The following is a 124,533-nucleotide window of genomic DNA, read 5'->3' on the forward strand; positions in this document are numbered from 1 at the left end:
TCATGGACCCCTAGGGGGGCTGCGGACCACACGTTGGAAATCGCTGCTGTAGTATCTTCCTAGTTTTATGACGGAACCCCTTTGGCTCTGAGCCGATTCCGTAGAAGTGTGATTGGAGCGGAATGCAATGAAAGCTTGGTTTAGAATGTTGAGTTTGCAGTTACACGAAGAAGAATAAAGACGTGTAATATTCAGCTCTGTGTGGTGTGGTCATTGGTGGGAACCCAGGCTGGATAAGATGCTACAGGTCCCAGGACATATTCCTTGCAAAGACTGCTGTGAGCCTTGCACCTTTCTTTTATATGTTTACTAATATTAGGGTTTTTGTAGTTACCTTGTGTAAGGAAATACCTCCTTGGCATGGTTACCCCCTGACTTTTTGCCTTTGCTGATGCCAAGTTATGATTTGAAAGTGTACTGAGGCCTGCTAACCAGGCCCCAGCACCAGGGTTCTTTCCCTAAACTGTACCTTTGTCTCCACAATTGGCACACCCTGGCATCCAGGTAAGTCCCTTGTAACTGGTACCCCTGTTACCAAGGGCCCTGGTGCCAGGGAGGGTCTCTAAGGGCTGCATCATGTCTTATGCCACCCTGGGGACCCCTCACTCAGCACATGCACACTGCTTGCCAGCTTGTGTGTGCTATTGGGGAGAAAATGACTAAGTCGACATGGCACTCTCCTCAGAGGGCCATGCCAACCTCACACTGCCTATGGCGTAGGTATGTCACCCCTCTAGCAGGCCTTACAGCCCTAAGGCAGGGTGCACTATACCACAGGTGAGGGCATAGGTGCATGAGCACTATGCCCCTACAGTGTCTAAGCAAAACCTTAGACATTGTAAGTGCAGGGTAGCCATAAGAGTATACGGTCTTGGAGTCTGTCATACACGAACTCCACAGTACCATAATGGCTACACTGAAAACTGGGAAGTTTGGTATCAAACTTCTCAGCACAATAAATGCACACTGATGCCAGTGTACATTTTATTGTGAAATACACCCAGAAGGCATCTTAGAGATGCCCCCTGAAAACATACCCGACTTCCAGTGTGGGCTGACTAGTTTTGCCAGCCTGCCACACACCAGACATGTTGCTGGCCACATGGGGAGAGTGCCTTTGTCACTCTGTGGCTAGCAACAAAGCCTGTACTGGGTGGAGGTGTTTCTCACCTCCCCCTGAAGGAACTGTAACACCTGGGGGTGAGCCTCAAAGGCTCACCCCCTTTGTTACAGTGCCACAGGGCATCCCAGCTAGTGGAGATGCCCGCGCCCAGCAGCCACGGCCCCACTTTTGGCGGCAAGGCCGGAGGAGATAATGAGAAAAACAAGGAGGAGTCACTGGCCAGTCAGGACAACCCCTAAGGTGTCCTGAGCTGAGGTGACTCTGACTTTTAGAAATCCTCCATCTTGCCGATGGAGGATTCCCCCAATAGGATTAGGGATGTTCCCCCCTCCCCTCGGGGAGGAGGCACAAAGAGGGTGTAGCCACCCTAAGGGCTAGTAGCCATTGGCTACTAACCCCCCAGACTAAACACACCCCTAAATTGAGTATTTAGGGGCCCCCAGAACCTAGGAAGATAGATTCCTGCAACCTGAATACGAAGAAGAACTGCTGACCTGAAGCCTTGCAGAGAAGACAGAGACACCAACTGCTTTGGCCCCAGCCCTACCGGCCTGTCTCCCCACTTTGAGAAAAACTGCAGCTGCGACGCGTCCCCCAGGGTCCAGCGACCTCTGAAGCCTCAGAGGACTACCCTGCATCTAAAAGGACCAAGAACTCCCGAGGACAGCGGCCCTGTTCCAAAGAAACTGCAACTTTGCAACAAAGAAGCAACTTTTAAAGACCACATGTTTCCCGCCGGAAGCGTGAGACTTTCCACTCTGCACCCGACACCCCCGGCTCGACCTGCGGAAAACCAACACTACAGGGAGGACTCCCCAGCGACTGCGAGCCCGTGAGAAGCCAGAGTTGACCCCCCTGAGTCCCCACAGCGACGCCTGCAGATGGAATCCAGAGGCTCCCCCTGACCGCGACTGCCTGCTTCAAGGAACCCGACGCCTGGTAAAGGCACTGCACCCGCATCCCCCAGGACCTGAAGGATCCGAACTCCAGTGCAGGAGCGACCCCCAGGAGGCCCTCTCCCTAGCCCAGGTGGTGGCTACCCCGAGGAGCACCCCCTTGCCTGCCTGCATCGCTGAAGAGACCCCTGGGTCTCCCATTGAAACCAATTGCAAACCTGAAGCCTGGTTGCACACTGCACCCAGCCCCCCCTGTGTCGCTGAGGGTGTACTTTCTGTGCCTGCTTGTGTCCCCCCCGGTGCCCTACAAAACCCCCCTGGTCTGCCCTCCGAAGTCACGGGTACTTACCTGCTGGCACACTGGAACCAGGGCACCCCTATTTCCATTGAAGCCTATGTGTTTTGGGCACCATTTTGACCTCTGCACCTGCCTGGCCCTGAGCTGCTGGTGTGGTAACTTTGGGGTTGCCTTGAACCCCCAACGGTGGGCTACCTTGGACCCAACTTTGAACCCTGTAAGTGCTTTACTTACCTGTGAACCTAACAAATACTTACCTCCCCCAGGAACTGTTGATTTTTGCAGTGTCCATTTTTAAAATAGCTTATTGTCATTTTTGCCAAAACTGTACATGCTATTGTGATGATTCAAAGTTCCTAAGATACCTGAGTGAAATACCTTTCATTTAAAGTATTGCTTGTAAATTTTAAAATCTTAAAATAAACTAAGAAAATATATTTTTCTATATAAAAACCTATTGGCCTGGAATTGTTTTTGAGTGTGTGTTCCTCATTTATTGCCTGTGTGTGTATAACAAATGCTTAACACTACCCTCTGATAAGCCTACTGCTCAACCACACTACCACAAAATAGAGCATTAGAATTATCTCTTTTTGCCACTATCTTACCTCTAAGGGGAACCCTTGGACTCTGTGCATGCTATTTCTTACTTGGAAATAGTACATACAGAGCCAACTTCCTACACCTTGCGTCATCCTTTACCGACCACATTCACTCACACCAGGGTGGCAGAAACAAATGCTGCCTTCACAGGCGGTGTGTCCCATAGAGTCAAAAATATCTCATGGAGTAACCCTCTACTGCCATGCTGTATGTATGTATGCTGGAAATGGTACTTGTATAGCTCCTCCTTATTCCACCTACCTACTGCTAGATTGCGGATCCAGCGCCTCAAACAGAATCAAACTCTAAGTCCCTCGAAAGAATATGCTAGCTACCCATTTTGCTGATCATTTAGAGGAACTGAGACAATAAACCATATTTAAACTGCCTGGGATTTGAGAAAGCGCGTCACAGTTTGCTTAATTTTTACATGGCCTGTTACATTTTTGAGACTGTGCTAAAGAGAAAAATACCCCCTTCTTGCCTATGCCATTATTCCACTGTCGCAGAGGAGCCAATAGTAGACAGACCTGGATTTAGGAAACAAGTGGTCCCAGTCCTTGCGTCAGGAAGTATAAGTACTATTTTTGCAGTCTGCATCTACTGTGAGTTTAGTTTTGCACTATCACAATGTTTGCCGATTTCTTGTAAGTTTGAGGGTTATGATAGGGGGAAGACAAATAGTTTGTAAATTGGAAGACTGTAGGTTACCCTCTGTTTGATGACTTGGGTTCCATCACGAAGCCCAATGCCACTGTTTCTAAAATAAAATTATGATTAATGAGAATGAATACTATTTTAGTTTTGTAACGCCATCAGTTTTTATCGTGGCTGTTATATTTATCAACTGTCTTCCTATACAAATTGATAATTCATGAAAGGTTTTTTTTTTTAAGTGCGGCCCAAAGTAAGCTTTAGCTATATTACCAACCTCATGTTTTCCATTAAAAAATCATAAATAAAAAACATTAATATATACAGACGAATAGAAGCTTTGGGTCAACTCTCTTCACCCGCTGTCCTGTTCATGTGTCATTTATTTACATTTTGCTTTAGCCAACCACAGGAAACCCAGGTCAGCCCACTTCCTCCATTAGCTGTCCTGCACTGTCTTGCACTGAGTAACGTTATTTTTCACACTCGCCAAAGCCAAGCTGTTGGCTTTGCGAGTGCTTGCACTTCTTGCTAGTAATACAAGATTTTATGCCTTTTTCTTGCTAAAATTCTCAATGCTTTTATTTTCGAGATCATTTTAAGGGATCATCCTAAATTTAGTAATGATGTTAATGAATTATGTTGGCATGAAACACTATGATTCATTGATGAAATGTGGTACTATTTCAATAGGACTATACACATTTTTAGAGTACACTCCAGGCTGGATTGTCATTTGAATGCCAAATAATTATAATAGTATTTATATAGTGCTTATTAACCCTGACGTGTAGTTGAAGCACTTTGCAGTGAGAAGGACGCTACTCTGGAACCCACATTTGAGATAACTAAGTAGTAGATTAGTAATAAGTTCTTGATTTTCCTTTTGAGATTAGTTGTGTTCGTGCTGTCGTGTTCTCAAGCATCTACCCTAGTGTTTGGAATAGGGATAGAGTAACTGACCTGGGTTCGTAAAAGAAAGAACTGAGCTGTTATGGAGAGTGGTGAACATGTGAGCCTGTCAGTTGGTGGAGTAGATAGAGGGACATTTGGAGAGCATGTATTGGATTCCAATGTAGCCTGAAAGGTTTGGGCTGAGGCAGAGTGGATGAAAGATTAGACATGGAAGCTATACATATATACATTGCCCAGTCACATCAATGCAGAGCATAAAGTCATACATATATAATTCCCTTGACTGTTTTCTGCACAAGACGCCGTTCCTCGAGCAGCGGGTGTCAAACGCCCGTCGTGGTGGAACCCACGAATCACCAAAGACCCCCTTTCCAAGAGAAAGACGGACACTCAAGGGGCGTATAATTCAAAGTTCATTCATTTCCAAAGAGAAATATATATGACTCCAAAACAAGAAAAAACACTGCATTCTGTTTCACCTGAAAATTAACAATGTTTAATCGACGCCAACAACCACCAACGCGTTTCAACTCCGAAGAGTCTTGTTCACGGTAATAATATTTAATTTACATGGCCACGCAGGCACATATATATTTTGTTACATATATTATTATTTTTAGTTTTTTTTAAATATCTATGTACATGTGTATTTCTTTATAAGAGGAAAAATAAAGCCATATACATACACACATGTATATACGCTGCGAAAACCCAAATACCAGCCTTTGAACCTGCAACAGGAAGTACCTCGCTCTTTTTCTCTGCTCTCTCTCCTTCTCAAAACACTGAAGATACATCGTCCCAACGCCCCTAGTCATAGTTCTCAGCGCTACAAACGGCTATTGCTTTCTCGTGGCAGAATCTGGATTTTGCACTTTGAAGTCATGTGAACGGAGATATGTTACGCAAGATAAGAAAGAAGACTGACGAAGGTCACGCAGAGCGTCAGTGTGGAGACAGTGATCTGAACGCCTGGCTCCTTTCTTTGTCTTTTTCTTCGTACTAGACTTCACAGGAGTGGTTTCATCTCACTTGGCCCACAGGAGGGCATGCAGCTGCCAGGTGTGTGAAGAGGGAAAGCTCCCGGGCCGCGGGTACAAAGTCTGGTGCAGGCCTCTTTTGCAGAAACCCAAGCCCTCAGTTAAGGGTGTGTCAGGTGCCCGCCCAAGGCAAACCAGGAGCGGTAGAAGTGCCAATATTTATAGAGTGACGTTGACGGCGGCCGTGGGAGAGAACGAGTGAGGGAGAGTCGCGGGGGAGTAGGATTGGAGCAAGTGGTTATCTACATTCCGTCACTTCCCTTCTAACCTTGACTGTACGCACCCAAGGGGCGTAGCTTGCTTTGGTGCCGCAGGTGCAGTGGCACCAAGGCTCGGAGCATGGGCATAGGAAATGTGGGGGACGGATTTATCCTCTCCCCCAGATTTTGGAGTGGAGGGGACACAGGGGGCAAGTGTTGGGGGATGCAGAGACAAAAATATCCCCTCCGCGCTTCCACTGTTTGTAGGGCCTTTGGAGCATTAAAATGTTACCTATGATTACCCTGCTTTTGACCTGACAACGTTTCGTGCAGGGTCGGATTTAAGAAGGCAGGTACTCACAGGTGTCCGATGAAGATTCTTGAGGCCAGATGTAGGCTGTTTTTTTCAGGTTTGGGGCAGGCTCCCCACCTAGCAGTAACTGTTGGCCGGCCATTGTCATTCTATATAGAAAGATAATGGTCAGCCCAAACAGGCACTTTGACACAATAAATTGTGTAGTATCAGCGTACAGTAAGGCGAGTTACATGTATTTTTCTGACCATAAATCCAGCAGGGAGAGATACCTGCTTGCCAAAATGCATTTCATTGTATTTTATCTAAGAGAGGGGATGTGGCATTATGGCCAGAGATGCCAATATTGGAACTGGTGAACCAGGTTTGAGTCTCAGTGTTCAACATCCTGTGATTCTGAACAAATCAATTAATTTTTCTGTGCCAGAAAAAATGAATGGGATCTTGTGTAATTTAACAGGTGCTCATGTAAAGGTCTCAAGTACCTTTGGGTTGAGTTCTTGTTATATAAAATTGCAAAACAAACAAATATTGGCAATGCTGATAGGACTCGCCTATACAAGAGCTATTGGCTATGGAAATGTGTCTTTGGCATATTGTACACAAGTGTGGTTGCTGTTTTGCATGGCTAAAAGATAGTGGTGTGGTGTGGAGTAGAGGAATTGAGTGCCATAGAGTTGAGGAGAGGAGAGTTCAGTGGTTCAGTTGCAGATAGTGTTGTATAGTGGAGTGAAATAGGGTGGAGTGGATTGAGGTGGTGGATTGGATTGGAGTAGACTGTGGTGGATTGAACAGCGTGGGTTGGATTGGAGTGGGGTGTATTCAAATGGGGTAGGATGGATTGAAGTGGGGTAATTAGATTGTATTGGGTTAGGTGTATTGAATTGAAGAAATAGGACTAGGGTGGGTGAATTGGACTGGGGTGGTTGTGAGTGGTGTGAATTAGAATGGGGTGGATTAGACTGGACTGGAATAGGATGGGTTGGATTCGATTGGATTGATGTTGATTGGATTCATTGGATTGTGGGGTGGATTGGATTGGAGCAGGATGGACTGGAGTGGACGCTTTGGAGTGGGTTGAATTGGAGTGGAGTGGGGTGTGCTGGATGGATTGCAGTGGCGTGGATGAACTGGGATGGGGGAAATTCAATAGGGGAAGAGTGGGGGGAATTGGGCTAGAGTGGAGTGGATAGATTTGAGTGAGGTTGACTGGATTGGATTGGGTGGGGTGGACTAGAGTGGCTTGGTTTGGAGTGGCTTGGACTGAACTGGGGTGGTGTAGATTGGATTGGGGTAAAGTGGGGTGGATTGGGCTAAAGTTGGTAAGAGTGGGGTGGACTGGAGTAGAGTGGGGTGTGATTTCATTGCAGCATAGTGGGCTGGTTTGGAGTAGAGTGGGGTGGATTGGAGTGGGGTAGACTGGATGGGGTAAACTGGAGTGGAGTGGATTGAAATGGGGCAGTGTGAACTGGATTGGGTGGGTTGGATTGGACTGTAATGAGTTGGATTGGATTGGGGTGGGGTGGAACAAGTTGGTGTGGGGTGGATTGGATTGGATTGGATTGTGGTGGATTAAGGTGAACTGGATTGGACTGGGGTGAATTGGACTGGAGTGGGATGGACTGGAGAGAGGTGGGTGGGCTGGGCTGTGATAGATTGGAGTGGGTGGAATGGAGTGGGTTGAACTGGAGTTGGATGGAGTGGGGCAAACTGTGGTGGATTAGATTGGATTGGGGTAGATTGGACTGGAGTGGGATAGATTGGATTGGGGTGGAATGGATTAGATTGCATTGGATTGGTGTGTAGTGGAGTGTGGTGTATAGGAATGGGGTGAATTGGGATGGAGTGGGTGGATTGGGGCGAGATGGACTGGATCAGAGTGGGGCGGGCTGGAGTGGGGGAGGCTGTTTTGGATTGGAGTAGGGCAGATTGTTTTGGATTGGAGGGGGGAAATCGTTTTGGACTGGAGTGGGGCAGATTGAAGTGAGGAGTTTGATTTGTATTGGATTCAGGCAAATTGTTTTGTATTAGTGGGGCAGATTGTTTTGGATTGGAGTGGCGCAGATTGTTTTGGATTGGAGTGGGGCAGGTTGTTTTGGGTTGGAGTGGGGCATATTGTTTTGGATTGGAGTAGGGCAGATTCTTTTGGACTGAGGTGGGGCAGATTTTTGTGGATTGGAGTGGGCAGATTGTTTTGGATTGCTGTATGGGATTGTGGTAGATTGTTTTGGATTGAAGTGGGGAAGATTGGGGTGGGTTGGGAAGATTGGAGTATGGTGGATAGGGATGGAGTGAGGTGGACTAGAGTGCAGAGGGTTGGACTGGAAAGGAGCCAATCAGTGTGGGGCAGATTGTTTTGGATTGGAGTTGGGCAGATTGTTTTTTATTGGAGTGGGACATATTGTTTTTGAGTGGAGCGTGACAGATATTTTTGGATTGGGGTGTGGCAGATTGTTGTGGATTGGAGTGGGACAGATTGTTTTGGATTATTGTATTGGAGGAGGGCAGATTGTTTTGGACTGGAGTGAGGCAGATTGCTTTGGATTGGAGTGGGACAGGTTGGAGTGGGACAGATTGTTTTGAATTGGAGTGGGGCAGATTCTTTTGGATTGGGGTGTGGCAGATTTTTGTGGATTGGAGTGTGGTAGATTGTTTTGGATTGGAGTGGGGCAGACTGGAGTGGGGTGCATAGGGAGGACTGGGGTGTGGTGGATTGGGATGGAATGAGGTGGGCCAAAGTGGAGAGGATTGGACTGGAATGGGGCGGATTAGTGTGGGGCATATTGTTTTGGTTTGGATTGGAGTGGGACAGATTGTTTTAGACTGGAGTGGGGCAGGTTGGAGTGGGACAGATTGTTTTGGATTGAGGTAGGCAGACTGAATTAGAATGGGGTGGATTAGACTGGAGTAGGATGGGTTGGATTTGACTGGATTGAGGTTGATTGGATTCATTGGATTGTGGGTGGATTGGATTGGAGCAGGATGGACTGGAGTGGATGTTTTGGAGTAGGCTGAATTGGACTGGAGTGGGGTGTGCTGGATGGATTGCAGTGACGTGGATGAACTGGGATGGGAGAATTCAATAGGGGAAGAGTGGGATGAATTGGACTAGAGTGGAGTGGATGGATTCGAGTGAGGTTGACTGGATTGGATTGGGGTGGGTTGGACTAGAGTGGCTTGGACTGAACTGGGGTGGTGTAGATTGGATTGGGGTAAAGTGGGGTGGATTGGGCTAAACCTGGGAAGAGTGGGGTGGACTGGAGTAGAGTGGAGTGTGATTTCATTGCAGCATAGTGGGCTGAATTGGAGTAGAGTGGGGTGGATTGGAGTGGGGTAGACTGGATGGGGTAAACTGGAGTGGAGTGGATTCAAATGGGCCAGTGTGAACTGGATTGGGTGGGTTGGTTTGGATTGGGTGGATTGGACTGGAATGAGTTGGATTGGATTGGGGTGGGGTGGAATAAGATGGTGTGGGGTGAATTTGATTGGATTGGATTGTGGTGGATTAAGGTGAACTGGATTTTACTGGGGTGAATTGGATTGGAGTGGGATGGACTGGAGAGAGGTGGGTGGGCTGGGTTGTGATAGATTGGAGTGGGGTTGAATGGAGTGGGTTGAACTGGAGTTGGATGGAGTGGGGCGATCTGTGGTGGAATAGATTGGAGTGCGGTAGATTGTACAGGAGTGGTATAGATTGGATTGGGGTGGATTGGATTAGATTGCATTGGATTGGTGTGTAGTGGAGTGTTGATGAATTGGGATGGAGAGGGTGGATTGGGGGAGATGGACTGGATCAGAGTGGGGAGGGCTGGAGTGGGGGAGGTTGTTTTGGATTGGAGTAGGGCAGATTGTTTTGGATTGGAGGGGGCAAATCGTTTTGGACTAGAGTGGGGCAGATTGAAGTGAGGAGTTTGATTTGTATTGATTCAGGCAAATTGTTTTGGATTGGAGTGGCGCAGATTGTTTTGGATTGGAGTGGGGCAGATTGTTTTGGGTTGGAGTGGGGCATATTGTTTTGGATTGGAGCAGGGCAGATTCTTTTGGACTGGGGTGGGGCAGATTTTTGTGGATTGGAGTGGGCAGATTGTTTTGGATTGCTGTATGGGATTGTGGTAGATTGTTTTGGATTGGAGTGGGGCAGATTGGGGTGGGTTGGGAAGATTGGAGTATGGTGGATAGGGATGGAGTGAGGTGGACTAAAGTGCAGAGGGTTGGACTGGAAAGGAGCCGATCAGTGTGGGCCAGATTGTTTTGGGCTAGAGTCGGGCAGATTGTTTTGGATTGGAGTTGGACAGATTGTTTTTTATTGGAGTGGGACATATTGTTTTGGACTGGAGTGGGGCAGATTATTTTTTAGTGGAGTTTGGCAGATATTTTTGGATTGGGGTGTGGCAGATTGTTGTGGATTGGAGTGGGACAGATTGTTTTGGATTATTGTATTGGAGGGGGGCAGATTGTTTTGGACTGGAGTGAGGCAGATTGCTTTGGATTGGAGTGGGACAGGTTGGAGTGGAGCAGATTGTTTTGGATTGGGGTGGGGCAGATTCTTTTGGATTGGGGTGTGGCAGATTTTTGTGGCTTGGAGTGTGGTAGATTGTTTTGGATTGGAGTGGGGCAGACTGGAGTGGGGTGCATAGGGAGAACTGGAGTGTGGTGGATTGGGATGGTGTGAGGTGGACCAAAGTGGGAGGATTGGACTGGAATGGGGCGGACTAGTGTGGGTCATATTGTTTTGGTGTGGTGTGGGACAGATTGTTTTGGACTGGAGTGGGGCAGGTTGGAGTAGGACAGATTGTTGTGTACTGGAGTGGGGCAGATTGTTTTGCATTGCTGTATTGGAGTGTGCTAGATTGTTTTGGATTGGAATGGGGCAGATTGGAGTGGGGTGGGTTGGGAGGATTGCAGTGTGGTGGACTGGGGCGAGTGGTTTGGATTGGAGTGGGGAGGATTGGGTTATAGTGCACGATTATGTATTTAAAGCATAATTTCAAAAATTATACATAAGAAAGAAAAAAATTCAGTTTGCAATATTTAGAACAAGATAAGTCATCTTTTGAGAACAGCGCTTATGAGCAAAAACAAAAAAAAATGAGCGCAAAGTGAGAAAAGAAGACTTTCCAAAGTGAAAAAAAATAACTATAGAAAATAAAACTTTGCAATTTGTTTCTCCTGCTCGGGACATTTTTGCCTGTCACACGCCTCATGTATACCCAGCATTAGAAGTTAAAAAGATCAAAATAGTAAATGGTGCTAGACCTGCAGTGACCAATTAGGACGCTGTAAAGAAAAGTGCCACACAAGCCAACAAATGATAAGCAACGAGCTAGCTCCAAGCACTTTTTAGTTACCAACAGTCTTGCAAGTGAGACGCTTGTACTAGTGCATGATATCGCAGGCTCAACCCAAAAAGCACAAAAAAACAGCCTCTGCTTATGAAGCGCTTCTATTCATGTTCTTGTGGCCTCATAGAAAAGAAATATACAGGGGTCAATATGATACCAACTAAGTAGCACTCATGTTATGGAACTCAGAAGGATGAAAAGCATATCTTGCGGTCTCAAGCCTGTGACCACCAGGCTGTGTTTGGAATTTGGCAGCAGAGGCCCTGACTCCCTGAGCTACTGTACATTAAGCTGTGTTTCATAAAACCTCATCTGAATTTTGTATAAAACTAATGTCGTTTAATGTCACTATTTCACGTAAAACTTCTGTGATCGTACAGGTTTATTGGAGTCAGCAGTGTGAAGCCCACAGGGAATTTGTATTGGGTCCCCCAAGGCTGACCCTGTACCCCCCAGAAATATAGTGTCTCCTATGCCCCTGGCCCAGAGCCATGAGGGGCACACTCAACTCAACCTTGATTTTTTGCTGCATTTTACAATTCAGACATCAGTCATGGTGCCTATTTTTATAGGGTTGAACCTGCAAGTGCATGCACTAGCGCATGTGTCTTGCTTGCAAGTCACTGTTGTATACAAAAAAAGGCTTGGAGCCCACCCACTGCTTATTGTTTGTTGGCTTACTGTCAGTCTTCTTTACAGCCTTCTTAATTGGATAGTGCAGATGTAACATAGTTGCCAGTCACTTCTGTGGAGCAGGGACCAAGCACAGATTAATTCAAGTTAATTCTGTGCCCATCTGCTGTTCCAGACATGATTGAGGCGCTATTTCTCCCATACTCCCACTGCCTGCTGCTCGCTTTTTTCTTGTATTATATAGCCATGACTATGACTGGACCCAAAGTCATTGAAGCGCTTTATATGAGCTCCAATTCCATTGCACAAATTCTTACAGGTCCTCATCCTTCTTCCCCCTTTCAGCGATTCATTCTCCATTTGGCTTCTTTGGCACTTTCTGACACTCCAGCGCCTGCCTAGATGGCATGCAGAAGGCCGGGTGGGCTCTGCTGTTGACTCGCTCACCTTATTGCTCCCAGTGAGCACCACTTTCCGAAAACAAGTTCACATTAATTACATTAATTTTAATTTAATGTGATTTTCAGAGGAGCATCACTTACATTACAGAAGTTAACATTAATTTAATTTTAAGTGATTTCTCCAAGATCACAGGATGATGAACGGACGCAGACACTTTTCCTCCTCCAATCTACCTCTTCTTCATTTGGCATCTTTGTCACTTTCCGACACTCCCGCACCCGCATAGATTGCATGCAAATTGCAGGGAGCTCTCTGCTGTTCACTTGCCACCCTCCTTGCTCCCAGTAACTGAACATAACAATCTTTGCCATGGAGTTGGCACCATCATTATTACCCCTGGAAGTACTTCCCTCAACAGAACTGAGACGCCAGAGCCTTGGCTTAAAGGACCATTTATCTGGTCAGCGCTGTGGCTTCTCTAGCCTTTCTTCAGCATGACACCATGGTCTTGATGTTATTGGCTTAGTAAGTCAGGCTGGATTAGAAAGCACTGTTTCCGTAAAAATAAATAAAAAGGTCTCACCTGTGCACAAGATCAATTGGCTTTGGCAATATTTTTTTAGACATGTTGTACTGCAGCAGAGCTAAAACTAAAAACAAAGTGATGATGTGGTCAATGCAGACTGTTTTTATAGCACCTATTTTTTTTACACTTTCAACAATGCTACCTAGCAGACATGCAGCTGTTCAACATGGCAAAGAAAACATTAAAGCATGTTGCACAGTTGCGTGGCTGCCCGTGCAACATTGTTAAAAGCAAGAAAAAGTGCTATGATGTGGTCACTACTGACTATGTCATAGCACTTTAAAAAAATACTTTGTCATGCTCCATGGCTAAAAAAACTGACCAAGCCAATAGATCTCACATCGGCGAGACCTATTGGCTTTGCCAATGCTAGCTTTATTTGCACTAGGGCCTAAGACACATTGGCTATGCCACTGACTGTACCACTGTCACTACGCCCACAGGCAAATCACATTCCTGTCTTGTTAAACCCATCTTTGTCACTGACCATGTTGTGTTTGACCAGAGTCACTTCCCTAACCTAGCGTTGCCACTAGCACTTTGTGACAATAAGAATGTGACTTTACTCCTTATGCCTCGGTCCAGGTCTATCAGGATTTTCAGGAATGCTTGTGGGACACAAAACAATGCTGTGCAGCAAGAGAGGCAGCAAACATTTCAGTGCAAATGGATTCTCACATCAAAAGCTGTCTCGAGGGCGAAGCACTGCATCAAGAAACAAAAACCTGCGCTAATATATTCAAAGTGGACGTAAAGAGCAGGAACACCTGAGAATGGTAAATTTGTAGTAACAGGAGGTGCTTTTTAGAGCACACGTTCACAAATAAACTACTAAAACATGGTGTGGGAGTGCACTGCCATTTACAGACAGCATATTTTCCATTACATTGGCAATGAAATTTGCACCAACATGCAGTTTTACAGATAAAACTATACAGCACACAAAGGATAATGTGTCGAAATCAGGTTTCAGTGAATATTTATCATTTGCAAATCACCAGGTAAACAGTATTGTTTTGTTTTGATCCCATTAAAATCTTTGATGCCAACAACTTCAGATTTACAAAAGAAAGTGCTTCTTTTGTTCTTTCTTACCCGCAGATCGTATACAATATTTGTACAGTTAATTTACTGGTATTGAAGTTTTGTTGTGCTTTACCAAAAAATTGACATCCTACAGTCTTTCCTTACACACTTCCCATACCTCTGTAAGATTGTTACATAGTTCACTTTTCAAAAGCATCTCACTCAGCAGTCAGTAAAAGAAAAGTAAACAGCAATCTCCTTGTTAAAAGAATAAGCAGCAGTTTGTCAGAAGATGTAGCTTCACATTTGAACTCTGTGACAAGATTACAAAAAAAATAATAATGGCATCTTTATTATTCTTTCACCTTTTGAACTCCAGCATATTTATTTTGGGGGTGCTGTATGCCTCCTGCACTCCTACTTCCAGTGCTTATGCTGCTGCCCAATTATCTCACTGTTGCCGGTCTCTCCTTTCCCCCTTTGTGTCATTTTTATCGTCCTCCTTTCCAGTGTGTGTGTGTTTCTCTCTCTTGAGCACGATAAATATCTGATGAAGAAATGTTACTGCTGGTCCCCAAAACGAGTGCTGGTGGACCCCAAAGGCAACCACCAGTTCAAATTAAGCACTGCACGTTGTACTACATTGGCTCTTAGGACATGATGACATTTGTACTGAATTGTGTGCCTCGAGTACAAATCTCATTCAAGATGTCGCCTACTCACCTTAGCATCATGGCACATCCTAAATCTCCTTTGGTGTCACACAAACATCTCATTATTAGTGTTTGAGTAGTCAATGAGGCCATTAGCATACAACACAATATATATAAAATCTGAACAATGTTTTACAGTTTGCATTTCCTTGCAGATTTTCACCACTTAATTGGTTGTGACATTCTTGGTAAATCCTCCTAGTAATGTAACTCCAACTCTACCACTGACCCGCTGTTTAACTCAAGCAAACATTCTGTTGTTTCAGTTTAAACTTTCTGCCAATGACTCTGTGCATGACCTTGATAGAGATCAAATTTTACCAATACATTAGTGGCATAGAAGTTAGCATATGGTGACTTGTTAACATTCATTTAAAAAGCCTAACAGAAAAAAATTAACATGAAATGTAAAATGTGCACATTTGAAATATGGTGGACAATCAATCAGAGAACTTATTGTGGCCTCTATTTGCATTTGACATCATGTTTTAACATGAAAGATATTGTGCATTTAAAATCAAGTAAGCTACTGACATGAATTAACATTAAAAGTATTTTTATTTGATGAATATTAGAATTGAAGTATTAAATGAACATGAATTCATCGTTCTTATATTGATTTCAATGAATTTATTGAGTTATATGTGTGCAGAAAAATAAATGCACGCTTAAACTGTTCTAATATGTTGTAACTGATCCTTGCAGTAAAATAATGTACTTTGCTTATTTAATTCAAATTGTAAGGTAGGTTTTATAGGTGTATTAACTGTATTAGACTGTATGTAGGTTTTCTTAGCTGGACTAGGCCCGAAGATTCAGTTTTGCAGCAGTAGAGGAAAATTACTTGTTTTATTCTGTTTCTTCTTACCTGAATTATTTCCTAGGTTGCTGACGTGATGTTGAATGTCCTATTGTATTAAAGACTGAGAACATGTTTTAGTGTTAACTAAGTAACGATATTTGTTCTAGCTGTCAAACAAGACGGGAAACCTTATTAATTCTCTTGTAAGAATTGTTCAGCTCATCCTGTGTACTGTGAGTGTACAGTGAGACAGGACCTCGAAGTAACAATCAATTAGAAAGTGTAATATTTTGGCGGAACTGTATGAATTAATCAAGATGCTCATGTATTTTCTCTGAGAAAATCTGGTTTCTTAGTTCCAAACTTGATGGTGTCAGCAGCTACCATTGGATGCTGAATCTTGTGCGCAAGATGAGCGCACCTGGAGGACCAATGGAAAACTCCTGGTTATTTCTAGTTAGGGAGAGCCTTTTGAAACTGTTGGTCAGTCTGCTAGAGTCGGTCTTGACATGCTGATGATCTGGGACGTGGCGCTGCTCTCTGCTTTTTCTCAATCCCTCTAATCCTTAGCTATCTTCTGAAGAATAAAGTCATCCGTTCTATATGCCCTATTTGCTTATGCTGTTCAGCACTAATATGCCAAAATCAATTCTGAACTGCTGACTTGTCCTATGTGTGGCCCGTGTTCTGCACTATCCTGATGCTGCTGCCTACTGATATTGCAGAAAGGTGAACGCTCTACTCAATGAAACTTTGCTGTCTGCTGTCCCATGGAGAGAGGTATAAACTAAATGTGGTTTCTTGTTTCCTTTTCATCTTAGATAATTACACCAGTATATTTTTATAGAGAGTAACCCTAGCTAGATGTTTCTTCCAAATTATTTTTGTCTCTCTTTTTATTTTTGCCCGCATATGTTAGGCCGTCCCCACAAATTAAAGTCCAAATTCGTTTTAGTGATAAAGATGGCCCAGCCATGAAAGCGGAATGTTATTAACGGAATTTTGATTGTTTTACTGATGACATCGTCATCTGCTTTGAAAACTGAAATAAATGTGCATATTATAGTTCTGCTAATTTATGTTATTCTTTTGGAGTGTTTAACGGTATTGGTGTTTAGTAGACTTAGGGAGTCACATTGGCAGTCAGACCGCCGCGGTCCAAGCAGTGCTGCCCTGGGGATTATGACTCCCTAGCCGCCTTCCTGACCATGGCAGTTTACACTGCCATGGACAGGCTGGCGGAATGGGGGTTGGGGTGGGCTAGGGGCCACTGCACTGCCCATGCAGCTGGCATAGGCAGTGCAGGGGCCACCATGCACAGCCCCATTGTGCATTCTTCTGCCCGAATTACCGGCAGTGGAATGCACGACGGATGCTGCTGCACCCGCTGCACCGTCACATTGCTGCCAGCTTCATTCGGAGCCAGCTGCAATGTTAAGGCCCTGTTTCCCACTGAGCCCACAGTGGAAACACTGCTTCCACCTGCTGGCCCAGTGAGGAACTTAAATTAGGGCTGGCGGGGTTCAGGCCACCCGTGTGGCCTGATGGCAGAATGACATTGGCGAGCGGCCTCCGCCGCCCGTCAATGTCATAATGAGGGCCTTAATCTCTTTAATATTTTGGTCAGTCCATCGTTTTCATGTATGTTTATAACTTAGTTTTGCACACCATATATGTTATATTGATTTTGGGATTGTAATAAAGCTTTGAAATGTCATTCAGTCTGGAGTTTATTTTATGGTTAAATTGATTATGGCATCTAGAATTGTTTGGATTCTATGTTATTGATTTGTGTTGAATGAATCCATTTACCCCACTCCTCACTGAGACCCAAGATCCAGTCGACTTCTATTGGTGAGATAAGTGATGGTGTCTCACCAGAGTGCTTGCAGTTTCTGAACCCGAGGCTGGAAAAAGACCTCAGCGGGCGCTCCAGAAAACTCTGCCCACCAACCATCTCACCTCCAATGCCAAAAGAGGTGAGCAAGTGAATCAATTCTTGTGACACGCTGAGCCAGAGTCAAAATGGGGGCACGGGTCAAAGTTCCAAAGCACTAGTGGCATCTCTCAGAGGGACCCTGTGCAGAAGCTCCATTTGCCCTGCCCCCCCTTCTGCCCAACCACCACATTTTGTTAAGGAGGCGAGAGATGACACAGAAAAGAAACAAACAAATAATGCACCTTGTCAGACACATCAGTTTGTCTAAGTACATTTCACCGCCAGACAGTGTTGTTTATCTAAAATGTTTAAATCAGACTTTGTATGTAGGTAGGTATGTATATATCTAAATAAATGTGTGTATATTCACTGAAAAACCTAAAGGATAAAGTAACATTATAGGTGCAAATGTCAGTTTAAAAGTACCATTTAAAAAAAAAAAAAACATTGAAATTCACCACTTATAGTTGACTGCTTAACGCACGAAACTATAAATCACACCTCCGCCATTCATAGGGTTGTCATCAATTAAGTAATTTCCAAGTGCCTGCGCTGGCTCCCGTGGGATCGTGGCATCTCAAAAATAAAACTTTTAGTTTGACCTGAGGGATGTCTCTCTATCAGAACCCCCCCTCCGGACAAAGTCTTGGGGTTCAGGGTACCCCTACCCTGCCCCTTTATACCTTATTGTCATTTAATTTGCAGGGCATGCAGACTTCCAGAGTCCTGTAATGTCGGCCACAGCATTTCTCTTCATGTTGCAGCCAGCCAATCAGCGAGTGAGCTCCTACAGGACTCACTGAAGTGGGGACACTGATGGGGAAAAAAAGATCCCTCTGCCAATCAGATCGCTCTATTATTTGAAGTTGCGTGCCTGGGTGACACCTGCAGACCCAACAGTCGGACTATGCTGAAATGTTGAACCTTCATTTTTCAAAAACTAACAAAAGCATACTTTCTGGATTAATATCTAGCTTACTGCCAAATTTAGCATACATTTGGGCTATGGTGCTGTTTACAAATCCCTATTGAAATTGCATGGGGAAACTGTGTTTTTGGACCTCCCGTTTTTGCTCTGCCCTGCTTGGCGAATCACCCCAAAACTTTCATGGAATGAGCCGAGGAAGATAAACCTTTTTTTGGAAGGTTTTCTGAGGATTTCATGAAACGAAGACAAAGTTATTATCAAACCAGAAAATCCATTTCCTATGGTAAATAGGTCATTACTATACCTACCCAGTGGTGCGTGCCACTGGGTAATAACTATATATATTTATCTGCTGCCCAATATGTGTCCTCCTCCTCCCCCCCAAAAAGATACAGTAACTTCTAGAGATGCCACTGCAAAGCACTTGCCAAGCCTTTGAAATAAACAAAATGTCATGGGCGCTTGGTGTTTTAGTGGCATTATGTTATTGTAAAACCATGCACGAGTGAGATTTTAGACAGTCGCGGCTCGCTGGAGTGAGAAGGTGCAGGCGGTGCGCAGAGGTTTAAGGGGGAGCACGAAAAAAAATGGATAAAAAAAAACCCAACTTACCTGTTTCGCTGCGCCGCACCACCTCCAAACCGCTCCATGCTCCTCATCTGCAGGGACAGGCTTAGGGACCCAGCCTGCTGTGTGTCCAATCCTACCGCTGCTTTCATGCTACCAGCAGCATGAAAGCAGTGGTAATATTGGACGGAGTGCCCTAGGTGGGCGCGCCAAGACAGGGTGACAGCCTCTGCCTGCTCTCTCCAATCGGGCACTGCAGTGCCGGGTTGGACAGAGCCTACTGCACATGTATGTTTGGCAGTCTCGAGACGGGCGGCCTAACATCCATCCACACTGAGGGAGAGTGCTGTGCACTCCCCCTCTGTCCCTGTCGCACCCGTGGCCCTGCCCTTTTGCAGTAAAACAGTAATAAACATAGTTTCTTATATTTTTACTGTAAAGGTTTTGCAGCTGCTGGCGGGGGAGCCTGCCCCTGATTTTACAGTGACCGCCTGCCTCCAGTCCTGAACCTATGACCTACAATTCGTTGTTCTCGGATACTAGTCTAGTTAGTTCAGTCGAAGCAAGACACTAACATCTAAAATGCTTTGAGTTACCACAAGGATTACAGACAGCGCCAGGAAGATGCTGGGATCTGAGTCCAAATTTGATTGTAAAACAGTCTGTCTTGTTATTTCCTCCTCCCTCCAGTCTCGTACTGAAGGACAAAGCCTTCCTGTAAACAGCTGCCTAAAAAAATACATAACCACACCATGTTCAGTAGCATGGAGCTGCAAAGTATAGACGTTTGTATCGCGCTGCTACCACTTCTGTGGCCTCCTAGTGCTGCCCATGTCCAGTATGCCGCCTGCATGCATGTTTAGAATATGAGCCCGTCCTACAAATGGAGGTCACCGCTGCTTTAAGATCGAGGGTTCTGCAATGGACTCTGATGAAATGGACACTGTGAGAGGTCGGTCCGGGGAATGCTGCCTCAGATGGTTACAGGTTTTACCAGGTGCTGGTACGAAACCAAAGCCAAATGCTATCCACGTACATTTTCTCCTGCTGAAAGTCAGAGGAAAACGTGTACAGAAAAATCCCCCGGAATTGGTGAAAACTTATGGAATTGGACCTAGACGGTCCAGGACCTGCATATGTTTCCTCGATTCTGGGGCTAAAAAAATCGATTTGCCAGATGTGTGAGGTGGAAACGTTAACTCCGTCCCCGGTGTCTCCGCCTCTTGTTACCAGCCATCTCCAATGGGGCCGCAGAGCCTGATTTAGGTGGCAGAAATGGAGGAAGCAGCAGCCAGAATTCTGTGGCTATTCTGTTTGCCCACTTTTGACTCCTTCTCTGGGGTACCTATCCTGTTGGGAGAAGTAATCTTTCTGTCCCCTTTCTTTATTTAGTGCAGGTTTTCCCTGCTCTCGTCTCCTCCAAGTTCCCGGGCACCCTGCTGTCACTTAGAGGTGAAGGCCGTTTGAGGGGCTCTTAAGGTAAATCTGCATTACGCGGCCAAATCTGCTTTCACCTGCTCTAGGCAAGTGGGGGATATCGTGGGGGTTCTGATTGTGCAGCCTCCACTGGTTCTGCTGTTGGAAACCTTTCACCAGGGCCACTGGAATAATGCAGCAGGAGAGGGCCAAATTATGTGGCAGTAAATTATGCGGCAAGAAAAGGCAAATTATGTAGCATAATGTGGCACATGTGTTAATAGTATTACTTCAGTCATGTTTAAACTTGGTAACATTGTCTGGGCTGCACCTCATTAGTACCATATTAATACTGAAATATACCAATAAACAACCAAAAGGTGGCAAGTCCAGCTTGCAAAGGGCCTTTCCCTGAGCAGCAAAACGTCACTGCATTTTAGTAACTTTTGAACCGTTTGAGCTAGAAATATATTATTTTTGTTAAAATTTGCAGACTATGCAGCACATGATAGATTGTGTGGCAAATGCGGCAAATCTATAATTATGCGAAAAAGCGCCACAGCACTATGGCCATCACTAGATTTCTCTGCTCAGGATCGTCAAGCAAGACACGGTGCCCTCAAACAGGGAAATTGGCCAACAGCTCTACCCTGTGCAAGAGGAAGGCTTCCTATGTGTCGGGGTCAAGGAGAGTCTCCTTTGGGAATTTATTATTGAAAAACAAAATCTTTTGTGAGTACATTAAACATGACACTAGGTAGGCAAAGCTTTACTGATTTCAACGGCGCCATGGCAGCAGTGCCTCTATTAAAGGTATATAGACCCCATACCAACAGGGATCTCTAAGAATGGCAGGGGGTCTTCTGCTTAGAAGGTGGAGGTGACCAGCCAGCCTGGGAGTCTGCTCGCCATACTTTGATGACATTGATATTCTTCTGAATAAGTCAGCACCAAAGTGGGAAAATACTGACTCCTTCAACCACTATTTTGCACATTGATTGAATATCTAAGGGACCAGCCCAGAGCAAATGCATAACCAGTAACTGAACTTCTGCTGGGTTGCGGTTCACCTGGGGATGACCCTGGGCTCTTCGAAGACGCCTTCCTGCTGTGACCTGTGGAGAAAAGAGAAGCTGACCAGCCCGCCAAAAAATAAGTGCTCTCAAGCCAGGAAGACCTAGACAGACCCTAGTGGACCAAGACCATCCAGGAGCACAAGGTCCCTGCACTGCACCTGGCCCAGAGGAGCAAAGGCAAAGCACCTTTCCAGGTAAGAAGTTGCAAAGATGGCTTTCATCAAAGTGAATTCATGAGTCTGCACCATCTCCTATTCCTCCCTCTACCTTTAGCAGATCCCATACTATGCTGGTCCATGAATAGGATGGGAGGGCCTTGCTTCAGAAGCATGGCACACGGCCTGGTTCTGTAGGATGGGAAGGCCATCACGATTAACGAGTCTTGAATAATTTGCACCATCTTTTTAGCTTCTGTGGAGCTTGAGATATCATTTTAGACACACTTGAACCTTAATCCTAAGGTTCAGTTCACAGTGGGAACTGGTGAAGCCCTGGCGTGCTTGGGTTCCCCTGGCAGTCTTCAAGATCTGGGCAACAGGTCTTGATCTATGGGCTTGCCCTGCACTCTGGTGTCTCAGTGGGTTAATGCATTCACTGTACAGCTCTGCTTTTGACCCCATGGTCACAGGTTCCACTCCCAGCATGTCTGCTTATCCATTTAGCCTACTGAAGTTTATAACTTGTAAGTAGTGCATTCAGTAACAACAAACATCTGTTATTCAGCATCACGATGCCCAGGAGGAAACGTGCACTTTGCAAATACATGTTTTGTTATGTTATGTTATGTTATGTTACCAGTGATGTCACTGATGATGTAATTTGTGATGCTATCTGTGATGTGCGAGGTTAGGAGCAGTAATTTGTGGGTGTAACACCAGGTTACAAGACTGACTTAACTGATGCATTTCATTTTTTTTTTTTTTATGTGGCATAGATTGTACACCACTGTACCTTTGTCTGCTAGTAATTATTCCAGCCTGACTTGGATGATCCTATAAGAACATGGAGCTGTAATACTAACTTTGGAATGTAAAATGTCTTTACCATTTCCCAGCTGGGCATGGAAAGCAATGCTGCTGATCCTACCCCTAAAGACTGTGGGCCTGATTTAAAGTTCAGCAGACAGGTTCCTCCATTATGACGGATATCCCACCCACGACAATACAAGTGCATTATATCCAATGGCACCTGTAATATGGCGGATGTCACATTTAGAACGAAGTAACCTGACCAAAAAAACTGAATCAAGCCTTTTGTCTGAAAATGGTAAAAGGCTTTGTCACATTTCTATCTCAGCGTAAATCACGATTAAACTAATACTCTGCTTAGAAATATTCCGAGAAAACATACCTTTGCGGTGGTCAGAATCAGAGTGTTGAAGGTGTGTTAGATGACCTCTGTGAAAGGGAGAAGCTTGCCACCTAAGGACAAAGAACAGCCCAGAGTTCCCTCATCTGGTCCGCACAGTCAAATCTAAAGTTTATATGCCTGCTTACTTTTGGCCCGCATCGAAAAAAGGTATGCCATACAAAGAGTAATCAAGAAGTGTTTTTTTCTAGAAGTGTATACTCATTAGACAGAACAAGTGTGTGTGTTTAATTTACATCATGCCTTTTTGAAACTCGGGAAGTTACCATGAAACACAACACAGCTACACTACATCGCAATGCAGTAACAATCCACTAGCCAGCTACCTCTCCTGTCCCTCGTTGAATGCATCCTTGCCCTTTCTCTTGCGTTTTTGGCTAGGTTCATGCTATACCACGTACATACGCCCTACTGTTTTTAGAGCGATGAACCAATAATTATATTGAACCCAGAAACAAGCTTTATTAAATCTATGGTGGCTGTTTGTAGGGCACTCTAAATGGGATGAATAGGGCATTCACCTATTGTTGGCAAATGCCCTCCAACCACGGAACTCCAGTTAACCCCCTATGTCCCTCGCTGCCTTTGTTGTCTCGTGTGTGTTAAGCTCTGTTAGATCTGGGCCTCTGAAGAGTCATGTATGGGTAGTGAGTGACCGGGGGTGGTCAGGCGAGATCTGACAAGCATTGGTAGTTTAACAGGAAGTACAAATTCAGTTAGAATAGTGGCAACCATCAACGACCCTTGGCACCCATGTTCAAACAGACTGATGAAAGACCTCATCTTCACCAGGCAAAGCTCAAGCAAAATGTAAAGCTGCACAAGTAATCAATAAAAGGAACATAATAATATAAACTCTCTCTTTAATATAACTTTATACTTTGGTACCCAAAATATGAATATATTAACAAAACATCATTGTCGTTATATAAATTAAAACCCAAACTTCTACAAAACCCATATTGCTGATAGAAGTCCTGCTGGTCTAGAAGAGTGCAGCACATATTTCATTGAGAACTGTATTTTGTTTTAAATTGTTAGTGTTTTGTAACCAATTTAACATTTTGAAACCCAGCAATTGCTTCAGCTTGTCTCAGTCTCTACTTAGGTGAAAGTGCCATGAACAAGGAGACCGGGCTGCTCTGATGGAGGCTGAAGCACCCACTCAGAACCGACACAGATTCCATGCATCTCAGTGCATCGGATATGGCAGACTGGTGTGCACCTCTGCAAGGAAGATGGTCTTCTTCGGAACTAGGCATGTGACTGATTCTACCCCAGCAATGCCTGCCTTTCTGAGAATCTTCCTACTTCCAGTTTAGTTTGGGAGCCCATAGAGCAAGGCATTGACACCATCCAGACTGGACTACAGTTCCGAGGTCAGTTTCCAGAAGGCACTGTTTTACTTTCTGTGGCAGAGAGGGCTGGTCCCATGTGACTGGGTTCTTCACGCAGGCCAAGGGCCCTGACCTGCATCTGTAGTCATAGCTTCCACTTTTCCGTTTGTTCAGTCCGGATCACTATAGTCTGTGAAATAGGCTTGAGATGGACCTGCAGGCACCTCCTCTGTAAGGGAATGTAAGTACCATAAATAGTGGGCACAGGAGCGACTGCTGCTCTGGCATCTGTGCCCCTTCAAAAGCCTCAGAAGTAGTTGTATTGTCATTGGCCTCTGAGGGTCACAGCTGCACCCGTGCCTGCTCCCTGTAGGGCCTCTGCCGGTGTCAAATTGTGAGTGGTCACTAAGTATCACTGCCGCTCAGTTGTCTGTCTGATGCCTCAGTCAGCTGAGACACTCCCTCTGTTAACAAGAGTTTCCCCCACCCCAATTGGATAGGGCCTTTTGTTAAAAAAACAAAGACTTAGGGTCTTTATCAAGAGGCCACTGCAGCTTGCACCACTCATTGCCTCTGTCAGCGCTGCCAAATACAGTACCAACACAACTAACCCTCACACTCCTCCAAGTGTCACAATTCAGACAATAAATATACATTAAAATGACTAATACCTGCCCCTCAAGCTATTCATACAGCTTTGGGTGGCAGATATTAGTCACTTGAATGTATTTTGAATTATTAAACAACTGTTGTGCTCCTCACACATTTTGGTCAAAAAGCACCATCATGTGGCAAGTTGTCGTAAGAGCCGGTGTTGACAATAAAATGCCGGTGCCAAGCTCCAGAACACAATGGCTCAAATTAAGCACTGGCAGGGGCACACCTAACATTGGGTAAGATGTTCTTTCGAGTCATTGGGGCCCCCTGTTTTATTTACGATATCTCAGGAACCAGAGAGCCACTCTTCCAATAGAGTCCTATTTCTCATTCAGCCACTGGCAGACACCTCTCCCATTGGCACCCATCCTGCTTCGGTTCACTAAAGCTTGTGTGAATAGCCATAGCAGCTCCCTGGAACGAGGAACAATATAGTCAAGACTGCAGGGAAAACTGGAGTGGGGGGTGATTGCTGAATTAGGCAGTAATGAGGGCTTTAAAGTCCATATTAAGGGGCGAGCTGGAGTCAGGAGTGAATTACTACTGGAGTCAGAAAAGAACAAGTTTGAATAGAGGAGCAGTACTGGGAAGAGCTGGAGTCAGGAGTGGGGGAGATATGAAGTCAGGAATGAATGATGAAGAGCTAGTGTCAGGAGTCAGAGGAAGAGAGGCGTGAGCAGGGTTTGTCAAAAATCAAAATCAGCCCTGGTAGAAATGTTTAAAGCAGCTACACAGCGCAGAAGACCAAGACTAGAATGGGGGTATGCGGGGTCCATGGTTTGGTCATGTCAGCCCATCCAGCTTTGAAGGAAGACTGTGAGCCTACAGCCCCCCTGGAAAATGCAAAAGTGTCAGAATGGCCAGTCTGGCATTCAAGTTTAGGTGTGATGCTTTTTCTCCCCCACGCCCCTTTGACCATTAGTGACTCTACGGCATAAGTGAGAACAAAAAATGTGTGCCTGTGGTTGCTCATTGCCTTGTGCAGCTTGGAAGCGGGGTGGGGTCAGACCGATCTGTATGCCGTCGATCCACTACTGTAATGACAGAGACTTATAAAACACTGATGAAAAATGTTGTCCTAAGTTATTCCCATTGGATTAAAAGAGATAGTTCAAATATGTACATCACATTGTATCTTTTCCCTACACAATAAGGCCCATAGACAATCTTTTGGGGTACGTTTCCTGTGCTGCCTCTTCAGCTGTGGCCTCCAGGTGCCTTTTCTAGCCACACTCACACCTTTAAGTCTCTTATGCCCCTACAGGCCGTGTGTGTCTTTTGTGCCGACTCTGCTGTGCTCAGTTTTTCTTTAAAAAGGAGAAGAAGCCGCTGCCTTCGTTGCCACCCTCCGCCGCGCCCTTCCGCCGGAAGGAGAAGCTACGGCTGGCTGTCCGCTTCAGCTCACCCCCCTGGGCAGGTTCCTTGGGCCGGTTCTTCTCCTGCTGTCTCTGGCTCCGAAGTTGCTGGTCTATTACGATCTGCATGTCATCCTGGCCAGGAAGGTAAGAGAGAGAAGGTCAGATGGGAGGAAGAAAAAGAACAGTGATGGGAAGATGAGGTCCTTCTATTTTTTTACATTGACATCCCCATGCACTTTGTGATGGTCACACCAGGTGTATTGCATGCTACATCAGTGGAACAGAGCTCAGTCCAAAGTCTTAGTACCTCTGCGAGGTGGCCTGACTGAATTGTGAGTGCTGGCAATTACACAAGAATTAGTAGGACTCTCAGGGGACTAAGAAAACACACACTCTCTCTCTCCACTCGTCATTCAGTGTCTCTGCTGGGAATCTTCAGCATGAGCCATCAAACACATATACTGCTGGGATACCAACGGCACTCGCCCCTGTCATATTTCGAGTTTAGATCCGGAGTTTTATCTTTGATTGTTTCAACATCTGGATCAAATCTGCACTTGCCCTCCAAACCTGCATGCAACAAAAATGTTTCAGACCCATCCACCTCACAACACTTTTTTAGTCATTAATTGTTGGTTTAAGAGAAAATTACTCAATGTCTAGAAACACCATGTCAAACTTACTACTGTTAAGAAACGTACAATTGTTACTAGGCACAATTGTGCAGTCGCAGCTCGTGGGGTGGGGAAGGTGGGGGGAATAGGGAGGCAGGGCGGCGCGGCACGTGGCGGGGGGAACGACAAAAAAAAAAAAAAATATATTACCTTTCTCGCCGCCATGCTCCCCTGGCTCCAGTACTTGCGGGCACAGGCTACCAGCCTGCCCTACGGCCAATTCTAATGCTGCTTTCATGCTGTGGGTGCTCCGAGGCAAAGTGGGAGCCTCTGTCTGCTCTCTCCAACCCGGGAACATAGTGCCGGGTTGGAGAGACCCCTGTGGGCATGTGTTTGGCTAGCCTGAGACAGCCAGTCAAACATACATGCGCACTGAGGGGGAGTGCCGTTCACTCACCCTCCGTCCCTGTCATCGCCCGTGGCCCCACCCCTTTTACAATAAACCTATAAGAAACATAGGGGCATATTTATACTCTGTTTGCGCCGAATGTGCGTCAAAATTTTTGACGCACAATCGGCGCAAACCCTGCCCCATATTTATACTTTGACGTCCGACCCCACGGGCGTCAAAGTTCCACCATGTGCGTCATTTTTTGGAAGGGGGAACCTGCCTTGCGTTAATTATATGCAAGGTAGGCGTTCCCTTCCAAAAAATGACTTTAAAGCCTGTGCACCTTATTTATACTCTGACGTCATTTTGACGCACAGGAGGGGGTGGGCCTAAAAAAAAACGGCGCACAGCCCGATGGGCGCCGTTTTTTAACGCCTGGGTCAGGGCAGGCATTAAGGGACCTGTGGGCTCGGAAGGAGCCCAGAGGTGCCCTCCCTTGCCCCGAGGGACACCCCCTGCCACCCTTGCCCACCCCAGGAGGACACCCAAGGATGGAGGGACCCATCACAGAGAAGTTGAGGTAAGTTGAGGGTAAGTATTTTTTTCGTTTTTTTTATGTGGCATAGGGGGGCCTGATTTGGGCCCCCCTACATGCCACTATGCCCAATGACCATGCCCAGGGGACATAAGTCCCCTGGGCATGGCCATTGGGCAAGGGGGCATGACTCCTGTCTTTGCTAAGACAGGAGTCATGTCAATGGAGGTTGAGCGTAAAAAAAAATGGCGCAAATCGGGTTGGAGGCCTGAATTTTGCCTCAGACCTGACTTGCCCCATTTTTTGGCGCACAACCCCCATTTTCCCATACGCCGGCGCTGCCTGGTGTGAGTCATTTTTTTTGACGCACACCAGTCCGCAGCGCCGGCTAACGTCATTCAATAAATAAGGCGCCCGCATGGTGCGTTGGAATGGCGTTAGCCGGCGGTAAAATTTTTGACACACAACTGCGTTGGCGCAGTTGTGCGTCAAAAAGTATAAATATGGGCCATAGTTTATTATGGTTTTATTGTAGAAGGCTTTCAGCTGCTGCTGCTGGTGGGAGGTGGGGGGGGGGGGGGAAGGGTGACCCTGCAATTGTATATGTACAAATAGCTAATATTGGACGTTCAAACGTCTAAAAAGTAATTTGCATTTGTAATACCCCAGATCCTTGTAAATAGTTGTTTGATATCTATTAGGAATTTTCCTGTCCCTCTGTATCAACCACCAAAATGTTCTCTTCCCAGTTTCCCCAATTTGATTGCTCAGAAGACAATATCAGTGAATAAAGACAGGGGATTGAATGTGCCTGCATCAAATGAGTCCTGTGTGGTTAGGCAAGACCTCCATACAGCAAGGCTCACCATTCTTCCCATGGAGGAAAGTGCCTGGTTATTAAAAATAAGACACAATCTGTGAACCGTAACGATCACTGCATGGGATGAACTGTGAATAAAATCTCACAGGTAGCGGTTCCTGTTCTGTGAATAACAAGTCATCACAGTGAGGTGTGGATCCTCAGTCTTTTTTAAAAACATACGGTAGCACCACTCCTTAAATGACTGTCTTTAGACTCTGGTAACCTGCCTAATGTTTACGCAATCACTAATCTTCCCAAACCATTCACACTCCGGGAACCAGTGGTCGCTTTTCAGCTTCAATCTTTTGTTGACTCTAATTCTGTTCTCGGTCTGCCCACGTGTGCTTTGAGCACAAAGATGTGCTGAACAGGTCCTGGTGTCTTCGGTAATGAACTGCGGCAAGAGCCAGCTTACAGCAATGTCGGTCCTTTGACCTTAGCTGCATTTGACATAAGCAATCACAATATCTTACTACCTACCCTGGTGCAGTCCGGTGCAGACCAGCATGGGAGAGACAGTGGTTTGGTTTTCATCTTTTCTTTCTGACAGTTTCCATCAGATCCCAAGTCTTCCACCTTATGATGCCTATCATGCAATGCCATCTTCGATTAACCATATTCTCTTTATTATCTATGTAAACCTTCCTGCTGATCTCACCTTCTCCTGGAGACTGCAGTTTTTTCTCTAACGCAGATGGCACTTACCTCATCCTCTATGTAGATGGAATAACTCTGAACACCTGACTCTTGGGGCCTTTTTCGATCCAAGTCCCTTAATGTCAGAAAGGTGGGTGTCTAAGTTGGTAAAAGCCCGTTGAAAGCCTGGGAATAATATATTTCTTTGCTTACAGCCAAATGTGTGCAGTTTCTTCCATCAGGTATTGTGCACCCCTCTGATGAGTACCTTCTCAGAGGAGTGCAGTACCATTGCATCTTTGTCACTGTGGGATTTTAGAAACAAACATTGGCAAAGCCATTGGTCTCACATATGCAAGAGCTATTGGATTTGCCAATGTGTTTTAGCCATATTGTAAACCAGCGTGGCTGCAGTTCAGCATGGCTAAAAGTTAGTGGCATAGAGGAGAGTGACGTGGAGTGTTGTTGTGTGGAGTGGCACAGAGTGGAGTGTTGTGGAGAGGTGTAGAGTGTTGTGGAGTGGAGTGGCGTACAGTGATGTAGAGTGAAGCAGAGTGTTGTGGAGAAGCGTAGAATGTCATGGAGTGTCGAAGAGTGGAGTTGAGTGCCATGGAGTGAAGTGTTGTGGAGTGGAGTGGAGTGGAGTAGAGTGGATTGTCATAGAGTGGAGAGATAGTGTTGTACAGTAGAATAGAGTAAATTACAGTAGAGAGCAGTAGAGCAGTGTAGAGTGGAGTGGTGTAGAATTGAGTGGTGTGGTGCAGAGTGGAGTAGAGTGGTGTGGAGTAGTGTGGTGCAGTATGGTGTATAGAGTGGTGAACTGTGGCATAAAGCGGAGGGGTGTAAAGTGGTGCAGAGTAGGGTAGAGCAGCATAGAGTAGAGGAGTGAACAGTGGTGTGGGTGAGCACAGAGTGGAGTAGAGTGTCGGAGTGGCGTAGAGTAGAGTGCTATAGAGTGGCATAGAGTGGAGTGGCATAGTGTGCAGTGGTGTAGAGTGGAGTACTGGAGAAGAGTGGAGTAGTGAGTCATCGAGTAGAGTGGAGTAAAGTGGCATAGAGTTGTATAGAGTAGAGTAGAGTGTCACAGAGTGGAGTGGTATATAGTGGAGGGATGTAGAGTGGAAGGGCATAGAGTGTAGTGACATGCCATAGAGTGGAGTAGAATGTCGTGGAGTGGCACTAAGTAGAGTAGAGTTTTTTACAGTGGGGTGGAGTACAGTGGAAAGAAGGGTTGTTGAGTGAAGGGTCAAAGAGAGAAGGGTCGTAGAGTGGCATAGAGTAAGGTGGGGTAGAGTGAAGTGTCATAGAGTGGAGTAGAGTGGCATAGAGTGACAGAGTGGTGTAGAGTGGAATGTTGTGAAGTGGAGTGTCGTAGAGTGTCATTGAGTGTCTTAGAGTGGAGTGTTGTTGAGTTGGATAGAGTGGAGTGTCATAGAGTGGAGCTCTGTTGAGTGGAGTGTCATGGAGTGGTTTGTTGTAGAGTGGATTGTAATATAGTGGAGTAGAGTGGCGTAGAGTGAAGTGACACAGACTGGAGCAGAGTGAAGTAAAGTGTCATAGAGGGAAGCGTTGTGGAGTGCCGTACAGTGGGTTGTTGTAGAGTGGAGGGGTGTAGAGTGTTGTAGAGTGGAGGGTCATAGAGCAGTGGGGTGTAGAGTGGTGTGGCATAGAGTGGAGTAAATTTTTACAGTTCCCACTTAAAGGTAGGACTGCATATTAGGGTGGTAGAACTTCAGAATGAGGGGATTGAGTCCATCTACACCATCAGTAACTACCGACCCAATTCGTAGATAGCTCACAATGCCTTACCTGAATCCTACCTCCCAGTGTAACGAATAATTACAGCAACCTCAAACAGGACACTCTGAATCCCAAGGAAGTAGTGGAAACAGATCTATCTGGTTTCATTGTTTACTCATGCATACCCAAGATGAACACAAGAAAGATACAAATAAAGGTTTTCAAACGTTTATTGAAAAAAATTGTATTCTTGTATAGAGAATGAGCTGTGATTATTAGGCAGATGAAACAAAGCACTGTAACCAGTGTTACTAACATGGTGAAAAGAATTAACAGTCCAACCACGGCAATCGTAGATTTATATCTTCCTACCTAGCTCTTGCTACAATCTGTGAGCATAGCTGGTGTACTCTCTACCTGTACCCATGCTAATTGGATAGCCTGAGACCCCCATACCTAGAAGGCTGGACCAGGGTGCCGGTCTACAATGGAGCTGGCAATCTATCTCTGCCAGATGAAAGATCAGTGTCAGCAGGGCTGCATGTCTAAAATAGCAATCATCCAAGGACAGAAATGGGTGCAGTGCTCCTCTGACCTGAGTCAGTGCATGGTCTAAATAATCAAAGCCACACTTTGTTAGAGGCACAGCACCGATGCAATGATATGTCTAGATGTTAGATGCTGTCTCCGAGTGGGCAAAGTAAGCACTAGGATATGTTGTACTGTGCTCCTTGCCTCAAACAGTGTGTATAGAGTATATGTCGAGAAAGGCTAACTAAAAACAAGCAGTATGTACAATGTATTCTCAAAATAATATTGTGCAAGCATAAAGTGTGACAAATGTCATTGCTGAAATGCGATGACAGCTAAAATATGTGAAATATAAAATATGAACTAAAACTAAAATTAAGCTAAAATGGAGAACCAACATGGGCCCAAGAAGGCCTCAAGACATTGTAGAGTGGAGTAGCATAGCATAATGTGAAGTAAAGTGTTGTAGAGTGGAATGGCATAGAGTAGAATAGAATAGAGTGGCCTACACTTAAGTGGCATAGAGTGGCTTAGACTGGCGTAGAGAAGAGTGTTGTAGATTGGAGTGGGGTAAAGCAGAGTGAGGTGGAGGGGAGTGTCAGAGTGGAGTGACAGAATGAAGAGGTGTGTAGATTGGAGTGTCGTGAAGTGGCGTAGCGCAGAGTGGAGTAAAGTGTTGTAGAGGGGAGTGGCACAGAGAGGGGTGGAGTAGGGTGGAACAAAGTGGAGTGTTGTAGAGTGTAGTGTAGTGGAGTGGAGTGGCACAAAGTGGCTTAGGGTGTCGTAGAGTGGTGTGGAGTGATGTGTTGCGGAGTGATGTGTTGCAGAGTGGAGTGTTGCAGAGTGGAGTGTTGCAGAGTGGAGTGTTGCAGAGTGGAGTGTTGTAGGGTGGAGTGTTGTAGGGTGGAGTGTTGTAGGGTGGAGTGTCATGGGTGAAGTGTCGTAGAGTGGAGTGACATGAAGAGGAGTAGAATGACATGGAGTGGGGTGGCGTAGAGTGGAGAGGCTTAAAGTGAAGTGTCATAAAGTACAGTGGAGTAGAGTGGAGTGGTGTAGAATGGAGGGCATACAGTGGCATAGAATTAAGTAGAGTATCATAGAGTGGAGTGGCGTAGAATGGAGTATGCATGGCGTGGTAGCACACTACCATTACAGACAACACATTTTCAATTGAAATGACCATTACATTTGCACAGACATACAGTTTTACAGATAAAACTACAAAGCATGTTAACAATAATGTGTGGAAAAGCCATCAGATAGTGTATTTTTTTGTTTTGATCAGATGAATGTATTTGTTTCCACCATACTTCAGAATTACAAAAAAATTGCTTAATTTGTGCTTTCCTAATTCAGATATATTCTGAAATATATGCACAGTTCATTAAAAAAAAAAAAATTTGTTCTGTGATAGAAAAAAATCTTTCCTTTTACACCCCAGACTGTCACATAAATCTGCTCACTTTGAAGTTGGAGAAAGAAAGGTAAACATCAACCTCCTTCAAAAGACAAACCATGACATTTGGTCTCTGTCTTTGAATGCACTGCAAATATGATAAGTTAAGAACAAAAGTTAAAGACCTGATTACAGAAAACTAACATTCATAGAAGAATATAGTAAACAGGCCATGCTCCAAAGGGGGGAAAACGACATGATGAACAGACTAAAACAAATAAATCCAGCAAATAGAAAGCAAGCAGATGTGAGTTCTAAACTAGAAAGCCAATGGTACACCATAGGAAGAATGCATTCTCAAGGAAGCTTTCAGAATGTCCACAAGAAGTCTTAAGCAACAAGACAACTATGCTGCCTGGTAGGCTTCAACCTAAAATGTGCCCTTGCCCTACGACCATGATTGATGCCTGCTGCAATTTTATTATATACATATATAACAAAAACTGTAAATGTGGTATCTTTAGGACAGTGCTTGCTTTTGTTTAGTGTACTTTAAATGATCTTTGTAACACTTACGGCAGATGATATTTAACATTATCATTGCTTTTGAGTCGATCTTTTAAAGGAGGCCCTGGAAAACTACTGTACTGTTTTCATATTCTATATGTATACATTCCTTGTGGTATACAGGGTTTTCCTTTAAGTGTATAAAACAATATTTGATTTAGCTGCAGCTTTCAAAATCCTGAACACTCGATCTTGCTTTCCAGGGTAAAGAATTGACAGTGACTTTGGTCCAGGTCAGAAATTTGTTTAAATGCTTTTTCTGTAATAGGCCTATTAGAAAACATGTGTAGGCCAAGTATCATCCTATGAAACATTGGTGATCAGCGGGATTCAAGGGACTCCTGTCCATTTGGTTTTGTGTGTCCGTATGTACTGAGTGTACAATTTTATAACCACACAGATGACATTCTGTTGAGATTTAGGTTGACCAGACATCTGGAAAAATATAGCTCGTTTTTAAGCTTATAACCTTTTACTTGCTCTGATTCAAACTTTGATGAATACGAACTGGTTGAGAATAAAACCCTCTTACTCTGAGTTTCTTTTGATGCCAACGGAGAGCAAATTGACACACTTTCAGGATCATTATAAGAGTATTAGATTGGAGAGATTAACACCTGTCTACGGATAATGCAAAAATGTAAGGTGTTAAGTTTGACTCCAGCTTGTTGTTGGATAAATTTGTAATTCAGATAATTGTTTAATACTGCCATTATTTGAAGCTGCTTTTCAGAGCTGAGACCCGCAAATACCCTAATTGATAGGGACAGTCTGGGTTCCAAAATGAATTGTTACCTGGATGCCATCAAATCTATCTACCACAGCAGGTTGCAAAAAAACAGACACAGCTCCCCCTTGAAAATCAAGGCAAAGGTTGGAAATATGCCCACTTTCACATAAATGCAAAAACAACCAGTTGATGGATGGAATGCTTGAATGAATCTCAGCCACTGGCAATCGCTCGGGCTGCATCCCAACCCATCTTTCTTTTGCCCACTATGCAACCCCAGTTTGGAGTTTGGAGCCAGCCATATGTAAATCAGTTTTGACACTGCTCCCTATGGGAACAGATCAGCCGGCCTAGCTTGAATCCAGTGGCACAGTGAGCCCTGGACCCACGTCTGTTTTTTTGCATTTGTCGCCCGAAGTAGGACAGTTACGCCCAGACGTGGGTCCCATGCTCACAATGCCACTGGATTCAAACTAGCCTGGCTGCTGAGAGGTGATACAAAAATGGTCGAAGGGTGCCTGTTTCCAGTCCAGGGAGGGCCTGGCCTGGCAGTTCAGGCTGGACTGTTCCCATGGGGAGAAGGGTCAAGACTGATTTGCATATGGCTGGGTCCAAACTGTAATGGTGTGGTGAGAAAAAATTATGAATTTAGGCATGCCACTGTTTCTTTGTGGTGTCTACTCCCAAAAGCTGCAAGAAGGAGGGGGTTCTATTTTATTTATTTATTTTTTTGAAGTTTCATATAATACGAACTTAATCGGAGGAGCACTTTACATGAGTACCACTTACATTTATACCAGTTGAAAAATAAACAAAGTCGTGCATTTTGAACAGAAAAAAAGACAGAAATCCTCAATGCGGGATTCCCGGCACAGCAGGAGAGCTGATACTACAATATTCACTGCACTTGGGAAACTCGCCCCATAATGCTTTGCGGAACATTTCTTTTACAAAGCATTTGTACCCATAACTCAGCTTGTGGTGGTCCTACGACAATGGGACCAACACCAAACTGTTCAGCACAACACACTCTTTCTGTCTAGGTCATCTCTGGGTCCCAGCACCTGGTTCGGGGTGACCTCAAAATAGTAACCTCTCCCACCATACAGTGTCTTTTTAAACTCTCTTGGCTAGAACTTTTGTTTTATGGCTGGGAGTAGTTTGAGTTTTAAGGGCCTTGTTTGTATTACTAATGGAATAGGCGTGCTAGACCTGAAAATGTATAAGGCACTACGCCCTCTAGGGGCTAAATATATGGTTACACAACATTACTTTGTGCCATCCTCTTTTCATGTGGTTATGCCCTCTAGAAGCTGACTATATTGTTACATGACCATGTTTCTTCCAAATGCTATTTTTATTGTGGTGTCCTTCAGGGGCTGTTCTGAGCATTACAGTCAAGATACTACAACATTTGGTGCACTTGGAAACTCATCCCATAATGCTTTGCAGGGTATTCCTTTTACAAAACATTTTGCCAATACCTCACAGTGTGGTGGTCCTAGGACAATGGGACCACCATAAAAATGTTCAGCACGAAGCACTCTGTCTAGGTCATCTCTGGGTCCCCACAGTAGGTTGGGGTGAACCCAAAATAATAACCCCTTCCACCATTCACTGTGTTTTTAAACTCCCTCATGGCTCGGACTATTGTTTTACAGCTGAGAGTAGTTTGTGTTGTACGGGCCTTGTTTGTAGTATTATTCTAGTAGGCCTGAAAATGGGTAATATACTATGCCCTCTATGGGCCAAATATATCTTTACATTGCATTACATTCTGTCATTTTCTTTTCAGGTGGTTATGCTCTCTAGGGGCTGAATATATTGCTATATTGACCATGTTTCTTACAAATGCTATTTTTATTGTGGTGTCCTCCAGGGGCTGTTCTGAGCATTACAGTCAAGATACTATAACATTTGCTGCATTTGGAAACTCGTCCCATGATGCTTTGCAGGGTATTCCTTCTACAAAACATTTTTGCCAATACCTCACTGTGTGGTGGTCCTAGGATAATGGGACCACCTTCAAAATGTTCCGCACGAAGTGCTCTTTCTGTCTAGGTCATCACTGGGTGCCCACACTAGGTTGGGGGTGAACCCAAAATAATAATCCCTTCCACCATTCACTGTGTTTTTAAGTTCTCTCATGGCTGGGACTATTGTTTTACAGCTGAGAGTAGTTTGTGTTGCAAGGGCCTTGTTTGTAGTATTATTCTAGTAGGCCTGAAAATGGGTAATATACTATGCCCTCTATGGGTTAAATATATGTTTACATTGCATTATATTCTGTCATTTTCTTTTCAGGTGGTTATGCTTTCCAGGGGCTGACTATATGGTTACATGACCATGTTTCTTACAGATGCTATTTTTATTCTGGCACCCTCTGGGGGCTGTTCTGAGAATTATAGTCAAGATTCTACAGTATTCGCTGCTCTGCATGACGCATCCCTCTGGGTCACCACCATAGGTTGGGGATACCCCATAAAAATAACCCGTCCCACCATTCATTGTCTTTTAAGTTCTCTCATGGCTGGAACTTTTGTTTTACAGCTGGGAGTAGTTTGTATTTTAAGGGCCTTGTTTGTAATATTATTCTTGTAGACCTGCTACACCTGAAAATGTGTAATGCACTGTACCCTTTAAGTGCTAATTATATGGTTACACTGCATTCTGTTCTGGCATTTTTTTTCATGTGGTTACACTTTTGAGGGGCTGACCGTATGGTTACATGACCATTTTTCTTACAAGTGCTATTTTTATTGTGGTAGCATCTAGGGGTTGTTCTGCGCACTACAGTCAAGATACTACAATATCTGCTGCACCCAGAAACTAACCCCGTAATGCTTTGCGGGGCATTCTATTTACAAAACATTTTTGCCCATAACTCACCGTGTGGTGGTCCTAAGACAATGGGACCACCATCAAAACGGTCAGCATGATATGCTCTTTTTGTCTAGGTCATCTCTGAGCCCCCATACTCGGTTGGGGGGACCCTAAAATAATAACAAATAAATATAATAACTAATGGCAATATTTTCATTTGTACTGCAGCTAGAGGAAGAAGGTAAATGGAAGTGCTTTTGTTACATGCAGGGCCACTGGAATTATATGGCAGAGAGTACCAATCAATTGATCAATTTATGTGGCAAGAGAGGTCCAATTATTCATTTACAACTCAAATAGCTCTAACTCAAGCAAATGCAAGACCTACTGCATTGCAAATGCTTGTTACTTTTGCATCTATTCCAAGTGAAGTACAACTTGCATTCACTCATGCCATTAACTTTATTGCTAATGGGAAAACATAGTGAAAGGCTCACAAAATGCAAAAACAACAGATGATGGACGGAATACAGAACCAATCAAACATTCACCCCCAGTCACAAATCTGGGTTTAATCCATCAGTTTTTTTGCTTGCTTTTAATGCCATACCAGTTTGGAGCCCACCATATGCAAATCAGTCTTGACTGTGCTCCCCAGGGGAACAGTCCGGCCCGAACTGCCAGGCCAGGTCCTCCCTGGACCAGAAACAAGCATGCTGGGGCCGGTTTCAAGTTATCACCCTTCATCAGCCAGGCTAGTTTGAATCTGGTGGCATAGCAAGCAAGGGACCCACATCTGGGCACACCCTTCCCACTTGGGGCGACAAATGTGAAAACAACAGATAATAGACGGAATGCAGAACCAATCAAACATTCATTCCCAGTCACAGATCCAGTCCCAAGATGCTTGAATCCTGTCCAGGGAGGACCTGGCTTGGCAGTTCGGGCTGGACTGCTCCCATTGAGAGCAGGGTCAAGACTGATTTGCATATAGCTGGGTCCAAACTGGGGTGGCGTGGCAAGCAAAATAACAATGGATTAAACCCAGATCTGTGACTAGGGGTGAGTGTTTGAAAAGTTTCAACACTCCGTCCATCATTTTATTTTGTGATATTGCCCTGTGTGCCCGAAGTGGCTAGGGCATGCCCAAACGTGGGTCCCTTGCTTGCTGTGCCACTGGATTCAAGCTAGCCTGGCTGATGAGGGGTGGCACCCTGAAACCGGTCCCAGGATGCTTGAATCTTGTCCAGGAAGAACCTGGCTTGGCAGTTCAGGTTGGACCGCTCCCATTGGGAGCAGGGTCAAGCCTGATTTGCATATAGCTGGGTCCGAACTGGGGTGACGTGGCAAGCAAAATAGCGATGGATTAAACCCAGATCTGTGACTGGGGGTGAGTGTTTGAAAAGTTTGGACACTCTGTCCATCATTTTATTCTGTGATAATGCTCACAAAATGGACACAAAATTTGTTTGCACCCATTATTTTTCATTTTTTGCATGAAACATTACATCATACGCTAATCTAGACAGATGTAAACTAATTGTGCAGTGGGTTTGTAACACCATGTGAAGCTTAACTGAATAGGATGTCATTGATTCCAAATGGCTCCTTTAATTCCCATGTTCCCCATCTGACTCTTACACCGTTTGCTGTTATAGTTCCATTGCTTTTCGAGATAAAAAGATCTTTCTGTACTCGAGTCATTGTATGACCTTTATAAATGATAAGAGTTATTGTTTTCAGGTTCATATCTCTGGTTGGGCAATGTTGTTTTGTGTGATTTGGGTTCTGTGTTATGTTATGGTGTACCTCACTCTACACAGACCCCACTCTATCCTATTCTAGAGCCGTGGCCTGGTCATTTTGTACCAACCATGACAGAGAGAGTAAGTCGGTCACTGGTTTGAGAAGAGAGTTTGGGTAGTCCCATCTTTGGCCAGCTTAGCTGTGTGTCTTTGCCACAGACGATGGCAAGGCTGGCATGGATGAATCAGTAAAAAGATGCAAACTGTGAATATTCAAACAAGCCAAACTCTTGCAGGCTTAAAGTGCTGCATAAGTTATTCAAACAACCAGTAGAGAACCGTGGATAGTTTACCCCCTTTAGCTCTCCTTTACATTGATCACATCTACAACACCACCAACACTCTAAATCCGCCCACCTCAAATGTCTGTTTTTGTAGCAGAAGACTTATCCTGAATACTTTGCTGAATAATCAGTGAAAGCCTTTGTCATTTTTCTAGCTCAGCATCGATGATACTGTGCTAACCCAATATTTACAATGCTACTACAATATTAGGCATTTGGAAAGGAAAGATTTAGAGCATGATTGATGTTCTAGAACGGTTGATTGTCACAATTTCCCCTACCTTAAGTTTGGATGCCATTATTTTAGAGTTTTAATTTCTAAGTACCATAATTTAGGTTTAATATGGTTATGTACTCTTATTTTGATTGCCATTATTTTGTTTTTTATTGTTTGAATAGTTATTTTCGTTTTTTAAATTCTATATTTTAATAACATTTTAGGTGTACCCCAAACTCCTAAAATAGCCCTTCGGCCCAAATACAAACCCACCCTTAAACTCTAAAAAAAACTTTTAACCCAATATACAAAGACATCTTTACAAATCTATCACACCTAGTCCAGACACACTCCTGAGTCATAAAATACCTCTTAATCTAATAGGCAGACACTAACCCTAAAGTCTAAAATAAAAAATCAGCCCTTGTCTAAACATACCCCTAAACCATATTAAACATGCACACATATGTGATATATATATATTTATATATTCTTCATAAGCATGGTCATCCTTCCGGACCAGCACCACGGCGGCACGGCACAGACAACACTGGAGCCCACTTTCATGGTGAATTATATTTTATTTCATTTCAAGCGTGCCAGGATTCCTAATAGTACAGAAAAACTAAAAATGAAATGGCCTATGTAAAGGGGGGGGGGGTGAAATTTAGAATGTTTCCAAAGTTAATTCCCATAGGAAAAATTGACCAAAGATAGCACAAAAACCACTGAATGAAATGACACCAAATTTGGCAGAAAGGTAGCTCTTGGTCCAGAAATAGCCCTTTTTTGTTATTTGGTGTAAATATGCCCAGTAGTTATCGAGAAATTTAAGGAAATCCAAATTTGTATATCTAGGGACGTGAAGGATTTGCGACCTCTCCCGATCATGTGCTGGGATCTCATTGGCTGCCAACACTTCAAACCAGGAAGTATTAGCAGCCATCTTGAGACTCAGCTTGAACCAAGTCTAAAAAAAAAAATACAAAAGAGGCAAGGGTATGAACACCCTAACCCCTTAGCTCTGGTGCTGGGGTCCCAAAGGTACCCCGCTCTCAGGGCTAAAAAGCTTTTTTTTTTTTCAAACGTTTACTGAGGAATCGGGCTACAATGAATTATGAGCGGGAAGCTGCGCGCCCCCACGTCCTGGGGATCACCGGCCCGAGGGTGCAAAAATGCTTTTCATATGCAGGGGAGGTCTGATGGCCTCCCCCACAGCCTCAGGAACCACCACCTCTAGGGGCAAAAATGCATTTCATATGTGGGGGAGGCCCAATGGCCTCCTCTAGAGCCCTTCGGACCACCACCTCTCTGGGGCTCCAAAGAACTATGAGCAGGAGGCTGCGCACCCCCCCTGGCCCGGGGCCCACCTCCTCCCTGGGCTATGTGCACGTTAGATGGGGGCCATGCAGCCCCCCCTTGTGGAGCCACTGATGGCCCTGGAGATCGCCGCCCCGCAGGGCCGGTTCCTGCTATGTCCCAGGGTACCCATCTCCAGTACATAGTTGTTTGCTTTGGCTTGGCTGTAGCTTTGAAGCTGCAGCCAAGTCACAGCAAACACTCTACTTTTTGACAACGGTATCTGTAAAGCATGTCCCTCTGTCAAAAAGTGGAGCCTTTTATCTCTGTTCCCTGCATGCAGGTATGCATGCCGAGAACAGAGATGAAAGGTTTGCTTCAGCAACCACTGAGCTGCTACTGAAAGTAGCTCCGTGGCTGCTGAAGCAATCGGACCGAGGGGGGTGGCTTTAGGCTTCCCCTGCGGACCCATATAGCCCATAAAGAGCTGTTTCTAAAATCAAAAAATATTTTTAAAGGAAAACATATAAGGACCGCGGGGGAGCCCTTGAGGGCTCCCCTGCGATCCCAGATAGCTCATAAAGGGCTAAAAAAAATGTAATTAAAAAAAGAACAAATTGAATAGCTCAGTATGAAAGTCACAGACCTTCCCACTGAGGGTTCAGGGTTTGAGTCCAGACGGAATCATACCCTATTTTTTTAAGGAAAAATGTTTAAGGCTCATACTCAAAGGTGATCTTACTCTTTTTCAATAATTTTTTCTTTTCAAATTGTGCAGAAATATCTCATTCTAAGTAAATCATACATCAAAGCCTAAAAACTTGCTATCTCTCTCCCTCTCACTTTCTCTCTCTCTCTCTTTCAATCTTTCTCCCACTCACACACTGACTCAGACATTTACACACCCACTCACAGACCCACTCAGACACTTACGCACCCACTCACAGATCCACTCAGACCTTCATGCACCAACTCACAGCCCCAGTCAGACCCTCATGCACCCACTCACAGACCCCCTCAGTTAGGCACGCACTCACAGACTCTCACACATCCACACACGGACATACTGATAGCCTGATGCACCCACTCACTGACCCGTGCACACACTGACGCACCAACTAAAACACTGATGTATGCACTCTCACACCCAGGCAGACACTCTCACAGCCACTCATACCCAGATACACACTCTCACCCCTATTCTCACACCCAGAGAGGCTGCGGCCAACTTTCGCCATGCAGGTCCAAAGGGCCGTGCACAGCATTAGGTTGGGTGGTTAGGGGGCTTAGCTGCAGGGCCTGGCTGCAGGCCAGGTCTTGCCGGCAACCTTTGCTGCGCATGGGTGAAGGCTGTGCACAGTTGGGTGCTTATAGGGGCTTGGCATCAGGGCCTGGCCGAGGTCCGTGCACGGCAGTGGTTGGATTAATTTACAGTATTGAAAATTACTATATGTTAAAAAAAAACATAGGAATTCAAAGGGAGGTAATAGTTAGGAAATAGAATTGTTTAAAAACATAGAAATTCACTTAAAAACGAAAGGTTACAGGGACATTATAGCTAGGCTCAAATTTTAAACGTACAAACCATAGAAATTCACCAGTTAGCGTTACCTTAAGTAACTAGAACGTATGCCCTCATCATGAACTGCTAATTAAACCACAAATTACGGCACTCATGACATCTTTGATAACTTCATTGATAATATCAATGTAATATTTGCAGTAAAAAAAATTATGAAAAAACTGTGCATGGCGGGGTGCAAGTTATAGTTACCTTAGGACACAAGTTATAGTTACTTGAGGTAACTCTAACTGGTGAATTTCTATAGTTTTGTATGTTTAAAATGTGAGCCTAACTATAACTTAACCTTTATTTTTTTTATACATATATCTTTCCCCACTAGACATCCATTAGACATCTGAAATAATATAATGGTGATCTGAAATTAGTGTAAATACAAATAAGTGGCTCAGGTATAACAGTGGCACACAATTAGAGATCCAAAATTGTGTGTGGGTGTATACCTTGTCCGTGTGCTCCCTGAAGAAGCAGTCTTCCGTCTACAAGCTGGGTACTACCAGTGTTCCCTTATAGTCTTATGCACTATTGAAACAAATCAGTACCTTGCTGAGCTGAGGCAAGTAGGACTTGGGCTGAGTCAGTCACATGTCGTGACTGAGCGCTCCAGCAACACCAGTCTTACAACAATATAAGCTTCACACCCAGCTATCCCTACCAACCGATTTGGCATCAGCCTGTCTTTGCTCCAGCCCAAATGCACTTTTAGCAAGAATGCTCTTGACTAATGCATACAGCATGCCACCTTGTGAAAGCAGTGACCCGGGTTTAGGTCAAAGCACATTCCTCATGTTTCTCACCTGCCAGGCCTCCAGCTCCTGAGACAGCGCCACCTTCTGACGGATGGCACTCATCAGCTGCCGACTCATGGAGTCCCGCTCCAGCGTGCACTGGGCCAGATCCAGCTTCATCTGAGTTAGTCTGAAAGGAGAGAAAGAGCACAAAACATCAGACGTATGACACATGAATAGCAACAGAAAGGATAGGACAGAGCCTGGAGAGGGAATAGGAGCAACAGAGAAGAAGAACAGAGCAAGGGAACAGGCAGGAGAATTATTTATAGCAACTGCAGAGGGGGGAGGCGTAGGCAGTGACCGGGTAAAAGAGAGAAGGGCAGGGCCACTAAAGTTATGCAATTCTGCTACCACAGTGTTTCTGCATGATTATGGATTTGCCACATAATTCATTGCCTGGTGCCCAATCTGCATAGTTCAGCAGAAAATGTTGTTTGTAGCTCAAACAGATCCAAAGTTACAAAAAAACTGAGATACTTGCTGCCACACAGGTAAAGGCCCTTCACAAACATTAACTGGTCATCTTTCAGCTGTTTAGTGTTTTGGGTGTTAAACTGCTAGTAGTGAGGCAACAGTGCTAATGTGTAAAAATAACAAAGTAGTGCTATCACATAATGTGCCACATTACGTTGCAAAATGTGCCTTTTCTTGCTGTATAATTTACTCAACCCTGTCATATAATTTGATACTCCCTCGCCACATAATTCCAATGGCACTGCATAATGGAGGAATATAAACGAGGTTAAGGAGCGCCATGTACGATATGGAGGGGTATAGGACAGTGAGGTGCCCTTCAGAGGCTCCCCACTCTTCATGGGTCTCCACTCAACCCAAAGCAAATACATAAATCTGTGAGATATGCGAGACTACGGGGCCCCTCATCAAATTCTGCCGGAGGACACCATTATTCTGTGTTACGCCACTAGAAGACAGACGAGCAATTACGCTGCACCCCAAAATACCCCTCTCAGGCTTTGAGGCGTCAATATTGCCTCCGAAAGTTTAAATGAGTGCAATATACAAATACTACCAGCAGATGGCAACAGAGGACAACATTTTAAGACCCAACAAATAAGCGCACTTCGCAAGCACGCCACTGATTTCCAGTGACTGTATTCATCATCCAGTCTTTCCACTGCTATTTACCAATTCGCTTCACGCTTCTTTCTACCTCACCAGCTCATTATCTGAAAGTTGTGGCAGTTGTCCCAGTTCCCTCTATCTCTGACAACTTCTCTGCCTCCCAATATCTCCCATATCTCGTTACCTCCCAACCATGTTGCCAACGACTTCTAAAAACCGTAGCAGCGGGCACTGCACGAGGCTGTCCTGCTTCATAACTCATACCCCCTAGCCATGACCACCACAGCTGTCACTCCACCTTGGCTTCGCGCCCGTTTTTCGGGTACTAGAGTATATACTCGTATACTCGGGGCGAGTCCTCACTTGCCGTGACTGCTGCCCCACCTTAGTGCTCTACCTCATGCATCCACCCATCAGTGGCGTAACAAAGGCCCCCACAGTCCCCGCGGTGCGGGAATCTCCCGAGCTTCAGGGGGCCCCTCAGGACAGCACCTGGCCTGGGTGAGTCGGGGGAGGGGTCTCCCTATTATTTGCAGAGGGGGGGGGGCTCTAGTTTCGTTACGCGGCTGCCTCTCATCACACCACGAGCTCCGCCGGTGGGCGCCTTCTGGGCTCTGTTCCGGGATCTCTGCTGTCTACACCACACCCTTGTCCTCAGAAGCGTCAAGCAACATCTCCTCTTTCAGATGTTCCTAACCGAGGACTTGAGAACCCTTCTCTACTTCCCCTCTCCAAAATGAATAACTAATCCCCTCATATCCCGCACAGGGAGTCGCACACATCAGCTCTCATCCTCTGGAAAGATAGACGCCATGAGTAAAAGAGGTGGGGTTTACTCCTGTCAGTCATGACACCAGGGTTATACTGAGACATAAAATATGCCAGGGTACCAATAGAAAGTGGCCCTCAGTAGCGAATCAGATAGCTAAAACAAGTGGCCCACATTTGTAAATTAGGGCAGTTTTGAACTTGTAAACACTTGCTCTATAGGTGCTTTGCAAGCTATGTTATCCATTTGTGCTTGCTGCAGACTTTGCTTGTGGTAATCTCAGAGAAATCAACCCTAAATCCTCATAAAACAGGCCCATAAACGGACAAAAAACGGAATACACACCGATCTGCCAGACCTTCTGGCATTGCCTGACTGCCCTATAGCCCAGTCCGACCCTGCATGACACCCCTTAGGAGACACCTAGGGGACCACTTCAGCGGTCACTTCGATTGCTTCCACCCAGTCCCCTCACCCTCCAGCACCTCCTCACCATCCACAGGATCTATCCCCACATCGCATTACGCCCAGCATTTATTAACATCCTACAAAGCAACTGCACTACACTCTGATAACTGTAGTCGGCCACCTTGGGCCTTAAGAAGTAGGAGGCCCCTGAATGCGTCTTCAAGCACCAAATGTGGCTTAACTGCCCCGTTAGCGCTTATGGTGTCCAAAACTCTCCTTAGCTCTACTTGCCTTTCACTTGTGCTTCCACACTACTCCTTTCTACTCCTGGACAAAGTCCTTAATTTTGCTACTCATTTCTATTCATCACAGATACCCCACCCTTCTCATTCAGACGAGAAGCCGCTTAGTTCTAGATACAATCCTGGACGCTGTAATTTCAGGACACATTATTCTATTAATAATTCCATGACCAGTCCCCCTTTCTTCAGTAAACTGTCTCCTACTCCTTGGGCTCTAACCTACATCTAACCACCAGACCCTCTTGCTTCGTCCATATTAGGTCATTGGCCCTACTTGCACCTCTCCATTGGAATGCAGTGCCCTTCAACCTAAGGAACACAGCCTCCACGCCTTCTTTAAAAGAGCCCTCAGATCCTTTCGCTGTTAAGTAAATCCCCCCTCTCTGTACGCCTGCCATCCAGTGGCTGCAGCAGATTCGCAAATGCCACCAACTAGAGCAGCCTGATACATGTGGACTGATATGGACTAATAGTTTTTCTGCACACCCACCTCCACATTAGCCATGATACTCCAAGGCCTTCCTCTTCCCTGCATTAGACCCACGTAAATCTCCTTGCCAGCCCTTGTATTTGCCAAGGCCCATGTCTCTCCCAATTTCTTGCACCTAAAGACAACCTAGGGTAGAGCAGTAGACCCCTATGAGTTCTCTGAAGCGCACCTTGTTGCGGCAGCCTTGTTGAAACATTCAAACCTGCTCGATCCCTCCCTTTCCACCTCTGCCCACAACATTGCTTTTTTATTTGATATATTTACGTTTTCCGTACCCTATGCCTCAAAGGCGTTGGAGTGTATACAGGAAAGGCAATTGCGGGACATTGAATTTAAGTGACTTGCAAAGACATTTGTATAGACAGGTGTCCATAGGTATGTTACGAGCCAACGTGGCAACGCATGATCAGGCATGTGCTACATATACCACGTCACTCCAAACTATAGAGAACATTTCAGATATTCAATAACCAAATAGGAAAGCGAAGGCACTCCCTTAACTTTCTCAAGTCACACGTCTCACCTTCTAAAAACACCCCCCACCTTCTAACAATACCCACTACCTTTTAATAGTCACACCCTTCACCTTTAAAAGGCATACCCATACAGTAGGCCTTTTAAAAGTACTGACTCTAGTGCTACGTGTAGAGACATCAGGGCAGATGCGTACTACTGCACCACAGTACCGACTGCCAACAGTCTCCTTGCCCAAGAGGTCGAGGCTTTTTATCGGCACAATGATGTGGTTGCCACTAGTGCGCATGTGCATGAGATGTTCAATCCTTGGGGTTAAGTTAGCCCAGAGATACCACCACTGGGGCAGACACAATACCGTATCCATGATACAACTCGAACTGAATACTTCAATAAGAACAGCAATGACTGCTGAATTCGCTTACTGCAAGCTATTCATTTGTTATATACAAAATCGTTGTCTTTGACCAGGATTCAGGTCTTTGAATGTAGTTTTTCCTGGACCTGCAAGTCAGAGGTCCAAGGATAGGAGGAGGTGACTTGAAGGGGGGACTGATCCCCGTTCTGAGGCTGGAGACCTCTTGTCAGACAGTGCCTCAACTCTTTCTGGTTTAGTTTTGCCGTTCACAGGGGTTGGTTGACATTACCAAAGGTGTGAACATTTGGACTCCTCAATAATAAATTGTCAAGTCAAAGGCCTTTAACAAAGAAGAAATAATCCAGAGTACAGAGCACCAAGCAGCCAGGCTCTTACATGAGATGTTTAAACGAAGATGAATGATGGGTAACTAGATGACTCCATATTGGTCCCTAATGCTATGATGCCCTTTGCTGCAGCCTTCATTGAAGTTGGAATGAGACAAGATTCAACTTTCTGCATGGATTTCTGCTTCCCACCAGCACAGTGTTGTCTACAGCCTCAGTAGGTGTCCACACAATGCCACCCCACCCCCGATTTCACTCATGTTATCAACTTACTTTGCCAAAGATTTTCATTTCCCTTCCACTTTATGGTCAAACAGCCCAGCACATGACCAAGGTGACCTGGGATTGTAATCGATTGCCTAGCTGAATCATGCCACCTCTAGGCTCATCCTATTAAGGTGTGTGTTACCGACTGCCAGCCTCTAAAAAACTGAAAAACAATTGTCTATGGTTACTTGGATTATTCATCCTTTGGGATCAGTGTGTATGTCCCCATCGGGAGAGTGGAGAAATCACAACACACTTTTTGCCATCGCTCATTAGGTTATTCTTGCTGTCCATTGGTCAGACACACCAGGCAGTGGCTTACTCTGAGTTTATCAGTGCAACCTTCTATCTTAGCAAAGCTTTTGGTTTTCATATCTCTTCATGATCTTTGTGGGACAGTCCTACTGCTCTTGGCTCATCCACTACAAATTATGCAAACGTCATTGTTTCATGCTTCATGTTCTTTGTCTGCAGTGCCGGCCTGCCTGAGGCCTGAACAAGAGGTCTGGTGGGTTGTATGGTACGGATTGCACCAGCACCTGAACCGGAAGGCTACGGCATCATTTTCATCCTCAAAGTATCACTGCTGTATCAGCACTAGGGCTCTGCTAACATAGCCAACAGGAACAGAGCATCTATCATGTACCAGAATGTGCTGAGACCAACAAGGTCTTGATCAACCACCAGTTCTGTCCTCTTGGATTTGACAAGTCACACCACAGCACTGTCTGCAAAGCAAGCATCTTCGACTGCTTGAAATGCTTCATAGAACAAGCAAGACAATCCTCAAGGCACCAGGGCCTATATGGTGCTCTACAAAGGTTTCTTGAGAGTGGCTAGGTTGAAGTAACCCCCCTCCAACATTTAGTTCATCATGACCAGTAAACTCCTCATTGCAAAATATGTATGAAGCACCAGGATCATGCTTCACGTTCCTTCAGTAGATCTATAGATATAACCGTTTTTAAAGATATAGCCAAAGAAACTGTGAAACATGTTCTTGTACTTGCCCCTAGCCCTGTAGAGTATGAGTGCTCTCTGCACTCCTTCAAAGCACCAATCCTCTCTGAAGCTCTGTTCTAGGTCCTCTTGTAGAGACAAGAAGCCATCTGTGGCATATAATCAACACCACTCTGAACCTGCCATCATACTCCTCTTCACCCTAGACATATATAAGGATGTTGTCAACCATGGTGAGCACCATCACGGCTCATTAGTAATTCTCTGACAGTGCTGTTTTAAAGACCCACACACAACATGTAAATGCACACTCCTCACATGCTAGCCACCTTCAAAAAGATACAATCTCGCATTAAAAAGGCACACTGTTCTTCTTCCTAACAGCTGTAATGTCTCTACTGAAGAAAATGAAACCAAACCTCCCTGAATGCCACCTCAGATTTGCTACTTAAGCCCTCATACTCGTGCATCTGGATGGTGAAATCATCCCACTTCAAGACCTCCCAGCCTCCTTATGGACACCCTATAATGGGCAACTGGCAAGCCACAGCATAACTCATCCACGGCCTTAAGAAATATGATCTCTACACCCCAATCCTGTAGGAACTCAACTGGCTTTCCTTATTAGCCAGCACCATCTTTAAAACCAGCTGCATCAGCTACAAAGCTATAACCTAGACTCCTGCCAATCGGTCTGACGAGCTCACCAACTCTGGTGGCTCTAGCCACACCCAAAGATAGGACATCATCAAACTGGAGCAAAGAAGTGTAAACATGTTAAAAACAAAGCAACAGGTCTTTTCCACCTATGCATCCAGCATATGAAACATATTAAACTGCTCCAATGCCACTCCAATTTAGGAAAGAAATGAAGACACATTTCTTGAAAGAACACTACATCATGATGCAGTAACAGTCTACAAACCAGCTATCTGTCAAATTACTTATTGACTGTATTCCTGCATTTGATCCTTTATAGTTTTCGGAATCTGTGGCTAGGTTCATGCCGTACAAATACCACATATACATACAAAGTCACACTATTAAGCATCTGTTATCTACATCATCTTTGTTCTACAGACTCAGCACCTCTCCTTTCAGCTGTAAGAATCTCGCAAATATCATGTTTGTAAACCTCATAGGCATGGATCAGATACTCTTATACCCACCACTCCACTTACTTTTCCACAGCCTCTTCTCGGTCTGAAATTGCCTGCTTGACAATATTATCCTGGTCTGAATTCTGTGCCAGGACTCTCTGTCGCTCCAGCTCCTCACGCAATGTGGAAATCTCCAAGTGCTGCATCGTGATCTGTGACAGAAGACAGATAATGTTTGAGTAACGACGAGACAGGGAGATACTGGCACTGCAGAGTTTCAATAACCACAAAAGCTTCCTGCTCATGGACAGGAAGTTAACTGCAACAAGATGGACTCCAAGACAGATGCACCCCATGTCAAATAGGCATAATGGCATCACAAACACTGCACTAGGTTCTAGATCTGGATCAGTCGCTGCTTGCTGAGGTCCTTTTGTCTGACGTTCCACCACAAGTTGATAAAGCCCGTTTCTGTGTTCGGACTGTTCCTGTTTGGGAGGTCTGTATAAAGCTGGATCTGTCCCTAGCTGATGTCCTAGGTTTCTTGGCAGGTTGGTAAGATTCATTTTGTGCATGCCTGTGCGTCTGGATCTGTCCCTCATTGGTGAGGTTCACATGCACCTATATGCTGTTTTCAAACTCAGAGGCTCTACACTGTAGGTATAGATGCAGGGAAGCAGCTCACAAGACTATCAGGTGGGACGGCCGTGGGTGGGGGTGATGGAGATGGGGAGGAAGGTGCACTGTGGATGGTTAAGTGAGATTCAGGCACATCTCAGGTGCAGTGGGATACAAAGGTCTTAGGTACGTTTCAGTAGTTAAGCAGGACAAGACTAACCATTCTGCCACTCAGGCATTTTCATCATGGGCTGTAATGATATGAGAATATTTCACTGCAGAACAATCACCGATGCATTCTAGGCGAGGCTGTCTGTCCTGCGCTGATATTACTGCCCCTCTCCTCTTAACCTCGGATCTTTTTTAATGGTGGTGCCCTCCCAGAGCTTCTGTTTTTTTTGTCTTTATGGGAAATGATCCTGTCCCTTTGCTCCCCTCTGCCCCCGCTGTGACGTTTTTCCACCTGCCGCTGCCACACTGCATAATTGTGCTGTCAAGTACAGGTGTTGAAATGACTACTTGTACTAAGAACTGGCATAAAGGCCACTTACTGGCTGCAAGCTAGGGGGCAGTTTTCAAGGATGACCTGCCATGACCCAACAAATATACCTTTATGACCCCATTGTAGAAATGGCCCCCTGCGGTGAGATCCTTCTTTGAACATGTTTACCAAGGCTGATTTTGATAGCCATGCTGGCCCTGAACACATGGTTTGGACTGGGAAGTCTTGAGGTCCTTTCTAATTACAATGACCGAGAGGATGAGAAGAAGACCTCAGCCCCACCCTTGTTGGAGCCTGGTAGTAACCAGACCAGCCCAAAAACGGGGGCAATTGGTTTAACTAATGGCAAAGTTTTCAGCTCGATTTGTGACTTTGACAAGGGCTATACTGTCAGTACAGCAGAATTTTGAGTCTGTAGTCAAAAAAAGGACACATCTGTAACAAGTGACATTTAGAGACGAACTTATATTATGGCGGGCACCCCGTTTCTCCGTCACAGAGATTGACTAAGTTACTGTGTCACCCTGACAGAAGAGCCGCCTTCTAAATTTAGAAAGGTCTGCCAAGCGTAAAGTCATTTCTAAAGCATTGGAAGGAACTGCCATCACATTGGTTCCTGTCGATGCTGTTTACAGTTTGGTGCAGGGCTCTGTCAACATGACAGAGCCCTGCAACAAACTGTTCTCTTTTTTGTTTTCCAAAAAAGAAAATACCGAAGTGGGAATTTCTTTTTAAAAATAAAAAATAAAATGATCCCCTCGCCATTGGAGTCCTCTTACATGGCGAGAGGAGCATTTAGCAGTTTTCACTGCCCCTTACTGCCAGGCTTTTCCTGGCAGAGATGGGCAGTGAAACCTGACCTCAAACTCCGCCCGTCTAACTTATTCTGCAGGGCTGTTGGAGAAATGTAACCACGGTAGAGACGGGGTGGTCTCCGTCATGGTTTAACCTAAGGTCCACCTGAGTGAAAATTGGGCAGGTAGACCTTCTTCTTGGCAGTATGTATACTCCAGCAAGGTATAAATCAGGCCCTTAGTCTCCGAATGGGCTACATTTCCCATCCAAGGCTTGTGTGAAACAGGCCGCCCCGTGCGAGCAGTAGGTAGATGCTGCTACCTGAGGTCCATTCTAAGCTTTAGAGATCCCTGTACATTTCAAATCAGTTTGCATTCACGCTTGTATTTCAGACTTAATACATTATTTCCCTCTTAAACATTTGGGGCATAGGTTTATTGTCTTGTCGATGTATTGAGTAACCATTTGCTTAACTGCTCCTCCCATACAATTCCTGAAGAACTGCTCTGGTCTCTATCTAACACCAAAAGGGAACACAGAGTGTTTTGGACCCAGCGTTTTGTGAATGATTATTTCCACATCTAACTGCGCAACCGTATCTGGGAGTATCAGAGCTACTCTATGCCCACTAACTAATGTTAGGACCAAATGCACTCAGGCCTTTATCAGCACTGTTTCATTGTTCTTTTTTCAATGGAAAAGCTGACTGTCAATCTCTGATGCTTATTTAACTTTAATGGGGCTGGTAGCAGAAATGACCAACTCTATTGGAATTAGGAGATTTGTGGAAATTCGCAAATGTTGTATTTTAAGTGGAGCCTCTGAATTAAATACTGGGATAAATGAGGAATTACACAGGGGATCAGAAGCAGGATTACAGATCTCCCATAATTCTTGATTTCTCAGTAAATCACTGCCTCCTACTTGTAAGCCCAATTACTCCTCCTTGAGTTTCAGATGCCCTCAGGATCGGTAAATTCAGGAGTTACCAGGGATTAGTGGGGGGATCTCCTAGTAAGGACCTAAGCAGTAAGTTTCCTTTAAGTTGATCCTGCAGCCTCTTCATCAGAACTCTATCAATATCATGGACATAAATGTCAACTGTGACACTGATCTCAAATTACTGAGGTGTTCCGGGTGGGTCTGAAGTTTTAAGAGGGTTTCAGCTGCTTCACCATTCAACACATATGAACACAGGCATTTATTGCAAAAAATAAAGATCTTGGGCAACTGTGCATAGCTCTTCATTATCTGAGCCAAGCAAGGGACCCCCGGAAACACTGACGGCCCTAGCTGAGCTCATTATATTAATCATTCCTGCTCATCCACAGGATGAATAGGTGGTAAAATTGTCTCAATTCACATGCAAAAGCAGCCAGCCATGAACTTACGCATAGACTGCTCTGTGATGGGTGCTTTCTCGCAAAACGTTGTTATTTTGTACCAATAAAAACAACTAGTTCATGAAGTTTTCCAGTAGATTATCAAGCACTCTACGTAAGGAACCTGTTGTGCTTATTCCCTCAAAAAACTTAGAAACCTCCACAATCTAACACAATTATTTGTAAATCCTATAATAAGAATACCTGTGTTTTTACCCTTCTAAGCCCTTTCTACACCATTATCCCCTCTCATGTGTCTGACGCTCTATGTCAGCAGTTCGCAAAATGGTGTGACTCCACCTTTGTTCTTTTGCTTATCAAGTGCACAAGATCATATATTAATCACTTGTCGGCTTGTTCTCCAGGTGATCTGCCCCTAATATTGTTTCATTTTATTCTAATAATTGGGCAGTTGTAAGTCAAGTTCAACATCCTCCACTCCAATCTTGGGATAGACAAATGCATAACATTTAGTGAAGTGGATATAGCGTTTTGACTCCAGTTGCTTCTTTTCTGGTGTTGACTTCTGTTGTGGAATTGTGAACAGTGGCAGTTGCTGGCAGTGGTAGGCAGTATATCATTGTCATATGTCGGACAAACATCTAGACCTCAACTCTTCCTGCATGCAGGATCCTTACCCTGCTATGAAAACGTCCGGTCACCAAGGTGCGATCACAGGGCAATGACTGTATCGACCCATGATCGACACCATTCAGTCCATTTTTTTACTTTCTAAAACCATAATGGAGCTTAAACACCAACACAAATTTGGGGTGATGTAAGACAGGGGAACATGTGTACAGCAGATGAATCTACAGTACATTGTTGATGCTTATTTTAATGCTTATCCCCCTCCTGCCTCAAATTCATAGTTTTTAATCTAAGTAATACAACGATCCAGAATCTCTGGTTTAGCTTTGAACCTTATTTCTGTTATTCATTAACTAACAAAATGTTCCTGTTCATTAGTTAAGTAAATTTTGTTCAAATGTTTATTTGAAGATTTGACATTAGACAGCACTCCTTTAAAACACACTTTCACGTTAGTTAGAACGTGTTGGGTGGATATTGTCTCAGTTGCCCACATGGAACTTTCAATCTTGCTACCACGTTTCTCAGAAAATGAGCTCTTACACATTGCTGGGCCATGCATATCCCTAGTTCTGTCTTTGTCTAGTTAAATGTCCAGACCATGGTACCCTCTCTAGTTCTGCCTCTCCTTGGTAAGATAATTGTGATCTTTGTTTTTTCTTGTAGTACATGGAACTTACCTGGTCCATCAGCCGGTAGATCTCCTCCTCCTTCTCCCTCAGAAGGTCTTGTTCTCGCTGGGTAAGGTACATCTGTCTTCTTGAGTGCTCAGTGAGTGAGCGCTCACTACTCACATCAGAGGTATCCTTGCTAGAATCCTAATGGAAGAACAAAGAAGGTGAGAAACATCTGATGAGACTGGTATGGTGAAATGAAAGACTGACGGTGCATTTGCTCCCTGATTTACTTTGTGACCTCTCAACATCAAAGGGAGTTCAATTTCCAAGACCTTTACATGAAATCTTTCTAGTAGGGTACACAAAAAGTATGGAGCCAAGCCTCATAGCTTATTACACCCCTATGCTCCATGTGGGTTTTCTACATTGTTGATTTTTCCAGATTTGTGCATGTTACTGTGTCATAGCAATCACCCACGAATTGGGAACAACCACATTTTTCATTGGGTAGCAGGATGTTTTAAAGATCACAAAGACACTTAAAATTAGAGTTCTGTTTCGCTTGTTTTTCCAGATTAGTGGACTGCCCATATATATGGGTGAGCCTGCGACTAGGCCTCAAAATGGAGTCAAAACTTCTGTGCCCTAAACAAGATGCCAAGTATTCAGACTCTGCACATTTGTGCCACTTGACTGAGCCAATTCAACCCAGTGGTGACAGTCTTCATAGACTGTCCAAATTGCCCTTGGAGTGACAGGATCTGTATCCCTGTGCTAGTATCCCTAGTCTATTCCATAGGCGGGGGTACTTAGATCCATCCTGTGAACTCTCTACCAAACTCACTGTGAGCTGTGGCTCTTGCTGTCCAGTCTTCTCTTTGGAATCTTCTTTATTATGAGGAGCTGCTGTCTGTGACTTAGAGTCCTCCATGATAGCCATTGCCACATCCTCCTCTCTTCCATTTCTCTGAAACACACAGACAGTGATAGTGTGCTAAGCTTGACGGTGAAAGGTTCAACCTTGCATAACAACTGAAGATAGACAAGAAACAAGACTCTTCCTTAGCCACCTGATGCCACCAGTGCTGCCTGGCATAGCTGGTGGCACTCTCCTCACCTCTGGTACCTCCTGTGGCTCCAACGCAAGATCCACGCTCTGCTCGATCTCTGACTGGATGGAGGTGACAGACGAGTTGATGTCATGAAAGTGCAGCTCTTCACTCAAGTCCTTCAGCCTCATCTGGAGTCTGCGATTGACTGCTCGGGCCTCCTCCAGCTCCCGATGTGTCTCTTGGAGCTGCAGGGAGAGAGGGAGAGACCAGGGGGAGGCGATATCAGTATCAACTCACCGTAGGGCTGAACAACTTGTTAAAACACAGAGTTGAGATAGCTTGCAGTATAAATCATAGAAAATACTGTTCTTTTATGTCAGACCTATTTGATAGGCAGTGCTTTTACTTAAACAACAAGCATTTCCTTTTTAGGGTCAAGCGTGCAAGCGCTCTAGCCTGCTGCAATCTCTCTGTGGGCTTTTAACCATGCCCACTGCATGCCCATCAGATTCATTGGTTCGTGGGCTTGCCTTTTTAAAAATCACTTAACTTCATTTGTGAAAGGCATGCATACGTCATGTCTTTTCTGCTGTTTACCCCTCCTCGAGTGCACCGACCAAGTACAGAAAAGATACGAGGCTCCGTGTTTTCTGCATGGTTTCTGGAGTACTTTTTATTTTTATTTCCTATGCAGCGCGATCTCGCTGGGCAGTAGTCGAGTGCTTTGCATGACACTGACCCTGTTACATGGATAATTGCACTTCTGATGATACATTTGACTGCAAGCGAACTTCTGTTTCCTTTTGTGTGTTTCCATGCACATGGTGGCCATCTGCTCGCTTATGTAAAACTGTATTAATTTTTCATTTGGCAATAAAAGTCCAGTTAGGACTTTTCAACGCTAATAGCTCTAAGTAGAGCAAATGCGAGACCCATTGCATTGCAAATGCTTGTTAATTTTGCTCTTTGGAAAGCATGTCTCGCTGGAAGCAGTGAGAAGTTTTCTTCACAGCTTTTCTGAATGGAATGCAGAGCTAACAAAGAGACATTTTTGAAAGGAATGTTCCTGTGTTTTGTTTGTACTTCAAGAAAGTGGAATTGTGCTCTAACAAAGGACGATGATTGAATGAGGCGTCTGTTTTGTGTTTGAACTTCAGAAGGAATGCAATGCACGGTGGCCACCTGTCTGCCTATTGTGGGCGCACTTGTGAATGATCAGCAGTTGCAACAGGCTTTAACTATGTCACCTGTAAATTAAGGGGACCTTAGTGGTGTACAAAGAGATAGGTTGCAAATAGTGGTTGCAAACTGAACGCTGGCTTTTTTTTTTGAAGTTTAGGTAGAGCAGTCAGTGGTCCCTTGAACCACTGTCTACTACCCCACAGCCCGGTCACCCCCTGAGGTCACCTGACACCATTCACAGGGGGACACCTTCCCCTTTGAAAATCAGTTAGTGCCTCCTTGAGATGTCATTACATTGCAACCATGCAAATAGGAAGACCCCCCTTTCTCGACCATTCCTAATTGTGATTCTGTATCGGTTGCTAAACCCATTTTGCAAGCCTAGAAGACCTATACACCTCGCAAAATAGCTTTAATGCATACCTAAAAGCCATCTTACGGTGCAAGCCCCGTGATTTGGTCATTTGCAAAACAGATTTGGGCATCTGGCTCTTAGACACTCCTGTTTCCTACGAAAAAGTCCTCAAACTTCTGATATAGGATCATTTAACAAAACTCACTGTCTCTGTGCTTATCAAGATCAGCACATTTTAGCAAAGTGTCAGAGGCCTTAGCATTATAAAAACCTAAAAACATTGTCCTACCCCAGACGCATACTCTGAGCACAGATGAAACAAAGGGAAGCCCCCCACCTGCATAACCTTGAAGATAAAATGTGGCTTTTCATCTGTCATGGATCTACAGTGGCATATAAGCAACCGTGTTGGCAAGCCTTTTCTGTAGGTTTGGATTCTTTCCAAGGGGGCCTTCCTCACAATGGAAATTCTCTCTCCTTTCTTCCACTTACCTATATTTCTTTCTTGCCCAGCTGTCCCTTCATCAGAGGTTGTTCTTCTAGATCCTTAAGTCCTTCTATTTAGTTTCTCTTTTCCGCCCCTCCATGTCCCCTACCTGCAGAAGTAGTTATTTTCCTACGTTCTGTGTCTCCAGTAGAGAGTCCTCCTGTTGGTCGTCTCTCCTTCTTCATCCCCCCATCCTGTCTCTTACTCACAGGTCTTGGTCTTTCTCTTGGTTCTGTGTCCTCTTGAAGGTGTCACACCCTCCCCTTAACAATTGTCTTCTCCTCCCCAGCCTGTCCCTTACCTGCAGGTCTTGCTTCAGCCTCCTCAGCAGGGTCTCTTTTCTTGAATCTGTTCCTGACCCCCTGGAGAACCGCAGGTTCCTACCAAGTTTGGGCCACGAATTACTATTTCTTTTCCTTTGCCTTTAATTACTCTAAATGCACAACCGTAATTACCCTGATAAAGCAATGTATTCATCAAGAAACAAGTTGCCAGTGGGTTTTTGTTTCACATATGAACTACAAAATTATTCTGCGTTCCGGAGTTCAGCTACAAATGGAAGTTTGTGGAGGAAGAAAAATCTGAATTAGTAAATAAAACAAAGCAATTGTTTTATGTTCAGTGGTGTTACTGGTCATCATTTCCCCACTTTGGAGCACTCATGTCGACTTTATCTATGTTCATTGACAGCCTAGTGTGGTGTCTCCATGGACTAACACATCCACTGCCAACATGTGTTTAACCGCATGGCCACAGGTTCAAATCCAGATGAATCCACTCAGTCATTCATAAATAAAATAAGAACCATTGAGTAGCATGATAATAAACATTCACCACCTCCACTTGTGCTCTGAAGATGTGCTCTACAAATGCACCTGGTATCTTTGATAGTTCCTTCTCACAGTACTGCCTCTTTATGGGACTGTTTTTTAGAAGGTGTCCTAGGCCCCTGGTCTGGTTTCTCCACTTCCATCCCACCACAGTCTCTTACCTGCAGGTCCTTCTCGTCTCGCTGCCTCCTCAGGAGGAGGCTGTTCTCTTGGAATGTGTTTGCCATGCCGTGGCTGCTCTCGCTCTCTTCCCGCAGGAGCCGGATCTGGTGCTCAAGATCCTGTCGCCGTTCCTGCAGCATGGTGTTCTGTAGGACACAATGATTGAGAATCTCAAAAGGGGCAACAAGGAAAGGTGCCATCTCTTTACAAGACCACCCCCTCCAATGTCACAAAAGGAAACAAACGGCTTTAGGACTAACCTAGAGAGTGGCAGATGGGACACTCAGGCCCAAACTTGCCAGCTATCCTGTCCACTGTATTACAAGTGCCATAGGTTATAATGCACTAGTGATATGATCGAAGGGATATACACTGTCACGGAATATCCCATCTAACATACTTTAAATAAGGCCCTTAGACCAGGGAGGGCAGCAGAGCCCCCCACAGTCCCAGCAGTGTGGGGGGGGGGGGGGGCAGGGTTACCATACTAAAGGGGGGGGGTGCAGCCCCTACTGATGTGAGTGTGGGGGGGCCTTCAGCATATCTTACTGGTGTGTTCCCTCACGTTGTGTTGTGCCACTGCCTTAGACTTTTCATTCAGGTGAGAGATTTAAGACTGAGAGACTTAGTGAGTGACTGAATGCATTACTGAGTCCGAGCACAGAGGGGGATATCAGAACGGCTGTTTAGGTTAGTCATCCATTCTCCATCGTCCCTGAGACTCAAGCAGGAACATATCTCCTCTAAGGTTGCCACAGGGCCTCTTTTCATCGGGGACACCATTTTCCTCCCCTGGCCTTCCACTTAATAGCACATTGCGTTCTTGGAGTTGTATTGCTGGTTCGTGTCAATTAGATCAATTGATCGCACACCAGTGAAAACAAAGACTTGGAAAGGGGAAGATCGGGACTTGGACATTGTGTCGCTGATGGCCTGCAGTCTCTGGGCACCATTCTTTCCTCCCGTTGCTTCTGCTCGAAACGGAAAAAAATAATCATCTAAAAACCCATAAATGGAAGGTGGATGCAAAAGTGGGGTGGAGGCATGAGGAGCGGATTCGCGAGGGGAGGAGTGAGCGACAGTCGCCCTTTGCATTAATATTTACAGACTCTGCCCCCCAAAAAAATTAAACAACCATGTCAAGTACACAGATTTGTATTTTATATAGGACTACTTTTGGTGCAAGAATCCTTCTGTTATCTGCCGGTTGCAGTCTTAGTAACTTAGCTTCTATGCGCACCTCGAGACACTTGATTGAGGCTAAGGCTTTCTGCCTGGCTGAGCATGGCATTTCGTGCGTAGAGGGTCAGTTTTAATTGACCACCAAAGCTCACTTGTATTACTGCCCAGTGCCTAAAAAAGACTGGGGCTCCGGGAACGGCCTTCATACTTCGGGAGGAGGCCGAGATAGAGACCGAAATAGCCAATACACAGAGTGGTGTCCACTGAGGTAGTTCGTACAACGAGGCGGGGCGTCAGCTGCGGCAATCCTTACAAGTCCCAGGTCGAATTCTGAGAGGCCAATAAAATGAGAACTTTCCTTCTGGGTACCAAGCCCTATAATTTATGTATCTGGATACCCAGGTGGATGCACGAGATGTGTATGAGAGATAGGCGTGAAAATATAGATCGGTAATTTTAATGTGGGCGTGAATTTCAGGGCAATGACGCGCGAGAGGCGGGGGGAACTGCCCTTGGCACGAGTATGAGGCGTAAATAAAGGAAGGGTCGAAAATCCACAAATCCCTGAAAGAACAACCCGGTGACTAAAGGCCCAATCTTCTCTGCCCCTTCAATCCTTTGCCTCCCTCTGTCAGGGAAATTATTTTCTTTTACGTTTTTTTAACTATAAGCACTCGTTGTTCACTTCTATAAAGGTCACTTGCTCAGTTGGAGCCCCTCGCTCTCCCATCCACTCCTTGGTCTCTCTAGGTAGTTGTCGCCAGTAGGGGGCGAGAGACGTCTCCGAGGAGAACACGTGTGCCTGAACCGGTGGGGCCTTGAACTTGTCGGGCCTGTTTTCTTTGGGTTTCGCTGCCGGTAATTAAGGCGGCGACGCCAATAACAATACAAGTCACCTCGCCTTCCTTCTCGACCTCTATCCCCGGGCACTGCTGCTGATTGCGAGAGACGGGGCGGGGGGAGGGTTACACGGGGGGGGGGGGGGGGGGGGGTTACACAGATTCCGCTCTGGTCTCGTTACAGTTGCTTCCCTGTCCACCCTGCCTGTGAAAATTCAGTATGATTTTATATACATATATATCTATATCTATGGACCATGTGATAGTCTGCTTCTGAGGAAGCAATGGGTGCAGATAGCTCAAGCGGGGAGGCACCTGCGCAGCGCCCTGTTTGTGGAGTCGAGTGTCACACGTCAGTTCTGTCGAGCTTGCCCCGAGGTTTCGGTTGCAATTTGTGTATCTATATTCGAAACCTTTCATTAGGAAGCATTTCCGCGTATATGGTGGATTCCAGACCAGGCGTGGCTCACGAACGTAATTAATAGAATACTACTCAAAAATGTGGTCTAAACGGCTTGTTTAAATGATTAAAATCTTCTAATATTCAGCATTTCCCACCCTTCAAGTAGGAAAATGTCTTTTGTACCACTTCCTGGACTTCGGAAACGTGTAAACCTTTTGCTGTGGAGAAATCGGGGCTAGTTTATGACAAATGCTCAAGCAGTTCACGTTTGAATGCAAAATGACTGTTCTTTCGAAAATGACAGGCTACTCCTTAAAGGGACATCGATTGCACTTTCAACATATATTTTAACTTGATATTCGAGTGATGAGACCAAGCTGAGTTTGTGATATTCATACTGCTATCCAGGGCCGTCGCGCAGGGAGTAACCCTCACTCTTTCGAATATCCCCTTCAGGGCTGGGGGCATTCTGGCCAATGAAATATCTGTGAGGTATGGGAGACTCAGGGTGCCCTTTTCACACACTGCAGGGGACATCAGTTTACCTTACGTCACTGAGCATCTGTCAGTATCTGTGAGATATGGGAGAAGCACTGGCACCTCACCATTTGCCCGGTGGGGGGGGGGGGGGGGTTATGTTTTGCGTTACACCACTGTTTGTGCACTGTTTAGTCACAATTTCCCTTGAGCAAGAGGCTGGTCTTGCTGTGGCTGTTCTTTCATAACTGTCTGGAATGTTTCTTTTGGCGCGTTTTTGCTTGGCTGAGTAGGTACAATGCGGCCTTCTGATTAAGACACCCCGCTTTCAAAGTTCACCAGCAGCCAGTGCACTCATGGCTGCAGACATTACTCACTTCAGAGGTGTGTTATTCTTGGTATTTGAAGTATGTGTTCTCCTTTCATTTTCCGAGGTGCTCACATTTTTCCGCACGAGCTGCTTATGTACCAGGTTTAGGCAACTGGCCATTTTGATGCGTTACTTAATTTGTTGAGGGATTCTAGGGAAACGTAACTTGTAGCTACTATGGTAGAGTCCTGATGTGGAACGGAAAGGGCGTGTTATTATATAATTGTCAATACTTGTAAGTTATTAAAGTATATGTATGCAAAACTGCTGATAAACATAGTAGCTACTTCGACAGGCCGAATTTTCAAATCCAACAGGTGGACAGTCAAGTATTGGCGAGCAGTTCATTCGGCTGGCTGCTGCAGAGATCCGGGGCATTAGCTTGTGCGTGTGGGTCTGCACAGGTCTTGGCCGGGAGACTGCTGTTTTGCGATGGCACTGACAGGAGCGCATACTTTTACCTCGCAGTTTCTCAGATTTAGTGCAAAGTCCGTAGATAGCAAGTGTCGGGAACAGGGAGCAGCTGTTGCACCCGTCTGCCTCTGTACGGTGCTTGCTGCAGCTCGTGCACCAGCTCAGAGGAATTCAAAATAAATGCACGCGCTCTTACAGAGCAGTTACACGAGAACAGAGCGGGCGGTGCCCTGCGCGCGCGCACGTTCCTGGGGGCGGCCTTTGGGGTCAGCTGGGGCTGGGTGATTGTATGCAGGAGTCTCTGTGGGGTGATGCACCTGCTGCAGGGATCTGTCTACGCGCCACTGCAGGGCCGTGTGCTGTTGGGGGGCCGCCGCTGCCGACAGTAGTCCGAGCACCCAGCTAATGCCCGTGGCTGACCCACCTCGGCCTGGAGGCTCTGCAGGCGCGACGCGTACTCTGTGCCGCTCAGGGTCTTCATCCGGTTCTCCTCTCGGAGGGCGTGGAGGTCCGCCTGGAGCCTCTGCTCCGCCTGGGCCGCCTGCGGAGGGGTGCGAGGGTCGGGAAGGGGAGCAGGACGGTATAGAAGGGGTGCGTGGGTTAGGTGTGGAGAAGGGTGTGGTAGAGGAGGTCGGGAAGGAGTGTGGGAAGAGGGTGCAGGGTGGGGAGGGTGCAGTAAGAAGCGGTAGGAAGGGGCAGTGGTTAAAGGTGCACAGGAGAGGTAGGGAAGGATCGAGCAAGTGGGCGAAAGACGAACAGAAAGTTAAAGAAGAAGAGAAAGGGGGAGTGAGAAAATGGAGTCAAGAGCAGAGAGAGAATAAGGGGGAGAGGGCAGGTTGGGGAGAAGGAACACGGTGGAAACACAAGAAAGGGCGAGCAGGCAAAGTGAGAAGGAGGGGGAATGGGGAGAAAGAAAAGAGCAGAAAAAGTGAGAAGGGGAACAAGAACACACAATATACATATTTATCATACAATGTAAATGTCCCTTTACGTTTATGTTATCTTTGATTTCACTTTTCGCGATTTTAACTTTTGATTTTAGTCTGGAACTGTAGGCCTGAGCCACATCAACGAAATTTAGCACTGGTGCAAAACTCGGTAAAGCCATTTAAAACATGTATCTTACTCGTGTAATACACTGCAGAAGAAATCGTTTTTGCCCAGTCCGTGCACAAAATGTTTTCTTAAGGAAGGGCGAAAATGGAGGAAACGAGTTACGGAACCAAATGCAGCACACATATTACTAAAAAATCCAATTGAGTGAGTTATAAACGGTTCAAACAAAGAAATCCCGAACCTCGAATAATTATTTTTACTGAGTTGCACCATTTTTTTCAAATTAATGTAAAATAAACGAAACAAGCTGATTGAGGGTGATTTTCTTTATCGCTGCATACTAATTGATTTAAAGAACACAACTCGTAGCCAATCAGCTTGCATAATTTTGTGTTGTGGTTCAAATATCATGTCCACTATTTCGGGTCACGTCAGTAGTAATACTGGGGGAAATGGATTTGCCTTTTTTGACCCCCAGTGCAAATCTTTGGAGTTAAGGTACTTTCTGTACTTTGACGTTATTGTCGTTTCCTTCCATATTACTGCACATTCAAATGTTCCAAACCTTCCATATTACTGCACATTCAAATGTTCCAAACACACGAAAAGAGGCGTTTTTATAACCGGCCTGTTTGCAAATGGACAGCAGAGGTGCCTGCGGGAACCAGCATTCCTCTAACAGAAATTCAACCAGATGTTATTATTAGATGGATGACGCCGTTTCACCAGTTTCCGCCTCTGGCCCTAAATCTTCCCCGAACCTAAGTGCGGTCCCCAAGCCTGGGCCATCTAAGTACTTCCAGCACTGATAGTAGAAAGCGGGTATGAAATGCGCACTCTGATTGGCTAACACAAGCCATGTGACGAGCCTTCCTCGAGCTTTGATGACAATCCAGACTTAGCCTACATCATGTATGTAACCTGCTGAGAGGACGGACCGGTTCTCCCAGCTTTTCCATCATCCTTGCACAAGAAGGAGTCACTCTTGAGATGTGACGTGGAGATAACGTTTACAGTGCAAGCTTCGAATCTGCTGACATTTGTTTGATCAATAACGATAACTCCACTTTAGGCCACAAGAGAAGACAATACAAAGGAAGGCAATTTTATTTATTTTAATTGGTTGTAAAACACCACTCCACTTCAGAGCCCTGCAACAAGACAAAGAAGCGTTTTTTTTCTCACGATGTTATGCTTAGTGCTCTGGAAGCTAAAACGAAGACACACTTCATGTATAAAATGTCAAAAATCCTACTGTTACAAGTGAGAAAAAAAGTCTGACATGCTCAGTGTAACCTGGACTTCCAGCAGCGCGTATCAGTTGATTCACCAGTGTAGAGAGGTTTTAAGGCAGGGGCAAAGTGGACAATTGTCCAGGGCCCCCACCGTCCAAGGGGCGCGTCGAAAAGTGACATTTTCTCTCATCACAGTCATGTCTATGTTTCCATCTCATACTTTAACATAATCTTCAATGTTGTGTGGCATCATGGGGTTTGAATAAGCAGAAAACGGATAATAAAATGCAAAGTTGTTCCAAAGAGGGGTGCCCTAAAGTAAGTCTTAACCAGGGCCCCCAAAATCATTACGATGACTCTGCCGGAGGTTTCTACTCAGGCCCTGCTGTAGAATTTTTTGTTTGTGAAGGCTGTAAAAAAGCATGGGTGGGCCATGAAGATGAATGGGTACTGGCCAAAAAAAACAACAATTTTATGATCTGATATTTTAGGTATTGGCATCTGCCCACTTTTGATATTTTTAACACAATAATCAGCACTGAAGGAGCTACATACTTCGATTTCTCTAATGTGCTTTGGGGAAGGAGTGGGAAGCTGCTTGCCAGATTTTTGAGGTAGAGAGCTTAGACTGCAGCATCCTTCTCCTAGTCATGTGCAGCAGCAGAAATGTTTCAGCTGCCATACATGACCAGATTACAGATTTTCATGTTTTTTAAAAACGGTGTCACATTTTTACTTTGCAAAGCATTGACGTTTAAAAATACAATGCAATTAGCCGAGAATCTTAATTCAGTTTTCAGGAAATCCGTGCTGGTGATTGGTGCATCTTAGTAGCAGGTACTAAACTCTGCAGATTTCACACCTCTCCCCAGGTCTGAAAGTGTCCTATGTCAATGGTGCTAATCATTAAAATAAACATTAAGGGAGAGCCCATTTGAAACATTAAGGGGAAAAACCCTTGTTTTTCAGCTCTGAATGGCCTTGGGTGGGCCAAGGTAATCCTTGTGTGGACCTGGCCCACTCTCTAGAACCGGGCTGGTTCTACTGCAGCCCCCCACTATTCCAATGAACAACTTGAGTGCTAACATTGTGTATTCATGCCAAAAAGTGAGGTACGCCATTATTGAAGTAGAAGCTGTTAAATGTAAAGCCTCTCCTATGGACCAGGCCGAAGTAATAACTTAGAGGGGTTAATGGAAATATGAAACCATCTGTTGCAAAATGTGAGCGAACTATGAGTTTTTAGCCATTTATGGCACAGTTCAGACTCCGTTTCCACATCTGATTCCTAAGACTAGCCATCCTCTCTGTCACTTATACCTATTTAGTTTTAAAATAATAAGGCTCTGGTAAACGTCAAAAGGTTTTAAATATTCCATTGTAATGCATGGGAGTTATAGAAGCAGATTGTTATTAGAGGGCAGACAGTGATTTGCAGGCAGAGCTCTTATTTAAAAGAATAGATTTCGGTAGTGAGGACCTCCAAATTACTTCGTATTTGGACATTTCATTGTTCTTTTAATTTTCACACTTCCTTTCATTATAATTGAATCTCACTGCATGAATGTGCACTGGATTCAAAATATTTTTTATCACTAGTTAATTATAATGAATTGATAAATCATGTTAAAAAATACATATTTATTATCTATAAAATTTCTCTCTGCATACTTTAAACAAATCTATAGTTAACAGTAATTCTATGTCAGGACGGGAGGCTTCAGATTATGCTTTTCTTTCTTTACTCTAGTTTCAACAGGAGACAACCAAAAACAAATACACTTTACATAATTAATACACCTGCCCAGGAATACACCCCCCCCCCCTTGAACCTCTTCCACTCCTCACTGCCTCCAATCTCCAGGCAATATGGCATCCTACGCCGATGAGGAGTAAGGACACACAGAATATGCCAAAATGCCATACGAGCAATGTGTGGAAGAGCACTTAGTGGAAGCACTGAGGCCCGTATTTATACTTTTTTAGCGCCGCATTTGCGTCGTTTTTTGACGCAAAAACGGCGCAAACTTGCAAAATGCCATTGTATTTTGTAGGTTTGCGCCGTTTTGCATCAAAAAGCGGTGCAAATGCGGCGCTAAAAAAAGTATAAATACGGGCCTGAATAACCAAGTGCAGGACTCCGTGAACCAAGCTTAATTAAAGCTACGAGGCCCTTCACACAACCCCTGGTCTGATTCAGAAGGAGCGAGTTTGAGGTCCCTCGGGAGAATCCTTTTCCAACAATATGATGATCAACGATGGGAGATTGACCTCTAGAGCCTCAGGTAGGAGTAGCGTTTCAAACTCTGTCTCTAGATCGGCAGAGGTGTCATCCCAAATTGTGGCCCCAGTCCTACAGGCCAATGAATAAGGGAATGCGTCGGCCTTAGGATCGGCTTGGAATCCCATGGGGTCTGCACCACAACTTACAAATGTGTCCCCCATGTCTTCAAACCCATCTTCTGACTCGGATGACTCTATGGAGGAGCCGAGCACAGCATCCAAGCGGAAACATAAGACACAATATCCCTACAGATCAAACCCCATCAGAGCCTATGAGCCTATTTTTCTAACTGGAAAACATAATACATCCTTGGTCATCAGAGTGGATAGCTTGCATGGAGGCAGCATGATCGTGGACACTTCAGCTTCTGCAGGATCTGGGTTTCGTTATCAACTCAGAAAAATTGATTCTGATTCCTACTCAGAATCTAGAGTTTCTGGGCTTTCAGGTAGATTCTGTCAAGGCATAATGTATTCTGCTGTTAAAGAAAAGCCTATCAATCAAGAAAGAGTTGAGGAGAGTGTTTGTCTCTCCGACTATATCATTGAGGATCTTGGCTCGCCTGGTGGGGTTGTTAGCATCTTCCATCCAAGTGATTTTTCTGGGCCCACTACATTATCAGACCCTTAAGAGGTTGAAGATGCACTGGTGGTTGAGACATATGGATGCATGAAACGGCAGAGCGATCTTTGCATCAGTTCCGGAAGTAGTAATAGAATCCAAAGCCAGCCGATGGGGCTGGGATGGCAGAATTTGCCCGGAAGAGATAGGGTGGGTGGGGGGGGGGGGGGCAATGGGGGTTGTTGGTTCCCCAGAAGAACTTTGCCTGCACCGCAATTGCCTGAAAATTCTGACCGAGTCGTTCACGATTTGCACTCTGTCTCCTTGCAAGACAAGTTGTTGCATACTGTTGAAAATTGACAATGTCTCAACGGTTCGTTACATCAACAGCCTGGGGGGGGACACGGTCCCAAGTTCTGGTGGAGATCGGCAAAGATTTTTGGCATTATTGTCTCCAACATCAAATATTAGTGACAGTGGAGGATATTTCGGGTCAGGACAATGTCATCACAGATTGGAAATTTTGTTTCCTGTGAGATTCCACTGATTGGAAACTTCACCCTCGGGTCTTCCATCAGCTGAACCAGTGTGGGGGCCCTTGCTTGTCAGACCTCTTTGCATCTCGACTAAATACTCAACGTTCAGTCTTTTATTCTTAGAAGCCGGATCCTCTGGTGCCTGCATAAGATGTGTTTCTTCAGTCTTGGACGTCAGGTCTTCTGTATGCGTTTCCTCCCTTTTCGATGATCCAGAAGGTATGCAGGTACATCGACCGAAAGCAGAGTTGGTTCTGGTAATTCCTTTTTGGAAAGCTAAATCCTGTTTTCTGGTAGTGATGGCACTGTTGTGTGCCCCACCGGTTCAACTTCTTCCATTTCCAGATCTTCTCTCAGATCCGATGATGCTGCCACATCCATTAATGGTTCGGGGGGTATTATTTCTCATGGCATAGAGACTTTCAGGAATCGTTGGCAAATGACAGGAGTTTCGCAGGAGGCTATATTCTTCTTGTCTCAGTCCTGGGCTCCCTCTACTCATAAATGATATGAAATCAACTGGCGACGATGGGTACATTGGTTTAATGAGCAGAATGTGGATTCTGTGGGAGCAGGGGCACATATGGTTGTGAATTTTCTGAGTTAACCAGTCAAGGACTGGCATGTAGGACCGTTAATAATTTCTGCTCCGCCATCTCGGTGGGACATCCTCATCTAGATGGTAGACCAGTTGGTTAACATCCTCTGGTGTGCAAGGTAATTAGAAGTATTAAGATGGTGAGGCCCCCACAACCAAAATATTCTTCTTTATGGGATGCTGGTATATAGTTTGGAGGTTTCTTAGCTTTTGGCCAGCAAATTAAGATTTATCTCACAAACAACTGTCAGCTAAGTTGACTCTTCTGTTATGTCTGGTGTCCTGTAGACGTGTTTCAAATGTGCGTGCATTGGACTTACCACATACCATATTTACTCCTTCTGGAGTTTCCTTTACGATTTCCAGACATACAAAATCTGCATCAAAATGTATTAGCTATCCTGCTTTTCCTCATCATCAGAAACTGTGTGTGATTAAATGTATTAAACTTTATTAAAGCGTAAGAGGATTGAATTTGTGAATTGAGAAGAGATTTCAATGATCAGTTACTTATTTCTTTGCAGAAACCTTTCCATCCTGTCACTTTCGATACTCTACAGAGATAGGTTAAATGGCTTTTGAATGAAGCGGGGATAGATGCCTCCACTTTTAGAGCTCGTTCAGTACGGGACACTATGGCCTCTGAGGATTTTTGGTGGGATCTCATCTGGATGATATTATGGCTGCAGCAGACTGGTCTTCTGATTCCACTTTTAAAGTGTTTTATCATAAGGCTATTGTGGATGCTGTACTGTGGTGGTGAATCAACTTTAGACTAGCATAATCCAAAGCCTCCGGTCCTGACATAGAATAACATTTTCAAGCTGACGGGGCAAGAATTTTCAGTTCTATGAAGGTCACAGAGGCGAGGATTAGCCCAACCGGAGAAATAATGTTGTCATTTAGAAAATATGTTTATAAATGATGCTTTATATATGTACTGTTTTGCTTTATAGGTCACATAGTTTGAAGTTATTGCAGGCCAAGTCCCCACCCTTTATTGATCAGCACATATCTATGAGATGGATGTTAGTTGCTGTTTTATTTTTCTGGGTCCGAGTAGAAGACGACAAAAATAATTCTGTCAACTTGCTGGGCCTGTTTTCCGCCATCGCAAATTAAATTCTTTCATCTGCTGGATGCAGTTTACCTGGAGAGTTCCATTGATTCCAGTGCAGTTCGATCGGAGTCAGATTTTTTGAGGCTCGTTGTGAGGCCGGAAAGAAAGATGAACGACAATGGTGTGGTCAATATACATAGGGGGACTTAACACCTGTGATTGGAGGAGACTGTGGGGTCATGTGATATGCAGTTTAAAGTTTATTTGATTTTGATTGGCTGCTGTTGAAACTAGAATAAAGAAAGAGACCCTTGCCTCCGCGTTCTTAATTGAATTGAAAATTCTTGATGCGCCAGCTTGAAATGTTTTTATAATGTACAGCATATTTCAAAGTAAGTTAAACAGTAAATCAGACAGAACACAAAAAGACAACTGTGTTAAAACACTGTAAACATTTTATGAACAACACAAGTTTCAAAGACCGGGAACATTTCCAATATATAGTACAAATGAACAAAAAGGAATGTTTTTGAGGACTTGTTTATTGCAGGTACTTTTAGAAATAGAGATGAGAACCATTTCCCTGTATGCATTCAATCTTCTGCATAGGAAAGTGAACAATTTTAAAGCTGTATTTCCCAGCAGCATGCCTCCCAGTGCTGACACATTCAAGGTGAAAACTCCAACGCTTTATTAGAACTCTGTGATCTTCACACAAGTGCAATGTGGGTTGGTTTTGTAACAAGATTCCTCTCTAGGGACAGGTGGGGGACCGCAGCGAGACCAGTTATATCCCAACCAGACATACAATCATTCACCATTCATATGGCAAATTATACAAAAAGAACCCAATGCAAGCCGATTTTCTTGCGTTTTAGAGAATATAACATTCTCCGGACGTATTTATTACAAATCACAAACACAACCAATGTTTTGTTTTTTCATATAAATACGACAATAAGTAAAAGTACTGCATTGTGTACAGGGGTGTACAGCTGTCTGATTTACATATGGCAATGAGCACCGTTACAGCCATAAAGCCCTTTGTGTGGCTGTCCTTGATTCTCTGCCAGGAGGCAGAACCCTCCCAATGAGAAACAACTTCATCCACCTGCACTGGATGCCACCCCTGACTCACCTCCCCCCCCCCGCAAGGTGCCAACCCAAACCCTGTGATTAGTTCCAGCTGACTCTGCATGGCCAGACTTTATCTTTCTTCAGAATTTCAACTTACAAATGTATTTGCCTCCTACATTGATCAGGGGTGAGGTATTTTACATCAGGTTTCATTTGAGGTTTTCATTTTTTAAAGCTTTAATTTGATTTTGTAAGATTCAGACGAAGACTGTCATGAACATTTATATTTATCATACCTTTGGCAGGGCCATATATATATTCCAGTTTTGTCTTTCGTCGCTGTTAGTGTGTATTAGACCATTGGACTGTTTAGAGCTCTATTGAAGACAATGGAATAGCTCTGGGCTTATAATGACTCGTTTACGCCCAGAGGTCCAACATTCCAGTGTTTGTCTTCTTGTTTCTTCCTTTTAATATAGAACATTCTACCCTTAGTGGGTGGAATGTTCTAATAGCCTTATAGCGCTTCTGCCTCAGGCTATAATGGTTGTTAACGACCCTCTCCCTCATTATAGGCCCTTGCTGTATTGACGTTTGTTTACTGTTCCTGTGTTCATTTGTATTTCTTTTTTGTTTGTGCCCACGGCTGTCCCAGAAAGGGATGCTTTGCCCTCGACTTGATATCCAGAGAACAGCAAGTGTTAATCTGGAGAAGGGTCACCTCTTTCCCCACTGGTCAGAGACCGGATCTAGAGGTCACTAAGCCTAAATCAACACTATTACCTCATTAGGTTGATTTTAAACCTCATGTAACCCTCATGTAACCCATCATATGCCACAAAGTCTCCTTTGACAAATTTTCAATAAACATCTCTTCTCCTTTGGCAAAAATACATCCACAAGGTCACTTTGTATAATGATTGCACCGAGAAACAGAACATGCAAACCTGATACCTAGAGAGAATCTTCTGTGAAAGCTCAAGATTTCGATTGTTCATTACACACCATACAGCACATCTTCAACAATCTGCAACTCATTCTTAAGCAGAACAAGAAACTGAAGCAACTCGTCCCACTTCCTTATGCCACGACCTACAAGCAACTCATTAAATATTTTAACACCACGAATGATACATTATCAGCAACTGTGTCACAAGAGAAGGGGTCACCCCATGATTTAGCAAAAATCATCACATAACATTTAGGCAAATGTCCAGGTTAAAGGTCTATTCACATGCAAGAGGAGCGTGCAAAGTTTTTTCATCCATGAATACAGTCTTGCATAGATCCCAGTTATTGCTTACCCACATATTATGGATTTTCCCTCTTTTCTTACTTCTGCACACAGGCATAGGTGTTGCACAAAAGCTGACAATCTTACCTTACAGGAGCCGATTGCTACTGAAAATTGATGTGGCATTTTCTTGCAAGTTAACTTTGAAAATCTTTCTCTTGTGACTTTGACACAAGATGGATATTGGGAATGTTTTTCTCCAAACAACTTAAAAGGAGCATGACAATTCGTATTTTAATGTGAACATCCACATGCAGAAAACACAAATTACAGGAAGTTCACAAAATAAAATCTTCGTAATTTCACATCTTCCTACTACAAACCCCAAAACGGTGCTGACTTGATATAGTGAAGGTAATGTCACTTATATTTAACTCTGTACAATTCATGAATGCTTTACTAAAAAAGAATGAAACATCATGACTACTGCCTAATACCACTTTTACAACGACAAAGATTTATCAGTTTTCGAAATTCAAAACGATTTCAGAAACACATTAGTAGAAGGCACCTGTGTATTAGATGATTGAATCTTTTTGTTTCAGATAACTGGGCTCGACCTGAATTTGGTTTGATGATAACCTATGACAACACACTATCATCACACATCAAAATTATATAGAGCTCCAATCCCAGAAACAGCATCCAAGTGCTTGAACAAGTCAGCTGAAAAGGATGAATCCGGTGACTTGTGTTTTAAGCATCTGTATGGAGGGCAAAGACCTTACTGGCAGATAGTTGCCGACATGAACCTTTGGAGTTGGAAAGGACTTGTCACCTGTTCCAACCTGGGAAGCAGAGCCTTACTATGCCCACGAGGGAACATTCTACGCAGTTGGCAAGGAATAATCTCTGTATGAAGGTAGCGAGAAGTGATTTTATGCCGTGCCTTGCATGTATGATAGTGAAACACTTGAATCCTACTCTGGCCCAAACTGGCAGCCAGTCCTGTTTTCCAAGTACTGGGGTCGGTGGACACGTCATGGGCTGTGAGTTACTACTGAGGTTCTGTGCTCTGCAGGATCAGTTTCTCCGTAGTTCCAACCTCCAGCCAAAAGCAATCCAAGTTCGTCTTGGAGAAAGGGCTCTTCCACCGCAACAATCTGATATGGTAATCAGTTGCTGAAATGGCCACATTGACTTGTGGATGCGTGGCAGTTTAAGCAGCCTTCGTGGCTGGCCGCAGGAAGCCCTTCTCCCTGCCAGGCGGGGGAGATGGTGGGATACAGTTCCGTGTCAGTTCTTCCACCTATGCATCTCATACCATCTCCTACAAGATTGCCCCTGGACCCATTACCAACAAGTTCTCCTTAATGCTCAAACACGGAGGTCCGATCACAAGCCCTGGCACATCTCATACCACAATCCCACCTCCTAATCTAGGACCAGCCCTTAACCATACAAAATTCTGATGCTCCAAGATATGCTAGGCAAAATGCCAGCCTGCTCTCTACCCTCCAGCATGTCTGTGGGTCCTCTGTTGTTTTCCAGGCGTAGAATTCAAGCACAGGGGGTCTTGCAGTTAGTAAACTCAGTAGTTGGGGGAGCCACTGGCGGAAAGTTTTGCATTGAAAAAGGTGGGTGAAGTCAAAAGCTTTGTGGTCCCACGTTTTCACATTGGCCAATTAGTAAAGCACACATGCATGAACACATTGTGCAAAACTGAACTTTAATACATAGAAGAAACGTGCAGATTGGTACACAGCCATGACTGATCTTTGCTGTGACAATGTAGAGGTTCGCGACTGTGACTGTCACTCATCCTTTCGAGCCAACACGCATCTGATCATATTTGTCACCATCTCACACTGTTCCAATACCGTGATAATTATTTTAAGTGGGATTGATGGGCGTCGTAGGTGTACTGGCTTCTGAAAATAGTTTGGTGTCACGGAAAGCAAAGCCACTGCTTTAATGTTGGTGTCGCACAGTGCGAATTATAGTTCTGTACCGATCTAAAAAACCTTTGCAATTGTATATGTATATGAAAAACAGGTTTCATATCACACGGCTGCTATTTTTAAGTGTGTGTATATATATATATATATATGTATAAATCAATAAAATCTTTATATTATTATCGGTGGGACAATAAAATGTATCATTTCCCAGGCAGAACCAATTATCTACTCGATCAACCTTACATCAAAACTTTTTCTAAAGAGAGATACAGGAGTGTGCGGAGAGATCTAAAGAAAGAGGATATTTAAACATCTTGTACACTATCTTTGTGGGCACGGAGGCACATCGTGACTTACGTCGAGAAGTATCTCTCACTGAACTAATGCATCAACTTCAGGAACCTGCGTTTAACCTTATTGTCACAGAATCGAATCCCAGGGGTCCATCCAGTCTTTCATAACTCTAAAATATTTAAAACAGATACTACTGAAATTGTAACAATAGCGCCAAGAAGCTGCAGGTGTTGAAAGAACGTTTCACAAATACATGCTATGTGAAGCGCTCTGCTTCTATATCCATCATTTGCCTGCAATAGAAACATTATCCCAGCACCACCATAAAGCTCTGCATTATTAGCTTTTCACTTCACGTGCTAGAGGCTTGGGAGGATTTACAAGAATTCTACCCACCCCCTCTACTCACATCCACCCACCGGGCATGTGGGAGACAGAAATCCTGGGACCACTGATCAGCTTAAGGGATTTCTTCACAATAGGATTAGCGTGCCAGAGAGCACTGGCTGTTCGCGACTAAAAGTCCTGCCGCATAAACAGTTCAGCATGGCCGAAACCCCCGAACCATTATATCACTTCTCTGTCTTTTCAATGCCCACCAGCTTCTGATGTAGGACTTTCTTAGACTATACAGGTTCATCAGATCTCCCTCTGTCCCAGCTGCTCTGAAAAGATGGCCCTTGATGGTAAGTTGACAGAGTGAGGAGGCCTCATTTTATGACAAGAAACCTTTTTGTCCACTGGACCCCCGATACCTGTGCGTAATTTGCAAAAAAATTAAAAGCAGGGGTCCTAGTTTCTCCTTAGGAGTCAGCATTGGCACGGCGGAATGCAGGAGTTACTGAATACCAAGGCTGCATAGTCCCGATTACACTTCCTGATTCTTATCTGTCATCATTCTACACTCCTTTTCTCTTTATCGCACTTTTCAGATCTTTTTAATCTCTTCTTTCTCCTTTTGCTAATATTTCCTATCTGTCTCTCGTTTCCTCCTTCTCCCTTTTCTGTCTTTCTTTCTCTTGGTCTTGGTCAAAGTTTGAGGATGAAAAACAAGCCTGGTGTCAAAAAGATGAGTACCAGTGCCCATCACCACCTTCAAAGCACTGCCTGCAAACCCTGGGAGCCCACCATGCTCACCTGGCTGAGCTGCTCCACTAGGCGCTGGTTCTGCTCGGACAGCTCCTGGACAGCATGCGTCTTCTCGCGGCTTGTGTCGCGCTGCTCGGAGCGCTGGTGCTTGAGTTGCTCCCGAAGGCTGGACAGGTCATTCTCCAGCTCAGTGACATGTAGCTCCCATTCGCTCTCGCGAGATTCTAGCCTCAAGCGGAGTTCATGCTTCTCCTGCTCTAATTTCTGAAAGAGAGCCATCAACATGCTCAGTTAGGAGTCCAGTATGTTTAATTAGGGGTGTGCAAAGATGGGTGTATAACAGTGAAGTATGATTCAATGAGCGAGTACTATGTAAGGAAATAACAAATTAAGTATGACAATTTCTGGGATTAGTAGAGGCTTCCAAAAGCAGTGTTTTCACTGACAAATAACAACATAGAACAATTGCAATGGTCAATTGGTAAACAGCAATCCAACTTGGTGACTTAGGGCCAGATGTACGAAAATGCAATTTTGCATTTATTAAATAGCGACTTCATAGAAATCGCTATTTCAGAAATGCAAAATGCAATGTACAATTATACTGATATCCTAATAGCGATAACTACAAAGTCGGAGTCGCTATTAGGAAATCACTATTAACAAATCTCATTGTATTTGAGTCAATGAGCCGGTTTTGCATTTCCAAAATAGCAATTTCTTATTAGGACATCGCTATTTAGGAAATGCAAAACCAAGGATGGCAATGGGCAAAAGGCCTCCCTTGATGCGCCCCCAAAAATAGGGGTGCACCTGCAGAGCACACATATGCCCCAGGGGCATGTGTATGCTCTTTTGCAATTTTTTTAAAAAGCACTTTGAGGTGTTTTTTTTCAATTGCACCTGGTTAACATCAACTTCAAGTCGATGGTAATTGCATCTCCTAAATGTCCAAGTTATATTCAGGAAATGCATGGTACATCAGAATGGGAATCGCAAATAGGAAATCCCTATTTGTGTTCCCTATTCTGGGAATCGCAAATTGCGATTTCTGCAGGGTAGAAATCACAATTTGTGATTCCCTAAAGGGCTTTGTACATAAGAAAAAATCATTTTGCATTTCTTAACACCGGAAATAGCGATTCAGACCATTAAGAAATGCAAACTGGCTTTGTACATCTAGCGCTTTGAGAACAGACTGCACTATAGCAACTTTGGGCTGGTGGGGCTCACGTTTCCTACTTCTTATACCTCCTCCATCAGAGCTTGCTTTTGCTGGCCAGCTAGAATCCCCACGTCCTTGCAGTGGTTTTGTCCAGCACTGGTGAATGGACATCAAACAACTATGGCAGACTCCGGGCCAAGAATAGTTTCATGATCCAACAAGACTCATTCTGGGACTAGAGAGATTAGGCAGCACTAGACCTTGAAGTCAGTATATTGGCCCCCGCTCAGAAATATGATGTCTGAAAAACCCACTCCCTTGTGCATGAAGCCCAACATGGTAAAGCTTGTGGTTACCTGGCCAAACTGTTGCTGGCCTGTCAGTCATCCATCAGTAGTTTCCTAAACATTTTTTCTGCAACCAGACAGATATAAACATCTTGGTGGAAGTGCTAACTCAAGGTGGCTCAATCTGGTGGAACATCCTCATAGTACCTACCTGCTCTGAAGCTGAGAATAGACCTTGTTCAACTGGACTACAGTTTGCACTGCATAACAACTGATCCCCGCCTACTGTGTTTTTTTCCTTCTTCCTATGGCTGACCTTTGCTACCTGCCTCGCCCTCCTTCCTTGAAAAGTGTTCTGCAGCAGCCCTCAGGTGGTATGAGCACCCTACGGAAAACAAGACATAAATAAAGATCGAGCTAGTTTTCACACAAGATTTAGTGTTGGATGTCCACTGGCAACTTCTAAAAGACCATTTTCTGCCTTTTTTATTATTACAAGCACATGCCAAAAAGTTCCAAAGAATCGAGTTAACAGGCCGCAGTCAGGCTGAGAAATGCACAAAAGGGACACGAAACAATGACAAATTGTTTGGTTTTTTTTTACAACGGAAAGGCTTTCCAAGCTTCACTACAACACACAGCAGAGGCACAGCATGGGCAGCAGCAATGCAAGCCTCCCTCACACAAAGAACAGGCATGTCGTAGTGTATGTGGTGGTAGGTGATGTGTGACGTATGATGGTGCATGTGTATGTTTAGTATGTGTAGAATCAGTGCTTAATTTGTGCATGTTGTTTCCGGTGCTGAGCCCCGGCAATTATTTTCGAGGGCCGGGATTATTCTTCTGCCTCAAGCATTTGCTGAGAGCAAAAGACACGTATGGGAAAGGTGGAGGAAGGGAAAAATTTAAAAGCGTCACAAAGGGAGAAAGTAGAAGGTTGCTAGAGTTAGCTGAACGGGCAGGGAGCTGCTTTAAATGGATTGAAGAGGCCCGAGATGTCTTCAGGATTACTCCACCTCAGTATTCCCTGCTCGCACAATTAATTGCAGCAGCCGCATGTTTAAGAGGAGAGCTTTGGGCACCGGCACGTCTTTATTTACAAATTAAGCACTGTGTAGAACTCTATAGTTCGAATGTGCCTGTGTTGTGCTAGGCGTAAATTTAGGTAATGGTATATGGGGTGTAACTGCAGGTTATAGAGGGTGCAGGTCTTATGATGTCCAGGGTGTATGAAGTGTAAGTCGTGCAGGTGGTTTATGGTGCTTGGGATGCTGGTGGTATGTGTTTGTGTGACAGAACATCAATAACAAAAGTATTGTGGGGCCAAATTACTGAGGCATAAATATAGAGGGGCAAAATATTGAGAAGGTAATTTTAGACTTATTAATCTTAACTCCACATCAACATACTTTAACTCCACATCCACATACCTTTACAATATATACATGCTTACATACATAAACTTACCTTCACAATATTTTGTCCTCAATATTTTTTGCAACAATATTTGGACCCATCATATTCTAGGTGTCTAAGGTTGTACGTAGAGCAGAGATGTAGGGAGTGCTGTGGCTATGCAGTATAGGTAGTGCAGAGTGTAGGTAGTACAAGGCGTATGTAGGGTACCTATGCAGGTGATGCACGTTACAGCAAGAGCTATGTAGCATGACCACCTCATTCTAGGTCAAAACAATCACTTTCTCCTGAATGTTTTACCTGCAAATCATTGATTTCAGGTGTTTTTTTGAATTAGTTTCAAGGAAGCAAAACAATCCTACAACACCCAGAATGCACTAGGCAATCACACAATAGCCTGGGATTACAAACAGTGTTGTTTAATACCTGAAGAGTGGCAGTCACCCTAGAGCCATGCAATGCAGATCAGTGTAACTGGTGAAGGTGGTCCAGGGTGTCAGTGGTGGAGAGAGGTGATATCTGTTTGTTCTGTAGGTGTTACACGGTGCAAGCAGTACAGTAACAACACTGTGTCCTCAGCTCTAGCCTTACCTACACACGAATTTGAACTTCCAGTTCTCCACTATACTTGTCACAACTTTTCGCACAACGCTCATTATTTGTACTTACTTCCAGCCCCACCGTCCCACCACATCTTTTGCTCCATCCAATTCTTGTGACCCTTTGCTCTCTTCGTGTACCCTCTTGCTCATACTTCTTCTGCTCTCACATCCTTTTCAACCTTCCTTCCTTTTCTCTTTTAACTGCAGTTCGAATGGGTAGGGTGATTCCTTCTATGTCCTGGGCGTATTTTACTTCACCTTGCATTCAAATTTCTTTTTACAACAAATACCCTGTTCTCTCAATAGCTGTCATAATTAGGCGGTTCAATGTGTTGTTAACCAAAAACGAACCTGAAGAAATTGCTTCCAACGAACCTGTCATGACAAACAAGCTGATTAAACCAACCCGGCGAATGCCCTCTTGGAGAAAAATGCTCACTTTCAAGTTGGCTTTCCTTTTATTATTATATATAAAAATGTGTCCTTCCTAAATCTACCCCTGTTCCCCGTTTTTCACCCCCCCTTCTGTTTAAGGGGTCCCCTCGTGCTAACCCTTTTCACTTTTGTTCATTTTTTTTTTTCCAGCATGAACCATTCAATTACTCTGTATTTCTTAATTCCCTTCTCCTCTGAGGTTCCTGCAGTGATGCACTCTTTTCTTCCACTAAGCTCCTAACCAATTTTTCCCTACTTACCATTGGTTCCCTTCTCTCCTTATTCATGGGCATCACTTAAGTGTCTCCGAGTGATGCAGTTGTGACCACTGGCTTGCCTTTTACGACCCCTAGCGCCGCTTTTACGGCCCCTGACACTGCTTTTACGGCCCCTAGCACTTTTACGGCCCCTGCCCCTGCTTTTACGGCCCCTGGCACTGCTTTTACGGCCCCTGGCACAGCTTTTACGGCCCCTGGCACTGCTTTTACGGCCCCTAGCCCTGCTTTTACGCCCCCTGACCCTGCTTTTACGGCCCCTGACCCTGCTTTTACGGCCCCTGGCACTGCTTTTACGAGCCCTTTCCTCACTGGTGGCAAAAGTAGGACAAAGCACAGAAGAAATGCAGTGTTCTGATGAACAGTGTTTACTTTCTGAACATCCTAGTGGGAGATTGCACTTTAAGTGGGATATACACTCTCTATATAACAAAGTAAATGTAAAGAAATTTAAAAATTCACATTTGATAAAATTGTTGCCACTGTCCATTATTATGAATATGATAAAAATATGTTCTTGAGCAGACCCATCACTTCTGTGCACTTCAAGTGTGATAGTTTCTTACAAGCAATGATGTAAAACGTATTGACAATAAAAGGGAGTAAATCCAACCAACAACATCGTTCATGTGCAATTTTTAGTCCCGATGGATTAGTACTAATGGGCCTGACAACTACTGTTTTTTACAAATCTTTTTTGTGTGCATTTCTTTGTGATTTAGATACACTTTTTTTCTGTTTGAGTATACACTATGCTTCAGGGATCTCAATTATTATGATTTCATTAGGATATACGTCTTGTGGCATCATTTCTTATGATTCAGGGTCAAACGTCACATGATGTAAAAAAGAGTGTGTGCGGTCACTTCTGCTATTCTTGGCATTTTGGCGAATCAACATTCCTGTCCCCACTTTTTATTTTTTCTGTTCTGTACTCATTACTTACCTCTCCCTCTACTCCTTCTTTGTTTTCTTGTAACTAGTTGTTCTTCATTCACCACGTCCACCCCTGCATATTTGTTCCCTTTGAACTGGGCCCCTGTTCATCCCTTACTTATACCCTTAATTTGTTGTGATTTATTAATTTCTTTCCCTCCCAACTAGCAGAACACAACTGAGACCCTTACTACATTTATCCTTAAACTCCTACCACCTTTTATACCCCCTTTATTTTTTTCTTACCTTGCCTTCTTTTTCCTCTTCATATTTTAAATGTCTTCTTGTTTCTCCCTTTCCTGTCCTATTTGTTTTGCTCCTGGTTCGCAAAAGATACCGAAAAAGACTACTACTACCTGTTTCTCCTTGATCCTTTTATCCACCTTTCCCTTTTTTTAAATGCGTTATTTTTTCTTGCAATTCATATTATTTTTAAAATTGTAATAGGATTTAATCTTTTTGTAGATCCCGCACCACAGTTTCAAACCATAGGACAAGCATGCATGTATATCGTTTTCAAGGAAAACTTGTTTTTTGTTTAAATGGGTGTTTCTCATTTTAACATTCCTGAAAATGGATATTCGTCAGCCTGGTTTTGTCATGATACTATTTCCCATTTTGGCAATTCACCAAAATGTTGTAATATCAGTAAGACACACATTCAATTGATATGTAATGTACAGAACTGCCCTGCAGAGCTGTTTCTTAATAGAAGAGGTGCTTTCAGAGACCTTTCAATGTGAGCATGAATTACACTATAAACGGAACAAAAGTTTTTTAAACATGATTGGTATGTACAAAATAGAAGAGGTGCACCTTTTAATACATTTTCATATAAGATGTGTGTAAATTAGGCGTATGTTCTGCAGAATACAAAACTGTAGATGCTTTACATAAACTAGTTCACTCAGGGAGATAGAAAGGACAGTGCCAACGAAAGGTGTTCCTGTACATCACATGATAGACAAAATTATCAATTGCTGGTGAATACCATTATAAATATGGTCTGATGAACAGGTACAGTTTTATTCTTACTCGCTTATGTATTTTCTATGAAGTAGGGATCCACTTTTATTATTTGTGTGCTAAAATGTTCAGATAATGTCAAAGAGTGTACTACACATAGGGCCACATGTACGAAGATCTGGTTTTGCGAGTCGCAAACTGAGAGTCGCAAAACCAGATGTACAACAGTGTCAATGACACTGTTTGCGATTCGCAATGGGTTCGCAAATGACCTACCTCATGAATATTCATGAGGTAGGTCGCAATTTGAGACCCCATTGGGAATGGCGGCACTCACACAGATGGTGGACTGCTGGTGTCAGCAGACCACCATGTCTGTGACTGCTTTTAAATAAAGAAGTATTATTATTTTTTTTTTTTTAAATGCACATTTTTTCCTTAAAGGAAAATGAAATGCATTTCAAAAACAAAAATGAAAAGTTTCTTTTCATTTTTTCAAAGCAGGCAGTGGTCTGTGGGACCACTGCCTACTCTGAAAAAATGTTTTTGCATGCATTCGCAAAGGGGAAAGGGTCCCTTGGGGGCCCCTTCCCTTTTTCAAATGGGTTAGCACCAATTTGAAATTGGTGCTAACTGCAATTGTTTTCCGACCGCATTCTCGGTCACAAAACAATCATACATACCATTTAGATTCTGTATTAGGAAGGGGTGCCCTTGACACGCCCCTTACTAATACCGAATCGCAAAACCCAAACTGCGATTTGGTAACAAGTTACTGACTCGCAGTTTGGGCTTTGTACATCCCAAAAATCATTTTTCTAGTCGCAAACGAGCTGATTCTGCAAATCGGCCCCTTTGCGACTAGAAAAATGCTTCGTACATCTGGCCCTAACTGCCTTTAATTCCATATTATACAGCATAATTTGAATTTCCTTCCCACATAAGCGGTCTGTCTTTAGTCACATGATTTAGTCGACCATGTAGCATAATCTGGTTCTCCTTTGCCACGTAATTCTAGTGGCCTTCACTTTTGGGTTCTCCATAAATGTAGACATAGATCACATGCACTGACAGAGCAACACAACTACCTCCATCCATGCACACAGGCCAATAGACCTACAGGAATCCAGGCACAGGCCAACAGAACTAGAAGTACTTATGCACACAAACACATACACAATCCTATGCACACAGTCAAACAAATATCCAGGCACACAAACTAAAAAATGTGCAGTTAGGCATGCACAGAGGCCAACAGAACTACAGGAACTTATGCAAAAACATACACACACATACACGGGAACCCTTTACACATATTCCAACAAATATCCAAGCTGACAAACCAAAAGACAAAATGACACCATGCACATAACCCAGTAGGAACACAGGCGCGTCCACTCAGACATTTGATCCCTCTAGGCAGTGTTATTTTAGGTGGCATTGTTATGCTGGCTGGTATTGCATTATTTACCACAAAAGTATAGTGGTCCTCAAGGAAAGTAGGAAAGAGGGGAAACTGTTGATCGAAAAAAGCCTGACCAGTCAGATGAAGATCTGGCTGATCAGCCTCTTTGCCACGTTCCTTGTCGAACACCACACTTTTGTCGTAATCAGTTATATTTAAGGAGCATGCGTGCTGGATCTGACAATAGCTCCTTGTCCTTCCTCCTTTTTATCTTCAGTGTGCAAGTGCTTTTCGACCTGTTGTAAGTATTCTGGGGCTTTTAACCATGCCCATCTCACGCCCATCACTTTCACTTGTTTGTGGGCTTGCCTTTCAAAAATCCCTTGATGTCATTGGTAAAGGCTGTACGTTTGTCCCACCGTGGGGTGGTTTTGTTACCGCTTTGCAGACTGACCTTATTACATGGATTATTGCACAACTGCAGATATCCTTCATCATGGGTGAACTATTTTTTAAATTTGTCTCTCCCCTTTGTGCTCCATGGCGGCCATGGCACTCACAGTGTGAACAGCGCAGAACAGCGAGAACTCCAACTTGTCCTGCCTTGGGGTGGTTTTGTTACTGCCTTTCAAACTGCCTCTGTTACAGTAGCTCTGATGGTGGGGTGGTGAAAGTGGTATTCTATTGGAATTAGTATGGCAGTTTTAAATTATGATGCTAAATGGCAACATTTCCATTTTTGGTTGCAGATAGAATAAAACAGTAAATGGAAGTGCTTTAGTTATATGCACGGCCACTGGAATTATGTGGCTGGAAAAGACCAAATTATGAGGCAGGGTTAACCAATTTATGTTGCAAGAAAAGTCCTGTTAAGAATTTACAATGACAATAGTTCTAACACAAGCAACTGTGAGACCATTGCATTGCAAATGCTTGTTATGGTACTGTATTGTTGTCATATACTCTGCAGTGCATTACCCTATCACAGGGAGAACCCAGAGAAAGAAAACTAAATATTAAGTAAATGCATTGGAGGAATGTTAGCCAGTGTCATTCTCTGGCTTTTATGTAGATGTCCCTACTGCAGAAGCATGTGCGCTCATCCCTGAATCCAGCAACCCACTCCCTCCCCCACCAAGAGTCACAGTCAGTGCTATATTCTGGGCCTCACTACTATATCTGTTTGTATTTACCTCCTCCCATACTGTGGCATGCCTCTGATCCTCTCTGATGATAGAATGGCTACATTTAACACCCCTTTTTCTCCCTCCTCTCTCCAGTTTAACTTTCTCCTTCCATTGTCTCTCTCTTATCACGTCTTTCCCTCCTTTCTGCTGTCTCTTTTTCTCAATGGCTCTTAAGTTTTCTCCTCTCTGGTGAATTGCTTTTTTTAGTTCTCAATTTAACGTTTTTAGCCACTTTTTATTCTTTGTACCATCGTCAGACTTTGCGTCATCGTCCACTAAAGTTCTTTTTCCCCACTTATCACCACTGTATCATTCACCACATCCATCCCTGCTACAGCAACTTGCTAAAACAAATTCATTGTACAAAGATTAATCTGTATAAAGTGTCTGGCTTCTGGCATCTTTTGCTCCCATCTCTCCCCAATTTGTGTCCCTTTCCTTTATCCCGAGTCCTTTACTTATGCCCACATTTCTTGTCTCCATTATCTCTTGCATCCTCTCCTCCCCAGGGTTTAGCTTTCTCTCCCTCTTCACCCAGTGTCTTCTCTTCCTTCTCTTTATAGTGCGCCTCCATCTTCATGGTCTTCAACCCAGCATCTCCTATCCTCTCCTCCTTTCCACGGCGTATCCTTCTCCGGCCCCAGTGCCCTCTCCTGTCTACGCTTTGTGTTCAGTCCTCGGTGCCACAGGTTTGCAGCTAGATGTGCAGCTTTTAAGAACACATTCCATGAAGTGGCGCTTTAAATGAGGGGCTGGGGCAGTATCACCAGACAATGCAGCAAAGACAAACTTTACGGATACATGTCTTAGGGCACGGGCAGTAACGGTCTTAAAGTTATGTACTGCTCAAGCTTCAAACAAGTTAAATGTGTGATATATTGCTCTGCTCGCTAGTATGCGGTAAAGTGCACTAACATGCGTTAGATGCACGCGTCATACGTGATACTCGGCAGGGCTGCTCATTTGGCTGTTATTGGCCAGGACATCAACTATTCAAAGTAACATATTTACCCTTGCACTATTTCGGCATGTGGGGAGTGGCGTGAATGGGTTACGCCTTGCGTGGGCGCTAGTAGTGAAACAGCAGGGTGTGCTGAAAACAAAACTCAGGAGGATTAGCATAGCAGTGCTGCTACTCCCTTCTTAAATACCAGAAGCCGCAGACATTCCTCAAAGATACTCAGGTGTTTGTATTACATGTGTCTCCGCTCAGCATCCTCTGAGTAGGTGACATGTAAAATGTCTGGTTCGTTTGTAAAGTATTCTTATGCTCTCAAGCCATGTTTGCGCTACATAAAACTGCAAAAAGACATTGGTATTGGATTAAGGGCATGCCTTTCTATAAATAATTTTATAGCGCTTGGTAGTCTTTACAAGAACACTAAGCACACCGACTTGCATCGATAATATCACACTCTTTCAGCCGTGCTTGACGTGGGTATTTTCAGTAGAAACATGAAAAACACCTATATCCTGTCCACTGATTTTTTGGTGAAATCCACTGCACATTACCAAAGGTCGCTGTCCCATGTCCCTCTTGTGAACTCGTTGTGTGTTTGTGGTCGGCCACCCCTCAAGCTTCATTTCTTTGAAGGCACTAAGGGAACCAAACAGGGCCAACTGCTTTTCTGACTCTCCAGGGACATTGACGCCCTCATTTCGAGTGACCTCTTAATACTGATGGATCCGATAACCGCACTAACGGCACTATTGGAATTATACATTTTTAACTTTCAAACGGAGATTTCAGATGATGAAAACAGATGGAATCTGTATGAAAGCCCAGGAGAAAAAAAGAATTATCCTCGTAATTGGACCCTGAATTACGAATAGCACAATAATTCCTTATTTCTCACTAGACTGTCAGGAGCTAACTCATAAAGGGCGGTAATTCCCCCACTCTGGAGTTACACTACTCCTGTCATGCTTAATTTTAATTCAGGTAAATCCTGCCCATTTTGGGCCACTCCTATTGAGGGCGTAAATTATGTTTTTCCTCCCTTGGTACTGATCATGGCAGGGGGACCAACTGGCCTTCTCCTTTTAGATGGGTAGATAATGTCTTATGATATCAGCCACCTTATAGTGCCTGGAAACAGCATGTATGTGATAGCCTGGTCTATTTAAACACCTTTCGTGATATGGTTTAATCTAACTATCAGAGGTTTTTGATCAGGGCAGGCAAACCCCACCATAAGGAAGGGCTGGAGAATCCCAAGAAGGATGACAAATGCCTCTTATGCCAAAAAATAAAAAATAGTTTAAAGTTGGCCAGAGGGCTTGCACTTTGGCCCTTAAGCCCATAGGCCCAATTTTCATCCTGCCACATTTAAGGCCAGGGAAGACATTTTCCGAAATTTCTCATCTTCACAATATCTCCGAGACAACCTTGCAGCTTTTTTTCTCGGATAAAATGTAAGGTTGCAATGTGACACTCAGGACTCTCATTTTCCATCTGCAGAGGTTTCATAAACAGACTGGCACAGGTGACCTCTCTTGGCACTACCCTTGCCCTGGTGTTGCTTTAGGATAAAAGCTTACAACAAAGTGAGACTTCTGAATCTTAAAATGCCTTATTCCACATATTCAATCCTAAACTTTGTATTTATGCAACCTTAAATATATAGTGGGAGTTCTTCAACAATTGTATTGATTTTAATGAGCTATTATTTTCCCTGTTTGACAACATGTACTTCATGACTTGATGAATTTTAATTTATCACCTCCTCGGGGCGAACTATCTCCTCAATAGTTAGTGTTTCACACCTAGTAGCTTAGCTAAAGGATCAGAGTTGCGAGTCAGTGAACAATGACCATATTTCTAGCCTTCTCTACGGGTTTAAATTGCCCAGTTTTGGAGTGAATAGAAATTGTTCGGAGTTGCGAAGAACACATTAAGAGGCCAGTGACTCAAACATAGTAGAGCAATGGAATGGTGGCATGCCTTCAGTTTCAATCAGCAGCATGTCAAGAAGGCTGGCGATTGAAAATGAAGCAGAGCACAGGCTGGGGCCACGCCCAGTGCCTGGCTGACACATGGCATGGCTAGTGGGAGTAGGGAAAGGGCACACATCGTTGGCAAGTCCATCTCCAGTGAGTACTACTGGCAGCAGGGGTCTAGCCCCTCTGCCGGGTGCATCCTGGGTACAGATGCAGCAAGACATGACTTCAGGGTATGCTGTGAAGATGCAGAGGGCGCACTTCCTGGGCACAAGGCACGGCCATCAGACATGCCATGAGCCATGCCCTTTGGGTTCTAACGGCAATGGACAAAGCAGTTTATTACTGAACCGATGTTCACTGAATCTTATTTAATGAATGTTATGATCCTCATTTAGGAGTGCTTGCACACATTTTACTTAAATCCCCCAAAAGCTTCAATTGAGGGTACATAATGGATATGATTAAGGGGCTCACACGCAGGTGGTGCCACCTTGGACATTCGCCAAATATCAGCAGATTTTCGGCCTTCCACATCTTCGCCCCCTCACTTCATTTACAATGAAGAGGAAAGTGGTAAGGGACAGTCACTCCTCGCACCATGGGGAAAGACTTTGGATGAGGCATCCAAAAAAGGGTGGCTTCTTCATACTACGAGTTCATGCCCTTTCTGTTTGGTACCCCCAATGTAAACCACACTGGGCCCAGACAGAACAGCTCTAGGAATGTTCTCCATGCACTGTGGGAAAACTGCTTCTATGAAAGGGACATTAGTTCAGTGATGCTTGGAGATGGACCCCTTCTCCCAGTTCTATCTTCAAGAATTACATATAGACAAGTCTGGCATACCCGCATGGCATGGCGGATCTGGGGCCACATATTTTTTTCTCAGATGGCGTTTTTGGAAGGGGGAGAAATGTCCCCAACTACATCAGATAATTTTAGGTTTGGTGGCACAGGGCAAAGGGTGTTGCATCTGGCACACTGGGAGGTTCAGCTTCTAGGGTGCCAACCTCTAAATGAGGCACTGAGAACCTACAAGTGATTCAAAGAAGACACCCAATGGGTTCACCAATGAGATACTTGATCAAATCATTAATGTGACATTAGATTGCCCTTTTAGTGTATAGGATTAGGCATTATATTCTTACACTTTATCTGTTTTGTATTTCAATGATAATGATTGCATTATGTTGTATTGTATGGCACTTTCTGGGATTATAATACCCCTTCTTTGGAATGGGGTACCAGTTATTTGGCCAATCTTCACATTGTAAGTACTATGTTAGCACTTGGCACTATTTTGAGAAATATCAAGTATTTAATTTTTATTCTGTGTTTCTATGGTTTGAAACATACAGTAAATTGACTATCATCTAGAGTGTTTTTTTAATAGTACCAGCTTGTCAAAAACACCTAAATGTGAAACAGTAACAACAACAGCAGTTCCTGACAATCGAGAATATGACAACTTTAATGAAAGAGAAAGTCCAAAAGTTGAATCCAAATAACTGTGACCAAATCTAGGATAACTAACAAACACAAAACGGTTACAAAAGTAATTATTACTATAGGCCTTTCCACTTTGTGTCTTAGTTCTTATTTTTAGACATTTTCACAGTGAATACGCCCACACAAACATTTTAAGGTTTCTCAAGATATGGTTGTTTCTGATACACATTTCATGTTATTTTGTATGAAAAGTGAAATGTCCGTTTTAACTCTTTGATTAAAATATTTCTATTCTAAAATTAACAGTTACTTTGCAGACAGTATGCAGGAGGTGGAGAGTAGGCTGAAAAGGTGGATTTACATGCCAAACATATTTTTTCTGTTGCAGGAAAAAAAAAAATCTGGTGTAGAAATACCTTTCCCAACATCCTATGAACAGCAGGCGTTTGTAGTGTTCTCGTGATCCCGAGCCTCATCTAGACGCAATCATGTTCTCACCTTCACACAAATTTGATACTACAGATAATTCTGCGATAATACATTCCATCTCCAGACGCAAATCCAGGATCTGGTAACCACAATTGTGGATGGCCTCCACAAGGTCAGGTCTTGCTCCAAAAGACCTTCCTTAGAAGTGCCTTCTACTAATTACTGTAGTTCATTCCTTTCTCCCCCCTCTACAAAAAGAGAACCCTCCACACCAATTTACAGACATGAGTTGGGAAATGTAGAGGAAAGGCTTGGCCGGTGTAAGGCCTCTCACTTGTAGTCACTCAATAAGGACAGCGATGCAGAAGTGACCAAGTGTCTGTGGTTCTAGCCAGAGATGAGGAGATGCAGGAAAGATTGATCTCTCAAACAAAGGTTTCATTGTTTTTGGCTATGGTACAGACTGTAAAAGAGGGTCTGACAGATCCATCTTAGTCACATCTCTGCTGTCACAGAACTTTGATAGTCTTATTTTGATCGACTCTAGAGAACAACAGCCCTCCCTTGCTTTGCTGACAATTATCTGCAACCACAGCCCTGGGTTTGTACATTAATCTAGGACTTAGGTCTGTATCACCTATTTGTTTACATGAAGTCTAGTGCAGGTAAGGTGACCAGTAAAGAATGTTTTCCTTCAACTATACGGGCAACTTATAATGAGATAAGGTGCACTAGGCACCATCTTCTGGACACATTTTGTAAAACAAAGCTTCGGTAAGAACTTCCAGAACACAGGTCAGCCTATAACTAACTACCAGCCCATCAACAGGTGTAGATCACCTTTGTTTGACGTCTGAACCCCCCTCTATAGTGGACTGCTCCAGAAACGTGGCAACTTAATCAGAGGGCATGGCCACTCCGCTTGACGTGGCCTGTGGGTCGAGGTGCATTTTACACCCTCATACATACATCCTTTCTAAGCAACCTGATAAGTATTGTTGCTTGAATGTCCGACTACCAAAAACACTTTATTGTGTTTTATCTCTCCTCATTCTTCCTACTCATGAACGCCTTTACCATCACTGAAGACAACGGCTTGGAAATTGGTAAAACTCGGGCCATTGTTACCCGGAAATACGTAACCCAGTTTCTGACTGAGAAGCTGCAAGGACTCCTAGCTAATGTGACACGAAGGTTTGTGTGCTACACTCCACTGACGTGGGCAGCGGAAACAGTATAGGAGAGCACTTCCGTTGTGTAACGCTGACCAGCTCGGGGATCTGTAACCAACCAAAACAAGTAAGTTGCATGCATCCCAGTTGGATAAAAAACATAATTTTTGGTCATAGACCGGTGAGGCAGCACATGCACTGTTCAGGGGTCACAACCTCTACAGTCTGTGTGCTCTTTGTTTTGGGATGTGGGTAGTCTCGAATTGGCAAGGTGGGGAATCGACCAATGGCCGAGGGGCCCCTGGCACAGGCCAGTTAGAGGGCCGGTTTCGTGGTCTACTAAGGAGACCAAGGCGTGTCAGACTCCACTGCAAGTGCACAACATGAAAAGCTCACTGTCCCCAAACCTCAGGGCGGCCCTTAGCACAGTACCCTATGCACGGAGGGCAAGCCGCTGGTCTGAAAGGTCTTGACTGGATCAGGGGCGGCTTCCTTCATGTACTTTGCAGGGGGGCCCCCTAAAGTTTTGTTACGCCACTGGAAAGGCTGTTGTTACACCCTTTCTACAGATATACTGATCCTGACCCATGCATGTGTGGTGAGCTTGGCCAGCTAATTGTCAGTGGCAGAATGACAATGGGCTGCTCCATCTATCACAGCATGAGGTGTCATAGCTGTCAAGGTTTCAGATGCTATGTGTGACATTTTCATAATCTCAGTGTAATTATGAGTGACATTTTAAAAACCATGTGTGACACTTTCTCGCGAGCGCACGTCAAGCAATGAAAAGGAGGGAAACATATAAATATCAGATATTTAATCCATTTGAGCAATTAGAACCTCTAAGAAGATCTTAAAATTGCTGTAAGACTCCAGAAATAGAAGTGCAAAATCTACAATTCTAAATATGAGAGAAGTTCTGATTTCGCTTCACCAAGGCACACCATGTACCTTAATTCTACTAAAGATACCAGCAGCTTTTGATACCACTGATACCCAGGTACTCTTATGTGGTCTGGAACTCTCAGGAGGCATAAAGGGAATGGCGCAAGCTTGGTGAGAGCTTGCTTCCACCAAAACTGTACTCAGTAGGTCTAAATGGGCCTTTTTTCTTTAGATCTGAAGCAATCACTCCAGTTTTCCCATGCTTTTAATATTCATGTGATTCCTCTTACCAGTGAGTGTCAGCAACTGGCTGGCCCAAATTCAAGGGATAATTCAATCACATCTCCCAACACCCGTGACAGAAATGAATCTGGACCCGGGTGGCACCACCACGGTGGGACACCACCTGGGCCTGCCCGTGGTGAGCGAGGGGATCAGAGGAGGATTCAGCCTCTACACCGGTGGCGCCACATAACTTCTTGCAATGTGGCTGCCAAAAATGAAATGCAGCAAATTATGCCGCTAGTGCAGACACAACTCTGCCTACGATTGGACCCTTCTTTACTGTGACGTCACATTAGTTTTGAGCATGTGTCAGCGGGCCGTCCTGGGGGTGGGTTTGACTCTGTTCATTAACAGAAGTTTCAGATACATTGTAATAAACTGCCACTGTGAGTGCACAGTCGCCTAGAGCCAGCCTCTTGGCCTTAGCGTGCCGTAAGCAGGCAGTGCACCGCGCACTCAGCCCACCACTACTCGGTTGATCTGCGCATTATAGTGCTCCCCTAGATGTGCTATAATAATGATTTTCCATTTCAGTGTGGTAATGCGGACCATCACACTGAAATGCATAGAATCACACCTGATGCGTGATACTTGCCAGGGCTAAGGTGTGCCTGTCCCAAGCTCCCTCCAGTGTTAAAGAGGACTCAATGAGCTGCTGATGGGAAGCCATTAGCACTTGCTTTTCCGGGGACTCTAGGCAGGGGTCATACTCTGTGACCCCCTCACTCACCCCATGTAGCTTATTTTGCGGTGACGTAGTTCTTCATCTGGATTCGTGGCACACCATTCCATGGAGAGTGCACTCTACTTGTGATTCCAGCATGGCGTCGACTCCAGCAGCTAAAGTGGGTGTTACTACTGGGCCCGAGGTATACGACAACGCTGGCTTGTACTTTATAAGGTTGTTCTGGCTGCGTATCTGCTGACCAAAGGTCGTAAATAACACTGGAAAGGGTCACCCTGGCAGAGCTGAGTGGTGGGGATATGAGCGGAGAAATACTGTAACAGAGAGAGGCACACAGAAAGAGTGGAGAGGAGAGGGAAAGGAAAGAGAGAACTCTAAGGAGTGAAAAAGGAAGAAAGGAATGGAAAGGCAGAGGAAGAAAAAGTAAGCAAAGAAGGGTGAAAGGAGGGAATGGTGATGGTTGGAGAGAAGGAAAGGAAGGACATTCGAAAGAAAGGGTGAAAGGAAGAAAAGGTTAGAGGAAGGGTGTGAGGGCAGTTGAAGGGGGGGAAGGCTAAATAGTGAAATGAAGGAATGGTGAGAGGAAGGAAGGGTAAAAAAAGAAAGAAGGGAGGGTAAAGTTTAGATTGGACGTATGAATACATGAAAGACTGGACAAGGTGAACAAACGAGTGAAACCATACATACATGGATGGGTGAAAAGGTGATGGAAAGATGAAAGAATTGATTGCTGAAGGATGGATAGAAGGATGAAACGATGGATGAGAGAAAGGATGCAAGCTTGAAATTGTAGGAGGGTGAGAAGAGGGTCGTGCTAAAGAATGGACATAATTTAAGGATCGATGGATGGGTAAAAATATGGAAGGTTGAATTTGTGATGGGTGGGTGGAAGGTTGGATGGAATGTAATTTGGAAGGACAGTTGGAAGGTAGGATGAAATGATGGCTGTATGAACAAATTAATCTGGATGAAAGAGTGAATGGATGGATGGAAGAAAGCAAGCAACTCCTCTACGGAGTGTTGAACTTCAGTCGTGTGTTGGAATCAGAAGTACGGCTCAAAGTGTGGGGCGCTTCTAGCTACTACCTTTCATTCTACACTGTTAAACCTCTCTTACAACGTCCAAACCTCTCCATTTGTGAAAAACAAACTGGTGAGCACAATAGTCATTTGAGAGCCCAATTCGATATGTCCCATATTATCAGCTGATCTCGCTAACGAGGGGCATACCAGGAAAATTAAAACAAAACAGGGACACCACCAGAAGCCATCTACTATGACTCAGGACACATAGTACACGGTAAACTACTCATCCTCACCAGCAGCACCACTTGGTGAAGGACCACAAGCAGATAGGTTTGTGGACTCAGTCTTTGGGGTTATGGCACATTACCTCCATGTCGATCTTACTTTGGCCGTGGATAAGTCAAGCTATAGTCAAAGGCATGCGTGGTTTATGCATAGTGTTAAATTACTGCAGGAACAAGGTGGGGGGGAATGCTTGAATTAATCTCAGCTACTGGCGATCAGTCTGAGCCACATTCCAGACCATCTTTTTTCTTCCACAATGTCATTCTAGACAGTAACTCACCATAAGCAAATCAGCCTTGGTCCTGTTCCAATAGGAACAGTCCAGCTGAACTGCTAGGCCAAGTCCCCTCCATGTTGTAACAGAAGCAACCCCATATCTGTTTTGACCTACTTAGGTCTCAACAGTGCCATTCTAGACAGAGATCCGCCATTCACAAATTAGTCCAGGTCGTACTCCAATAGGAACAGTCCAGCCCGAGCTGTCAGGCCAGGACAACTCCAGAAGGGATTTCAAGCAACCCCAGACTGGTTTCCACCTACTCAGATCTCATCCATGACATATAGCTTGAGTCCTTTGGTACAGTGATCACTTTTTTGTATCTTTCAAAGTGTTTAAATTACAGCAAATTTTCCGTCATTGTGAAAGAAAGGTACACCACATCAGATAAGCAGTCTGTTTTCGCAAAAAACTTTGTTGACATGCTTTTTTATTTTTGCACCTCACATAAGCTACATTAAACTATTCTGGCGGGAGTATGGTAAATGTACCCCATGTTATTACAGTGGTTTAACATTCACACATACTATTTGGGATTTTAATAACCCTATGTAAAAGCAGCAATGTCAGATCTTTTCAAATGTTTCTGCATTGTGGCCCCATTATTTCTCCCAGTAACTGCATCCCCAGAGAAATTGAACCGGAGAGTACCAGTAATTCCAGTGGGATGAGGGAAGGGAGTGGGCGTACTGAGTTACCCTGAGGATACAAGTTGAACTCTGAAGGTTCCCTCAGAATTGGGAATTTATAGGGTAATCAGTAATCCCAGATCCATTTTCTCGGTACCTCCTGATTTTGCCCCAGCGGTTCACTTGAAGATTTGGGGGGGGGGGGGGGGGGGGGGGGGGGAGGGGCTTGCAAATAGCAGCCAAAACCCAGGTGAAGCAAATCAGCAGTCTTCCAGTGGATCTCATAATTCGGATGGGGCCGTTCAATGCTGCTAATGGTGCCATCAAAATTATAATGTACCTCATAGCGAGGCCCGTAAGTAAAATATTGTGTGCATACCCCTGTGTATCTGAAATGCACACCCAGTATCTCTCTGCTTAATTCAAATGGATGACAGCCTTCCTTCTCAAAGACTGAACGTAGGGTGGAACCTTGCAAGAGAAATCGTGTGATGCTATGAGAGAGAGATCCATTGACACCAGGGCAAATGAAAACAGAATACAAAACCCTGAAGCTAGGCCTCCAACGCTGAATGTGACACATATTCACACCAGTTTGGTGTTATGCACTCTAGGGCTGAGGGGAATGTCACCTTTCGTTTGGCTGAAAGAAGAATCTTCTTTCTTAAGATTGAGGGATGGCCTCACAGGGTGTGTGAAAGAAAACACAGACACTGCAATGTGGAGCTGAGGTCCTTCACTTCAAAAGAACAATAATTATCCAACTCTGAGCTGAGAATTTATCCTTGCTTTCTTGAGGGCAGAATGAGTCAGCAGAATGACGCCTTCCACGCCCCGTGGACCCCCAGGCAAGTGAAGGATCAAACTATTATAGAGATACTTATCTTATTATAAAGGTTTAGCCTCCCCTGCTCGAGGAAATAGGGTGGACCATATTGTGCCATTTCTGATAGCTCACGTTAGTGCTTCGACTCTTTTAATAACGAAGCACTGAGAGTTTGCTTACAAATATTTCCTGGTGGCTCATAACCTCAAACTTTTTGTAATGTAACAGGTGTTTGTAATGCACATGTCCACTCCTTGGGGCGTCCTGGCGCTGAATAACAGATGCTTACCGATGCTCAACTCTCTGGTACTCATTTTATTGGCCTTGGCGGCACGTGGATGGATGGGACAATGGAAATGCTGACCATCTATACCATCAGGAGGTTAAAAGATATGAAAGCTGTGAAGGGAGTGGATGGTTTGGAAGTTCCCAGACCTTACTCAGAGTTTTAGGGTGGGAATGGCATTGCGTTGTAGCTTGTCGATCGCGCACTTGTCTTTTGACCTCCTCTGTCTCCTTCCTATGCTGCTCTCCTTGTCTCCTGCTCACCTGACGTCTCAGTGATGAGCTATTGGAGACCATAATCTGGTGTATCACTCTCCTTGTCTTCTCATGGTCTCGAGTATGAAATCCCTTTCAATTTGATGGAACCAATAACAGCAATTAACGTGCAAGGTCCGGGAAACACAGCAAATCTGTTCTGTTCACCCTGGATTATCAGCTACTCAAAACAGTGTAAACCTCCAGGTGAAACACCAGGCAAAGGCGGGGAATTACCTGGGGAATCAGAAACGGAAATACTCATTGAGGTCAAAATTGAAGGTGTAGACATGAGATGCTCCCCTTCCTCCTTGGGTGGAAACCCCATGCGAGGACAGCCACAGGGACCGAGGTGGAACCTGCCCTGTATGGTGGGCATTGCCTCAACCCATTCTGTAGTCTGGGATACCACCCACCTGCCAATCCTCCTTCATGCGACTGCTGCATGAGCGACCCTTAGGACCTCCACCCTGAAGACACAGCCATTGTTGAGGCTGAGGAGGAAAGAATAGCGACCTCCCCTCCATAAGTGGCCTGACGATCAGCCAGCAGGAGACTATGACGAGTATTTCTGAAATCTTTTCTCACCCCCAACAACCCTCAGCAGAGAGGAAGGAAGCCTCTCCTCTTTTTAGGAGGAGTTCCTCTTCATCACCAATTAACAGCACATGGCCAGAAGACCTTATTTCTTTCTTCAAGGGAAAATAAGAGTCTTCTCCAGATTAGTGTCAGTCCTGGGTCATTCACAGTTCCTGCTATCCCTCCTACTCCCAGAAAGTAGTTTCCTCTGCTGTGACACGATGCCGGAGGAGTATGACATGTCTGGCCAAAGGACTATAAATGAAAGCGACCTTGCTTGCCATAGCGGACCTATCTACTCCTCTTCTCGCCTTTCTGACTTGCTTTTGCTTATTTATGCCAATACCATTAAACCAGCTGTTACGCTGGCTCTGTAGATTCAGCTAAATCACACACTCAAGTTGCCAAGAACAACATAGACTGTAACCTTTGCCGATCGCCAAGAGGGCACTGGGTGCGGCTGGCCCGTTGTGAGCCTATGTGAGCTTGGGCTCAGTGCCACGACTCTAAGTCCACTCTTTCTGAAGTATGCCGAAGGATAAGACACTGGTGTCTTCTGTCACACTCTTTTGGGAATCAGAAATGTTTACCTGGATTACAGAATGAGGATCACAGCCAGTCGTACAGCGAGTGACTGTGAAACTTTTTATGCACACACAGATTTCCCCTATTGAGTCAATACACATGGGCCTGCTGAACGAAAGACATGGTGAAGAAATTACTCTTTCAAGATCCCATAACTTTTCGTCAAGATGAAAACAGGGATAGAGTGTACTGTTCTACACCCAATATGTAATTCATAAGACCACATCTCACCTTGACCAATAAGAGAAAACTCACTTGACAATATCTCGTATTACCTGATGCACGACTTCATAAATTAACCTTAACTACCAGGTCATCATCACAATGTGACTGGGGTGTCCTGGTATAAGGTGAATAGTTTTCTTCAGCAGATGAAATAATATACTTTTGGTGACTTGAGTGGCCAGGAATGCTATTATCAGTCTACCATATAATAAGCCCTACATCTCAAATTTCACATAGATGTCCAAACAATCTAGGCAGAAGACACATAAGTGTGTATTTTGTAGTTGTATTTCCCTCCAAATTATACCGAATGCATATTGTCTCCCTTCTACTGGAGGCAACGTTCGTTCATTCATTGGGTTCTTGCATTCTTTAATTTATCCTATTAAGCTGTCATCTTAGGAGCTACATCCATTGACTCCGGCAAAATTTGGGTGTTGTCTACTTAGGCCTGGGGTTCACAGTTTCTTCACCTTATAATTTTGTAGTGGTGGGCTTACATGGATGTTAAAAAAGCAAAGGGAAAGCAGGGATCAGGTAAGGCTCTCCACATTCCATCCTCGTGGCATCAGAATAAAGACCCCAGAATTATGACGCCCTAACCGCACCCTAGAGAAGTTGTTCTGTAAATAACAGATGTTAACCACCAAGAATTGGTCCCTCAAGCACCAGAAATGCTGTTCATTCCGCTTAGAAGGGTAGAATGGTCATTGCATTGAATGTGACAAACCAATGAGGTAATACTGAAAGGGATTGGAAGCCGCAATATGTAGTTGAGCCAGATGGTGTTCACCAAATGCTGATTCTGCCCAATGGCCTCAAGGAAAGCCTGATTATGCAGGATCAAGGATGTCGTGGATGTAAGCCTAAATATCAGGTTTTCTATATCAGTCTACAAAAAATATTGAATCTAGAATATCGACTACTGAGTCAACAGCAAAGGTTAAAGATTATTCACTTAGGTTAGGAAGAGTGTGCATTCCTGTATCCTCAATGCAGGTGACACAATCGTAGGCCACAGCCATAGCCAGGGAGAGCCCAGTAGAGTGTTCTCAATACGCATAGCTGCAGTAAAATCCAAGACTGTGTTTGAACAAGTCCTGTGGGCAGCCGTACCCGCAGGTCCGGAAGTATTACCACCTGGATTAAAGGGGCACTTAGGAAGCCTCCATGTGGAAGGGAAGCATTAATATGTCCTTGTCCTCTTTGCCTCTCCTGTTGTCGACTACATGTAAGGTTCCACCTCACTTGTCTTTCAAATTGTGTCTTAAGGAGGCAAGAGAGTGGGGGTCCACCTTCCTCCGTTGGGCAAAGAGAGTGGGGGTTGAACTGCTTTATGGTAGTTTGTTCCACCATGCGTTGACCTTAAAGTCAGTCTCTTGTGTCTCCAGCCTCCTGTGCCTCTTGAGTCCGTGGGTTCTCGTTTCGTTTGTGGTGCAAGCATCAAAGAGGTTGCACGATCCCCTGGTCATTATTGTTTTGTGTCACTGGCACACAGCCAGTGGGCTGCAGCTTCAGCAGTTGCAAACTCTTCTACCCAGGTGATCTAATTTCACATATTGGGAGTGGTATTGCACACTTTGGCGGTTGTGGTAGAACTCTCTATGGGGGCGGCCACCTGGCTGACTGCCACCATCCAAAATACAATAGCAGGTATTTGAGAAATAACTCTCTCGAAATCCTTGGCGGAGGGGGTCGAATCAGCTGGTCCAAACAATTCTATGCACCAACACCACAGGAACACTAGAGTATGACACAGATAAACAAACTGTACAGTATCCGCCATGAACTGCTGAGCGGTTATCTGCATGCACAGTTTCACCACAATGCTGTCCATGTATTTGATGACGGTTTGGACACTGTTATACACACTATTTGATTGTGTTAGTACATGACTTTATTCTAGATTTAGGGGTGGTGGTAGTGGGGACGTGATCATCCATAGTTAAATTATAGGCCACTTACCCCGTGGAGTTGTAGGAGATGCCAATGTGCATTAGGTCTTCTATCATGGTATATTTTAGTTTTGTTGCTCAGGGTGTGGGGAAGTTGTCCACTCACAGCCAGATGGCCCAAATGCACAAACAATGCGACCAGTACTCTTCCATGATCTTCTGGAGAAGAGGAGTTTTGGCTCAGGGGCCACCCTCAAATAAAGGAAATCTGCTGAACCGGAAGCAAGGGACACGATCTATCCTACTGAGGCCTAATGGGATACCGGAAGCAAGGGACACGATCTATCCTACTGAGGCCTAATGGGATACCAGGCAGAGGAAGGGGCTTGATGACAACCAGGTGGCAGATAAATGCTTCTGGGTCACGGACAACGAGAGAGCTGTGCATACACAATGTCACTGAAATTGTATGCTAATGCATGCAACTACAAGCTTCTCAAACAAAAGTTTCAAGCTTTTTAATTAGTTTGGAAGCCTATGCCGTGAGAGACTGCAAGAGTGGAGCATGGAAATAAGCATATGCTTTATTAAGTCTCAGGTGTCCCTGTATGTTCTGGTTAGGTTAGGGTTAGTTGTGCTGGAACGTTGCTTTGTTTTAATTTGGACCAAGAATACATTGTTAATTTCCCTACTGTCTTTAAATATTCCTGCACATAGTCCTAGAAGGAGCGCTTCATCATTTGTGTGCTACCAAAAGGAGACGTCAAGGTTTTTAGGATTATCTCAGGAGACAGTAGTGTAGCCAGTGTGTAATGGGCACTAGTGCAAGCTAGGAATTGGGCCCCCCGGCTGCTGTCTGAACTATGAAATGTAGCAATAATCAGCGTAAAGTGGGTCCCTCAGGCACCTGCTGCTTTCATGGAAACTACGCCCTGTCAGCAGACCTTCTGAGGAGTACATGTTAAGCCTAGCTCAATTCTCTCTACGCGAAGGCTATCTTCAAATCTCATACGTTATGGAAGTTATTTAGGAGTTTATGTGCTAGAGTAAATATAATAACAACTTCAGCAACCACCTGTTTTTTTTCCTCCTTCACTGAGAGGCGTGGAAAAGTATGACGATGAATCACTTCACCCATCCCCAAATAGGGAGATATGAGCCCTCCATCCACAGAGGTCCTGATCCTCTTTCCTGTTCTCCAAGGGACTTCCAGTTTTAATATCGGGTAAAGAAAGATATATCAAAAAATTAACTGTGAAATTAATGAGCACTTAAGTGATCTGTTTTTTCTTGCTACGTGCTTTTTCACGGGGACTGATATTATGTATTTATTACTTATTTTCCCTCTCTCCTTTTTGCCTTCTTCTTTCACCTTCCTTGTCCCTATTGTGGACGGTACTGTTACTTGATGAAGTGGTTTTAGTATTTATTTAGATATTGGGATGATGTGGAGACCTAGAGGGATTACGTTGATTGATCGTAATATTCTTCATGACTAATATTTTTTACAATTATTTTACACAACTTCTATGTGGCATACTACTAGAATATCATGGACAAAACACTGATATACGACTAAATATTGACCACAAAAAATAAATTCAAGGCAAATATATGTAGCCAAGTAAAAGTTTTCTAAACGGATTTCCACCTCTGGGTACCTTGACAATATACATATACATATAGTTAAGATGCACGCCAGACAGAAGTGGAGTTGGAAATAGTAAGTCTATACTTGGCTATGCATACTTACCTTCACTATATTTGGTACTCGATATTTAGGACACAGACATTTTACATATTAATATTTCTGCCCACAATATTCTGATATGCAACTTTTTACATAATGTTACCTTATTGTACGGTTCTCATTTCTTGAAAATTCTAATACAAAAATATTTTTTTTTTAAAAGAGAATGCAGAAAGCTTACCTCCATCTTGTCAGTGAATTCAGCCAGGAGACTCTCGTTGCGGCGGCCCAGCTCCTCGTTACGTTCTAGAAGAGCTTTGCCGAGCTCGGCAGCTAGCAGAAGATCCTTCTCCTTCCTTTGAAGCAGCAGAACGGGGTCTTCCTCCTCTTCCTCCATGACGGTGCCCACCAGATCCCCTCCAGTGTAGGAGTCCTGCCGCTCTAGGATGAATGGATAGAAGTGCTCCTCCATACTCGGAGAAATCATCCCAGCCCTACGGAACTTTTCCCTCCGACTTTTAGCAAAGAGATTCAGATCTCTGGATGTTGGGAAGTCCGTCTTCATGGAAGTCATGATCCCTCGTCACAGATCAACCATGATAATCCACTAGGTGCAGAGCTATTACTCTAGTGCTCTCATCCAATGCTCTTAGCTAATGGTCTTGCGCAATGCCCTACTACAATGTTCTCATTCAACGTTCTACTCCAACCCAAAGTTATAATCCAATGTTCTACTTCAGTGTTCAACTCGAAATTCCATAGACCATTGTACCATCCAACATACCCATTCAGTGTTCGTAACCAACTGAAGTCACCAAGCAATGTTCTACGCCAATATTCTAGGTCAGTGTTCTTCTCCAACAATATCAGCTAGCGACTTCATCCAAGGATGCAACCCAATGTTAAAATGCAGCATTTAAATCCAACAGTGGATTCTAATGCAATTGTTTACTCCAGTGGTTTACTTAAACTTTCTATTCCGAAGTGCCAGTGCTTTTTTTGTTTGGGATGACTGCAGGTCCTCTTCTCGACTGTTAATGCCGGGCTCCATTCCATCTACAGATCCATTCTGCCCTCAGCTGATCTGCAGAGACAGAGGAAATAGTCAGTGGGTCCTCATTTATTTCTCCTGAATCGCTCCTGAATGTGACCTGAGTCTCAGCCATGATCTACAACAGATGCCTACCTAGTACAGGTCTCTAGCTTAATCTGCCACCCCGCCATGAAAATATAGCTCACTGCAAGAATGTCCCCTGGTCAGGAAACTTTAAATGAAGAAACAGACACTTTACTCAAAACATAATCTTGTACGACTAATTACACTTCTGGCCATTCTACCTCAACATTAATTAAAGATAAATGGAAGTCTTCAAAGTAAATACTTCAAGAACGAGACAAGGATAGCCGTACCACCCTACACATGTGGCCTGAATTACAACCTCGACTATAAGTGAGCACGCCACGGCCACTGGGTGTGCTACAGCACCCCAAGGAGTCTCAAGGCAGCAACACCCATGCAGTCCGGAGGTGCCTCCCTGCCCAAATCATAGCACCAATTGTTATAACATTCCTTGCCATATCAGTTGTGCGTGTGGCAGTGCTTAATTTGTAAATAAAAATGTGCCGCTGCCCAAAGCCCTCTTAAATACATGACTACTGCGAACACAGAATACTGAGGCAGCGTAATCCTGAAGCCATCTCAGGCCTCTTTGATCCATTTGCAGCCACTCCCTGCCCCCTCAGGACACTCTTGCAGCTTTCTGCTTTCTCCTTTTGTGACACGTTTTCATTTTTCTCTTCCTCCGTCTTTCCCATATGTGTCTGTTGCTTGCAATAAATGCCTAATGCTGAAAATTAAGCCCCAGCCCTCAAAAATAAGTGCTGGTGCTCCGCACCATAAACAACAAGCACAAATTAACCACTGATGTGTGGGAAGCTTGTGGTACTACTTTTCATGCTATACCTAATCGGTGTCTGATAGTCGCCTGCACTTCTGTTGCGTGTCCTGCATCTATTCTGTGTGCAACAGAAGCTTACATTGTTGCTTCAAATGCTGGACATGTTTAACATGTAAGGAAAACCAGCAAAACTGTACTACTACTGTGTGTGCAGTGTCATCTGATTGAAGCGTGCGCTACTCCAACTGTTAAATTAACTTCTCTGTGTGTGAGGGAAGCTTGCACACATATTCATGGTGCACCAATCCTGCATGAGTGAAGCTTGCACTTTTGCCTAAGCTGTTCTGTGTGGATTACGGAAGCTTGAACTGCTGCTGGTTGCCTTGAGTAGGTACTGTATGTGAGGAAGGCTTGAAGATTCAAATGACTGTGCACAATTCATGTGTCATTTGTACCTGAGACTCTAAATCTACATGGCTCTCCATTCATGAATAGGCCTCGACTGCTCCCCCTCACTTTCCTGTGACAGTCAAGGAGGTTCTTGGCCCTTCAGTGAGCTTGAAAACGCATCTGTTTCCAGAGTTTTCACTGACAACAAACAATACTTGTAACCTAGGATTACCCTGTTGGCCTAGTTTGCTGGAAAAGTGGCCTGACAAACCTAGGTGATGAAGGGCCTTGATTTGCTGATGTCAGAGAAAGGTGTTTTAGAACGTGCGTTAGAAAACCTATGAATCACCCCATCACCCAGCAGCTTTGCAATTATTTGAGGTGAAATGTTTGGACTGAAGGACATGAACTCAGTGCAGGTGAAGAGGAAAAGTAGGAATGACAGAGCTCACATCAAAGCATTGTGGGGATTCTAAGGACAGCAGGACCGGGGGGGGGGGCAGCCCATCTCCCACCATGTTCATCCACCCTGGAAATGAGGGGCAGCAGGGAGAGCAGTTGGGGCAAACTCAAACCCTAAACCTTTAGTCATAGCTAAGCAAACGAGAAATGTGAGGGGAATTGAGAGCTATTCAGACCCAAAGCCATGGTTACTTCATCACGATGAGAATCAAGCAGATGAGAAATGCACTAAGAGTCTTGACAACAGGGAGGAGCTGTGATGGAAGCAGATACGCCAGCGTTTAGCTCCACCCTGAGTCAGGGTGGCTACTCCTTCTCGCCAGGTCACTGGATGACTGTCAGTGGTAGCAACAATTCTAGTTGGTGGACACAGTCCTTTTTTCTGCATTCTTCTGCAGTGATTGCACACAGGCTCTCCCCTGTAAAGGTCTGCAATGTCGCCCATAACTGGGATCCCCTGTCTACCTTCATGTTCGGGTAGCGCGTTCGGGTGTTTTAGTGTGTGAAAGGGAAGAGGTCTTTGCTTGTAGCTCCTGCCCCTGGGGTCATGTTCCTTTGGCTGTAGCAACATACAAACATTTCTCTATTCCCTACAGTTCCTGATATATCGTTGTATAGAGTCATAGTGGGTAGATATCCAGAAAGTAGGAGCAGGTGAAGCCTTGGGGTCCAGTGGGCCCCACAAGTTGTGTGGGTGCTGCTGCAGCGACCACCTTTCCTGTGAGGCCACTCTGATGACCACTGCCACGTCCAGTTCCGTCACCTGTACGGCCTCCATCACAAATTCATAGAAATTAAGGAGGGACTTTGTACTATGACCTCAAGACACAAACGGTGTGCTGCAAAGGGATTAACAAGAACCCCTAACATGCCACCAAGAGCAGTACTTTACCTTTACTCACACAGACATTTCCTCACACCAAGCCCTGCATAAGTCGTAGGGAATCACACTATCTTCACGTGGTTTAGTAAAGATTCCTCGAACTACTTTAAATGGGACTAAAATATCAATTTAACAGCCTAAGATTACTCACCCATATTGGCTAGAATGTCACAGCTTTTACAGACAGTGTTAAAGAAAAACGTGACGCTTAACAATACTTCAGGGCTTGGCACGGTACTCAAAAATATTATTTCTTCATAACAGAACGTGAGCGTTTCAGATACAGTGGCGTAACATAGGCCCCCGCGGTGCGAGGGGGCGAGCTCCAGGGGGGGCCCTAGCAGAGCACGTGGCCTGAGTGGATCCGTAGGGTGGGGGCTCTATATGTTTTACAGGGGCCCCTGTCAGTTTCGTTACGCCACTGTTCAAATACTTACTGTTACCTAACTCAAGGGGGTTCATTTTATTATCCTCGGAAGGATGAAAAGCTGTGAAAGCCCACCTGGTTTGGGATCCATGGTCAAAAGGACAACTGGAGTGGATGTGTAAGTCCACTGCGTCACCAGGGCAGGCTTGACAGTAGCAGTTATTGTGTGCGTCACTAAGAAAACTGTGAGCAGTTCCTTCAGGGCTACTTTCAATACTCGATGAGCCAAGAATCTCGAGAGTTATACTGCTAGGAGAGCAATCTCGGCTCCCTGGGGTGGCCAGTCAGCCCCGCCTCACACCTCGGAGGAGCAGTGCCCTGGTTTCCAAGGCTTTGTCCTGGTTTCCCTCTCTGTTTGCACGCGTTGCCTGGCGTTGTCGAGCCAGAAAAGCCAGTCTGTGTTTATTGAGTAACGACACCTCTAATCCTCACTTCCTCTCCTCACTCCGACGTATGCAGGCATTGAAGTCACTTCTCTATAGCACTCGGTTTCTGCGAATTACTGTCCCGGACAGCAGCCTAACAAGTGACACACTCTTCCCCAACCCTACTGGCTTTTCAGAGAAGTGTCTGACATGCTTTAAAGACACCAGTCTGATGTGGCACCCACAGTCACACTGCGCCTGCACTATAGGCCATAATGAGACATCACTTGGAGATATGGCTGACTCTGCCCCAGCCCAACTTGTTGACTATGCCCTTTCCCAGCTGACCTTTCAAAGCCACCAGTCTGAAATTGGCTTGTTTCTCAATGTCTTAGTCTGAGTGAGCGATTATATTTTCTCTATTGTAAGGTTATTATTGCCTTAATTTGGAAGTTGTCTTGTAATATGATGCATTATAGGTTGTACCACCAAAAAGCCACAGAAAGCTGTCATGCTACAAAAATATCTTAGGCACAAAATCGTGAAGCAAAGATGAGTCACATTAGCGTGTGTAATAGTATCTTTACCTACGTATTACAGTCAGTACTTAGTAAGGCTTAGGCCTAGGGTTAGGTTCAGGCCTTGAGTTAAATTCTGGCCCAGGGTTAGGTTCAGGCTTTGGGTTAGGTTCGGGGCCCTGGTTAGGGTCCGGGCTAGTTTAAGGGAGAGGGCTAGATTTAGCTTTAGGTGCGTTACTGTAGGTTTATTGTGTGTTACTTACTTCACCATTATATTGTTTACTTTAATGTGGTATGTATATCCCAAAAATTATATTATGTACTCGAGAACAAATGTTGACAATACTGTGGTAGAATACCCCCAAACAGGCCGAAAAGCTATATTTTTGAGTGCAATGTTTTGCCTAGATATTTTTGCACAAATATATGTTGGTGTCCAATATAGTGATACAGAAGCCGTTCCTAACCACAGGGCCAAAAAAAATGCCAAGAGTGGCACAATGGATTAATGTGGAGCACAAAATGGAAGGTGCGCTGGTGCACTGGACTGCACATAGTGCATTATATTCAGCAGGGCCCATTAAACACCTCTTTCAAATTCCCATCAGTGGCCCTCCATCAATGTACAAGCCATCGGCACTGCCAGGGGACACATCATGCCCGGGTGTGCCAATGTTCCCAGTAGAATACAAGCGACTTACACCTTCTGGCAGTCACCTGATTGCTCCTCACATCAGCTGTGGACTACAGTGACGTGCTTGTTTCATGAGTGCCAGTCCATATGCAAACGGACAGCCATCTGCAATATCCATGATTGCAGTGAGAGCGCGAGCTGGCCTGGGAACCTCGCCACAGCACAGGGACACTGAATTATGGCTGCATAGACTGGAAGGTATGTAAATTAGAATTATAGGTGCATGTTTGCATAGCGATGTCATGCATTTATGATACCCTTTCCTCGCAGTTATGTCCTGACATCCTTTTGGCATCGGGCTGCGCGTGCTCGAGGATTCAACGGGACATCGGTGCACACCTGTGGCATTGCTTTGCAGACCTTGGGGCTGAGTCCTGGTGCAGTGCTCCCGTGCTCCTGAGCTGTAGACATCAAGGCTGGCATCGCCAGTTCTGTTCCCCACAGCACCACACTACGTCAGGCCTTATATACCGACCTCGAGCGTGGACTCCATCCACACCCAGATCCTGCATCGGCGGAAGGGCAAAGGGACCAAGGTTGGGGTATTTGAGGAACCAATTAGTGTCGCCCTTTTGCCCTAAATTGCGCAGATGGAGGTTGTGGTCTGCGAATGAGATTTAGCAGCTGTCACAATAAAAGTCTTTTGTCACCTGCCAGCTGAGGCATCCCTATCATATCACGTCACTGCCCCTCTGTAATACAGCGAGATGCCACCGGCAACTCCTTCCATTCACTGTGTGCGGCTGGATAATGATGTGCTCAACACCCAACACACAGAACATAAGTCATGGGACACCAGCACCCCTGGCACTCACCATCACATCACTCATCTCCCACGTCTCGTGCCACAGGGGCAGTGGCGTAGCGTGGGGGGTCCAGGGGGGTCCGGCCTCACCGGGCGCAACATCTGGGGGGGGGGCGCGCTCGCGAGTGCTAAAATCCACGGGTTAGGGGGCGCAAATTACTTGCTATGCCACTGCACAGGGGTTCAGCAAAGTGTGGGTGTGGTGCACACAACATGCCCTCTCCCAGCTCACTGATGTGTTGGCAGTATGCCCTCCGATCCCAGTAAGATCTCAATTCCATTTACTGCTAGAATTTGTAAACCTCCACCATTTCTCCAGCCGAAACCCTTTCAGATCAGAAGATCCGGAAGTGGAGAGTGACCCGTAATATCGCACATAAGAAAAACCACACAAAACAGCTAAACACTTGCAGAAAGTAGACCGGGCATTCGAAAAGCATGCAGAACTTCTATTTACATGGCGGGCACTTCTGTTTAAATTGCTTAACAGAAGTGGAACTCTGTGGAAGACTCGGGTCCCACCTAAAAATCCACCCGCCGCAATCTTATGAATGAGATGGGCAAGCCGTAATGGCGGGCCTCGGGCATAGCTGGGGCGATGCCCAGCCTGGGGGGAGGTGGGCTCCAACGGCATTTTGCGATTGGCGTTTGTTTATAAACTTTGCGCGCTTGCTCGTGAGGTGCGCTCGGCACCCATTGGCTGCCGGGGGTCAGCGGGGTCACCTGGGCGGCTGGGACGGCCCAGGTAGAGGCATTTAAGCCGTGGGCAAACTGTAATCACCCACGTAGCCTTGTAAAGTGCCCCTGCTGACCACAACCTGCTGCACCTGAGAGAATCTTTAATCCACCCACCCCCGATCCTAAGTTCAATGTATATGATGTGAATTGTATTTAGGGTTCAATAGTTTTTCAGTTATCACATTTCATTTGTCCATCGACTATGCATCTGTTTTGTCAATTTTACTGTGGCGAGGGGTCAGGTTTGGCCATAAATCTGGTAGGCACCTTGGCAACAGGAACAAGCTGGAAGGCGAATTCCTGATACATTCGGTTTAACCTTTGATCAAGTAGGGGCAGAAGTACTATGGATTGTATGTAAGGCAGGGTCAGAGACATCTGCTACAGCGATTGTCCTTGGCTCTACGGTACTTTATGGCACTGCCCTGACATTGTGGGGGGCTGGACCTTGTGCAAGGGGGCCAGGATCAGGTCCGGTTGCCCAGGTTCATCTCCTAATGTCTGCCAGGGGGTTGCTCTGGCATGGGTGATTTGGGGCTCAGCTGACTTGCTGGCCTGTGGCTCTTCTCTCTGTGAGGGGGCTGGGGGAGTTTGCCTTGTACATGGGAGCCAGTTGGGTAGCACTCAGGCTCACTGATCAGTCAGTGCTCTAAAGACAAGCGAGATGGCCAAACTTGACCGATAATATGCGATCAGTCGATTTATGTATAGATGCTGCCACGTTGGGGGATGAAGCACTATACAAATGCTGCAATACAATACATACACCTCTGTACTCAAGGTACTCCTATGATCAGGAGGCGCGTCTAGGCACAAAGTGTTTTATTGAAAAAGTGAATAACTGAAGCAGAGATTAAGGCAGTGTGCTGAGTATGGATTTGGAGTGAAGTAGAGCATGTATGCACTACAGTGTGACCCCAGAACTGAGAAGCGATTATTGGGTGTGATCAGTGCGAGGAAACCATTTGTTGGCTGGTTGTCTACCATGGTCATTGTGTTACTGTATGGCCAGGACAGGCATAGCTGGAGTTCAGCAAGGATTTTTATAGTTAACTGCCACCTTAGATGGCAGCGTTGATGGGAATGCTCTTCAGGACACGGTCACTGATGTGGCAGGAGTGTTTATTTTTAGCCGGTGGGGCCCACCAAAACACATTTTTGGGGATCGGCACTTATTTCTCCTCAACAGGCCTTGATCCAGAGCAAGAGGGAGAAAAAAACCCAAAACATGGAAAAAAGGAGGAAGAGAAATACGGAAAAACTGTGAGAAGCGGAGAGACGGTGGATGAAAAAGAACTTGCAACAGTGAGGTAAAGAGGCAGGAAGTGATTGATGGTGGAAAAAAGAGGCATAAGGTTGAATGAAGAATAAGCAGCCTTGGCATTCAGCAACCTGAACTTTGATAGCGCTTGCCGCGGGCTTCTGAGGGAAACTTTGGACCCCGGCACTTGTTCTTTACAAATTAAGCACTGTATGGTGGCCCAGGGGAAGGGGTGGTGTGGTCATCTGCTGTGATTTGCGCATTGCTTCAGCCAGTGTGCCATGCATTTCATCTGTGAAGCAGTGTTTCTGCATCAGAGTAAAATACAGACAACCCAGCAGTGAACCTGGATAATGAAAAACAATATATAGAACAATGGTTCTCCTGGGCTCACTTAAAAAACATTGTATAGTCACAGAAAATATAACTCGTTAACCCATTGAAAAATAAACTAGGAAACCTCAATTATTCATGTACTTAAAAACATCAGCCAAAGATGATCAGTAAAAATAAAAAATGCTATCACTTATTTAACTCCTACCTGGTTGAAAACGACTCAGATTCACAAAAACGATGAAATAAACAAATATGCTGTGTAATTCTTTACAATTATGTAAAGAGTAACTGTATGGTGCTCAGTGCTCAACTGTGGTCCCACAGAGGTGATCCATGCATGCTTCATGTACAACATGGTGTTATTAAGCATACAAAGATGTTTGTCACGTGGCCAATATGGACATCAGCTGAAATAGCGCAGAAATTAAAATGAAGCCTCTTATGTGCTTGAAACTCACGTCATAATCGTAATAAATAAAAATAAATATTTGATGTCTTTACTTCTTAAAAATATTTCTTATCGATATAAATAAAAAATAGTGCCTGAACAGTAAAGTTATCAATATTCAGAATAGAATTTGTCTGAAGGAGCTCACCTTAATCCAGGTTTTTAGGGGCACTGACTCCAATCTTGAACTTGCAAATCACTGTTATCAGTGTGCTGGGCTAAATAGTTCCATGTAAGGAAAGCAGGACTACAACACCCAGAATGCATTAGGATATCACACAAAAGTCCAGGGCTGTAACACGTGTTTCTGTTGACCTGGAAGGAGATGGTCACCCTAATTTGAATAGCTGGAGAATCAGAAAGGCGAGTGTTTGGGAGGGTAAAACTATTGATCCATATTGCACTCTAATGTACCGCATGCACAGAGCGTAAACTCGTTGGTTTGGCATACTTGGGAAATAAAACCATATTAGGAAAATTGGCAAACGATTTCTGGACAACACCACAATTTAGACGTCTGAAGGCACAAACGGGAAGTATATATAAGGAAAACAAAGTAGTGACTAAGCCATGATGGCTAGGATGATGAAATATCACAGCGTGAGACATGCAACTATGTAGGTCATGGAAATTTAAACTATATATAACCAGGCAGGAGTTGTGAAATTAGGTGTTTTCTGAACAGTTTTTGAATCGACATATACATTTATCCACGTGTAAATTTCCACAATGAGAAAAGCTCCTCTGCGTCTATGTATTTGCACGCACCGCGACAACTTTATGAAAAAAACAGCTATAGAATTATTGTCAGTGGAAAGGTGCATAAAAGGTATAAACTTTGCAACTGAATCTCAGGCATACATTTTGAAAAATTTAGAAACGCATATCCTAAGTGCCGACGATAGTCAGCTTATCTACAGTGGTGTGATTGGCGGCCTTCCAACATTACATCCAACACAGTCAATATAGCAAAATGGTGGCAAAGGGAGCACCAGTGGGTAGACTGAGGGTGAATTAAGTCTAAAAGTGCTGTCAGCGGATGACATGAGGGTGGTTCTTGTATGGAGCGGCAGAGTGAGCAAATCAGACATTGCACTGGAATATGGCCTGCTTAAATATCAGTGACTGAGTTTGCATTCCACCCGTTATCTTTTGATTTGTTTCGTCAGTGACCGACACTCACCAGTGGGTTGCTGACAGCCAAGTAAATACAATGAAAGTGCTTTCAGTAGAGTGCATCACCAGTATGCCAATATTAGTCAAGGCGCCTAGTTTTCCGTTTTACTGACTTTGACACATACATTCAGACAGAAAACTATCTGTTTTTCTACCTGTACTTCTTTCCTGTTGTTCATGACTGCTGCATGCCGCTATCCTACAATGCTAATGTTTCCAGGTGAACACGTAATGTACTGAACCTCCACTCTTCCCTACCAACATCCTACGAGCAGTGAAGTGTCAGTGTGCACTTAGTTAAATGGGGAAATATGCTGGCTGAAACTTACTCTTTGCACCAAAGAAAAATTAATATTGATAAAAACCAATATGATGAGAACAAATAAATATGGATGAACACAATTAGAAATAGAAAAAGAATGAATACCATAAAACCAGGAGCGCTAATTATAAAGTTGCATCAGTGTGAGCATACACCAGGATGGCAACAAGAATCTATCACAGGTCACAGTGTAGGCCAGGGAAGACATCAAGGAGAACATAGGCAGCAGTCGATTAAATCTTAAAATGTTGTCAGTGGAGTAAATAAGAATAAATATTTTATGTCTTTACTTCTTAAAAATATTTATTATCGATATAAATAACAAATAGTATCTACCATACGCCAACAACAGTCTCCTATATCGTGTAGTGTCACCCATGGAGGGCATCTGGTGGTATGTAAACAACAGTCAAACAAAGCTGTAAGGGTCATCAGTAGAGGACATGTACCAGAGCATCATCGATAGTCAGTTATATCTAAAAGTGTTGCCAACTGAGGACATCAACCAGGAAACCGGTGATCGTCATTGACAGTTAAAGGGTCATCCTCAGATGACATCAAGTAGGAAGCAGAGGACAGTCTGCTAAACCCACCCGCCTCGGACATCCACAGTGACAATCAGTCTTATATAAAAGTGTTGCCGGTAGTAGAGGGCCCCTAGTATTGAGACAACCAATGATATTTTGAAGTGTCACCCCTGGACGACATCTGGCAATTAACCAACAACAGCCAATTAGTTGAGGGTATCTATCAGTAGGCCAACGAGAGTCACCTAAGTTTAAAGTGTTGTCAGTGTAAGACATCTACAAGCACCCTGAAAACAGTCCATTGCAATTAAATGTGCTCTCAGTAGAGGACTTTCGGAGGCACAACAACATCAGTTACATCCTTAAGTGTAATCCTTCGAAAACATCCACCAGCACTCCTACTGTCAATTATATCTAGAAGTGTCATCTTTGGAGAGATTCCAGTAGTATGTCAACAGCACCAATGAAATCTAAAAATTGTCACCAGTCAAGGACATCCACGGGCACATCAGTGACAGTCAATTATATCCAAAAGTGTTGTCAGTCTCAGTCATTCACCAGTATGCTGATGATAGTCAATAACATCTAAACCTGCTCTCAGTGGAGGACATTCGCAGGCACATCAATGGCAGTCAATTGCATCCCAAAGCGTCTTCGGCCTAAGGCACCCTACAGTGCGCCCACAACGGTCAATTATATCTTGAAGCGTCATCTTTGGAGGGTTTCCAATAGCATGCCAACGACAGTGAACAAAATTCAAAAACTGTTACCAGCCAAGGTCACCAGCACATCAACAGTCAATTATCTCTAGAGGTGATTTCAGTCACAGTCACCACCATTATGATGACGATTCTCAATTATATAGAAATGTGCTTCCAGTGGAGGACTCCGACAAGAACACAAATGTCAAGAAATTACCTTCCAAAGCGTCACTTAAGACATCCATCAGTACGTCAGTGACAGCCCACTGTATCCCAAAGTGTCATCGATAGTGGACATCCAGCAGTGCAAAAATCACAGCCAATATCTATCTCAAAGTGATGTCTACTGAGGACGTCCACGAGCCTGCCTAAAACGGCATGTCGATGACAGTCAGCTGTACTTCAAAGAGGTGTCAGGGGAGGACAGACACCAGCACACTCACGCCAGACAATTACATGCAAACATGTTGTCAGAGGAAGAAGCATTATATGAATCCACGAGTTCGGCACTTGCTGCTTGCTTGTCGTGTGATTAAATGGTCACATGTTTAAAACCTGGAAATGCGACGTCAGCCTTTCATCTTTACGAGGCGGATAAAGAGAGCACTGTGACGCTGGGGAACAATAACATGTTTAAACAGCGCTTAAAATTTCAAAAGCTCGGGTCAGGCGAGCTATGTAATAAACACGTTATCGGCGATATCCCATGCCGTCGTCAAAGGTACAATACAGGTAAGATCGTCATCGGCTGAAGATATTCGCCAGTGCATCAGTGGCATTATTTATACCTGAATGCACTAAGCGCAGGGTCAAAGACATACTTTCCGCGAATTACTGACTCAGAAACTACACGCCTCGGTGTACAAACAGCCAAACATGTAATCTACATGGATTAACATTTTACGAAAATTCCACAATAATACACAGTTAAAATGTATGTATCTGCTCTCGCCCTCTAATTACGTTTCTTGCCCTTTTGTGCCGACGTCACAAGGTGTTAGCTCGATGTTTCCATTGATAGACAGGGTTTTTTTTTATACATGTAAATATTAAAAGGAATAGCGACTGCTCCTTTAAAAAAGTTGACGTTGAGCCCGAGTGAAGACTCTCTGTCCCATCATATTTCCTGGCAACCCATAACAGGAGTGCAGAGGGCCTGGCCCTGTCTGAGGAGCTCCATTCACACTTACCCATAATGTATAGATATTTTATGTAATGGACGACTGCAGTTCATGGTAAACTGTCCCGGTGGGCACAGACTCTGCTGACAAGTAACTTCACAGTGTCGACAACGCTATATTTTATAGTCTAGACAACGCTATGTGTTAGGTCTCCATGGCCCTCTACCGAAGTCAGTTAAAGTGACTGAACAGATAAAGGAATCCGGTCACTCGTACAGCGCAGCTCAAAAGAATAGGAAACTATATAATTTACATAGTGCACCTACAAACTGATTTTTTTCAGGATCTGTAAATATCAGGATTATTATTCAACAAAATGATAGGCATCTCATTGAGTAGGGGAGACTGAAATCCAGAGACCGTGCTGTGGGGTGAGGGTGGGGGTCGGTATGAACACGCTACTTGCAGGTAACACAGTTTGCTGCTGCAGGTGCATGAACCCACTAGGCGTACTTGTTGGAAGTTGTGGCAGGGACCGCAGGGTACACTCACAGGTTTTATGCGCAGGGGAATTAGCCCCGGAGCTGTCGTGGGCTGTGGGTTATTCTAAATTCTCTGGAGTAGTTGCTGACGGTTTCTTACCGGCTTTCTGGAGCGAACCCTCCTCGGTGCTGAATACAAAGGTTTGCTGTGACGGATGGACTTCCGCGGTGACAGGTGCACTGGCTCCCCGGGGCCCTCCGGGGCTGCGGGTTCCACCGCCTGCCTTGTGTCCTCCGCCTTCTCCCTCGCCTGAAATTCTCTCCGCACAGCTGCTTGTTCGCCTTCTTCCCAGTGTTTCTCCCGGTTTCGGAATCATTAACCTTTTTCTCCTTCCTGGACTGCACTCCCTAAGGGCGGATACCGAGAAATCAGAGCTTTCAGGTGCATCTTCCGCTGGCGTCACGGGCGCTGGGAGCCTCCCTGCTTGTCCCACGACAAAGTTAGAGGTTAGGTTTCAGGGAGTGCTGCCGCCACCTAGTGGAAAATGCGCGTATTATATGCAGCCCACAGTGTGAGGCAACCTGGATGGACGCCCTCAAATGTCCCAGGTGACACAGGTCCCTCCCCCACTAGCTCCTCAGTCTGAGAAAAAAATCTTAATGTGGGACGTTATCGCCCTAAAGTCAGGGACAATCTAGTACTGGCTGTCATTTACAGTCATTTACAGCCCACAGAACGGTATGAAGCAATATATAATCACTATTATCATTGTTATATGAGCCCACTAGGACAGAGTTGAGGGAAAGGAGAATGCAGGGGCAATTTAGGCATCTGTGCTTTCTAGGAATTTTGGGCTCTAACACATACTAATACTTTGGATTTATTTAGACATTACAACCAAAGCACTCTAGTCGTTCGAAAAATATAAAATCAAAAATCATATGAGTTTCAGACAAATCCGTCTTGTGTTGCAAAATCTACTTTTATTGTAAAATCTCAATTCAATTCATATTCCCGTACAGTTCTTCATTACAGTTGTAGGTACTTGACAGCCAACACTTGATTCCTCACAAAGTGACTTTGTCCAGGCTTTAAGGTATAAAAATGAACATATGTACATGAACCTAGTGTACACAATATGCACTGGCTTTATGTCAAGTGACTACCCAGCAAGAAAGTGGCATGCCTGCACCAAGTATGATATACAAATGTATATATAGATGGTGTGATGTGTAGATATCTACTATAGGAAATATAGATTATGTAGAAAAAGATGATGGTAGCTAGATGTCAGGACAGAAAACACCTTAAGTGTCTATTTAAGAAATGAAAAGGAGAAGAAAGTCATAACATCCACCGTTATTATGCTTGGTGCGCTCAGTCCCCGTCGTAAACAGCAGGAAAATATCAAAGTTTGAATATATTACTAATCAACCAGTGTTCCAAAACGTCCAGTAAGTCATATGGTCACGTCCATAGCTTAGATCCACTGTATGTAAATATCATAAGTGAGGGCAGTATATTCCAATAAGAGGGTTTCAGTAGAGTAATCTGCATTAATAATACTCGAAAAATCACATCTTCAGAGGTGTTTTCAGAAATTATCTGGCACGGGCCATGATACGTCCAGTGATCTGTTGATGAAGAAAAGTGAAGGATAAGCTAACAATGAAGAAAACTCTGGCAAGTCAACCGTAGTTTGTTTAATAGTGGCCATATTAAATACACAGTGAATTTCCTAGTCTGCAAGAATTATATGTGGGTTAAATTGAGGGTACATAGTGCCCGACCTCCCTGTGAGTTGCATATCAAAGATGCTGAATGCACAAAACTTTCAAGGGGCGCACGTAACCAAAAATTACTAATGCTGTCAAGTAGCAATATGTGAATGGGGACACAAGTCACGGAGTATGTATTAGAATATGTAAGATGCCCACCAAAACGTATGCATAAGTTACTTATAGGGTACATGTTCCCGGAGTAGATTTAAATGGAGCCTGAAAAGAGATAAAAGTAGGACAATCCGACCACATCAGTAATGGCGGCCATCTTAAAATAGGGAATTACAATTCAAAAGTGAGTGGGAGCAAATATTCAAATGTCCCCAACTTAATATGGAAGAAAGAAACTCATATATATATGGATTGCGACAGTAACATAGACGATAAGTAACAAGTAATATGCATATATTGCGACGTCAGTCACGTAAAGATAGTGTACCCGGTACCATATGTGATGTGCAGCAGGTGACACATGCAGTACTATTCAATTAGTCATGTGAAGGTCGTGTGCCAGTGAGATCCCCAAAATATGTTAGGTGGTATATACATATCAATACTAACAATGATTGTACATCAAGAGAGAGTGGGTGGAGGGTTTGCCTGGTGTGGGGGGGCAGGAGGGAAAAAGGGATACAATATTTTGAAACATTTTGACAAAGTCCAGAGGAAAGATGTAAGAGAGTATGTTACATATCTCACATAGGATCATTTAAACATATCTGGAAACATTTTGACACAATTAAGAGGAGAGGTGTATGAGAGTGTGTTACGTATACCATGTAGGGTCATTGAAAGGTATTGTCATAAATTCAATCCACTTCATTAAATTTCCCAAAAAATATGGATGGACAGTTATTGCAATTGTCAGTACTTGTAACTGATCTCTTCCATTTGGGAAAAGAGACATAGTCAATTAGTCCAAGAATATATGTAGTTCCCTGTCCACATTCAGTCCATGTTCCACAGCCCACAGTCTAGTGATCCATCTGGCTTCCTGTTTTCTAAGTTCTTTTATTCGATTCTCAGCCCTTGGATGGCCGGAAACATGTGTGATACCATGGAATCTGATGTTGAGGACTTCTGTATTGCGATGTGTCATGTTTTAGTGAACAGCTATGGGATCGTTAGAATTATTGTTACGAGTAGTTCTTATGTGTTCTTGAATCTGCTCCTTGAGTGGACAGATAGTACTGCCCACGTATATTTTTCCAAACATGCAGATTATACAATAGACAGTAAATCTAGTATTCCAGTTGATGAATACTTTTAAGTGATGGGCATCCTTGGCGTTGTAAGAGAATATTACAATTTTGTTGAGTGCAAACTGGCAGGAGATGCATCCCCCACATTTATAAAATCCCTTAGATTTTGTAGGAAACCATACCTCCAATTACTCATGTGTGTTTGAAACAATATAGCTGGGACATAGTTTTTCCCTCAGGGTAATACCCCTGTTATGTACCATTGAGGGTCCCTAGTTGAGGACCCTACCTAGGGTGGTATCCATTTGTAACAGGTGCCACAGTCGTTTGAGAATACGGTATACCAAAGTGCTAGCTATACTGTACCTAGTTATCATGGACAGCTTGATCTCTTTAGACACAGTGCATTTTGCGGATCATTAATATCCTGCGCTCCTTGGACATAATGCGATTTCTAGCTCTAGAAAGTATACTATTGGGGTATCCTCTGTTACAGAAACGTTGTTCTAAAAGGTCCAACTCCTGGTTAAAAACCTTGTCATCAATACAGTTACGTCTGATTCTGGACATTTCCCCATACAGGATTGTGTTGATTTGGGTGCTAGTGTATGAACTTTGTGCATGTAGAATGGAATTACATGCCGTGGGTTTCCTGTACATTTTTGACAGTATTTTGTTTCCCACAACATGTAGAGTCACATCCAGAAATTCAATGCTGTGTAAACCTACATGATGTGTGAAAAGAAGATTATAGGAATTCTTGTTAAAGTGTTTAATCAGGACATCCAGATCTGAATCAGTACCAGTCCAAATGACTAGTATGTCGTCTATATATCTTCCCTAAAAAAGGATATGTTGTAAAATGGCTGGCAGACAGTCCATCCACAAATGCTGCCTCTCAAAATGACCCATATACAGGTTTGCATAGGAGGGAGAAAATTTGGCCCTCATCGACACACTCTGCGCTTGTCTGTACCAATTGCTATTATGCAGAAATACATTATTTTCCAGAACTAGACGTGTGAGATCGATCAACATGGTTGTGTGCTCATATAAGGGTGCATCCTTATTGGACAGTACGTTGGTTAGTGCTTCCAGGCTTTTTTCCAGAGGAATTGATGTGTACAGTGAATTTACATCAAGGCTCACAAATTTGCATCCCTCTATCCACTCAACATCTTCCAGTTGACATAACAAGTCTCTAGTGTCCCGAATGTAGGCTGGTAAGTTGCTTACCAAAGGTTGTAAAAACGAGTTAATGTATTCAGAATTGTGTTCCGTCAGGGAAACAATCCCAGATATAATGGGTCTACCCAGAGGAAATATACCAGATTTGTGTACCTTGGGTAGTATATAAATACATGGTGTGTGTGGTGCATGTATTTATATTCAACATCTGAGATGAGACAGCAGTCCCTCCAGTCTGTGAGATTACTCTCCACTGCATGTGTGATACCTACTAGTAGATTGCCGTTCAGATGCACATAAGTTTCCCTATCCCCAAGCTGTCTGTCAATTTCTGTCATGTAATCTGTTTTGTTCATCACAACAACATTACCTTCCTTTTCCACTTCTCTGATCACAATATCCTTATTTTGGATCAACTTTGGATTTATACCCGTTTTTTGTAAATCACATGGAAAGTAGTGAATGCGGGTTTGGAAGCAGCAATTTTTTCTGCAAGAACTTCTTACTAGAATAAAAATATAACAAGAAGTGATTGCACTTTTACACCTTTGACTATGGTACAATAACTGTATGATAAACTTCTGGTAAAATTATTCATACGTTCACCTAAGGACTCTAATAAACAGGTATGCCTACTCACATCTGAAGGTAACTATGGGCCTGATGAATCTTTGAGTTGGTCGCAAACAGTGCGTGCAAATTGTGCACCAACTTTATCGAACCTGTCCAACATGTTGCGATGTGGCTCACCTACTAACCAGTCTCATCACAAAATGAATATTTGCAAGGCTTCATAAAACGAAATGCCTTATTGATAGTAATAGGGCAGGACACAAAAGACCTGAAAGGTTGGCTGCAAAAGCAGGTACACAGACCTCCAATTAACAAACAACCACATCCCTGTGTTTTAATTCCTGACAGAGAAATGTTTTTTAAGAGTAGTACCTGTCTCATAATTGGACAGGTGTAGCTTTAAAAACAAGCAAGGGCAAAACCAATAGGTCTTGCCTTTTAGACCTTTTGGCTTTCCAAATTCTGGTTGTCAATGCTGTAATGGAAGATGAGAAAAGATGGAGTAGTGACAACCTTGTCATTTTGTAGGCGTGCAAGCATCACTACACATGCTTGTTGCCATGAAATGATGTGGGTAGCATGTTTTAGATTTACTAATCCAACATGGTGGCTATCACGTGAATCAGTAAACAAAATTGTAAGATGGACCCTCAAAAATAAATAAATAAAAGACCGTGGGAGGTGAGGGAGCAACAGAGGTGCGTGAGACTGGGCCCAGATAAGGAGAAAAAAATATTTTAAAACACAGTAAAATGGAGTGGAAAGCAATGGATTAGCTTGTGAGGATTGAAGGAGCAATATGGAGCACAGACGAGGTGCATGTGTTTGGGAGGAAGAAAGCACACACAAGGTAAAGAGCTAGAAAACACATGTCCTCTCCTGGAGTTCAGAAAAAAAGTAAAACAAGCATTTGCAATGCAGTAGGTCTCGCATTTGCTGGAGTTAGAGCTGTTGGTGTGATAAATTCATAACTGGACTTTTCTTGCCACATAAATTAGTCAACCCTGCCTCATAGTTTGGTCTTTTCCTGCCACACAATTCCAGTGGCCCTGCATATAAATAAAACACTTCCATTTACCTTCTCCCTCTATCTGCAGCCAAAAATGAAAATGTTGCCATTTAGCATCCTAATTTAAATCTGCCATGCTAATTCCAATTGAATACCACTTTCAGCACCACACCATCAGAGTTGCTGGCTGGCTAACACAATTCCACCCAAAAAAGACACAAGACAGCCATGGAGGAGTAACAAGAGAAATAAACCAGAAGGATCACCCAAACATACCAAGAATGTTCAAACAGTTATAATGTAATAAGGATGTTAAGGTGGTCAGAATCATGCTCATAATTGCAATAAGGACAGATTATTAAAACATGTACAATTATCATGTAAACCAATAAAAACCTTTATCAGAAATAAACTTTTGCCACTGAACTGTAATGCTCAGAACAGCCCCTACAGGACACCACAATGAAAACATACTTTGTAAGAAACATGGTAATTTAACCAAATAGTTACCCCGTAGAGGGTATAACCATAGAGGGTATAACCACATGAAAAGAAACTGTCAGAAAGTAATACAACGTAACCATATATTTAGACCCTAGAGAGCATAGTGCATTAGACATGTTTAAGGCTAGCAAGCCTACTGCAATGAAATTACAAACAAGGCCTTTAAAACACAAGCTACTCCCAGCTGTAAACAAAAGTTACAACCATGAGAACATTTAAAAAGACACTGAATGTTGGGAGGGGTTATTATTTTGGGATTTCACCACTAACGTAATGTGTGGACCTAGAGATGATGCAGACAGAATGAGCACATTGGGGTGAACGTTTTGAAGGTGGTCCCATTGCCCTAGGACCACCACATTTTGAGTTTTGAGCAACAATGTTTTGTAAAAGCAATGCCCTGCAAAGCATTATGGGGCAAGTTTTTGAGCCTGCGAATATTGTAGTATGTTGACTGTGATGCTCAGAACAGCTCCCAGAGGACACCACAATAAATATAGCATTTGTAAGAAACATGGAAATGTAACCATATAGTTAGCCCCTATAGGGCATAACCACATAAAAAGAGAATGGCAGAAAGTAATGCAGTATAACCATATATTTAACTCCTATAGGGCATAGTGCATTACACATTTTGAAGGCTAGCAGGCCTACTGCAACTAAAAAACAAACAAGGCCCTTAAAACAAAATTACTGCCAGCTGCAAAACGAAATTTCCAGCCATGAAATAACTTAAAAAGACACTGTAGGAGGCTGGCCTGGTTTATAGTGGGTACCCTGTGGTACTTACACCCTGTTCCAGGTCCAGTTATCCCTTATTAGTAGAATAGAGGTGTTCTAGCAGCTTAGGCGGATAGAGGTAGCTATAGCAGAGCAGCTTAGGCTGAACTAGGAGACATGCAAAGCTCCTACTATACCACTTATATCATATAGCACTATATCACAAGAAAACACAATACTCAGAGTTACTAAAAATAAAGGCACTTTATTTTAGTGACAATATGCCAAAAGTGTCTCAGAGGATACACTCCCTTAGGAGGTAAGTAATATACACAAATTATATGTACACAAACCAAAATCAGGTAAGTAACAGTAAGAAAAGTAGTGCAAACAATGTAGAATCACAATAGGTAGAAATAGGCCTAGGGGCAACACAAACCATATACTCCAAAAGTGGAATGTGAACCATGAATGGACCCCAGGCCTATGGTAGGTTGTAGAGGGTCACTGGGACTGTGAGAAAACAGTAAGGGTGTCCAAAATACCCCACTCCAAGACCCTGAAAAGTCGGAGTAAAGTTAACCTACTACCCCAGAAATACAGTATAGTCGAGATAGGGGATTCTGCAAGAACAACAACTGCTACCAAAACACTGAAGACGGATTCCTGGACCTGAGGATGTGTAAAAGAAGGTTACCAAGCCCAAGAGTCACGCAAGTGTCCAGGGGGGGCAGGAGCCCACTAAACCCTGGATGAAGGTGCAAAAGGGCTGCCTCTGGGTGGAAGAAGCCAAAGATTCTGCAACAACTGAAGGTGCCAGGAACTTCTCCTTTGGTCAGAAGATGTCACACGGCGTGCTGGAGGATGCAGAGTTGTTTCCACGCAGAAAGACCACAAACAAGCCTTGCTAGCTGCAAGAGTCACGGATGAGGATTTTGGGTGCTATTGGGGCCCAGGAAAGATCAGGATGTCGCCCCTTGGAGGAGAAGACAGAGGGGGCACTCAGCAACTCAGAGAGTCCCCACAGAAGCAGGCAGCACCCGCAGAAGTACTGGAACAGGCACTTAGAAAATCTGAGGACAGCAGTCACAAAGGACGGTCCCACAACGTCGGGGTCCAACTCAGCGAGTTGGGCAATGCAGGACAGAGTGCTGGGGACCCAGGCTAGGCTGTGCACAAAGGAAGTATTAGAAAAGTGCACAGAAGTCCGAGCAGCTGCAGATCACGCAGTACACAGGATTGCTGTCTGGCATGTGGAGGCAAGGACTTACCTCCACCAAATTTGGACAGAAGGGCCACTGGACTGTGGGAGACACTTGGACCCAGCTCCTGTGTTCCAGGGACCATGCTCATCAGGATGAGAGGGGACCCAAGGGACCGGTGATGCATAACTTTGGTGCCTGCGTTAGCAGGGGGAAGATTCCGTCGACCCACGGGAGATTCCTCCTTGGCTTCCAGTGCAGGGTGAAGGCAGACAGCCCTCAGAGCATGCACCACCAGGAAAGAGTCGAGAAAGCCGGCAGGATGAGGTGCTACAATGTTGCTGGTAGTTGTCTTGCTACTTTGTTGCGGTTTTGCAGGCGTCCTGAAGCAGTCAGCAGTCGATCCTTGGCAGAAGTCGAAGAGGGAAGTGCAGAGGAACTCTGGTGAGCTCTTGCATTAGTTATCTGAGGAATAGCCCAGAGGAGAGACCCTAAATAGCCCAGAAAGGAGGATTGGCTACTGAGAAAGGTAAGCACCTATCAGGAGGGGTCTCTGACATCACATGGTGGCACTGGCCACTCAGAGCTGTCCACTTTGCCCCAACACCTCTTTATCCAAGATGGCAGAGGTCTGGGAAACACTGGAGGTGCTCTAGGCACCTCCCCTGGGAAGTGCTGGTCAGGGGAGTGGTCACTCCCCTTTCCTTTGTCCAGTTTTGCGCAGGAGCAGGGCTGGGGGATCCCTGAACCGGTGTAGACTGGCTTATGCAGGGAGGGCACTATCTGTGCCCATCAAAGCATTTCCAGAGGCTGGGGGAGGCTACTCCTCCCCAGCCCTTCACACCTATTTCCAAAGGGAGAGGGTATAACACCCTCTCTCAGAGGAAATTACTTGTTCTGCCTTCCTGGGACCAGGCTGCCCAGGCCCCAGGGGGGGCAGAAACCTGTCTGAGGGGTTGGCAGCAGCAGCAGCTGCAGTGGAGACCCCGGAAAGCAAGTTTGGCAGTACCCGGGTTCTGTGCTAGAGACCCGGGGATGCATGGTATTGGGGTGACAATTCCATGATCCTATGCATGTTACATGCCCATGTTCGGAGTCACCATGGTGACGCTACATATAGGTATTGACCTATATGTAGTGCACATGTGTAATGGTGTCCCCGCACTCACAAAGTCCGGGGAATTTGCCCTGAACAATGTGGGGGCACCTTGGCTAGTGCCAGGGTGCCCACACACTAAGTAACTTGGCACCTAACCTTCACCAAGTGAGGGTTAGACATATAGGTGACTTATAAGTTACTTATGTGCAGTGAAAAATGGCTGTGAAATAACATGGACGTTATTTCACTCAGGCTGCAGTGGCAGACCTGTGTAAGAATTGTCTGAGCTCCCTATGGGTGGCAAAAGAAATGCTGCAGCCCATAGGGAGCTCCTCGAACCCCAATACCCTGGATACCTAGGTACCATATACAAGGGAATTATAAGGGTGTTCCAGTGTGCCAATCAGAATTGGTAAAATGAGTCATTAGCCTGCAGTGACCATTTTAAAAGCAGAGAGAGCATAAAAACTGAGGTTCTGGTTAGCAGAGCCTCAGTGATACAGTTAGGCACCACACAGGGAACACATACAGGCCACAAACGTATGAGCACTGGGGTCCTGGCTAGCAGGATCCCAGTGACACATATCAAACACACTGACAACATAGGGTCTTCACTATGAGCACTGGGCTCTAGCTAGCAGGATCCCAGTGAGACAGTAAAAACATCCTGACATATCCTCACAAACAGGCCAAAGGTGGGGGTAGCAAGGCTAGAAAGAGGCTACCTTCCTACGGACACTAATTGATGGGAGGGGTTAATATTTTAGGGTCCCCGCTAACATAGTGTGGGGACCTAGAGATGATGTAGACAGAAAGAGCATGGTGTGGTGAATGTTTTAAAGGTGATCCCAATGTCATAGGACCACCACAGGCTGGGTTATGAGCAAAAATGTTTTGTGAAAGTAATGCCCTGCAAACCATCATTGGGCAAAGTTTCCATGCCACGAATATTGTACTATGTTGATATGTTGACTGTAATCCCTAGAACAGCGCCTAGAGGACACCACAATGAAAATAGCATTTGTAAGAAACATGGTCATGTAACCATATAGTTAGCCCCTAGAGGGCGTAACCACATGAAATAAAAAATGGCATAAAGTAATGCAGGGTGACCATATATTTAGCCCCTAGAGGACATAGTGCGTTACACATTTTCTGAGCTAACTGGCCTACTGCAATATCACAAACAAGGCCCTTAAAACACAAACTACTCCCAGCAGTAAAACAAATGTTCCAGCCATGAGAGAGCTTAAAAAGACACAATGGTGGGAGGGGTTGTTATTGTGGGGTCTCCACTAACCTAGTGTGGGGACCCAGAGATAACGTAGACAGAAAGAGCACATTGTCATGAACGTTTTGGTGGTGGTTCCCTTGTCATAGGACCACCACAGGCTGAGTTATGAGCAAACGTGTTTTCTAAAAGTAGTGGCCTGCAAACCATTATGGGGCAAGCTTCCCAAGTGCAGTGAATATTTTATTATTGACGCTCCCGCTGTGTCGGGAGAGCTTCTTTGAGGCTTTCAGTGTTTTTTACATGAAGCATTTATGAATTACAAGTGTTTTTGTGAAAGCTAAGGAGAGTGAAGGGGAGAGCCACAAGAAATTACTCTGATTAGGTAACAGCATGAACAATGTGGCCAGCGCTTCAATGCCGCCAGTGGAGGTTGCACTGTTCAAGCTGTGAGCGCCATGGAGCACGAAGGGGAGAGACAAAAGAAAGAAAATAGTTTGCCCACGCTGAAGTATATTAGCAATCGTGCAGTAATCCATGTAACGGTCAGTCTTCAAGGCGGTAACAAAACCACCCTAAGGCGATACAAACGTA

At 44.4% G+C, this 124,533-nt stretch overlaps 1 protein-coding gene across 1 annotated transcript; it reads right to left on the reverse strand.

Moving 5' to 3' along the window:
• Positions 1-23,686: 23,686 nt before the first annotated feature.
• Positions 23,687-113,899, reverse strand: BICDL2 (BICD family like cargo adaptor 2). Its single transcript, XM_069244328.1, has 11 exons — positions 113,590-113,899; positions 100,117-100,959; positions 74,845-75,060; positions 62,236-62,352; positions 58,126-58,272; positions 55,176-55,355; positions 54,903-55,025; positions 54,122-54,259; positions 49,635-49,765; positions 43,002-43,122; positions 23,687-26,324 (listed from the first exon to the last, which is right to left on the reverse strand). Exons 2-11 carry the CDS (start codon positions 100,447-100,449, stop codon positions 26,133-26,135), a joined length of 1,698 nt encoding a protein of 565 aa, XP_069100429.1. The 5' UTR covers positions 100,450-100,959; positions 113,590-113,899; the 3' UTR covers positions 23,687-26,132.
• Between the last annotated feature and the right edge of the window lie 10,634 nt (positions 113,900-124,533).

Source organism: Pleurodeles waltl, chromosome 7 (assembly GCF_031143425.1).
Source record: "Pleurodeles waltl isolate 20211129_DDA chromosome 7, aPleWal1.hap1.20221129, whole genome shotgun sequence".
Lineage (NCBI taxonomy): Eukaryota > Metazoa > Chordata > Amphibia > Caudata > Salamandridae > Pleurodeles > Pleurodeles waltl.

Bases quoted from the DNA above. Each gene is read 5' to 3' on its own strand.
- BICDL2 (XM_069244328.1), bottom strand. From the start codon at position 100,449: ATGACTTCCATGAAGACGGACTTCCCAACATCCAGAGATCTGAATCTC. The intron at 75,061-100,116 runs GTAAGCTTTCTG...GCTCTCTTTCAG, and splicing joins AATTCACTGACAAGATGGAG to AAATTAGAGCAGGAGAAGCA. The intron at 26,325-43,001 runs GTGAGAAACATG...CTTCCTGGCCAG, and splicing joins AGGAGCTGGAGGCCTGGCAG to GATGACATGCAGATCGTAAT.